Source organism: Girardinichthys multiradiatus, chromosome 9 (genome assembly GCF_021462225.1).
Source record: "Girardinichthys multiradiatus isolate DD_20200921_A chromosome 9, DD_fGirMul_XY1, whole genome shotgun sequence".
Classification (NCBI taxonomy): domain Eukaryota; kingdom Metazoa; phylum Chordata; class Actinopteri; order Cyprinodontiformes; family Goodeidae; genus Girardinichthys; species Girardinichthys multiradiatus.
The window spans coordinates 10801543-10945721 of NC_061802.1; the positions used below are offsets into that span (position 1 = coordinate 10801543).

General features: G+C 39.2%; 6 protein-coding genes and 1 long non-coding RNA gene across 20 annotated transcripts in view; all 7 read left to right on the forward strand.

Annotated features, from left to right (window-relative positions):
* Positions 1-230: 230 nt before the first annotated feature.
* LOC124873230 (tyrosine-protein kinase ZAP-70) lies at positions 231-19513 on the forward strand. Of its 2 annotated transcripts, XM_047373723.1 has the most exons (14): positions 231-400; positions 4672-4761; positions 4967-5438; positions 9807-9967; positions 10063-10201; positions 10287-10368; positions 11364-11386; positions 11461-11500; positions 12952-13156; positions 13247-13453; positions 16697-16889; positions 17056-17196; positions 17321-17433; positions 19017-19513. In XM_047373723.1, the coding sequence occupies exons 3-14, from the start codon at positions 5034-5036 to the stop codon at positions 19132-19134; spliced, it is 1827 nt and encodes a 608-aa protein (XP_047229679.1). In that variant the 5' UTR covers positions 231-400; positions 4672-4761; positions 4967-5033; the 3' UTR covers positions 19135-19513. The 2 variants fall into 2 exon arrangements, with proteins under 2 accessions (XP_047229679.1, XP_047229678.1); XM_047373722.1 differs by lacking the exon at positions 4672-4761.
* Positions 19514-23239: 3726 nt separating this feature from the next.
* Positions 23240-32758, forward strand: mob3a (MOB kinase activator 3A). 2 transcript variants are annotated; one of them, XM_047375901.1, is made up of 3 exons: positions 23240-23327; positions 25838-28826; positions 32326-32758. In XM_047375901.1, exon 2 carries the CDS (start codon positions 25962-25964, stop codon positions 26385-26387), a length of 426 nt encoding a protein of 141 aa, XP_047231857.1. In that variant the 5' UTR covers positions 23240-23327; positions 25838-25961; the 3' UTR covers positions 26388-28826; positions 32326-32758. The 2 variants fall into 2 exon arrangements, with proteins under 2 accessions (XP_047231857.1, XP_047231856.1); XM_047375900.1 differs by having other exon boundaries at positions 23245-23478.
* Positions 32759-46273: 13515 nt separating this feature from the next.
* mknk2b (MAPK interacting serine/threonine kinase 2b) lies at positions 46274-57484 on the forward strand. Its single transcript, XM_047375071.1, has 14 exons — positions 46274-46430; positions 46840-47062; positions 47411-47498; positions 47685-47786; positions 48126-48223; positions 50070-50149; positions 50309-50382; positions 50458-50562; positions 50754-50809; positions 50971-51066; positions 53851-54045; positions 54134-54298; positions 54395-54435; positions 54529-57484. Exons 2-14 carry the CDS (start codon positions 47012-47014, stop codon positions 54800-54802), a joined length of 1425 nt encoding a protein of 474 aa, XP_047231027.1. The 5' UTR covers positions 46274-46430; positions 46840-47011; the 3' UTR covers positions 54803-57484.
* Positions 57485-59825: 2341 nt separating this feature from the next.
* LOC124874172 lies at positions 59826-60995 on the forward strand. 3 transcript variants are annotated; one of them, XR_007039716.1, is made up of 4 exons: positions 59826-59912; positions 60151-60235; positions 60319-60429; positions 60515-60995. It is a non-coding gene; the product is annotated as an uncharacterized LOC124874172 (long non-coding RNA). The 3 variants fall into 3 exon arrangements; XR_007039717.1 differs by having other exon boundaries at positions 59826-59904; XR_007039715.1 differs by lacking the exon at positions 59826-59912 and having other exon boundaries at positions 60030-60235.
* Positions 60996-61003: 8 nt separating this feature from the next.
* Positions 61004-83515, forward strand: rexo1 (REX1, RNA exonuclease 1 homolog). Of its 3 annotated transcripts, none has more exons than XM_047375415.1 (17): positions 61004-61124; positions 61598-62730; positions 65979-67801; positions 67902-68003; positions 71273-71483; positions 71582-71715; positions 72066-72203; positions 72403-72526; positions 74185-74310; positions 76109-76249; positions 76334-76447; positions 76531-76604; positions 77234-77344; positions 77480-77595; positions 77678-77816; positions 78679-78799; positions 82489-83515. In XM_047375415.1, exons 2-17 carry the CDS (start codon positions 62559-62561, stop codon positions 82575-82577), a joined length of 3735 nt encoding a protein of 1244 aa, XP_047231371.1. In that variant the 5' UTR covers positions 61004-61124; positions 61598-62558; the 3' UTR covers positions 82578-83515. The 3 variants fall into 3 exon arrangements, with proteins under 3 accessions (XP_047231371.1, XP_047231372.1, XP_047231373.1); XM_047375416.1 differs by having other exon boundaries at positions 71585-71715; XM_047375417.1 differs by lacking the exons at positions 61004-61124; positions 61598-62730 and adding an exon at positions 64333-64457.
* Positions 83516-93112: 9597 nt separating this feature from the next.
* zgc:101100 (uncharacterized protein LOC445169 homolog) lies at positions 93113-97728 on the forward strand. Its single transcript, XM_047375592.1, has 4 exons — positions 93113-93368; positions 94225-94397; positions 94818-94993; positions 96470-97728. The coding sequence occupies exons 2-4, from the start codon at positions 94232-94234 to the stop codon at positions 96902-96904; spliced, it is 777 nt and encodes a 258-aa protein (XP_047231548.1). The 5' UTR covers positions 93113-93368; positions 94225-94231; the 3' UTR covers positions 96905-97728.
* A 3301-nt stretch (positions 97729-101029) lies between these two features.
* csnk1g2b (casein kinase 1, gamma 2b) overlaps positions 101030-144179 on the forward strand; it is a 51050-nt gene continuing 7900 nt past the window's right edge. For 2 of the 8 annotated variants that reach the window (XM_047374761.1, XM_047374767.1), the window contains exons 1-9: positions 101030-101167; positions 112479-113252; positions 127808-127877; positions 135237-135385; positions 137742-137976; positions 138062-138147; positions 141475-141559; positions 141651-141799; positions 141891-141974. In XM_047374761.1, coding sequence (XP_047230717.1) covers positions 113025-113252; positions 127808-127877; positions 135237-135385; positions 137742-137976; positions 138062-138147; positions 141475-141559; positions 141651-141799; positions 141891-141974 — 1086 coding nt within the window. In that variant the 5' untranslated portion in view covers positions 101030-101167; positions 112479-113024. Of the gene's footprint in view, positions 101168-101193; positions 101359-103255; positions 103359-112259; positions 112282-112478; positions 113253-127807; positions 127878-135236; positions 135386-137741; positions 137977-138061; positions 138148-141474; positions 141560-141650; positions 141800-141890; positions 141975-144179 lie in introns of those variants that run through there. The other 6 variants (XM_047374766.1, XM_047374768.1, XM_047374764.1 and 3 more) reach the window with 5 other exon arrangements.

Here is a 144179-nt window from a genome sequence, read left to right on the forward strand (position 1 = left end):
TTGCAACTCTTTTTTTCGATTTGATCCTCGGCATAATAGCAAAAAACTGGCAAATGAACCAAATATTGAACCCCTCCTCCACTGCAAACCAGCCCAGTGGTGGGAAGTATATTCAGAAAAATAAAGACGCAATCTCCCCAAATGCTAAGTTATTAGAGGTGTGTTAAAGAAGCGGGGACTTACACAGCTCAGAAGGAGCGTCACAGGTGGCAGTCAATCTAATAGCTGATCTCTGTGCATGACTTTGCCGTTGTGTGCATGTGTGAGTGGTGGTGGCTTTGGGTCTGCGTGCGTCTCATTTCTCTCTAACCTCCCTTCTTCTCTACGCCATACAGTTCTTGCAGCTCAGCAGATGTAGTTTTGTCTCAGAAGCAACATCACAGCTGTGAAGCAGTGAAATGTAAGTAGGTTCTGTTAGATCTGATTGTTTAAAAAGACAAGTACTGGATTTATTTTAAATAATATGTATATAATGAAATTAAGAACATTGTGTTCCGGTTAGGACTGAAAGAAGAGGACTGTAGCACAAAAAAACAGCAACAATACAATTTGAAACTTTTCTTTACAAAGGCAAAATACTTTAGTGATGCTTAAAAATGTAAAAAAATAAATAAAATCTTTTAACAGTTAAATTTTGTAAATTTTACCATTTTAATTATATGTGTTGATCTATTTTTCTGTGATGGTTATGCTATTTTGTCCCATTTGCAAGTAAAGAAATTACTTTAAATTATGCCTGGGTTGTACAAAGAAAAAGAAAAAGGTGTGCACCACATAATTTAAGTATTGTTGCTTTGGCTCAGTCAAGCGGTAATTAAACACACAAATTATAAATAGCTGCTTTCCTTGCGCCTTGGAACAGAAAAACAAAAGCTGATAATTTAAACACACTCCAGATTCCTATGTGTGTCTTTTATAGCTTGTAATGTTTTTTTTTTTTGTTTTTTTTTTCCATTTTTGTTCGGAGGATGGAAAATGGCACCCACTGGAACTTTGTTATTGTTGTTTGCTTTATTGTCAAAATTATTTCACACTAATTCATGTCATTAAGGTATTTGACTCACTAATCCTGCAAATAATTCACACAAATGTTTTCCATATTAAATCTTAACTACAGTTTGTGGTCAGCAGGATTTACTGAGGGAATAAATCCTGCTAAAACTTGCTTTGTTTTCAAGTTTTTGTGTGGTACTAAATCTTCAGCATTACTTTTAGGCTGAATCAACTGTCTATTTGAACGGCAACTGCTAACCCAGATTTAGGAAACTTTGGTTCAGCTTGGGCCATTTAGGGCTCTGATCTGATAAGCAGATCGGTTTCTGATCCAAACCCACCCACATCAAGACCTTTATTACCCTTCACTAAAACAATGGAAAAAATCTCCCAAAAAGGAGTCAGACGGGGGAATTGTTTGTCGTTGGAGGCCTATACAGCCTCTCAACCGGATGTATGCATTGAGAGGAATGCTTGAGTTACATAACCGCAAGTGGACTTCCTGATAAAACAACACAAAAAACTATGACCTAAAAACTTTACAGTGTTCATGCCTTAAGCTGATTTTTGTAATTAAATAAAGCCAACCTTGTATAGGTCAAAGCGTGCAATCAAACCTTATGTTAGCATTCTGTAGGTATTCTCGTCGTGCTTAAAGGAGTGAATTTAAAAGACACAAAGCTGCAGAAACCTGTTTGCTATTAAGGCGAGATTATTTTGTGGTTAATTGCCTCTCTCCAGCCAGTTCAGCAGAAGTACTTAAATTAACAAATGTTGTCTCAGCGGCTGCATGATAACAATACATTTCCTTTAGCATCAAGCTCAAAGCATTTATGTACATATTGATTATAACCATTTTTCACATTTGCATTCGCCAGTAGTTGTGTAAAATTGGCTTTTTATCCCCAGGTTGATTATTTTTACATGTGTTTGGCGTTTAGCTTTGCTTGTGTAAAAAATCTGTACGTTCCTACAGTTGTTTGTAGACTTTTTTATTGCCAGTAAAACCAAACTTAGCTTTTCTTTGCATCTCTCTTTAATTTTGTTTTGTTTGAAAGTTTAGAGTATTAGGAGCCGTTTAATAAAACAACTGCTCCTTTCAGATCGTTGCCTCTTTGGAGCTTTACAAAACCTGTCCAACCCTAAGATTAAAGTTGTTACCCTGAAATGCTGATTCTCTATAACATAAAAATCTTTCGTTGAGGGTTTTTGCTCCATAGAACGAAGCTTGTTTTAATGGCTTAAAAACAAGTCTTTCTGTAGCTCTCCTTCCGGGCCATTTACACACTCCTCTGCTTTTTGACAACTTAGTCACTGTGTTTCTTCCATCGTTCTTTGTCACAATCAGTTTACACATCCTTTATGAAAGTATTTGATGCATATTAGATGGCTTTACCCAGTGAATGGCAACATTTTCCACCTTTAGACATCTCTTCCCTTCCAGACATATAATAGCAGCTAACACGCAGGTTTTGGGGTTCAAAGTTGTCACAGGAACTGTGTCATTTGTCACCTCGCTTGCTTCACTTTTTGTTTTTGTGGTTTATCATGCCGTCTCAAACTTTTAAAAATGATTGCTGAGCTGATAGATTGCCGCTGCTTTTGTTCTCCCTGTTGTTTTATTTAGGAACATTTTAGAAATGGATCAAACAAATAAACGTAGGCTACCATTATAATAAAAACACAAAGGCATAGCAAATGTGCCAGTTGTGAACGTTGGTTTGTTAAGTTCATTTTCTCTTTCTGTTTGCTCTGTTAATGTCACAGAAGTTTGTATGAATGTCAAACCTTTTCACATTTTCCCACTTTACAACCACAAACTTGAATTTTATTGGGATTTTATGTAATAGACCAATACATTTCTCATCTTTGAGTGGCAAGTCCAAATCAAGTCTTGAGTCTTTGATGAGGAGTCCAAGTCAAATCCCAAGTCTTTTTATGGGCAGGTCCAAGTCATTTCTCAAGTCTTTGAGGGGAAAGTCTAACTCAATTTCTAAGTCTTTGAGGGACAGGTCCAAGTCATTTCTCGTTTTTGAGGGGCAAGTCCAAATCAAGTCTTGAGTCTTTGAGGGAGGGATCCAAGTCCTTCCTTAAGTCTTTTAGGCCACAAGCCTCAGTGGGGTCTGAAGTCTTTTATTTTTGTGAGTTGGGTGCCAATCAGAGTTTAAAACTGGAGTCGCCATCTCTGGCTCAGGGTTCATGTGCAACATTAGTTTTCATTCCCATGAAGAGCTTTCTACCACCTTCTTGTGTGGCCCCTACATAGCATTTGGCAAATTATAAATAGGTCTTCTTATAGCATTTTTTAAACAATGTCTTACTTCTTGCCACTTTTCAACAAAGGTCAAATTTGTGAAATGAACAACTAATAGCAGTCCTATCCAGATATTTTTCCACCTTAGCTGTGGATCCCTGCAGCTCCCCTATAGTTAGAGTGGGCCTCTTTACCTGCCTTTATTTTTGGATAATGAATTGGTCATTGCTTTATGATATGTTCAATGTTTGGAATATTGTTTTATTGCATAACCGAACCCTGCAGGTTTTTCCTGCTTCTATGGGATCCTTTAAGGCCTGTGTTTCAGGTTAAAAAAAAAAAATATATATATCTATATCTATATAGATATAGATATAGATATATATAGATATAGATATATATAGGCAGGTCTGTGACAGACCTGCCTGTGTATTTATTTATATATGCAGCAACAATGCCTTTTTTCTTTCTTTCATTTGTTTTCTGATTCAGTGTCTGTTCACTCACCGGTGTGTGTCCACGCTGTAGCGTCTGGCTGTCTTTGTTGTGGCGAGCTGGGAGGTCAAGCCACAGTGGAGTCTTGCTTTATGTGGCAGCTGTGCCTTTAGGTTTGGTTGTCCACTGTGGATGTGGGTACAGACTTAGGTGTAAAGCTAGGAAACTGAGGTTTAACACTGTGTTTTTGTTGTTTTTTTTAACCATTTTTTAATCTTTTTTTAAGTTTTTTTTGCATGTGAAAAAAAAAGACAACTTCCTTGTTCAAGTGCTAAAAGCATTTCCTTGTATACTGAACGTGGAAAATGGTGAAGGCATCGAGTCAAACATAGCAGAACTTTCCAAATCAAAAAGATAAAAAAACAACCTCAAAGGCCTAATTGGTTCTATTTTGTTTCAGTGGTTTTGATGGCATAACCAATAAATGTTAATTTTGATTTTTATCTTTGTGTGACTTTCTCAAGACTTCCCTTGTGTGTTTTACAGGCTGCTGAGTCGGACGTATATATTTTCTGTTTAAAACCGGCAGGTTCTTTATTCTATCATAGACATTTTCCAGACTACCTGATTTTATTCTTTCCCATGTGTCGTCATCCCAAGTTTACATCAAATTCCCATTTCAATACAAACACAAAATGTTTAGGAGGATTCTGCTTCAAATTATTTCCGGACAGAGCATATTCTTTCTGCTGTAAAGGGCATATTTAAAAAAAAAAAAAAAAAAACTCCGAAGCAGAGGGATTCATCTAGAACCAAAGAGCACCTGTTCAACGGAAGAGCAACATACTGGAGAAATGAGGCTGTGAGGGCGGACTACAGTTTCCTGTTGTGGCTTTTGTCACCAGTTTGTTAGTCTGCAAACTATATGCAATCTTAGTGTGGGTGTTTAAAGCTGAATGTCTCATCCAGACGTATAATTCCCCTCCCAGCTCCTCGCTGCAGAGCTGAAAGTCCTGAAAGACACGGTTCTGCTCAGAGCACTCTGTTCTGTAGCCTAACAACAAAACTGGGATAAAGAGGTGAGGGTGTTGTGTTGTTTTAGAAAATGCATTTTCCATTCTAAATGTCTGTTCCTATAGCTTTTTGTAGTTTTGTAAATGAATGAGTAGAACAGATAGGTAACGATCTAAAAGGTTGAAAGGTCAGAGGTGACAGAAAGTGAATTTAAGTTTGGCCTACCGATGCAAAACATTCCAAAATGATCTTTTTCGTCTTTCTATCTAGTTTTGTTCACCAGTCTACGTCCTAAACTTCAAGACCAAGTCCAGCTTGAGTCATCCCAGGCCTCACCATGTCTGTCGACCCAGCGGTCGAGCTGCCTTTTTTCTACGGCAGCATCAGTCGCTCGGACGCCGAGCAGCACCTGAAGCTGGCCGGCATGGCCGATGGCCTCTTCTTGCTGAGACAGTGTCTCCGCAGTCTTGGAGGCTACGTCCTGTCTATTGTCTGGAACCTGGAGTTCCACCACTACACCATAGAGAAACAACTGAACGGGACTTACTGCATTGTGGGAGGGAAGCCTCACTGTGGCCCCGGGGAGCTCTGTGAGTACTACAGCAAGGACCCCGACGGGCTGGTGTGTCTACTGAAGAAGCCCTGTCTGCGCCCTGCGGAAATGCCAATAAAGACCGGTGTTTTTGACAAAATGAGGGAGAACATGCTGAGGGAGTACGTCAGGCAGACCTGGAACCTGGAGGTGAGGCTGTGGGCACTGTTAAAGATTTAATATTCATTAATTATCATTAAGACATGCAGTTCCTTGTTTAAATGAGTCTGTATAGCTTTTACTGTACTGGAGTACTTAGGACTCTGTTTAAGGACACCTAACATAATGTAAAGCAAAAACAATTTCACTCCACTTTCTACTCCATTGCAATTAGTTTTACCTGTGTAATACAGCACCATTCACAATAATTGCCACCCCTGTAAAAGATGTTTACAAGGTCTGAAATAAATTAATCTACAGCAAAATAAGCTCACATCAAGAAATTCTGAAAACCCTAATTTTAATTTGAGCATATTTAGGCAGGTAAGGCAAGTTTATTATATAGCACATTTCAGCAACAAGACAGCTCAAAGGCTTTCACATGATGACAAAAAACATTAAAAAAAATAACATTGCAGAGGAATGATGAAGTAAAAATAAAGAAACGTTGGACTACAGATTGAAATTAATGGCCTCAACTTTTTTATAAAATTGTAAGACTAAATAAACCCTCTGTAGGAAAATTTACATCTTTAACCCATTAAGTGATGCACTTGGTGCCATTTGGTCTATATTTTCTCCACCATAAAATGAATGTTTCTCCCTGGGGAGGAGGTAATTGCTTTTGGCCTATTACATGTCTGGGTAATGGGGGAATATTCCTTTAAAACTCATCTACTTCTGGACCAAGAGTCAGAGCCCTCTTGGCGCTCTAACCTTCCCCCTAGCTGTTGTTAGGAGAGCCCAGCTCAGCCACAGTCAGTCGGGGAGAGATCTTCTGCAGTGAACTGCTTCTCACCACACACAGCTAGGTCTGCTTCATTCAGTTCTTAGGTGGAAATTCCCAAATAACCTTTGTCCCCAGTAAAAAAACTTTGTTATAATTTTAATTTTATTTTAATTAGCAGGACCTTTTGAACTTTTGTCATTTTAAACATTTTGCAATTTTTGCTTTTTGCTTTTTTGGCCTCTGGCTATATTTTGTGTTAATTTTAAGCTTAACACATAATCAAACGTTTCTTCCTGGGGAGGAGGCAACTCTTTGGAACTGTTTTGACCCATTATGCGTATCGATAATGGGGGAATATTTTTTTTAAACTGGTCGACGTCTGGACCAAGAGTCAGAGACTTCCTGGTTCTCTGAACCTTCCTCCTAACTTCTTCTAGGAGGGCCCTGTTCAACCACAGTCTGTCGGGGAGGGGTCTTTATAGTCACCTGCTTCTCACTGTGGACAGAGAGGTCTTTTACGCTGTCTGTTCCAAGGTGGAAAATCCTGATTAACCTTTATTCCCAGTAGAAATTTCAACAACATGTTTTTTTGACAGTTTACCAAAGCAACCCTAAACAAATAGGTTTCTAACCTTGATTTAAAAGAACTTTTTGCAGATTTTTGGAAGTTTCTTTCAGGTTAGTGGAGCATAAGAACGGATTGTGCTGATCTGGGGATACAGAGTAGATTTTACTTAATGGAACAAAAATTGCATGTCAATAAATAATTGTTTTTTACAAAACAGCCAGTGGCATAATTAGTGGAAGCCCTAAGAAATCATATTAAATAAATGTATTATATTTATACATTCTTTTATAAAGTTAACCAAATTGTCTGGAACTTTCAATGAGTAATCCAGGATTTTCTTTTTTTGCTTTCTAAGGTGTAAATATTTCCTTTAGCCACTTGTCAAAATGAGAAAGACAAGAGAACAGGCCATTCAGTAGGACAGAAAGGCTCAGGAAATGGCTGCAAGAAAATTGGCCTAATTTTGCACATAACTACATGCATAAGCAATGATTTTGAAGCCTAAAATAACTGGAACCATGAGAAACAAGGCTGGACAGAGTTCATTCTGCTACAACACACCGAGGGTTAAAGAAAAGCTCCCAGGCTTAATATACCACAGCAAAGAGTGGCACCCTTTAGGTTCATCAAGTCTCCGTAGCAACAAGTAATCTTAACGCTTTTGTACATCTTCACCAGGATTATCAATTATTGTGTACTAATACAACAAAAATAACAAACTGTAGAGCCTTTTTACAGCAACATAAATTTACTGAAGTTCAAAAATAGTCAAGGAGCTCAGGTGTGTCATAATTTAAATAGTTTTTAGTCCCAGTGATCAGCAACAAAGTAAAATTACTGATGTGGTAGCCTTCTTCATTAAAGAGACTCTAGAAATAACTAGTAATTACTAGTAATCCAAGAAATATTTGTTAGAAATAATGTAAACAGCTTTTAATAGGTTTTGAGTGGAGAGCTTTAACTTCTATTGATTATGTTTGCTACTTTACAAAATTAAACGTTACTACATTGATTTATTATCGTGGTTGACTCTGATTTGACTGACTAATCTCATAGATTTAAAAAAATCACCAAATGAAACTATGTTTGTTCAGGTCACAAATGATGGTTTGATTTCACATGTAAACATGGTGATTTAAATCTCCTTGAGAAACACATTCCAGAACCGTAACCCTCGATCAGACTGAGAAAATTCACAAACATAAAAATGGAATACCTTCTGTATATCTACAGTTCTACCGAGTCATATTTAAATAAAAATTTTAAAACAAACAGATGTTGCAGCAAATTGCTGTACAGCAAGGATTTGACAAAACCAGCTGCAAAAATAATATTTTATCACAAAGAAATGATCTTATGGCACTAAAACCTCTTGAAGACCAGTAAAAACACCAAATTTCAAAGTAGTAAAATCATTCAATAAAATACTAGGAATCCCAACAAGTAAAGGTGGAGTCTATCAAAGGTTTCCAAGCTTTTTGAGTAGCTCATTTATGGATTTGTAAACTGTTCCACTATTTAGAAGCAGTAGATGTAAAGGTGAAATCACCTCTTCTGAGTTTACTTTTCATCCAGGAACATCTTGTTGACATTTATGTTGAATATCCTGCAGATATTATAAGACAAAACCTTTAACAACATTAAAAAAACTCAATAAAACCCTAAAATCAATCAAGTAACCAACAGAAACCCAGCAGGCGGAGACCAGTTCTGCAGTGAGAAGCTCAGATTTCCGTAGCAGCATTCTGGCTGCTCAATAAAGTGATGACATTTCTTTGTCTTTTAAGCTGTATGACTTGAGTCAAACGTTTTGGGTTTCCTTCCTCAAGCTTCTCACAGTAGTTTGCTTGAATTTTGCCCCATTACTCCTGACAGAACTGGCATGAGGTTTGTGAGCCGCCTTGCTCCGCTAAAACATTTGCAATGGGACTAAGATCAGGACTTTATGATAGCCACTCCAATCAGTGTGTTGCTGTAAAACACATTCACAGTTGTGCCTTCATTTAGTTCAAATGTTGTGAAGTAACCTATCAGAAGCCTATAGACTCATGACATCATCATCTGGACTTTCCCAAAATGAAAGTAATAAAAAAAAAATCTTTCTCTTTTCCATCCTTTATCTGAAATCTGACATTTGAAAGAAAAATAATCTCCTCAAGGTACTTTTTGAGAATACCTTAAAGGAATTTCTCAGTTTATTTTTTCCACTTGAAAAAGTTACAAGTTAACAAACATATTGACTGATGAAGACCGAAGTAAACACCTTTGAAGTCCTTTTAAACTAATACACTCACCATGACGTCGTCATCCTGTTGATCTCGGGCTATGTTTCGTCAAAGCTAATATTGCAGCCATCTTTTCTTCCCTTCCACCTGTGTAGTTATGACTTTAAAACTCATCTGGAAAACAATATTTGAGCTTGCTTCAGAATAATGTGCACAAGTAGGTCGTCACAGTCCACGCCAGACGTGGCTCTCCACCCAGGGTGGCATGGCCAGGAGATGATGCCTATTTTAAAATCCAAAATACTTACAGGTATTAATGAAAATTATTTTTGTAAAGCATGGGTCTAGTATTAAACAGATCTAGTTCTTTATTCTTAATGTTACTGGTAAATTACATACAACATTTCTGGGATTTTTCTAGAATAGTATTATCAGTGTGTGTTTTGTCATGTGTGGTACAGGAATAAGGAAGGAGCAGCATGCCCAGGGCAGCTTTCATGCATGAACCGATTGATGCTTCTGCGGGAAAAAAATAAAAATCATTCTTTGGACAACTTTGGAAGAAGTTCTATAGGACTTCACCAGTGTTAAAATTGCCTCCTGCTACTACCAGTCACATGTAGAGATCAGTATCTTTCATGGACTCTAAGTTTGAAAACCAAAATGACTCCTCATGTATGTTAACTCAAACTTGAGCCTATTCTCTTTTCTCACCACATTTCAGACCCTGTATGGGTGAGCAAAGTCAGAAGCATGAGCTAAACTGGGCCAATTCAAACAGCCCAGCATATACTAAGATGCCATAATAATTTGTACATATGTTTGCCTTTGTTCAGGGAGAAGCCATGGAGCAGGCCATTATCAGTCAGGCTCCTCAGCTTGAGAAGCTGATCGCCACTACTGCCCATGAGAAGATGCCCTGGTATCATGGTAAAATCAATCGGCAAGAAGGGGAGAGGCGGCTTTACTCTGGAGTACAGCCTGACGGCAAGTTTCTGTAAGCTTCTCAAAGTCACACCTCTGCCTCTGTGTCTGTGGTGTCTGATCTAAAGTCCTCATGCAGTTTTAATGCTTTTTTGCTTCGTTTATCAGAGTCAGAGACAAGGAGGAACTTGGTTCGTTTGCTCTCTCTGTGATGTACGGGAAAACTGTTTACCACTATCAGATCCTCCAGGACAAATCAGGGAAGCTGTCTATGCCAGAGGGAACAAAGTTTGACACAATCTGGCAGGTAGGACCTCCCATGTTTGTTACTTTTACCTTTCGTTTCTGCAGCAGCTCATGCCCTTTAAATGTAATTTTCTCTCCATGTTTAGCTGGTTGAGTATCTGAAGATGAAGCATGATGGTATAGTAACTGTCCTTGGGGAGGCCTGCGTCAATGGCAAAACTGCAGAGAGTAAGAAAAATTGTTCCCTTTGTTCAGTTAAACAGAGCCTTGCAAAAGTGTTCATACCTCTTGAATTTTTCCACATTTTGTAATGGTACAGCCACCAACTTTAATGATTTTTAATGGAATTTTATCTAAAAGACCCACAAAAAGTACTTTATCAGATAAAAAGGAAAATTATATATATATATATATATATATATATATATATATATATATATATTTTGCTTCGCTCATGTAGAAGCTACGTTTATTCATATTCTTCTTTGCAAAATAGCTCAGGCTCAGTCTGACTGGAGAGGATTCTCAGTTGGATTTAGGTCTGGACTTGGATTGGGCCATTTTTAATTATAAATATTCTTTCATCTAAACCAGTTAATTCCATTGCTGAAACGTGAACCTCAGGACCAGTCTCAAGTATTCTGCAGGCTCTAACAGGATGTCTTGCAAGATTTTCCTTTATTTAATTCATCCATCATTCCATCAAATCTGACCAGCTTTCCTGTCCCTGCTGAAGAAAAGCCTCCCCACAGCATGATGCTCCCACCACCGTGTTTTACCATGGGGATGGTGATGTTTAGGCTGACATGGAGTGTTATATTTCTGTCACACAGCATTTTTTTATGTAGGCAAACATTACAGGTTTGGCCTAATTTGACCAGAGCGCTTTCTTCAACGTGTTTCCTGTTTCCCCTATGGCTTGTGGCAATGTGCAAATAGGACTTTTCATGGCGCTCTTTAAACAATGGCCTTCCTCTTTAGTTTTATTCAGGGCTGGTAGTAAAGAGGGCTCAATAAAGACTGACCCCAAACTTTTTAGTTATTTGTAAAAAGTTTGAAAACTTTGTATCATTTTTCTTTTTGTTTCACATGAATAGTATATTTTGTGCTGGTCACTTAAAATCCTAACAAAATACACTGAGGTTTGTGGCTAACGTGAAAAAATGTGAAAAGGTTTAGGAGGTACGAATCCTTTTTTACTTATCTCTTTATCAACATTTCAGAGACACCCAGCCTTCCTGCAACAGTAAGTATTCACATCCTCTGTTAAATTCAACACTCTTTCAACTTCTGAGATTTATTTCGATGTTTTCGTTTCAGAGGCGCTCTGCACAAAATGGATACACACCGCCACCCCGAGGTCAGTTGCTGACATTACACCCGTGAACCTCTGCCATCAGAAACATGAGCTGCAGATTCATTGCTAAACTTCATGCTATCCTTTTAACGACGCTTAATTCTGAAAATAGCCAGATTGATTTTATCATTAGTTGAAACCGATATTCAGGCTTTTTAAATATAACATTGAAACTTATTTTTGGAACCTAAATAAAACAAATGGGAAATGCAAAACTGCAACAAGATTTAAATTTAGGAACGAGACTATATTTTGAAAAGCAATCAAGTTAAGTAAAAATCATAGACCCCTATGTTCCACTTATATAAAAATATTGAAAATAAATTGTTTTTAAATCAAATGTATTAATACTATGTGTAGTAGAGTAATATAAAACCAACAGACCCACGACTTGAATGCCTTTGACTCTGTATAACAGAATCATTCATTTGAAAAGGGAGCGTTTCAAGAAATTGCAGATTAGAGTTCAGTTAGTGAGGTAAAATGGGGTATTTCAGACATTTTTAAAATAACTTTGATAAAATATAGATCGGAGAAAGAGGAGCCAAAAACGATAGGATGCTCTGCTAAAAGTATTTAAAATTGAATCAAACCAGAAAGTTGTGGTAGAGAATGGATCAATAAATACCCCACATAGCAAATACTATGCCAGCGATCAGCTCCAGGAAGATCAGAGGTCTGCTGTTATCTGTGAGTAACAATTAGAAGCAAAGTGTCCCATCCTTATGTTGAAAATGAGAACACACTGAATGGCCTAAAGAAAAACATTTTAAGGACTGATTAACATAACGATGCTCTGTTTGGGTCTTGGAGCCGTTGACATTTTTCAAACAGTCCCCAAACAAATTCAAGCCACGGTACACTGTGAAGCACGGTGACTCCGTTGTCATGATAGGGGATGGTATTATTATGCTAAAGAGGAAATATGCTTGAAATGAGTGTTTTGACCAGACAACCATCCCAGACATTCCAGTAAGGAGCAGCATCTTGGTTCCAGACCAAGAAAATTAATGTTATGGAGTGGGTGGCCCACAACCTGGACCTTAATCTAAAAGAAAACTTGAGGGGTGACATTAAACATGCTGTTTTTAAGACAAAATCAAAAATTTTAGAGGAACAATAAAATCTAGTCTATTTGTTCTGGGCTGTAGTACCGGTTCACAGGTACCAAAGCTTGGTAGTCCATGCAACACAGATGTGAAGCAGTTCTCAGAAACAACGGAAATACAACTAAATATTTGTTGAGTAATTCAATGGAAAGTTGAATCCAATACTGTGTTTTTATCCCTTTTCACAACTTTCTACAAATTTGATACAAGTATTAGTATAAATAGAGTGTGCAGTGTCCCATTGCATCTGTATGCATGAAAAGAGAAATATTATTGAGAATTTTGAGCTCATTTATATAAACATGCTGCTATTCTGAACAAATCCACATTTCATTCTTTTATCAGCCGCTGCACTGGCCTCATGCACATCTACTGCTATGCCGGTAGAGCGTGACCTTCTCCCTATGGACTGTGACGGATTTAACCCATACCACAACCCGAATGACATCAAGAGATTCAACATCCAGAGGGAGCAGCTGTTGATGGATGAGGTGGAGCTCGGCTCTGGAAACTTTGGCTGTGTCAAGAAGGGAGTCCTCAAGACGGAATTGTGAGATTTATGTTATTTCTTATAAAAACAGCATAAACATTTCAAAGCTTTATTAAAAGTTAACTACAATATTTAACCCTGTAACTGCAGAGGCCAGATAGACGTGGCCATCAAGGTGCTTAAGAGTGAAAACGAAAAGCTGGTGAAGGAGGAGATGATGAGGGAGGCAGAGATCATGCACCAGCTGAGCAATCCGTTCATCGTCCGAATGCTCGGCCTGTGCAACGCTGAGAACCTGATGCTCGTCATGGAGATGGCTGCAGCCGGACCCCTCAACAAGTTCCTCACCACCAAAAAGTGAGTAAATAAAACTGTTGCTGTAGATATAGTGGATATGTTTAAAAAGATAGAAGTGGCAACAAATCAATGCATAAACTCCCTGCATTGTATCTAAAACAAAATGTGAAAATGCAATAAAAACTAAAGACATTCAATTTAAACCAGACAATTACATGCACTGTAAAAAAAGGGGTTCCCCAACAAACTTTTAATTAATCTGTTAGGGTCAACAATTATTTTTCTATAAATACCAGAATAAAGAGAGATTGATTTAGTCAGGATTTTACATACTCTGTGATTGCTTTTATGCAATTTTGGAAATCTCAGATTATGATGTCATTTGTAATGTGGATTTGTAAGCTTCTGAACGCAACATTTTGAGGCACATCTGTGGATGTATATCAATTCAACACCTCAAAGACTCTCTTTCCTTGTCTGACATCATGGGAAAATCAAAATAAATCAGGCAAGATATTAGGATGAGAATTGTGGACCACCACATCTCTGGTTCATCCTACAATTTCTAAACCCCTGAAGAATTAATTTTCATTTGTTCAAACAATTATGCGCAAGAACAAACAGCACAAAATGTCCAGTCATGGTACTGTTCAGGAAGGAGATGGGTTCTGTGTTCCAGAGAGAAAGGCCACTCAGAGAGGAAGAAGCCATTACTGCAAAAGCAACATAAGGGACAAAAGTGAAGCGTTTGGCCAAAATTACCATTGTTGCTTTTGTGCAAGCCTGATAATACCATCCCAGCCATCATGTTTTACTGGTGGACTAGAGCACTTCACTAAATAGATGGCATCATGAGGACAGAACATGGGAAAATATTAAGTCATCAGAAGGCATCAGCCAGGATGTTGAAGTTTAGGCATGAATGGGTCTTTCAAATGGACAATAAGCCAAAGCCAAGTTAGCTAAAATATGTCTTCAGGACACTTAAATCAGTGTTTCAGAGTGGCCACCCCCAAAGCCCTCATCTCAGTCCCGTAAAAGATTTGTGGGCAGAACTAAAAAAGTGTGCGTGAGAAAGGCGAGCTTCAAGTCTGATTTAGTTACACACTGGTTCTATCAGGAGGAATGGGCCAAATTTCCAGGAATTTAATGTCAGACCGTGAGGAAAAACAATTATGCATCTTTTTATCCAGTGTATGTATCTGGTTTCAGCTGTTAATGTGATACTTACTATTAAAGTCACCTGGTTGCATGAGTTTAGTGTTCTTTAGAAAGAATCAAAACAAGGAATAAGTAGTAAAAAAGGCCAATATTTTCTATGGAAGAGATTTTTAATATGTCCCTGTAAATTATCTGTGCATTCATCTGAAAAAAACAAACGCAGAGATTGAAAAGTGGCTGTTTTAAAAACCGAAACATTTGGATTTGTGTGAATTCTTTTACTTAAAGTTGGCTTCAAAGATTAATTGAACTAACTGCTTCCTGCAAAGATGTTTCTGTTTTTACAAGGCCTGGCTCTCCTATAATAGAGAAAGATATGTATATTAATTACATTCAGTGACTATGATATCATACAGTTTATTCTCCAAGCAATTTTAAACAACCTAATTAGCTCATTTTGCTCCATTAAACCTGCTTTTATTATTATTTTATCAACGCTTTGCTCTTGCCTTCACCTTGCCGAGTAATGAAGGTACAACAATAATTGTTCTTGTCTACTGCTTTGCTAAAGTATTCATACCTTTTGAACTTTTTCACATTTTATCACAGTGCAACCTTAACCTTTAATGGGATTTTATGTGACTGGCCTTTGCTGCAATTACAGCTGTAACTCTGTTGGCAAATGTTTTTGCCACTTTTACTCATCTAGAGGCTGAACTTTCAGCACCATTCTCCTTTTTAAAATAGCCCAAGCTCAATCAGAACTGAATGCAGAGTTTCATGGTGGTGCAGTGACACCATTGTGTTTCATGGCTGGGATATCTGTTCAGAGTGATGTATGTTGTCAGGTTTCTGGGACTTATAGGGTTTGGCATGTAATCCAGAAGGTTGAATTTTGGTCTCATGTGAGCAGAGCACCTTCTTCCACATGTTTGTTGTCTCCGCTGCATGCATTGTGGCAACCTTTAAATTGAATTTCTTTTGGTTTTCTTTCAACAACAGCTTTATTCCGTCATCTTTCCCATAAAAGCCAAATTAGCGCAGTGCACAAATAATAGTTATCCTATTTAAAGATTGTGCCACCTGAGCTGTGGCTCTCTGCAACTCCTCCAGAATTCCCATGAGCTTCTTGATAGGTCAGTAGTGGTACCATGTTCTTTCCATTTCAGATGATTGATTACTCAATGCTCTGTGAGATGTTCAAAGCTTGGGATTTGGTCTGGTACCAGAGTAAAAGGAACATAAAACATATCTATGCAACACTTTTCGTATTTTGTTATGAAAACGTTTAACAAACATTTTTCTGTCCCAGTTATAATTACATTCTATTTTGTGTTGGTCTATCTTATAAAATCCTAATAAAGTATAGATTAACATCTATAACACCAAAATGCCTCTTAGTATTATACAAAACAAGAAAGCCTCAGTACAGGTGAGTATGGAAAGCCCCGCATATATATTAGATTACTTAGTTGTGGAAAGCCAGTTTGTGTTTACAGTCAATACAACAGAAGAAGGTGTTTGGTAAGCCTTAAACTTTTGAACAATTCTTACCCTTTGTTTTAACATTAATCTGGACTTGTATTGTGTTTCATCAAGAGGATATTTATGCTCAAAATAGTAAATAACATTTGTCCTTTTAAATGATTATAGCACAATTTATTGGCCTATGACTCCTGCAGCACCCACAAGACTGAGTCCAAAACGTTTATGCCCTGTGTGTGAAATTACTAACTATATTTGTGCAACAGAACGTCACTTATGTCATGGAAAGTACCCAAATAAAGGTACCTTGGAGACAGATTTCATGGCAGAGATCATGGAAGCAACAACAAACATGACGAGTAAGCAGAGGATCTGAAAAGTTACTCTAGTGAACAAGGAGCAAATATACTGGGAGGAATGGCAGCATGATGAAACAGGAGGTGAACAAGGACCTTAATGAAGGAAACTGAAGACATCTGGTGACTACTGCAGGAAATACAAGCCATCAAATAAGAAAGATATTAACATAAAATACAAAAATATAACAAAACACAGCCAACCTAAACAGAAAATTATGACACAAATCCTCAGTTTAACACATGGCAGACCTGAGTCCATAATTACTGCTCAGACTCACCTTGTTTTTGTCCTTCTCAGGGATTCTATCTCTGTGGAGAACATTGTCAACTTGATGCACCAGGTATCAATGGGGATGAAGTATTTGGAGGAGAAGAACTTCGTGCACAGGGATCTGGCAGCTCGTAACGTTCTGCTGGTCAACCAGCAGTTCGCCAAAATCAGTGACTTTGGGCTCTCAAAGGCGCTGGGAGCAGATGACAACTACTACAAAGTATGGAGCCACTTTTTGTTTCTAAAAAAGCTTTTGCATACGGCAAGATAATTTGGTTGTTTGCCAGTTTACAGATAAATATAAAACCTTTCTTGGTTATGGGGTTAAATATACCTGAAGCTGAGTCACTGACTGGCAGCTTACTGTCAATCAATTGTGTTTCCAGGCTCGTACTGCAGGCAAATGGCCACTGAAGTGGTATGCTCCAGAATGTATAAACTACCACAAGTTCTCCAGCAAAAGTGACGTGTGGAGCTTTGGGGTCACCATGTGGGAGGCCTTCTCCTACGGAGGAAAACCCTACAAGGTAAGCTGTGTCTCTGCAGAGCAATGATTAAAAGATTGATTTGGTGAAAGAACTTCACCAGGATTTGAAGAACCTTGATTCTGAACGTCATGCTACAATTTCTGCCTGTCTGATTTTTGTCCAGAAAATGAAAGGCCAGGAGGTGTCAAACTTCATTAACAACGGGGGCCGTATGGAGTGTCCACCAGCATGTCCGGAGAGGATGTATGCAGTGATGAAAGAGTGCTGGACATACTCGTAAGAAACTAAATCTTAAACACTCGGTATGATTAGCATCACAGTAGGAGCAGTCACGTCAAACCCAGGTCAAAGGCTGATATCCACAGCTTAGTTGGGAGAATCCGCCAACAGAGATCCAAAAGTTTCTAGCATGACTTTACCTACCTCCAAGGTGCAAAGAGAGGGAGAAATATCTGCTGAGGTGAAGACTCTAGCATTTCTTGAGACAATGAGAAAACAAGTTTATTAACAGACCAACACATTTTGGTTTGTGGCCTTGACCCTGGCAAAGGTCAAAAGCCGAAATCCGCTGGTCTGCCATTGAAGTTAGTTCCGCAGTATTTCAAATGTTGCTGAAGTTGTCACCTCACCAGAATCTGCTCACAGGACAACTCTTATGAACTTTACAAAATGGGCCTGTTAGAGGCTGCAAAAGACTTGAGAATGGGACGGAGGTTCACCTTGCAGCAGGAATGCACTCCTATGTGTCACTCTTTCATATAAAACCCCAAGAAACTAAAATATGAATTTATAATGTGAAAAATTGTGTAAATGGGTGGATAAATGGTTCAATGGATATGAATATTATTACAAGGGACAGTGTCATAATCAAAAATTATGTGAAATAAAGAAACAAAAGAGGACTTTATCCATCCTTGCATCTTCACAACCAGCCAAAAAAAAACAAGTAGGGCAAGTAGAAACAAGACATAAATGTAGTCCAAATAAAAACAAAATATGGACAACATTTCTAGTTTGCATAGTTTTTATTTGATGGCAGTGAAGTTCTACTTCATGATTAATGTCTCTGATCCACTGTCTGTAAGTGGTGCTGTAGACAACTCTGACCATGTAGATAAATGAGTGAACCAATTAGTGAGCAACAATGGTATATGCAGCAGTGTCTGCATGTCAGTGAGTGGATCTTTCTCCCCTTGAGTTTTTGTTGTTTCTTGCTGTTAGGTTCCTACAGCCAGGAGTGTGCAGCTGATTGCACTTTGCCCTTAACGACCTGGGTTAAAGCTGAGTGAGGAGGGGGTTGTGTTGCCAGTGGACCATTTGGCAGCATGAGTTTGCCTTTCTGCTGGCTCTTGAGCTTTGAGCATGATGTGTTTAATGGAGCCTTGGATATTTTCAGTCCAGCTGGCCAGCCACGTCACTGTGTGGTCATGTCGTACTCCCATCCAGTGGTGGCACAGGTGTTGGGATTCTTTGCCACAGTTGATGACTTCTTCAGATTGGATCCTTTTCTTCAGCATCCCCTGTTTGGGATTCTCTCCTCTTCCTTGGAACAGTCCTGGAAGCTCAGTCCTAAAATTTCCAATGCGTTCCTTGTGGTGATTCAGCAAGCAGTAGCCATATTAATTGACATCAACTTGAAAATGAACATCTTTGCATACTGAGTCAGGTTTGTTTTTGAACATGCTGCAAGAATATAGTCTGAGTTGACAGTTAAAGCTGTTAAGCGGTCAGATTCATTTATGACACTTAAAATTTGAGCCAACTATTTGATAAAGGGTTGCTGAGTTCCACACAGGCTTTTGTTGATCACTTTGAGCGTGTTAAACCGAGATCTCCCACATTGTTCTCTGTCTTTCTAGGCATGAGGATCGCCCCGACTTTAAGAAGGTTGAGGAGTCCATGAGGACTTATCATTACTCCATTTCTGGCAAGGCCAAGCTTGAGGGAGCCGATGCTGCAGCCCAGCCTAGCAAGTAGACCGCAAAAAAGGCGCATTCTGTCATATGGCTGCACAAAGCGTTCTTTCAATGGACTGTAAAACTACCAAAACAAAGAGTATTTCATGAGCGGCGCATAATGATGAGCTTTGACTGCCAAGCAGCTACAGCTAAACAGGCCTCATTGACAATAAATGTGCATTTGTAAATTGGACCACAGTGTTTGTTGTGTAAGGAGGACTTCTGTCGTTTGTCCGTCATGGTCTGAATGTGAAGTGTCTCTGCATTGATGAAATAACTAATTTTGTATTTCTGGACTATAATGGGACTGTATGCCAAATGAACGTGGGTGTTTTTTTTTTTTTTAAACCTCAAAGCAATTTGTCTCTTTTTAAACTAAATAAAGTTTAAAAAAAGTTTTGTTTTTTTTGTTTTTTTTTATGGCCGATCTATTTGTTTGGAATGGGCACCACAGTAGGCTGGTGTCCTGCAACTTTTAGATGTGTCCCTGGTCCAACACAACTTAGTTGCAAGGCTGAATTACCTTCAGTATGATGTCCAGTTCTGCAGAGTCCCATTAATGACTTAATTATCTAACTCTGGTGAGTTGAAGCAGAGAGATCTAAAAGTTGCAGGACACTGGCTGTTGAGGACTGACGTTAGTCACCAGTGCCATAGAGTTTAAGGAGACTTTATCTTTTAATGCTGCTCTTTGGAGATGATGTAATTTTCTACTGTGTTTATGAAGCAGGAACCTCCAGCAGGCACCATAGCAGTTTGAGTCAGTTTGGCTAGGATAAAAGATCAGCAACTCCTAGTCTGAGGCTATAGATCTATGATGGAAAGGGCAGACTACAACCATCATACTGGGGTTTGAGTTCCAGAATCGGCTAGGAGTTTCACTGTGTGAAACATTTGGTGCCATTCCTTTTGATTCTAGACTGTGTGGAATGAATGTAAACCAGATTTACCAGAAGATATTTACTTTTTCGTAAAACAACTTTGTCATCCTAGTTTCTTAAATCAGCCTAAAATGTCTCAAGGCACACAAAACAAATATTTGTTCCTGAGGACAAAGAATGTCCCAGTGAAACCACTGACAATAAAATTTCTAATCCCAAGTTTATCTTAGCATAAACTAATACATTTATCTTGGGATTTTATTTTGGAATGCTAGCAATCAAGTTTTTATTTGTTTGTCCAACAGGTGAAGCTACTTTTCCGCCACAAAGGATACAGCAAACATTTCACACTTTTTCTGTTTTCAGTAGAATGCCTTGCTACTGAAATATTTCAGTTGTTGATGCTGGATAATGGTGTGTGTGCAACAACCAAGGAGTGTGTGTATAATGTCTTTATGAAAATTCATTTTCTTTTGGTTTTTTTTTTTGGTTTTGGGAATTATTGTAAGATAAAATCAGTGGGACTAAGTAAACATACTGGCCTTGAAAGGGTTAAAATTTCAAACATTTTGTTTGCTATAAATCTTTTAGGATACATTAGTGTTAGAAAACTCATTCCAAGCGGATAAAATATCAAGATGTAATATTTTTACAACAGATTTTATTAGGTTTGCAGGTTGAATCACAGTGCCTAACAATAATTAAAATCTAATCCAAAAGAAATTTAAAGAAAGTAGTGTTTTAATTTACTTTTTTTAATAACTGTTATTATTAAAACTAAATATTTCATGTCTTTCCCCACCACTGAATTATCACTATTACAAATTTAAAGAAACAAAAACATTTTTGCTTATTTCTTAGAATCAGTCATTGTATTTATACTTCAACCAAGGATTATAGAAGTAATTAGGGTAGTAACAAATCTAAAGAGCAAAGATACTACAGTGAGCTGTACCACAAACTATCGTCACAGTCTGAAAGGGGAAGTTTCTGGCTGGGGAACTGAACATTCAGAATGCTAATTTCACTTGGGAAAAATCTATTTTAAATGCTTACCTGTCTTTTGGGAATTTAGAGAACATGCCATGTGGCCTAATTTGGAGTTCCACCTAACGTTTATCAATTGGGGTGAAATAATATTGTCTGAATTCAGGCTTGTGCACCCCTTACAGAACCAGTTTGGAACTCTGTTCACGTGGCTTGCACGGTCCCGTCTCTCAGCACAACTGTTGTTCTTGAGTTGATCCAAAAGACCATTCAGACTGGTAGGCTGTTGGTTCTGACTCAGTTTGTTCCATGCTTTTGTGGTTCCTCCCTTTTGATTTAGAGCCATGTTGAATAGTGGGACTTGTTTTTTTTTTTTTAGATAAAAAAAAACTGACAACCGAATCTCAACAGGGTGATCAGTCCATGTTCTGATTTAATGCTTAAAGTTGGGTATTCTGGTTCTGTGTTCTGGGTCTCCTTGGATTCAACTCTCCTTTTGTCACCAATGCTTCCAGGAGAGCTCTTCAGCCAATCAGAAGAGGACTTGGGGTAACTAGAGTGTTACTTCACATTAGAAAGCCACTAATAAAAGTTTATTCTGTTTTCTATTCAATACATTCTTTAGGACAAAGTGACAAAAAAGTCAAAAATCTATTAGTGTAGATATAAAACTATTAATTTACTTCCCATTGGAATAGGCTGATTCAATGAGGAGAAACAGCATTTCTTAGATGCTCAATGAGGAAGAGCTCAGCTATTATTGAGCAGCTAACAGCTGGTTTCTCCTCATGGAAAAAAAGGTTAGTTACCGTGGTCTGCACATCTGGTCATGATGTCTTCTGGAGGGCTTCCAGGGGAGGTGCTACATGTATATCCCACAAGATGGAGACTTTGGAGACTTCTCAGACTTCGAATGTTACTCTAGAATCTGACGTTTCATACATTGGGCTAACAGATTGGAGCTTCGCAGAAATGAGGGTGCAGCTCTTGTCTGTCATAGTAAAGAATGAACTGAGCTTCTAAGGTAAAGCTTTTAGTTGATCTGTCCATTGTCATTAAGACCCTTTCCTATGATCATAAGATAAATATCATGAGCTTAAGCATGATATCCTGGATACAAGTGGCTTAATCGGACTAGTAAAGAAATGGAGCTTCAAACTTTTAAAGGAGACTCAGCTGAGGTGGTTCGAGCAACTGATCCCGATGCCCTCCAGATATTGCAGATGTACCAGTGGGAAGAAACCCTGACACAGATATGGGCTTTCTGAACTGGGGGATGCTCAGGATACCCACAAATGAGTTGTAGAGGGTTTCAAATCTGTATTTCACCTCCTGGACCAGTTATCTCTGCAACCCAACCTCATCCATAGATGGATAAGTAAAAATATCAACAAGTCTCTCAAGTCTCACAGCCATTTAGGGTGTCTTGTGTTGCATTTCATCATCTGAAGCCTACTTATAGAAAAGTAGGTTGTGCTAGGAGCCTTTAAATAGATTTGTGAGCAATAAAAAGTTCAATAGTGGTGTTTTCTTATTTTTCAGTAGTTTAAACATTATAAACTGTGGTTTACTTAGACTGCGTTATGAAATAAATGAGGTTAGTCTTATAGGCCCTCTTCATGCTCTGTGACACATTTTAGCAGAGGAAGTGCCTCTGTCTTGCTAGGCAACATTGAACGAGTGCGGAAGTTGTTAAATGTTTTTTTCAAAATAAGGGTTTAATCGTTATATGTACTACGGATTTGTACCCGAAACAAGACTGAAACAAGAATATGTGGAGTTAGTCTACATACATGAAAGCGATTCAAATAATAAATATTTTGGTAGTTAAAAAAGAGAAATATGAGAGAGGCACATGTTTGCAGTATATGTCAACCCCAAATAGCATTTAAACGAAGATGAAGACGACCAGTTTATTCCTTCCTGCACATTTTCTCTTACGTGTTTAAAAAAATGCCAGCTGTAGGAATAGACTGGCTGGTTTTAACATCTCAAAGATATGTGTAGATCCCTAATCTGTTATCTAATCTGTTCTCTGTAAACAACTGCCAGAAATTAAATTGTGCGAAAGTAAAATACGTTCTATTCATCTCTAATTTTATAACAAAAATGTCCCTAAAGCTTTATTCGTGTGTGTAGAACCTGGTTAAGACTGGGTTAGAGTCATTATTTAATATCCACGTAACATTTTTACATGTTAATAAAAACCTGGAGAATTTGTGTCCATTTTGGTCGATTATTCTGAAAATTCAAACCGGAAATCGCTGGTGTTTCCGCTAACTTTGCGGTGGTATACTTTTCGTATCACAGGGAGGAGTCAGCCGTTAGTTTCTTCATTAAAGTGGTGTGTTTATTGATTTATCACCAACCTTAAAGCATGTTTTGTCGCCTGTACTCATAATGTAGGTCGCGCATATCACTGACGTACAGTTATCGACGAGTTATCGTGTATTTCTTTTTGGCAAAAGACCGAAGGAAACGTCAAGGCGGAACAAGTAAGTTCGGGAAAGTGGCTTTCAACCGCACCGTTTGATCAGACCGTCTCAGATAACTGATGCTGTTTCTGGTTGCTTTTAATAATAATTGCAGTGTGGATTAGCTGCAGATATATTGGGTTTCTTGTGTTTTATTATTATTTAGCTGGTGGGTTTTTGAGGTGTTCTTCAGCAACAAGTCCGAGGGCGGATTGAAGCGTCACGAACAAACTTCACGAACAGTCGTCATGTGCCCCGCTGTTTTAATCTCCGGGCTTTCATCCTGGAAAATGAGCTAAAAACGACACAAATCCGCATTGTTATGAGGAGGGTGATGCTTATATTTCAGACGGGGATCTAAATAATCGCACTAACGTGAAGTTGCAAAGCTCACAGGCTGCTTCCTTCGTTTTAGTGGTTATTGAGCATATTAGGGCTTGCAGGGCTCTGAAGTAGGAAATGACTCACGGAGGCACCATGTTTCATCTTTAATGTGGAAGTAATGCTGTTTTACCTTCATCAGTAGATTTATTTAACCTGTTCTTAATGTATTTAAACCCACTGGCATTACATTGTTACAGATTAAGTTCAGCTAAAGTTGTCTTTCATTTCAAGCTATTAACCTTTGAAGGGTTCCTTCATTTTGTGCTCCCTCCGTATCTCCAGGACACAAAAACTGCCATTTAAAACTATAATGTATTAATATATATTTTCAGTTTCCCAGTTAATGCAATTTTGTCACAACTACACTACATTAAAAATATTAATAAAATTTCAGAGGTTTTAACCCCTTCAGTGCTATTTTACTGGTTAAATTCTCATTTTATTTAAGAAAAAACACACAAAGTTCATTTTAGTTTTCCCTCATCACATAAATGTAAATTTAAAATTTTCAGTGGCTTATTGTCCAATCCTTGGACTCTCAAAGTTGTTAATAATTTGCCCCATCTGGGTCCACTGGGCACAAAAAACACTCCCTTTAAAGATTGTTTCAACCCTAATGTAATGTATCAAAATATATGTTTTTATGAATGTCATGATTACCTTTACTCCTCTGTGGGAAAAATGGAAGCAACATTGATTGAGAGCAATTTTAAGTTATTTATGTTCTTTGTTGATGTTCAGTATATTTGGTGGAGGGGCAGCATGGTTGAAAACCCCGTCTTCTGATTATAACTGACCTCAGACTGTATTAACATGGGGCTCATTCAATGAAACCTGGAAAAAGCTGTGACCCAGAGTCATAAAAAACGCTTAGTTTAACTAAATGTTAAATGAATCATGAAACATTCAACAAACATAATTTGATAAATCTTAAAACAAACATTATAGTTAAACCTTTTGAATGAATTCCCGTTTTTAATGGAAACTGCACTCTGTGCAGTCTAATAAGGCATGTACGCCAAACACTTTGTTGAAAACATTAACAAGACTGACTAAAGACAAGATTAGAAACAAATTTAATATATTTTTGATAAAATCTGAAAAATGAATCACATGGATAACATACTTGCTAAAATGTTTAATAATTAAAATTAACCTTGAGCAAGATTTGTTTTAATGCAGACAATTGAAAATATATATTTTCTTACTGTAAATGACCTTTTAGGAAAACAAAAGTCAGAAAATGATGAAGTTCTTGTATTTCAACCAGTATCTAGTCTGATGTTAATACAATCCCACATCCCTGAGAACAGGGGTCAGACATCTGACCCTGACCCCTATCCCTCCCCCCTACCTGGTAAATTGTTAAATGATACATTGTTAGTTATCCTCTGCACAGTTTTGAACCAGAACAGCAGGTTTTTTTTGTACATGTGCCAACCAGAAAAGGTTTCTGACTGTGAACCTCAGGGTGTTAAAGAGTCTGCAGCTCAATGCTGTTGACCCAAAACAAAAAGGATAGCAGTCGCCTGTAAAATAAAGCCAGTTTTTTAAAACTGAAAGCATATTAAGATTTGTGTGGAGAAGATCCAGCCAGAGTTTTCCAGCCCAGGACATTTAGATACCCAGGTTTGTTCAATAATGTGATAATTCACTGATCTGCTATGATTGAAGTGTATCACAAAATCAACTTTATTTTCTTTCTTTCTTTATTGCACTTTTTCTTTTTTTTTCTAGAAATCAGGGAACAGTTAGGTCTATATGTTTGCTTTGATGCATAGATGATGTAATTTACCTTTTTTAAAATAACCTGTTGTGTCCTTGGGGGGGGTAAATAAACCTCAAAGAACAGCTTTGCTTGGCAGAAACAGCTTTTCCACCGCATTTGTAATCCTATATTTCTGCTACCTCAGTATCAGATTGAACAGGAAGTACAACCTTCAGTCTAAATATTGGTATATTAATCTGAATATTATTTTGATTCTCCTATATGCAGGATAAGAAGCAGATACCAAAAGTGTTCCACAACAAAAACGTCCGCACAGGTTGTTTACGCAACCTCTTGACCGCTTCCATCTCAACCATAAATAATTCACCAGAGGCATTCATCATAGGCCACCATGTCTATGGCCCTGAAGCAAGTTTTCAACAAAGACAGGACATTCCGGCCCAAGCGCAAGTTCGAGCCGGGCACGCAGCGCTTTGAGCTGCACAAGAAAGCCCAGGCGTCTCTGAACGCAGGCCTGGACCTGAAGCAGGCAGTGCAGCTGCCCCACGGTGAGGACCTCAACGACTGGGTGGCTGTCCACGTGGTGGACTTCTTCAACCGCATCAACCTCATCTACGGCACCATCAGTGACTCGTGCACCGATCAAACCTGCCCCGTCATGTCCGGTGGGTCCAAGTATGAATACCGCTGGCAAGATGAGCACAAGTACAAGAGGCCCACCACCCTGTCAGCCCCTAAATACATGAGCCTGCTCATGGATTGGATTGAGGTACAAATCAACAATGAGAATATCTTCCCTACCAACGTTGGTAAGTGATTGGCTGTTTGCTTCATTGCATTGCAGGGCTTGGCGAAAGGTTTTTCGAATGCAGAAAACTCAGTTTATATTTAGGTGATCCAAGCCACCACCTGTTTATAGTGAAATATCAACGGACATATGCTTTAGGTTTGATCAGAAACTAGTTGAAAGGGCTTCCAAGCTGCATCTATTTATGCTCTTGCATCACAGCCAATATAATACAGGCAAACCCTAATGGTTGCATGAACCACGGTAATAACTGGGATTACCATAATCTCAGTTTCTAAAAGTCTCTGTGTAAAAAAAGAAAAAAGTAGTAATAATAAATACAAAAATAAAGCTAAACCACTAAACTTGCCTATACATTTCTGGACCCAGAACAGAAAATATTCAGGAAGATTTATTTTGTTTTAAAGTTCTGCTTAAAAATGCAGGTTTGCTGACATTTATGGAGCAGCAATTCTTAGGAAATACTTGAACATTTCGTTATACAATAAACTTTAGCATTTGATGCCTGCTTCAAAATAAAATGTATGCAGATTTTTACACTTTGAAGTATAAGTTATACTTTTAAGGTTCTACAGCATGACAGAACTAAATAAAATAATTTATGTATTACCAAATAAAAACGGCTGAGTATTCAAAAATGTCCGATTTGATGAGACAGACCTAGAAACAAATAGAAATAGGCCTCGGTTATGTGCAGTTCATGGGTGCAAATCTGAAGTGAAAATAACCCATTTCTATCCACAGTTAAATTTAACAAACCTGGATGAAATAAAACAGTTCTTGCCGGCTGCAGAGTTGATCAGTCAAGCATGCACCTGAACCTTTTCATAAACACGTCAGAGGAAAACGTAGCAGACGGAAAATGTTTAATTTCATAGAGCGCGTTCAGCAGCTTAAAAAGCCCGACTGTGGGTTTGTCCTTATCATCACCTCATCAGCGGCCACAGCTCTTCATGCGCGGCGCTTGTGTTGATGTGATTCACCTTGAAACCTTACAGAGAGTCTGAACCTTCACTTGAAGTTCTCCTATATTTAAGACCGCTTCCTCCTTTGCAAATTTACAAAAGGTTCGTTTAAAATGAAAGTAGACGTTTTATCCACTATGCTTGTTTTAAACCTTGCTGAGATGAAGCCTAAACTGCTGACAGATGAACAGATGAAATCAGCTTTTTTCGTTTTGAGAAAATGCAAAAGAACAAACTATGATGTTGACTATAAATTAGTTTGATTGTTATAGTTGACGTACCTGATTACGTTAAATAATCTTGTCAGGCCTTGATAGATGATTTATTCAATTATTAGCTTTTTATAGCAAAGATATAATTTCCAAAGCTTAAAACGGCACGTGCATCAGAAACAATATGGCAGGAACAATAAAATAAACATGAGTTAGAATAATGTGATTTAAACACAGTGTCTGAGACAGAGCAGGTATCGATATGGACCATCGGTTCAGATAATGGTGCAGAACGTACATGATATAGTTTAGTAGGTAGCTGAGTTTACACAATTTATGAATTGTTTGCAGACACACAAGTTATTTACCAAGGAGATGAGCCTGAGCTGTAATGGGTAAATATGATTTATGGTTTAATGACTGACCTGGAAAAATCAGCTTTAATCTAATCCACTGGGTGCAAGTTGATTAAAGAGCAAATAAGAGAGACTATTAAAGGTAACCTGTGTAAAAAATAAAATAAAAATTATTGTGTTATCCAAAATGAGAAGCCTTTGTATTTCCTACACTCTGCAAGGCCACATATATTGGATTACCTTCTGTGTTTCACATTGCAAACATTGAGGCTCGAGTAAATCCGTGGCAGTGGCATTCTTGGTTGAATATTATCTCTGCATGTATGCATGCCCTCTGCTCCAGCTCAACCGCTGACTTACCAACAGAAACATCCAGGCGATGGATTAAAAAATGGGTCACACCATGCCCAGTGCACTATGAATAGAAACAAGCTCTGATGGGCTCCTGCACTTGAACTACTTCCTCCCATACGGTTAATTTTGTCGAAGCAGGATGACTCTTTTGTTTTAATAAACGAGGCTTGTTACTAAAAGACGACACTCATCACATCTTTTAGCCAGCTGGTGTCCAATCAGAGGAGCCTGAGAGGACTAACACTGAGAAACTCTGTTTTAATTAAATGCTTTCTTGTAAATGTGTTTATTCTGTGGTGCAAACAGTAAATGAGTCTCATGGATTGACTGCAGCGCGCTCCATCTGCTCCCCTCCCAGGTACTCCCTTCCCTAAGTGCTTCATGCAGGTGGCTAAGAAGATTTTGTCACGCCTGTTCCGGGTGTTTGTCCACGTCTACATCCACCACTTTGACCGTGTCACCCAGATGGGCGCCGAGGCTCATGTCAACACCTGCTACAAGCATTTCTATTACTTCGTCACTGAGTTCAACCTGACGGACCACAAAGAACTGGAACCCCTGGTGAGTCAATTTCTGAACGCTGAGAAATTAAACACTTAACGGGGTTTAAAGGAGGTCAGATCATAAAGCAAACATCCCTATGATAGGTGCAATAAGTATTATTAATTAAAGATCCGGTGTTTGCTCAGGTGATTCAATTATATTAAAATATATAACTTCATACAGGAATATTTGCTAAAGATGTTTTCTTTGCGATTAGGTGGCCTAAATATTTTGACATTAAAAATCTGTTTATTTTTGATAAAACGGGTGGAATGAATTTATCAATATAATAAAATAATAAACAAAGCTGTTGGTGCTGCTAGAGGTCAAACTGTGTAAGAACAGCCTTTCACAACGCTCCCAAACATCTGCTTAAGATTGTTTTACTACATTTAGATGCTTAAATTTCAAAATCTGATATATGCTTGGGTATTTTAAAAAGTTGATTTATTTCAGTAGTTCAATTAAAACAAAATCAAACTGATTAAACAGCATTTATATTTTGTAACAGGCATTTATTCTATTCATTTTCATGGTTTTGGCTTACAGCTAATGAAAACCTCTTAAGTTCAGTTTCTAAGTCAATTTTAATATGACATAGGAGATTTTTTTTTTGGGGAGGGAAACTGAATTCCTACAGAAATGTTGTGTTATGGTCACACAATCATAGGAAGACAGCCATAAGGAGGACAAACCACAACGTGCCATCGCTAAAGAAGCTTGCTGTTCAGAGGGCTCTATTTTTGGAAAGTTGAGTGCAAAGAAAAACTGTGGTAGAAATAGGTGTGCAAGCAACAGGGATAACCACAGCTTCAAAGGATTGGGAGGCAAAGCCCATTCAAGAGTTCGAGGGAGACTCACATGACGTGGACCACAGCTGAAGTCAGTGTTTCAAGAGCCTGCCCAGGTAAGGCATCAGAAGTGTCCTGAACTATGGATTCAAAGGACTGGACTGGTGCTCAGCGGTCCAAAGTCCTCTTTTCAGGTTCCAATTCATCTGAAAATGAAGGTCCCAGAGTCTGGAGGAAGAGTGGAGAGGTACAGAGTCCATGTTGAGGTCTGGTGAAGTTTCCACAGTCTGTGTTGATTTGAGAAGCCGTTTTTGTCTGCTGGTTTTGGTCCGCTATGTTTAACAAATCCAAAGTCAGTGTAGCCGACTGCCAGGAAATATTAGAGCACTTGATGCTTCCTTCTGCTGATAAACTTAATGGAGATGCTATTTCATTTTCCAGCAGGAATTTGCACTGGTGGGCACTGCCACTGCACTGCCTAGATTAATGACCATTGTATTACTGGGCTTGAAGGAGGTCCAACCAGGTATATAATCTATAGTACATGCACACACTTTTCACTAGGCTGACCTTTTCTTTTTTTATTTAAGTTTTGTGTAATCTTTAAATTTTCTGAGAAACACAATCTGGGGTCTTAATTAGCTTTAAGCCATAATTATTAAATTTAATTGTGATAAATGCAGCGTATGTAATTAATCTATACGATACAAGGTTCACTTTTTGAATTGACTTACAGAAATCCTTTAAATTCTTGCTGATGTGCCGATTTATTGAGATGCGTCTGATTATCCTCAAACAGAAAATGAAAGTAAAGCAGGGCGTGACCTGTTCTGTGTTAGTGACTGATAAAAATATTGGCTTCCTGGTTCGCATGAATGGGAAAATCTGCATTATGCAAACTTCTCGTTGCTGCCTTTTAAGCTTTTCAGCCAAAAACAAAAACACAGACAACCCTGTAGGTTGGTTCATTTCCTTTTCTGTTTTAACCAAAAATTTCATGACATTTTTGTCGGGTCTGAACTAAAGTTTGCTCTACATTTTCCCATTAATTTTAAACCACCAATGCAGGTTGTATATACCGGTAGTCCTCCTTTGCAGCCTTTTGGGCATGCTGAAACTGAAGCCCCCCCTCCTCCCTCTGAGAAATTGTTTATGGATTTGAAGCCACATGTTTTTGTGCTGTTGCATCTGGGTTTGACATTTCTCAGATCTAAAAACTAGGTCTCTCTGATCAGATGCTTGAACTGTAAACTCAGGGCTTTAACCTTTTTTGTGACCTATTTTCTGTTTTTGATCCATCGACATCGTGTCATGTGATTAGTGGAGGGAAGCTCTATAAAGCATCTGTGCTGCCTCAAAAACAGAGGACTTTCTTTTGTGGCTTGATCGCCAGTTTAGATTACAGCAGTAAAATTATGAGGAACACATCTTTGAAAATGTTCTTTATTTTAAGTATTATAAAATGTATATAAATTGAATCACATTCTGCAGTGAATAGCTGAGCTTGGGTGGAAACCCACTGGTTTTAAAAGAAATAATTATGTAAATTATTTACAATATTGCCTCAACTCCTTGTTAATATTTGCTTGTAATCTTGTCTGGGTTTAGCTCCAGCTGTGGGTTAATGAGGTTGATTTAAACTTGCAGAATGAAAACATCTTGTTCTTTGACACGAAATCTGTAGAACATTTTCCTTTCTTGTGTCAGGAATATTGTGTAAATTTCTATTTTTTTACTTGTATAACTTTAGTGTAAATTCCAGATCAACAAGGAATTTATTAATTACCGTGGTTCAGCAACTAAACTTTCTGAACTGCATTTATGTTTCTGTTCATTCATTGTTTTTATTTTTAGGAAATGAGATGAGAAGTTAATCAGTTCAGATTTACTTTAGCAGATCAAGTAGACATTAAAGCATGAAGAAAAATATTAAAAATACAAAAGCGTAATAAACATGAAACCCACTGTACCGGACTGTAGAGGAGCTGAGCAGCTCCTCCGGTGGCCGACTGAGACGCTCTCGGTGCAGGAAGAAGCGCCACCTCACCTCCTTCATCCCTACCACTGTATCTACTGTATAATAACAAGTGCAATAACCTCTGTATTTGTAAATACCTGCAATAATTGTCACTTTAGCACAATCACCTCCACTTTTTACTATACACAAGTTTTTTTTATGTTATTATTACTACTTGTTTTCTGCACAACTACCTTGTTCTTTGATGCACAACTATCTGCACCCTACTTGTATTACTAAGAGCTGCTGTAACAAATTAATTTCTCCATTGTTAGATCTATAAAGTCTATCTTACCTTAATGCACATATTTGCAGTCATAGTAATACAGATGAAGCTCAATAAGTCAGAATATCATCCAATCGTTGATTTATTTCAGAATCCGCCCCATTGCCCAAGTTTGTGCGTAAAAACAAGGAATTTGTCTTCGATGTCGAGTAATTAAATGAAACTCGTGTATCTTATAGACTCATTATGATGTATTTAATGCCGAAGTTGTTTTCTGAAAAACTAAATGTTGGGTTTTCATTAACTCTAAGCCATTTTCATCATCAATAACAGAAATAATCAGTCTCCTTGTATTGAATCTATATAATATGGCGTTCAAATTTTGTGTACTCATGTTTGGACCCTTAACAGTGATGGTATTTAGCATTGGCCCTGGGTTTTCTAAGGATCAACTCACTGTGTTGAGTCCGTGTGTTTCCACAGAAAGAGATGACTGCTCGAATGTGCCACTGAGAGACCTGTGGACACGCCGGACACCTCCATCCGTCCATCTCCATCCGTCCCTCCAAGACTGAATCAGAGAGTGAAATGGGAGCAAAGATATCCAGAGTCTATTTTTATATTTAAGTACTGTAATCTATTTTATCCAGATTCTTCAGGTTTTAAACAAGAAAATTCCCCTGTGAGGCAAACTGTTCCTTAAAACAAAAACAACTTTTGCAGACATGTTATCAGATCACAGTATTAAGAGGTGTATGTTTGTGTTAATGTTTATCTATTTTGTTTCAACTGCAATCATTCCACGATGCTATCTTCCTCTCGGTTTAAAATGATCTAAAATTAGATTTTTATTTCTTGCTGTAAGTCTTAAAAATCACTATATTGTTACATTAAAGTGATCTCTAATCTGTTTTAAGTGGAAGTGGTTCGTTTGTGTTTACATTAACACCGACTGGGTTCCAACTGCAAGCGATATTTACTTTTTAATTAAGGTGCACCTACCACTATACCCGCATATTGACTCCTTAGACTTTTTATTAATCTTTAAACCTATACCATTCATATGGATGAGTTAAAATCAGTAATGGTCTGCTGGTGGCCCGGACGTTATCAAAGCCGTGTTCTCTTACACTCTGGGCCTCCAGCCCAATCCGTCTGCTTCTCAGATGTCAAACTGGCCTGTGTTTGTTGCAGATGCATTTAGCAGACGAAGGTCACACGTCCACAAACTCCCACCAGGTGGCGCCAGCCACTAAATCCTGCATGCATCCAGGAAACCCCTGTCACCCCACAGCTACTGCTGCAGCTCTTACCAAATCAGTCCAGTGCACCAGTTATAGGCATGAAGTGCAGACCTGATTTGGATTAAGCTGCTTATGTAAGAAACAGGCCAGACTGTACTGTGATGAAAACAGAGGGCAGTTTGTTGTGAATGAACCCCGCCTTGCACGACCGGGTCAACAACAGTCCTGAAGCCGAGAAATAAATTATTAGTCAGGTCTAGAGGCGTTTTTCTGTTTTAATTAGGCAAACAAATAATGTGCAGCAAGCTTGAAAATAAGGGGTAAACATGGAGCATTAAATGGTGTTACATTTTCCAGGAAAAAAATAAACTTGTTTCAGCTGCAGAAGGACAGGGAAGTATTATAAAGCTTTGGTGGTTAAACTAAATTTAAGGTAGACCTAGGAAATATTTACTGAGCGCACATCTGGTCTGATGTAATCCTCAATCCTAACATCTTGGTAAATCTTTGGTGTCTGTTCACGTTTCATGAGAAAACTACAAACATGTTTTAGGTTTTACAGGATGGTAACTTCCTCTAAAGGGATTTCTGATAAGTTTATTTATATAGTGCTTTTCAGCAACAAGGCAGTCAAGGCGCTGTACACAAGGAAAAACATTACAATGATACAGAAAATCAAACAAAGATAATAAAAGAAAAAAAAACCTGGACAAATGTCTGTTACATTAACTCAGTGCTACATATGATTTAATGATCAAATTTCCAAAAATGAAAACTGTTCCAGAGCTTTTTAGAGGTGCTGTGGTGATGTCAGATCTCCGTTAGTTTAACTTGTCTAATAAATACCAACCTTGTAAGCTTTTCAGAGTTCTCATATGCACATCTGCTTACATATTTCTCATTCTAGTAGAAATTAACTCCAGGTATCTCTCATACCAAAAATATAACAGCACTTGCAGCTGCCACAATTATTTAGTAAAACTATAATATCCACCTCTGCACTGAATGTAGTGCAATTTTAAAGGGGCATAAAATACAGGTTCTTCTCAAAATATTAGCATAATGTGATAAAGTTCATTATTTTCTATAATGTAATGATGAAAATTTAACATTCATATATTTTAGATTCATTGCACACTAACTGAAATATTTCAGGTCTTTTATTGTCTTAATACGGATGATTTTGGCATACAGCTCATGAAAACCCAAAATTCCTATCTCACAAAATTAGCATATTTCATCCGACCAATACAAGAAAAGTGTTTTTAATACAAAAAACGTCAACCTTCAAATAATCATGTACAGTTATGCACTCAATACTTGGTCGGGAATCCTTTGGCAGAAATGACTGCTTCAATGCGGCGTGGCATGGAGGCAATCAGCCTGTGGCACTGCTGAGGTCTTATGGAGGCCCAGGATGCTTCGATAGCGGCCTTTAGCTCATCCAGAGTGTTGGGTCTTGAGTCTCTCAACGTTCTCTTCACAATATCCCACAGATTCTCTATGGGGTTCAGGTCAGGAGAGTTGGCAGGCCAATTGAGCACAGTGATACCATGGTCAGTAAACCATTTACCAGTGGTTTTGACACTGTGAGCAGGTGCCAGGTCGTGCTGAAAAATGAAATCTTCATCTCCATAAAGCTTTTCAGCAGATGGAAGCATGAAGTGCTCCAAAATCTCCTGATAGCTAGCTGCATTGACCCTGCCCTTGATAAAACACAGTGGACCAACACCAGCAGCTGACACGGCACCCCAGACCATCACTGACTGTGGGTACTTGACACTGGACTTCTGGCATTTTGGCATTTCCTTCTCCCCAGTCTTCCTCCAGACTCTGGCACCTTGATTTCCGAATGACATGCAGAATTTGCTTTCATCCGAAAAAAGTACTTTGGACCACTGAGCAACAGTCCAGTGCTGCTTCTCTGTAGCCCAGGTCAGGCGCTTCTGCTGCTGTTTCTGGTTCAAAAGTGGCTTGACCTGGGGAATGCGGCACCTGTAGCCCATTTCCTGCACACGCCTGTGCACGGTGGCTCTGGATGTTTCTATTCCAGACTCAGTCCACTGCTTCCGCAGGACCCCCAAGGTCTGGAATCGGTCCTTCTCCACAATCTTCCTCAGGGTCCGGTCACCTCTTCTCGTTGTGCACCATTTTCTGCCACACTTTTTCCTTCCCACAGATTTCCCACTGAGGTGCCTTGATACAGCACTCTGGGAACAGCCTATTCGTTCAGAAATTTCTTTCTGTGTCTTACCCTCTTGCTTGAGGGTGTCAATAGTGGCCTTCTGGACAGCAGTCAGGTCGGCAGTCTTACCCATGATTGGGGTTTTGAGTGATGAACCAGGCTGGGAGTTTTAAAGGCCTCAGGAATCTTTTGCAGGTGTTTAGAGTTAACTCGTTGATTCAGATGATTAGGTTCATAGCTCGTTTAGAGACCCTTTTAATGATATGCTAATTTTGTGAGATAGGAATTTTGGGTTTTCATGAGCTGTATGCCACAATCATCCGTATTAAGACAATAAAAGACCAGAAATATTTCAGTTAGTGTGCAATGAATCTAAAATATATGAATGTTAAATTTTCATCATTACATTATGGAAAATAATGAACTTTATCACAATATGCTAATATTTTGAGAAGGACCTGTACAGTTACAAATCAAGGCATTGTGGATTAGTTGGGTAAAACGTATTCAGTGGTGGAAGCAATGGCCGAGGTGTTCATGTTCTGCAAGTCTTTAGTGTAAAATACTATGACTCAAAAGTGCTTTAAACAAAAAAAGTATAAAAAAAAACAAAACGTTTTATACACTCGAAAGGGCAGAAGTCCAAGTACCTGTTCTGTTCTCCAGACATAGATTAGCAACTCTCACCTTAACAATAAATCTCCAAAGCGGTGTAGGATACACACAGCCCTGCAAAAGTATGCATGCCCACTGATTTTTGTTTTTCATGTTACTACCACAAACTTCAGTGTATTTTATTGGGATTTGATGTGATGGACTAAGATGGGGGAAAGCATGCATGGATTTCAACATTTCTACTAATAAAGGGCTGAAAACTGAGCATTGGTATTTAGCACATCTGAGTCAATACTTTGTAGTACCACCTTGTCTCCATTAGCAGGTTCTAGAGGCTGAACCTTTTTCCCGTTCTACGTTATAAAACAGGTTAATCAGTCAGATTGAATGAACGTCAATTTCCAAGTCCAATCCTACAAGGTTCTTAATCAAATCTAGGTCTAAAGTTTAGGTCATATAACAAGAACATGCTTTTGTGTAAACCAGTTCAGGGTGGATGTCCTGTGTTCAGGGTATTGTGCAGTGTTAGTTTTATACCACATGCATGTGCCAAAAACGTTTTGATTTTATCTGAACAGAGCAGCTATTTCCATTTTCAGCTGTGTTTGCTACATGGTTTGTGGCAAACTGTTAAAGGGGACTTCCTATGGTTTCCTTTCATTAATGGCTTTCTTCTTGCCACTCTCCCACAAAGGGCAGATTGATAGAGTTGTCCTGGCAACAGCTTCTTCCACCTGGGCTGTGCAGCTCCCCCTGAGGTACCATGGGCCTCTTGGCTGCCTCTCCTACCCGGCGTCTAACAGGGTTTCTTCCCTAATAGCTGTGTATTAAGCTCCATCCATCTTCTCATCATAACACTGAGCAGCTTCTCTGTCCCTGCTGAAGAAAATCATCCCCACATCATAATGCCGCCACCACCAAGTGTAATAATTATTTTAATTTGTAAAAAATAAGTATTTTAGCTTATTTTATATTACATTAAACCTTCCTTTGTTGGCTGTGAAATGTAATTTAGATTTATGTATAAATAGGGGTGAGTAGAGTAGCACTTCTCCAGAATATTTTTACTAAAGTAGAAGCAAAAAAATAGTCATCCAAAATGTTGCTCAGGTAAGTACTGAGTACTTGAGTAGAACTGTTTAATGTGATTTAATTTATAAATATAATGTAATCACACAGACAAAATATAAGAGTATGTACAGGTTCTGGTACTCAGTAATAAAATAAAGAATGAGTAAACATAAATCACATCACTGCAAAATAACACAAATAAAAAGCACATTTTCAAATCTCAGTTTTCCACAACATAAAACTTTTGAAACCCATACTTACAATAGGTAATGTATATATATCCGAACACTGCAACGTGCTTCCAGTAACAATAACTATTGTCTACTTTATAGTCACTTGACCTCCAAATGGTTCAGCAGGCTCAGCAAATAGAAAATATTAAAAAAATTAAGCTTGTTTAACTTTGTTCATCACCCAGTAAAGTAACAAGAGGTGGGTAGAGAAACGTTGCTTCAAAATAATACTTACCTCAAGTAGAAGTAAAAAGTACACTGCGGTAAAACTACTCCTAGAAAAAACCTTAATTTTTTCCAAAAGGTTACTCAAGCAAATGTAACTCAGTAAATGTGACTAATTACTACCAACCTCTGCGTATGATACTAAAAGGTTCAATCACAGAAAAATATACATTTAATGGACCTGTCACCACTTCTAAAGACTTCGAATGTGATAAGGGAGGCTCTACACAATGGTTTTATTGAAACACGATTCTATTTTCTAAGGAAATGAAATGTAGTCTCTTTATTGTCAAAAACCTTAAATGTGCCGTTTATATGGTCAGTTGAAGTGTGTTAATAAATATGAAGTATAATACAAAAAAAAACCTGTAAGCTATTGAAGCCAACAAATTGAATCGAAGTTGCATCAGAACCAGATCCAGGAAAGACGTCATCCTGGGAGGTTCCCCAGAAACCAAACCCTACAGAAGCAAACCTAAAGGGGTGTTCACAGTCACCTGTTCCATCCTTATTATATGGTTTTGTTTTCAAAATTAAATATTTTTGTTCTCTTTGTCTCCTATAATCTCTAGGATCTGCGACCGTACAGATGAGAAGTCAGGCAGCTGAAGGCCTTTTGACTTTTAGATACCACGGTGTAACCTTGACATGATTGCACTGTATCTGCATCAATCTCACCTTCCACAGACTCAAAGATTCAAAGAATGTCACCACTGCAGACAGACTTGTGTGCTACCTTCAACAAAGTCCAACAATGCAAAGCCTGCAAGGTGATGTTATTTGGTCAACAGGCTGATCGCTTAAAAGTTAGTAAGAGCCAACGACAGTAAATTTAATCAAAATACAATAAAACCCACAATCTACAGGACGTTTCTCTCTGTGCCATATGTCAGAATAAAGTCATGGATATAATGAAGCAGGTCCGTGCACGTTTTTAGAACAACCAGCGTAGCCAAATTTAACACTGACTTCCATATTTAGGCTATCATCTTCCAAAACGAGCACATGTAAAGTAACCCCAGCGAATCATTTCATCATTACTCAGCCTGAGAAATCAGACAAAAAGCTAAGGGATGCAGATCTTATGACAGGGGCATTTTTGTAATTTCAACTTTGAAGAGAGAAAAACTCTCAACAACAGAACAGAGCCAGAACTGTTGATGGTTCTGTAAGGGTCAACTGATGAGAATATAGCTACCATTTCTTCCTCCCACGCATGCCCCAATGCCAGTGCTTTGAGGAATCCAAACACTTAAATAGCTTGGGGGGAGGTTGGCTGGGATGAACTCATTGACTTGAACGTGACCTGCTGCAGTCACGTTTCTGCAAGGAAAAAATAACCACATTAGGATTGGTTATTAAGGCTGATTTAGTGTGATACTTCATTAAAACATGTTGTCAATATATGAGTTTTATGCTTGATTTGAGCAACCAGGGAGCAAATACAGTCACCCTGGGGTTATATTTAAAAGCCTACCATTCATTTTCCTTGTTTGATGTCAACCCAGTGAAGGTTAACCATCTGGAAGCAGATATAGTGTTCCCACAGGGAAATCCTCAGTTCAAAAATAACAAGCCACTCACCATATACTGGAATACATGTGCATTCTAAAAGCTGCAATCAACATGTAATGTCTGGATTGGGCCAACATAAACTGCAAGAGCTGAATGAGTTTTTATTTTACGGTAAAAACATCTGAATTATTTTAACTGGGTTGGCCAAAAGCTGCTCTTTTAATAAGCATAGTCAAAGTTCTTTGAAATCGCTATACATAAATAACAGGAAGCATGTTTGAAGGAGCCAAGATGAGGCTTCCAAAGCCTAAAAACACTGTACCAACTGTCCAGCACAGTGGTGGCTCCATCATACTGAGGCTCTGACTTGTTGATGAGTGGAGTCAATAATGAAGACAGAGGACTACATCCACCACAAATCAACAAGATGCTTGGACACATAAATTGTAAATGATCCCAAACACAAATCAAGACTAGCTTTCGATTAGATGTGGCAAACATTAAGGCTTTGGAATGGATCTGACCCCAACACTGTTGAAAATATATGGCTTATGCTTAAAAACCAAATCCGTAGCAGGAAACCAACTAATTTTGATAAAATCGACACCCTCAGTAAAAAAGAGAGGTCAAATATCCAGCCAGGAGTTATGCTGAAAGCTTGTTGATGGCTGCAAAAAGAGTGTGGTTGAAGTGGAGCTTATTAAGGAAAGGTTAATCAAATATTGGTGGAGGTATATGTGTATATCTGACCCTCACCTATAAATTAAATCTTGCTCATTCCATTCATTCTTTCTAGATTCACTGACGTTACCATCATACCACCATGCATCAATAAAAGCCCTAAATTAATCTTAGGTCCATCCCCATAATGAGTGCATATAAACATCTGACTGTATCTCTATAATCTCTACAGTTTGATCTAGCCCGTATAATTTTCACCCTGTGTGGATCAGAGTAAATTTGAACATTTGCACCCAGTTCTTGGTTTTAAAATTCAGTAAAGTTGCATATTATCACTCTACTCCCCCATATATATGCATTAATTGATGTATAAAATGACTATAATACTCAGGACAAATATGAGTGTATGTAAACTTCTGACCAGAACTGTAATTATCTTCTCTACTGTTAGCTCTACACCCAACAGAAATAAAACATTTAATAAACCTAAACTCAATAAATCTATGTGACAAACATATTTCTATTTAAGTCTGTCAAAAATGCAACCTGAATGTTATGTGTCAACTTGCCTTTATTCACAATTTAAATGATATATTTTCATAAAATAAATGTTTTCTCACTTTCTTCTCTATTTAAGCTGGGTGGGTAGAAACAAAGAGTGGTTTTGACATACAAATATATATTTTAAAGAAGCCACATGATGTAACATTCTGCTCCAGTAACATCACCCACTCACCCATGACATTGCCTGCTGCCGCCTGATCCTTTTACAGGATTGTCCCTCCTCTCCATCTCCTCTACTTCCTCCCCCCGAGAGTGTTCCCTGGCAGCGTGTGCTTTACTTGTTACGTGTGAGATGAGCCATACCCAACCCTGCTTTTTTGCTCTTCCCTCCCCGCAGCTTTCTGTGTTTTTCCTCTGCTGGAATGCACCAGATATCCTCGGAGAGAGCTCTGTAGCTCCAAGACGTGAAGGGGAGACACAGGGCACAGAGGTAGAGAACAAGGGAGGAATTCATGGCTGCAGCCATTGCCCCTGTTGCTCGTCCAGCTTTGATTTTACGCAGTAGTGCATGGGTGTTGTTTTCCTGGTACTCTGTTATACGGTCGGTAGAGGGTTTGGGACATTTTGTGACTCAGCAAATGTACTCAGCACACACCCTAACGGTTTTGTGGCAAGTGAGTTAGAAATCTCGTGGTGGTGCTGCTTCATAACTTCGGAATCAGGAAAACGTTTAGCAGGAGGTTATTTCCTCTTTAAACAGATGATTAAAAAAACAAAAACAAACTCTTAGCTGCTGTCATAGTACGCTGAAAAGATACAGTGCCAGTCAGAGGTTTACATAAATCATCGTTGGCATGAATAGCATATACATTTTGGCCATTTCATGATACATTTGAACCGGTCTTGCTTCAGGTTGGAATGATCATATAACTTCAATAAATTTCAGAAACAATAATGGGGTTCCCAAGATTGAGTTTAATGCATTTTTTCTCTAATCCACATAGGTTCAACATTATGCATACAGGCTCAGACTTAAACTTATAGCTCCTTTAATATTTGGTAAAATGTCCTTGAGAAAGTTACATCTCCTGAATCAAACGTGGTTGGAACTTTGACAAGCCATCCAATTTAAACGACTTCTATTTCTTATTTCTGATAAGAGGGGTGGTCAAATATTCAGCAGAAATTATGCCAGGACCTTGTTGATGTCTTCAAAAAGTGTGTGGTTTCTTCTAACTTGCTATGGGACATTCAACTAAACATTAGTGGGGGTTCGTGTATATATTTGTGTCTGTAGGTATAATTCTGAGCCTGCGTAAATAAGAGAAAATCCAGAATAAATTCAAACTTGCAAACCCAATTCCTGATTGTAAAATCCAACAACGTTCCAGTATATGTTTTACCATGATCCCATTGTGGCAAAGGCATGGTTTGAATGCATCATTAAAATACCAAATTCAATATCATTTGTCCATGATGAGATTATATATTTGAATATCTGATCGGCCCTGTGGCCACCATAGTGTTGCATTGAAAATTGACATTGCTTAAATGCAAATGATTTTAGAAATGTGCTGCATTGCTTAAACAGACAAATATCTGACTGCTCAGCTTTATTGGTTTAGAAAAACAGGAAGCGATTTATCTCCAGGCTGATTTCTCATATTGAAATGAAAAAAGAAAAACAATCCTTCCAGAATGATTTGCTATGAGTGGTTATGCAACAAGATCACAATGTGAATCCAACACACAGAGTTTCCTGAATCTAAATGGGAACTCAGCTGGAACAAATTAAATGCTGCTGCAAAATCTGCTCCAACTCTGGGCCAAAGGGGATTTCAGGAACGTTTCACTAATCCAGAAAGTCCAGAAATTGTCTTTTAAAGCCAAAAGCACATCGTTTTCAACCAGAGGTTATGTTTATGTGTCTTCTCTTCTGGAAGCCACTTCCTTTTTAGTATCATGTTGCTAAACAGGAGGACGTCTCTCAAGCAGGCACACGATCCTCTGGTGCGCTGTGACTGTCCAACTTGAGAAAAGTATGCAAATTATTGTAACCGTGTAAGACTGTTGCTGGCATGTAGATCACTGATGTCCTTGGCCTTTGAGGGTGTTATTTGTACATGTCTGATGTGAATCATATGATTGTATTTGCGTGTACGAGTGCTGTGAACAGTTTTGCTCATGCTTGTATGCGCAGGACTGTTTGTACTGGAGGAATATTTTTGCAACAAACAGGTTCATGGATCCTATTCCTGTGTCAGTCATCATCTAACTATCTGTGACATGCATTTAAATAATTTGTATTTTTCATTCATATTCCTGGGTGCTGCAAGCTTTGAATGCCAGAGTTTAGAAAAGGAGTCATGTTTCTATCCGACAGCAATAGCTAAACTCAACACAGCCAGAATGTAAAGGAGATGCAATAATAGGAATGTGCAATCAGTATGAATGTGTGTACATGTGTTTTTATTTTATCTTTTTAAAAACTGTTTCTATTTTTCTATTTTACATACATTATTTATTGCTCATGTACTGACTAGATAGTCTTTTTTATCACTTGTGACAATGACAATAAAGGATCTTCTGATTCTGATGTAGATTTATTTTGATCTTATATATTATAGTATTGCTTAGATGATGGATATCTATCTATCTATGGTTTCAAAACTGCTAAAATTTGTTGTGATACCATTACTATCATTGGTGCTATGGTACTAAATGAGGTATGAGAGAAAGAGTAAATAGATTATTTTCCCTAACTGATTGTCGCCCAAAGGAACATATCACTGCCTCTCAAATATCCACAGCTGTACACTGCCAGTCAGCTGGCTGAATGCACGATACTTCACTTTTCCCAAATTTACAAGTCAAATTTGGCTACTTTAAAAAGACTTCAAAGTTTGCAAGCTATGAGCAGCATGTCATTTAAGCAGACAACTGCAGGCTAGCTGCCCAGGCTGAAAGCCTAACTACTTGCCTAGCTAAAAATGAGCATGAGAGCAAACAGATATAATATTCTGTGCAACAAGCACTTAAAAACTGCCACATAATGTCATGTGTTTTTTATTCTATATTTTTGTGTCAGTCTGTATCAGAATCACAATAAATAAATGTTACACATAACATTATTGCAGCTATAACATTAGATTTAAAATATATATTTTTTTAAGTGGCAATGCATATTCATTAAGAAAAACACGGTTTGTAATTTTATTTATTTTTTTGTTATTTGTAAACACTAGATTGTAGTCCAAACCTTCAAAATGCTTGTCCCTCGGCTTATTGATATTAACACATAACATATATGCACAGAGCGACAGATGGTTAAGGATAGTTTAATGTGTATACACTATTCTTTCCTTTTCCACACTTTCTGGTGGGTAATTTCAAACCCAAGTCTTTACATTGCAGCATAAACATTGCATAAACATGCAACATTTGATACTTCCAGAAAGCTTCGACTTACTACAACTAAAGGTCCAGACTGCAACGAATAATCAGGAATGCAGAGAGAATAATCAGGGCTGACCTTCCCTCCACCCAGGACTTATACAGGTCTAGGGTCAGGAAAAGAGCTCCTAAAATCTCTGCAGACCCCACACACCCTGCACATAAACTGTTTAGAGTTTTACCTTCAGGCCGCCGCTACAGAGCACTGTTCACTAAAACCAGCCGCCATAGAGACAGTTTCTTCCCCCAGGCTGTTTCTCTGCTGAACATTCAATAGAGTACAAAACAACAGCATACAGATGTTGCAAATGCACCTTTTTATTATATATGTGTATATTGTACATTGTAAATATGTTTATTCTGTAATGCAAAAACAAACCAAGGAGCAAAGTGTACCGGAGGCAAATTCCTTGTTTGTATGCACAAACTTGGCAATAAAGCTGATTCGTATTCTAAAAAGAAATATTTTCTTGCTTGTATAGAACTGTCAACTGAAATCTAAACTAATACATTACTTTTAGCAATGATATGACGGCAGTCTGCAATTTATTGGCAACAAAGACAGCTATACACATGCACCACAACACTCTGTGCAGCATGAGCCTCTGAGCAGCAGAAGAACTCTGCCTTTCACGTCAGACACAGAGTTGTAACCATCTGGAGGTGTTCATGTGTCAGCCCATTCCTCCCCGGCCCACCCACTTCCAAGTTTGATCTTGTTTGTCTAAAAGCCTTGACTACATGATGTGCTCTTGGCTAAGAAGAGTGAGCTGAAAGTTTTCGTAATGTTTGCAACCTTCAGGTTTATGTTTGAGGGGCGGAAGGTGAAAGGAGGAGGAGTAGAGAGACTCCGGTCACAAGACTGTTGATAGCTAACAGCAAGCTTTATATGGTTTAACTAAGAAGCCTTTAAAGTCATGCATCAATGTTACACAGAACAGTACTGTGCACTAAGAATCACTTGCAACAATAGGTACCACATGGGACCAGACACAGTCTATGGACGAAGAATGGGGTCTTAGGCAGTCAGACGTGTTGGCAAAATGCAACATGCGTTCAAAAAGGTTTCCAATCAATTAAAATGTCAAATGTAAACACTCACTATGAGGAGACAATGTACTTACAGCAAATCGCTGTAGCTATTTGATATTTTAGAAATACTGCATGAGCATGCTAACTGCGCGTTATGTTGCAGTGGCATCTTACAGTTAGCAGATGGGTCAGTTAGCGGGATCATTTTTGCAAATCCTGACTTCTTGGATAACTTTCATTATCACAGCTATGACACATTGTCACCAACCTCATCAGAACAAGCGCTTCATCTGGCTTCAAAACATGACCATTTGCGTCACTGTACATCACAGCAGGGGTTATCTGCTGCTTGTTTACAAACCTTCCTCTTGCACAATGCAATTTACATACTCACATGTCACATACTGAGGCAGATCCTGCACGCACATACGTCTGGTAACTTTATTGTAGCATATAATGAAACTATCTGATTGCATTGTGTTTTATTTAAGCAAAGGTTTAAGCTTAAGATTTTTATACTTGCAAAACCACACTTGCAGGTGCATTCCAACGAGTTGGAGTTACTTCAGTAATTCAGTTCACAAACTCTAATGTTATATAGAGCCATTATACTCAGAGTAATACATTGAAATCGTATATGTTTTTGTGGTATTTTATGCTACTGTGTAATATAGAAAGTATTTTTGTAATTCATACCTGATACAAAACAGGGGAAAAAAAACGTGTTTTAATTGTCATCAGGCAATGGCGAAAACAGTGTGTTGTGTCCACTCACTGTATGGAAGTATCTGCTTATGTTTATGTTTATGCATATGTAAGAAACATAGCACAGAAAACACCATAATAGATTGAAAAATGACAGCAAGATCTATCATTATGTTATGATGTTATTAAAGCAAAGATTAAAGTGAAAAACTTTAAGGAAGATACCATGTACTGAAATGCTGGTTAAATCTCTTTGAAACATTGCATAAAGGAGCGCATGTCTGTAACGATGTGGTTGTATTGAGTCAGCCGGGGATTTTTAGAAACAACCGTGTGGTCATGCTGCAAATAAGAAACTGATAGCTGTTTTACACATATATATTCCCAAAAAATAAACAGGATCGAAAGGGGCAGAAAACGTCCCCTTTTATAAAGCATGTTTGACTTGTGCGCAGGGCCGTGTTTTATGTTTTTAGTAGTGTGATCAGCAGAAGCCAAGCTTGTTATTTGATCCGTCACAGTACAAAAGCGTGTCGTGTATGTCAACAAGCTCGGTTCATTCCTATAGAGTTGATCTCGCATGAAAAGTGCACACAGAACAATTGTACGTGCTGACTGTGCCGACACGCACGTACTCTCCATTTCCTTCCTCCACACACATCCCGTCGTAGCTCTGAAGCAAAACAGAGCTCATTGGCTGAGTACCACTTCGCGAGTAATGCTGTGTCGGTATCTCAACTTTTTATGAAATAATCCTAGAACCTTACATGAGCGCCTGCTAATATACAAGAATCCAATTTCTTATCAAGCAACAAAAAATTGCATATTTTATGCTTCGATCTTGACAGAACGATTCTGAATATTAAAACTTGAGCGAAATGGAACCTTGCCAAGATGGCCTTTTCTGGAAAGCACTAGACCAACCCCTCGTCCTCCTCGTCCGTTGAACGTGGGTAAGAGGGAGGAGCCACCAGGAGGTTATAAAACCACCCACGCTGTAGTTTTTCCAACCACCTTCCATGCACAAATTATCCGGCAAATATCCCCTTTGACTGCCCTCAGCGGCCGTTGGAGCAGTGGGTCAAACAACGACGCTAACACTGGAGCTATAACGTTAACAACGGGGTAAGTAAACCACACTCGATTTAGTCGTTTTTTGTTGTAAATGGCGACCTGAATGTTCTGCTAGTCGACCGTTAAAGTCTGGTGTAACGGCTAACTCGCGTGCGCTGCACCACCAACCCACAGCAGAAGTATGGGTTACTTTCACGGTTGCTAGCATCTCCCTTTCTTTTGCTGAAAACATTTTACTGCAGAAATAGTGCCGCACATTTATTTACTTTTGCTGGCTAGCCTGTGTTACCATTTGTTTGTGTTTGGACTGTCGTTCCCATTACCTTTGTTGTTGGCTAACTCAGACAGAATTAGCATTTTATTTGGTTTATCCATAGAATAAACCAGTTAAATCACGTTGAAGCTTGTGGTATTTTGTATCATGTTGTTTAATGTGGGCGTGTTTGCCTTGTCCGCACAGAGCTCCCGTTAACATCGCTACAGCGAGCGTACCAGCCAGCGCCGTGTCATCACTTCTGACGCTCTCTGAAACCACTCGGTTTCGGAGAAGGGCAAATTGATACATCGCAAAATAAAAACCACTGCCGCCGCACATCCTCCCAAGGAACTCAATCACCAGAATCAAAGCAAAAATGGTGCAAAACAAGATCACCGAAGTCACTGGATTCCACCGCTCTTTCAAGGTGAGCTTTTTTCTAAGGCTTTGTTGAAGGACGCTGCAGGACTGCAGTTTGTAATCTTGAGATATATACACAAACAGGCACATGTTGCAAGCCTGAATCTTATCGTCAACGACACATGCTGGCTCGAAAAGCGATTCTTTAACACTTCTTCAGCGACAATTCTGTAAAAATGGTGTCAAATGGTAACATCTAGGTTGATATATTCTTGGTATGGACTTCTGATTGTACTTTGGCTGTATAGTTTTGGGAAGTGTGGATAATAACTGCCATATCAGTAGTAACTTGACAGTCTTGATTTGGGCGTTAACCGAGGCTGTGTACAATAACAAGGATATTTTGACTCCTCAGGGCCAAAATCCATTCGAATTGGAGGACTTCACCAAGAAAGGGTCCCATCACATTGATTCATTTAATTTCGGTTCTGCCCAAAGACATGGTGAGTGTCCTGTACTTTACTTTAGTTCTAAAAACTACTTCTAAGTCAGTTTATACCACAATTAGGCTTTGACCAGCAAGTCAGGAAACATTCTTTGTATAGGTGTCGCATGCTTTAGATGTTATTTTCCCTCGTCCTGATTTTTGTCCTCATTTGATAATGAGCTTTAAAATTCTGCTTTGATAGACATGCCTTCAAGCCAGCCTATTGACATTCCTGATGCCAAGAAGAGAAACAAGAAGAAAAAACGTTGCAGAGCAACGGACAGTTTCTCTGGACGATTTGAGGGTAAAAAAAACGTACTTATTGGTGTACTTTATGGTGTCTTAGAAAAACCCGTGTTGATAATAGGGATGCATGATATTTCAGAATTAACATTGCGATTGGAAGATGTTGGGCTTTTTTAACACTAGCCTGATATTTTTACCCAATGTTGATTTCCGTCTTGTTGCCCTGTGTGTATGCGTTTCGGGAGGCAGTTGGCCATGTGGTATTTGTTTGGGCATGTCATGGTGATGCAGTGTAGGATTGTGTGGGGTTGCTTAACTGAAGCACAGAAGCAATATTAATATTTGAAATCAACATTGGCCTAAATTTTTATATCTGTGCATCTAATTTCTTCCACAGATGTCTACAGGCTCCAGGAAGAAGTACTAGGGGAGGGCGCTTACGCTAGAGTGCAGGCTTGCATCAGCCTGATCACCAACAAAGAATATGCTGTGAAGGTAAGGCACTGCTGCACGTGACTAATGATTGGGATGCTGAAAACAATGATATATCATGTTTTGTCTACTGTGTGGACAGGAGGGATATGGTAATTTTCTGACAATGGAATTTTTCTTTGCTAGTTGCAAAAAGATTAATAGGGAAGCTCTGTGCCATGAAATACTAAAGAGGGAATTCGAGGCTATCAAATTGGTGATCCATAACTCCAGTTTTGTTTAAGTTTGCTTTTTAAGAAACTGCCCAAGTAGTACTTCTTCCCCTCTTGCTGGATATCAGGTCTCTGTTGTGGATGTTTCCAGGGCCTCCTCTGCGCTACCTCTGCACAGTTTTCAAGATTGGCTGTAGTTATCAGACGCTTCCCCTCACAGATTCAGTTGCTGAGCCTATCAGAGAGCTTGGCAGACAATACACACCCCTTTTTTTTATGTTGCTCTTTTTGCCTACAGAGGACGCTTATAGGGGGAACATTATGTACTGTGAACTGTTCCAAAACAAAACCCAAAGAGGAAGAAGGGGGTGGTTGGTGAGGGTTTGTGACCTAGTGTGTACATTGTTTTGTTCTCACTCTGTAACTTTTACTTTCTTTCTTATGTTTATTTTGCATATATATATACATATAAAGAAAAAACTTTCCCAGTTAAAGACTTCTTCAATGTCATCGTCATAAATATTAAGGTAGCCATGCACAAAATTTGTAGTTGGACTGTTATAAGGTCTGGGGGGTGGTTTGGTAAATGCCCAGGTTTGGGGGGTGGGTGGTTATGCAGGGAGGAGGAGTCATGAAAGTTGGTTGTTATTGGAGGTCTTCTGAGAAATGGGGGGGGTTCCGACTGCTCCAGCCAGATGTCCCGTCTCTCCCCTCCCCCTCCAGACATTGAGATGTTTTGGGTTCGTTTTATGTGTGTATGTTGCAGGCGCCTGTACAGCATGTCAGGCTGCAGGCTCGTGGACAAAAGCCCTGATATTGGAGTTATTATTTCCCGGTCCTAGGTTGATGATGGTCTGCTTTAACTCAGTGAAGACTTTTTTTTTTTTTTTTTTTCTAAGTAGGTGATTTTAATAAACCACCTGGTATCTACCTTTGTCTTAAGGCAGATACCAGATTTACTTTTATTTTGAATACATAATTTCCTTTCAGGAGAGAGTGGTTGTGGTGTTTATGCTGCTGACTCAGGCAGGACCTGTGAACAGGCACTGCTCTACTTGTGAGCCTCTCGTCTGTGCACTAATCCTTAACACACACTGCAACTCTGGGCCCCTCTGTGCTTCAATGCCGTCAGTAATCCAGCTACACTGAAGAGAGGCATGCACAGCCTCCAAATCGGATAATAACTAACCAGGGCTGGAAATTTCAGGCCTTTTGCTCTGTTGTCAGCAGTCTGTCTCTCTTGGCAGGGCGTTGTGCAGCTGTTGGCCTCGCCGTGCTGTATTTCCAGACAGATTTATTTTTAGTTTTTTTCTGTTATCGTAAACTATTGTGGATTGGGACCTGAGATCCTTAGAAAACTATTGTGACTCTTGAAGAACAGAGTTAATTTACAGGCGAGCATGTGGCTATGAATGTTTTTCATTCCCAACCAGGTTTCTTTATGTGGCACTAATGAAGATATACGGTGATTAAAACGGTGTCGCACAGTAGTATAAAAGTTTGCAGGCACCTGTCACGTGTTCTCTTTCAATCTTAACATGGCTCAAGGCTCCTAAATACTAAATAATTAAATATTTCTAGTTTGCATTAACTCAGTAAACTTCTTTGGGTACACATGGCTTTTTGGCTCTATTGATTAGATCTTTTTTCTTTTTTTTTTTTTACATTTAAGCAATATTATTCTTTTTCTGTTTCAGATGATTGAAAAAGGACCAGGTCATAGCCGCAGCCGTGTCTTCCGTGAGGTTGAGATGCTTTACCAGTGCCAGGGCCACAGGTACATTTATTTTTATTACAAGCATGTAGTGTGGCTGACTGAATGCCCCATGTTTTCTAATGCATTTGGCAGTCATACCCCACCACAGAACATTTCTATGTGCAGGTCACTGGATATCTTGCTTCTGGCATTTAAAGATTTATTTTTATCATTCTGCAGGAATATCCTGGAGCTGGTGGAGTTTTTTGAAGAGGAAGACAAATTCTACCTGGTGTTTGAAAAGCTTAGAGGAGGTACGTTCTCTTTTTGGATTAATAGTTTTGTACTGCAACAAAGCTAAACTATTCTTGCCTTTACCCTCATATTAGGGTCAGTCTTGGAACAAATTCACAAGAGGCAGCGCTTCAGTGAGCAGGAAGCCAGTGTTGTTGTGCAGGACATTGCCAGTGCTCTAGATTTCCTGCATAACAAGGGTAAGATGACATGCATACACTGATGTTGTTATTGTAACTAGACTTTCAAAAGGAGTTTAAACACAGTAGTTTTTAATGGATTTGCAGAAGCAGATAATGAACCTTTTAACATGAGTTTCTTCTGACAGTTACTGTTAATGTAACTGATAAAACCATTTGCATGATAGCAGATTTATTTAAATGTCTTTCAGGGATGGCCCACAGAGATCTGAAACCTGAAAACATTCTCTGTGAGAGTGCAGACAAGGTGAGTTATCTGTTCACTTGGTTCAAAGGGCAACACGTGTGACTGATAAATATGTATGGTGATATCAGTTTTCATTATCTCTAACTTTTCATATCAGTCTAAGAATTTCCACCATTTTAGTTTTTAACTATGGCACAGACTGAACATTTGTTTCTCCCCAGATTTCTCCAGTCAAGATCTGTGACTTTGACTTGGGCAGCGGGATCAAACTGAACAGTGACAGCTCGCCCATCTCTACCCCCGAACTCCTCACTCCTGTAAGTCCAGTTGCTCATTTTCTACATCTTTATCTGTAGAGATGTTTTATAAATTTGTGCTTTTTAACAAATCATGTCGAACTTTTCTTTTTTTTTTTTATTTATTTAGAGGTCACACAAAACAATGTGATTTTTAAAATTTTTTTAATATCCTATCTATGAAGAGGAAGGTTATTTCGGGGCTCTAAAAAGACATCTTTATCAAATTTGCCTGACTGATTACCTGTTGAGCAATTCTCAGTGTTGGCTGCAGGACAGTTCATGAATTGGAGAGCTGTGGCGTGAGGTTATGACAGTTCAGAGCAATGTCCTTTCTTTGAAAGAGTTTGGATTGTTTCCTAAACTCCCTCTTTATAAAATGCACTCTGCTGAACTATGGGGACTGTTTGGGGGAAGAGGGGAGTCCTCTGTTTGATGTCGGCGTCCTTTTGCTTATCAATGGTAAATATTTAGCCCCGTGAGTTTGGAGGTTGGGATTATTTTACCCCCCGTTTTGTTCTAACACAAAGCGTCTCTGAACTGTATCCAGAAAACGGGGTATCTGCTGTCCTTAGAAACGGAAAAGTTCATCTAGAAATCATTCCTCTTGTGTCAACATGTAGGCTGAGTTGATGGAACAGAGCAGCTGAAGGATATCATTCTAGCCTGCAGGAATGTGGTGGGAAGGGAGGAGGGTTTCCACTGTAGCTTCTTTGCACTTGTATATGAATTGTACCGTTCTGTTAAACTTCTGGATGTACTATGTGAAAGGTTTTTTTTGTTTGTTTTTACTCAAACTGTTGGAGGCGCTTCTGCTCTCAACTGCTTCTTTCTTGAGATGGTAACTTTTGTTTATCACTTTGGATTTTAGGATTTCTTAGACTATCTGATACTGAGGTTAGGACACGGTGTAATATCCTTGGGGATTTAACGCCACCAAGAACGCAATATAACTTTTACAAGGCTATGTCCTGAGACATGGACATGGAAAATAAAGTCTCATTTCCTTTTTTCTCTTGAGGTACGAGGAGGCGAAAATCCTGCCTCTATTGCACAAAGTTCCGCCCAGTAGTCCCCAACATGCCCTTTCTTTGTTTTTAATACAAAGTGTTCATAAGGCTTATTCTGGAAATGTTGGTCCTTCCCCTACCCGCCTCATAGCAACTGACCTGTGATTGGCTAAAACAGTAGGCAAGGGGGAGGGTAACTGGGAGGGAAAATCCTCAGTCTGGTCATGCGCTGAAGCTTGTTTTTGTTGCCTTGATCACTGGAACAATGTTATCTGATTTTCATTTCGCTATTAGTACTTGCACCCTGTTCCCCTGCAGTCACATTCGTACAGCTGATGTTGCACGATACAAAAATGTACGTTTATTGCTGTTCCTGGTTGTGCTAAATGTATTTGACCAGCTGTACCCAAAGCCTTTTTAAAATCAGTTCATATATACATTACATTATTAGGCTGGACCAGGAAGAGAAGATGGAGCTTTGCTTAAGATGTTTTATACAAACCGATTGCCTCAGTTAAACCGAAGAACTGGAGCATGACTGTACAAAATACAGCTTAGTTAATTCAGCTGCTCTTTCTTGTTGAGGTGCGCCTGCAAGATCGGACAAGTTCTCATTCTCATTCAGTTTACAAACAGCAGAGGTATGTCGTCAGTGTTGCCAGTATGGTCTGACTAGTCACATGGTTGGTGGAAAGCCCCAGGTTGCTGCACTAACAAATGTAGCCGCAGAGTACAAGATAACTGCAGCATACAGGAAGGTTTGAGGATATGACTGTAAATGAACAAGTTGATTGCAACAGATTTACAGGAAGAGTAAATGGGTTTAAGGATGTCCCATAAAGCCTTGGTTACTTTTTACCGCATTCTTCTAGCACTTTTAGTTCATTGATGTCTATAAATTATGTCTAAATGTTCAGTTGCCAGTTTAAGCAGGTCTATGTGCTAAGATAAAACTAGATATGTTTAACTGCATTTGGCACAAATCCTGTGTGCTTGTCTAAGTAATGAGTTGCCCCAGACTCGTTGCTGGTGATGACAGGGTGGGGGAGGGGATTTTGTGACAGAAGCAGCTTTGTTTGAGTTGAGATTCCTGCGCTGTTCATTTTATTGCACAAGGAAGCGTGGGGGGTTGAAGGCAGTTGGTCTATGGTACTGGGATACAATGAACACCCGCTCAGTGTAAACGCTGTTTGACTAGAATAGAGGGATGTAGGTTAAGAGGTGGTGTTTTATTTAGTTTTTTTTATAGAGTGGAATGTTATGTTTTTGTTAAATGGCAATTTTAAAATACTTTGGAGTATACTCATTATTCCCCAAACCAGACTATTGTTATAACTTCAGGAGGTCAACAATAAGTCTTCAAAATGACTTGTGCTGCTTAACTAGCAACCTGCTTTTCTTCACTGTTCCCAAACCGCTCAAACATTTGGCATTTGTGTTTTCAAAGTTATGTAACTAACCAGTGCTCAGCCTTTACCCAGTTTATACTGGACAGCCAATCCTCTTTCAGTGCTTTGGTGTATAGCCTAGTGTCTTCCCCAGCTATACAGCAAGGCATCGATTGGAGCCCTAGAACAAAATCACTTGGACTGAACCAGATTTTTTATTTTTTAATTCACTTTGAAATTAAAATGTGTCTGTTGGACCCTTTTTAAAAATGAGCCAATGTGCAAAATAGCCTCTTCTCTCCCTTCAGCCTTAATGTTTGTAACCATTAGGTGTCAGCTGGGGGGAGTTTCTTTCATTGGTGTTGAGATTTGCGGGTGCTTAAAAACCTTGTTTTTCTGCCCTACAGTGTGGCTCAGCAGAGTACATGGCACCTGAAGTAGTTGAGGCCTTCAGTGAAGAGGCTACAATATATGACAAGCGATGTGACCTGTGGAGCCTTGGTGTCATCCTCTACATCATGCTGAGTGGTTATGCGCCCTTTGTGGGTCGATGTGGTGGTGACTGTGGATGGGAATTTGGAGAGCCCTGTCACACCTGTCAGGTAACATTGTGACTGTCTAATTCTTACACAATATGAGGGGAGTAAAAAAAAAACGTTAGGCTGATGGCAAATCTTTCTCCTTCTGCAGAACACTTTGTTTGAAAGTATCCAGGAAGGAAAATACGAGTTTCCAGAGAAGGACTGGGCTCACATCTCCTCAAGTGCCAAAGACCTGATATCCAAACTTCTGGTTAGGGATGCCAAAAAACGTCTGATTGCCAGCCAGGTGCTGCAGCACCCTTGGGTGCAAGGGGTAAGTCGGGATGTTTTTGTATGTCAGAAATGGCTTGTGACGTTTGAGCCTTGAACTTTATTTTGCTAATGTACAATTATGTCTTTTACTTTATAGGGAGCATCTGACACTTTATCAACATCCATCATCCATCAGAGGTAAGAAGATGTTAAACCTTCAGCAAAACATCTGCTTTGAAAGATGGCTTTTCTTTTTAGCTTAATTTCTTTTCCTGACCTTTTCTTCACCAGAACCAGCAGTGCCATGGATTTAACATTCTTTGCTGACAAGGCCATGGCTGTAAACCGGCAGCTGGCTGAACAGGATGGTATGGAGGAGCAGCAGCAGCAGGAAGTCCAGTTGGTCGTCGCTGCTAGTGGCTCCGTGGTGCGCCTCTCACGTCCATCCAACTCCAAAATGGCCCAGCGCAGGCAGAGAGGCAGCCAGTTAAAGGGAGGCCCTGTCTCTGCTGCAGAGCTCTGCCAGCTCTTGGCCCCTCTCGTCATTGTGGGAGACTGCGCTTAAACCTTTTCAACCTGGAGTTCTGAACCTCAATTACAAGAACTCTCTGGACTGGACTACTCTGAATCCCCTCCTCCCCAGTTATGGCTCCTCTCTCTTTGACTCTAGGTTCCACTGCAGTCTGGCTTTGATGCCGACCTGTGAAGATGGATGGCGTTTGCAGCCGTCCCTCTAAAATGCCTTCTATCCTTATGCAGCACATCTACACAGGACCTGCATATAGCACATTCAGGTTGGGGAGGAGGTCCAGTTCATATTTTGGGATAGCATTTGTTGTTTTTCTCCTACATACGCCTCAGTTTAGAAGCCAGAACTTTAAAACTAAGCTCAGACACCAAAGGACAATCTGTTGTGCTGCTCCCATGTTACAACTGGATCCACTGTGAATTAAGTTATCTGGAATGTTCATTTTGCCTGTATGTACACGCATGAACGGCCCATCTGCTGATACATACAAGCTTATGCAATATGCCAATATGAAGGCTGTTCTGTCTCAAAAGGATTTTGTATCCAAGGGGTTGAAAGGGCTTTAAGCCAGTTCTGTCTGTGCCTGGTGCGGTCCGTTCTGTGGCTAGAGACTGCTCAGATTTAATATTTTTTTGCTCCCCGTTCTATATTGATTTCCTCACATCTGCACTTCTGTATGTGTCTGAAATAGAACATGCACGCAGCCTGGTGGCCACGCACTTATTGCTTTAAGAGGTCCCTTCTCTGTTGTACTGATCCACAATGTTATCTGGCCATACATGCCAAATTATCATTGGCCACAGCACTTGTTTTTTTGAGACATTCAAAGCAGGTCTGATGGTATAAAATTGAACCGCTTGATGTGGCGCAATCATCCAGCTGCCCTGGACAGATAAAAAAATTGTTTTTTGTGCTTGTATCACTGGTCTGTTGGTGTAGGCTAATTTCAGGTTCTCAAATAGCATAGCAAGTGAAATTGGGTCAGTGTTACTTTCTTTGTAAGGAATCCATGATGTGTCCCCCTTTTCTTTTTTTTTTCTACAAGCAGAATTTGTATATAAATATTTTTTTTCTACTGATAAATTTGTGCATTTGATATTTAACCTTAAATATATTGCAAGTAAAGGTTAGAGCTTCTTTAAGGGGTTTGGGAAAAGCACATGGCCACTGTGACCAGAGTATCTTTTTTTTTTTTTATCTGATTCATTTACAGTTTCAACCATTCTGTTTTTTGACACACACAAGCCCGTCGCAGAACACAACACTGCTTTACAAATAAAAGGCTGGTTTCAGAAAAATTATTTTAAAAAAAGGAAAAAACATTCCACAAAAAAAAAAAAACCTTAAAAATTAGCTGTATTATAAGCTTCTATTTCATGTTCTGACAACTTCACATCAATGTGCCACATTTTTATTTTTTAGATGACTGTATTGTCATGGTTATTTTTTTTTATCCTGGTGCTGTTCAGCTAGATAAGGCACCAGAAATTGTGCTTTAATTTCTATTCTTTTTATCTTTTATTGTTTAAATCTCTTGAGTAATGCTGTATATGAGGTGAGATGTGAAGCTTGTTTAATTAACCTGGAGCGTTCATGCCCAGCAAAGGCAAGTTTTTGCTTTATTTTATTTTTTAACGTGTGAAAGTTGGTAATTGTTCCGATTACGTTAAAGCTCGTTCCGTGAGTGACAAGTAATGGGCTGGTGATGACGTCTCAGCGCTGTAGCCGTTTCACCAAAGAAGGTTAAAGTTGTGACAACATGTAATCCATCATGTAGCATTGAGACGTGGGGAAACTGCCTCCATGTCCTGTTAGCAGCGCTGTGGTGATGGTACTCTGGAAACAGTCTCTAAAGGACCCTTTATGCTGATAATAGGGCACTGTAATAGTTCTAAATACCTTTCTACAGACACATCATTACAGGGGATTTATGTCTTATAATAAGACTTACTTGAAGTTATATATATGCAGCTGTTTCTTCTCCAGGTTTGGAAACTACTTTGCTATCAATCTTAAAGCATTAAGCTGATGATCCAGACAGTCTTTGGGGTTTTGAAGATACCTATACTTTTCAGTATTTTTGCCTTTTTCTCCCTTTTTAAGCTTCATCCAAGTTGTTCCCTATTTTGACGGGGCTGGAAACTTGTTGACGCGCACACTTTGGCCATACTCTGTAATATCCTAGCAGAGTTTTGTTGGTCATGATCATTTCTAATGTGTCCAGTGGCAGTTTTTGTTTTGGTCTCCCTTTGTTTTTGGGGGGTAAATTAAACCTTGCAGCCTCCAGTTTTGTATTGTTTGTCAAAAAGTGTTAAAATACAGTCATTCAAATGGACAGTATCACAAGCGTCCCCACAGTTTGAATGTAGCCTGCAGACGAGGCATCTACAATCCTGCAACATGGATCAAATGTCCAACAGCTCTCTCCTCGACACGATGAGGTGTTAGTCTGTCATACCGATACAGTCCACAAACATTTTATTAAACTGATACCTAATTTTAACACTGAAAAGCCCCAGGGCCTACTGTGGTCAGGGGAGAAATTTAAACTATAAATGTCCTTTTTAAATATAAAACATTTTTGATTTAAAATAAGCACTTTACTGTACCATGTGAATGATTGCGGTTCACTCAAGGCAACACTTGACAGTTGCAACAGAATTTTGTATTGTTTTTCTTAAGGAAAAAAAATAATGCAATAAAATGCTTTGAACATTGTCTGCTTGCTACAGAATTTTTTTTTAATTCCCTACAGAGTTGAACCCTGATAAGAACCCATGAACTATCACTTTTATATTTCCAGCAGCCTTATCTTCTGGCCAAGGTTGAGGCCATTTCACCTGGATCTGTAAACACTCCCTGATACCAGTAGACTGTCTCGCACATGTCCTTGGCTGTGGGCTGAAATGAGCTCACTGGTTTCTACCTGCTAAAATGTGACTAGTTTCCCCTTGTGTGGGACACACATGGGTGCTGTAGGGGGCGCTCTTCGCAGAAAAACGGGTCCCTTCTGTCCAGACTGATGCAACCTCCTGCAAGAGCTGTCAGCCAGCTCCTGTGTGCCAAACAGGGGCCTCCTTGGAGATTCAAAATACCTTCTGCTGAGTAAAACAAATCCCAGTTGTTTCACCATTTCTGGAAGGCGGAGATGTTTCACCCCGGGGTCACAGTTTGCATCACAGAGAAAATATTCTCATGTTTCAATAGGTTTGCTCAATCCGTTGGAAGTGAAAGACATTAGGGAATTTAAGCATCACTGATGATTGCTAATTTGATAGCAATTAATTATATTTAGGATGCCTTTACAACTGCATCTCCTGTTTTAGCCCAATGTGCTTTAATTTCTGTTTAATGTAGCATATTGGATTCCTCCTTAATGCAGTGTGTTTGGCTTTATTCAGGAGGTACATGGATCTGAAATAACATACAAACCTGTCAGTTACATAACTTCCGTTTCTGTACTGCACACGTCATAGGTGGAAACATTTAATGATGCAACCGCAGTGTGTTTTTTGCACATTCTGGAGAATATTTGTGCATTTTCACTTGGGTCCGAATGGGTATTAGGCTCCATCTGCTGGACAACTCTGATTCTCACATGTCATCACGTTTCAGCCACAAACCTTCCTGTTATTGATTTACTCTACGCAATACACCAACACGAATATATACATAATTGTGAGGAGGAAGAAAAATGAATGTGACATTTGACCTACAGAGCCCATCTTAATCTCAGTACGAATCAAGATGTTCAATGAAGAGGTTTGGAGAATGTTAGTGAACAAACAGCATCATGGAAATGAAGGAACACAGCAGACAGGTCAGGGCTGAAGTTGTGGTCAAGTTTAAAGCAGGGTTAGGTTATAAGACAATATCCTCAGAGAGCTCTGTTCAATCCATCATCAGAGCATGGAAGGAGTATGACAACTGCAAATCTACCAGAACATAGCAATCAACCTAAACTGACAGGGTGGTTAAGAGCGTTAATCAGAGGTGCAGCCAAGAGGCCCTTGATGGCTCTGGAGGAGCTACAGAGATCCACAGCCCAGGTGGGAGAATCTGTTAACATTGCCAACTATTAATCAGGAAGAGTGAAAAGAAACGATTGTCAAAAGAAAGTTGGAAGACCATGCTCTGGTCAAAAGAGACTAATGTTGAACTGTTTGCGTTACATGCAAAACTCTGCACATCATCCTGAACACACAAGCCCATAGATGATACACTGTAGCATCATGGTGTCAGGAGGGACATGGATCTGTATCAAGACCTAAGAATAGTTGCTTACAGACACTCTCCCTCCAATCTCACTGGGCTTGAGCTATTTTGTAAAGAAGAATACGCAATATCTTCAGTTTCTACAGATGCACACCAAGTAGACATACTGCAAAGGATTTGCAGCAGTAATCGTTATAAAAAGTAAATCTGCAAAGTAATAACTCAGATGGGCTGAATACAAATACACACAACACTTCTCAGGTACTTTGCAAACCTATGAGGTATTTGCAGTCTATTTCACAATTAAACTTAATTTTATGTTGGTCTATAAAGATAAAATTTAAACAAGATACATTAAACTTGTGGTTGAAATACGAAAACATTATGAATAGTATGAATACGTTTGCACGGCACTATAAATTGTTTGGCTAAATGAGGGATATTTTTTCATCCATTGCCAAAATCATCAGGTTGAAAGTGTTCACGGACCACAAAAACAAGATTTGTAAATAAAAACCAAAAACTTAAAAATTTTATTCTTGTTTACCTGCTTATCAATAACACGTGCAATATTTTTGTGTAACTGATAAAGTTGTAATTTGTGGGAAAAGAATCTGTAAAACTTTTGGTATTTTTATCCAAGTTAAATAAATCTATTAAATGCAGATTTAAGTAAAAGTTGTGTTTGTGGTCCTATTTTGCTATGATGTTAAAAATAAAGCAAATAACTATGATTATTCAAAGATAAATACTTTGTGTTGGACTGACAATTTTCCATTTTATGATGATTTCGGTGTATTGGTAAAAAATCAGCAACAGCCTACTGCCTGGGCAGTAGACCAAACTTGAACTGAGGTCGGGGTCCACACTAAATCAGTCCAGGGGCTGCAAATGGCCCGCAGGTTGCACTTTGGACACCTCTGGTAAAAAGGTTTGGCTTTTAACATCAGCTTAATTGTCTTTTTCTTTTTTTGTGGTCTACTAATTTTTTTTAAACTAATTTTATTGTTGTTGATGTTTAAAATATATCTTAAACAATAACTGAACCTTGAGAGTCCAGTTAGAAATTGCTCTTAATGGAAAAACATTAAGTTTTCCATTGAGGGCAATGTAATAATAAACATCTCAACAGCTATTGCTTCTGGCTGATAATCATTTTCTTGTGGCAGATTTTTATGTCTTGATTTCCGGTCCGATTAACGCTGAAGCAATGAAGTCATCTGATGTTGAGTTTCAACTCATTTGTAACTGCCGGTAAGTTGCTTCTAAGAATAAACAGACCACAATGATTAAGTTTAAACAAACATGTAGAATATGTACTTTCTTTTTTGGTCAAGATCTCAAGAATCTGTCCTTCTGAGAGCGATTGTGAATAAGTACACCACTTCAGTAGAGAGCCACTAATGTTACTCAGTGGGTAAATGATTGAAGACAAATCAGTGAATCTGGTGAGGAGGATCCTCTCCAGCTTGTGATTATTAACAGACCTTCCATTTTTGCTCCAAAAGATAACAGCTCACTCTTGCTTTCCAGGTGCCGATACTTATCTCTTTCATTTAAAGGTCATCGAACCTGCTCCATGCCTATTGCTGCAACAGAAACAAGAGCCGCCCATTATAAAGAGAGCACAGCTGTTGGGAAACTAGTCATTAAAGTCTGCCATCAGTAATTTATTGTGATGGTTTACACCTGGGATTTTGCTGCTGTTTTAGGATTCTTGCCTCAGATTTTCAGGAGCTGACATCTTTACTGCTGCAGGCCCAATCTGTTAGATTTTAGATAGAGTTGGCTAGTTCCCCAATAATATTAAGTGCTCCTCCTTGAAGTGAATAAAACACAAAAACATGTGCAAAAATGTTGCATAGTCTTTCATTTTAAGTTAATTGTTTTTGATCCTAAATCTTTTACATTTTTGTGTTGTTATATCCACTGCTAGAAGTTTTCATTCTGCACTCTATTACAGTTAGAGAAAATATCCACAGACCCAACTAAACCTACCTCCTAGACGTTTACCTGCCACAGACAGCCAATTATTACCTCACCTGTCACCTGGTGCTGCACACCTGAGAATAACAGCAGGTGTGAAGGAGCTGATAAAAGGCCTGAGCACGAGACTGGCTGAACTTTGCCAGTGGATGTGCAGGTATGTATACAGATAAAATATGTATCTTTCTGCTAGTTTGACTGCTAAAACTGTGAGAACAAACGTGTTTACTGGAACTGACTATAAAATGCAGTTTTGCTTTACATACTTGCAGCAATCAAGAATGAAACTTCTATCTTGATATTTTGTGCCTTAAGGCTGGCAATCGCAACCTGCCTCATAAGTTTACATTCATCTGGTTTACATTTGAATATGTAGATATATTTTAAGGTGTTACTGATATGGTCTGAACAGGTGAACAAACTTTAGACATTTTGTTGCTTTACCCTTTAAGACTAAGTGTCCTGATTGGTTGTATATCTTTAAAGTAATTAATTTCAGGGGCCTTTGTTTTTGTTTTATGATCCTTGTACAGCTCATTTAAGCCTAACACCAAATTTATTTAAAAATAATCATCTCCCTTTTAATGATAAAGATACCTTCTATTGTTTTGCTTGATGTTTTGTCTTTAGTCTGTGTTCAGTGCTCTCTGAAGGCATATTGGAGCAGACCTTTTACGACTGGAACGGCTTCCTACTGTGGTCTTCAGCTTGGAAAGTCGGAGGAATCTGCAAAATCCAAACTTCATCCAGCTTTGTGTGTGTGTGTGTGTTGGATTGTGAGAGTATCTGGCCCAAGAGGGGAAACACATTTGTGTCAAACTGATGTTAAAATAAAAATGGCCGCTGCACACTAAACCGAGGGAAAGCTGCAAAATAACCAGTTTACAGCCTTTTCTAGTGTTTTGCATCTTGAATGAATTTAACATGATATTGTTTATTTGTGAAAATGAAGCCTAACAATCAGCTTGAGGTGCTAATATAAGTTAGCCTAGTCATGTTAGCATCTCTCACTGACTTCTAACTGGAACGAAGTTTGTCTTAGTTGACCTACAACTGTCCAATAAAGTAGCAGAGGATGTAAGGGGAATCCCATAAAAGCACATTTGCCCCTTTTTTTTTTTTTCTCCCCCAACGTTAGTAACAAAGCTTTGACCTCCAACCACAACATGAACAAGTGAACTAATTATATTAAAAGCCTTTCAGGTTAAACTATGGTCCAACTTACATTGGATCCCGGTCTAATTAAAAATGTGAAAACTCTCGCCTCTTGTATAATTATTAAAAACCAATGGCTAGATGATGTGTTGAGACGAACTATGAACCGATAAAATGAATCTACAATAAAACAAAGCTTTCAGCACAAATAAAGCCAGCGCTTGCAGTTTAGCTTCTTCTTGAACCTGGTGTCAGCGTGCCACCCCTCTGACGTGATCGAACGGCAACTCACGCGAGACTTCCGCTCTTCTCATCCAGTCTGTCATGGCGCCTTAGGGACGCTGTTATTGTTCCAGTTTGCTGGTTGTTTGGAACACTGACGCGGAATACAAAGCCCGTAGAGGACGTGCGGGCATGAACGGACCATCCGGAGATAATGTTAAGGTCCACCGGCTTCTTCCGAGGGATTGACTGTCCGTTTTACGCGGATTACGACGACGGCAAAGACGGTAGAAATGGGTGTAACAGACCGTACTGTCACTTCAGGCACAGCCGGCAGAGTCGGCCGTCCTACGGGGACGTTAAAAAGCTGCAGTCCGGACAAAAAGGTGCTTATTTAGTTAATTTTATTGGTGTCTTCTGTTAAGGTAAAAGTGACATTAATTAAAAAACGTGCTGAGACCTTCCATGTTCATCGTTATGAAGTGAATTTTTGGTATCGTTATTAGCTACGGTTCTGGTGATACTCTGTCATTTTAACCTAATGTGAAGTTGTGAAACACCGAGGAACATGTTTAAAGCTACTGGGTTGAAATTGACCCCACAGAAACATTAGAGCATCTTATGGTACAAAAATACTTTGATTACAAAGTGAACTGTATGGATTTATGATGCAACGGTGCTGGAGAAGTATTTCTAAAAACATTTGACTTAAATTTAAGTCCAGAAAGTTGTGATTCACTGAGTTTTTCCTTTAAATTGCCATAAAATCTAATTTAAATTGCAAATGTTTGAATTCATCTCCTTTATATTTAAAATCCCAGTGAAATATGAAGTATGAGGCTGTAACATAAGAAAATTAATGATTTTACGAGGCAGTGTAATTAATTAAAAGTGTCTCTGCAAACATGGTACATTATTCAGTTTGTGGCATATATGCTACCTCCTTTAGGCTTTAGTGTCACCGTTTTCACACTCTTGGTTTTAAGACTAATAGAAACACTGCTGCACACAGATGTGATGCCTTGGCCGGCAGCTGTGTGCTCAAGAAGGATGATGGCAGATATTTGAAACCTTTTATCAGCTGTCCAGTATATGAGGATACCTGTATGGCATGCATCATAAACCATTTTACTTTCTTCTACATCCTTAAATATGTAGCACATGGAAGTAATGAAGCCACGGACAATAATTCTGACTGCTGAAAAAAAATAAGTAAGCACACCCTCGGTTAAGCATTATCTTACTGCTATCATTTAAGTGTTAAAGTGCTCAGCCCATTGAGACTTCTGCACTTCTTTCTGCTGATTGTTTACCTCAGTTTGTGAAGAGAACTCTACTTTCTGTTCACACAAACAGGGGTAATGTTTTTGTTCCTCGTCCTCATGTACATGAAATGACTCGAATTATCTGTTTTAGGCTGTCTTAAAGAGTTAATCCTATTTAAAGTCAAAATTTTTTTTTAGACTAAATAACAACAATTTGTCAGTCTTCCTGTCCCTCGTTTCTTTCTCTGTGATGAAGTAACTGTCATTTTTTACTACATAAATGTCTGTCTCCTTCATTTTATTTAGAAGTCTTTTTTTTTTATTTCCAAGAATTTTCTTGTTAATAAAATAAAATATGTAGGTCTAGTTTTACTTGAGGGGCTCATTTCTGCAGATTCCCACATGTTTGAACTTTTATTCTCATGCCCTCTGATAATTAAATTGGGCTGCACAGTGATGGTGCAGTTGGCAACACTGTTGCCTTGCAGCAAGAAGGTCCTAGGTTCAAATCCCTGCATGGAGTTTACATGTTTTCCCCCTGCATGCTTGAGTTTTCTCCGAGCCCTCTAGCTTCCTCCCACAGTCCAACATCATGAATATAATTATTTAGTCTAAATTGCATTGCCCTCTGTTGCCCTCTGATAGACTGGCGACCTGTCCAGGGTGTACCCTGCCTCCTGCTGGAGATAGGCACCAGCCCCTGGGAGCTTGCAAGGATAAGCGGATATAGACAATAGCTGGATGGATGACAACGAAATTAATATGTACACCTGTAATCTAAGACATGTCTGTCTGCATATTAATGTCTTAAAATGAAAGTCAACAGAGTATTGTGCTGAACAGATGTGGTGGGTAGGCCTTTCCTTACTGTATAATGCACCCTATTTGCAGAAACTTTCATTTTGTCATTGTACAACCTCAAGCTGTAATGTATTTTATTATGATATTATGTGATGAATCAACATAACATTGTGCATAATTAGGAAGTGGAAAGAAAATCATTCAGTTTTCAGATCTTTTACAAGTAAAAATCTGAAAGGTGTGCCAGACTTTTACATTCATCCGCCATAAGTCAATACTATGGAGAACCATCTTTTACTGCAATTACAACTACGTGTTTTTTTTGATATGTCTTTATTAGCTGTGCACATCTAGAGACTGAAATTTCTGCCCATTCTTCTTTGCAAAATTACAACTCAGTCTGATCGGAGGGAGACTGTCTATAAGCATTAGTCTTCAAATCCTGCCTTAAACTCTCAAATGGGTTTAGGTCTGGACTTTGACTGGTCCACACTCTGATGGTATGTTTAGGGTCACTGTCCTGTGGCAAGTTGCACCTTCTCCTCAGCATCAACAGGTTCTTCCAGTATGGTTCATTAAAGCTGCTCGATAATAATAATAATAAAAACAAGTTCTAATCACCATTGTTTGGGTCGATATTTAAATTCTGAATAATCATTACATTTGGAAAAAACAATGCATTGTTTTCCTAAAAGAAGAGGGATCTGAAACATTTTCCTGACGGTTTTCCCCGACAGCTTTTTGTTCCAGTTTCCCTTAAAATAACTGGTGATTCAAATGGATAATATATAACAAACAAACAAAAATAAAATGTAAAAATACATGAATTAATAGCCACTAGTGTGATGCTGCTCCTCCTCCTCTCCTCATTCTGCCATCTTCTGCTGACTTTTCAAAAGAAGACCGTGTAAAGCAAGTTGTTTCAGCTGAACGAGGCCGAAACGGCACCATTCTTGAGACATTCCAAAATAAGAGCATACTTGCAAAGTTGGAATATACTAAAATATTGTAACTGTTTTTGTTTTTTTGACGATTACATTGTGATCATTTGATACCAAAAATAGAACTCAACGATACATTTGATTACCTGCACACATCATTCCCACCAACATGCCTTACTGTGGGGTTGATGTGTTCAGAGTGATGTGCACCAAGCAAATACTCATATGTTAAAGAATTACTATCGGCCGATACCGATGTTAATGCAGAATTATCATGCATCTATGGATTTCTGCAGCTCCTCCAGAGTTACCATGGCCTGTTTGGTATGCTCTCCTTGCCCAGCATCTTCGTGATGTTCTTGAGCAAAACTCTGAAGCCGTGACAGAACAGATGGAGTTATACGGAGATTAAATTAAACAGAAGTGGAACCGGTTTACAAACTAGTGGAAATCAGTTGGTTGCACTAGATTTTTTTTAGAGTATCAGCGTAAAGAGGACTGATTACACATGAAGGAACACTTTTCTTGCACGTAAAATTCTAATAAAATACACTGTAGTTGATGAGGTATTGATAATTTTTCTTTTCTTGTTTCTTTAATTAAAAGCTAAAAATATGTTTCTTGCAGATCAAGGTTACGATCCCTTCAACCCAGAAGTAGTTAGACCACAGGAGCAGCAGAATGGAAAGCTTGCTCCATCAGGAGACCTCAGCGGCGCTTTGGAGATGGTCAACAGAGCCATCGAGGAAGTCCGCAGCGAGGTGGAGTGGGAACAGCGTAAGCTCTCTCGCATTGGGGACGAACCTTACAGTCCCACTGAGAAGACCAGTTTGTCTTCATCTGACGCTGTTAAAAGCCAGGCGGTGGGCTCGCACTTGGCTTACGATCCTGGGAGCTATCAGATCACATCAGGAGGATACGATCCCACCCCCGGCTGCAGCAAGTACACCTTGGATTCAGACAGTCAGGGGTACAACAGCAGCTCAATGGAATATGTTCCCACTTCACTGAAAAAACCTCGGCCTCGGACACAACTCCCCTCTTCTCCCCAGAACCAGAAGTATTTGAACAGAACATCCTCTGCAAAGTGCAAATACACTCTGGACAATTCAAGACCTTCTACAGATATGGAGTATGACCCTCTGTCCAACTACTCTGCTGGTAGTGCTGTGAAAAACAAGAGAGATGAGGATTCTCATCCAGCTAAGACTGACTATAAGAAGGCGCACAGGCTAACAGGGACAGGTTTTTCAGATGAGGAGCGTGTTGCAGCTGGAAAAAAGCTGCAGCAGGCGAGTATAGACTTAAAAAAGTACACCATCTCCGACTCTGATGGGGAGAGTTCTGGAACAGAGTATCGACCCACCTCGCTTAGCAACCTCCAGCAAAGAAAGGCCAACATTGTGTCAGCTGGGGATGCTTTGGGGAAAGATACAAAAGACACGAGTAAAAATATAAAAGGTGCACTTACTCAGAGGAACAAGGAGGAGCTTGCACAGGACTTAGACACCCAGGAAAATACAAAACAAAAGGAGAACGTGAAAAAAAAGAAGGTGGGTGATCAAAGTGGTCATGGTAAAATTGGCACACCAGAAAAAATGCAAAATGCTGATAAAGAAGTAAAAAAATCATCCGGTGTTAAAAGTAGCAGCGGCAGCACCAGTAGTACAAAAGACAAAGGATCAATCAGGAACTCTAAACAAGACTCTGCAAAGAAGGAGAACAAGAACCAGGGCAAGAAAGATGATGGTAAAAACACAGTAAAGGTGAAGACAGATAAAGTTCAGAGGGAAGGCAGGGATGAAAAGAGATGTGACAGTAAGAATAAGACGGAGGAAAAAGTTAAGAGAGACTTAAGTCAACAAGACAAAGATGCACGAGAAAGCAAAAAATTCAGACCATCGGAGCGAGAGAAGGAAAAAGAGAGAAGCAAGCATAAAGACAGCCAACACAGAAACGGTAAACTTGACAGCGATAAAAACCAGAAGGACATCAAGAAAAGTAAAAGCTCCAGCAGCTGCAAGGGGAGCTCAGCTAAATTGAAGCAAAACGCCAGCTCATCAAAAAAGAAACTCGAAGACAAAAGTCTGAGTCTAAGCCACGCGGATCTGTTTGGAGATGAGAGCCCCGAGGAGGCCGAACTGATGGAGGTGGACTACGATGACGGGTCGGAGGAAGTCCTGGTGAGGAAATCAGCCGACGCATTAAAGAGGGGACGTCTGAGCAAAAGGAAAGCTTCGGAGCGCACTCCATCTTCCTCTGAGGATGACGCCGATCGCTACCTGGAACGCAGCGGGACAAGCTTGGAGGAGCCTGACAGCGGCAGAGTCGACTTTTCCATGTTTCAGGATGATCTGGATTTTGACTCAGATCCAATGGAAGAGTGTTTGCGGATCTTTAACGAATCCAACGATGTAAAAAAGGAGGACAAGGGAAGGCAAGCAAAGCAGGTACTGGTATATTTCATCTTCTTCTCTTGCACTTTTTATCATACTATAACTGACCAGTTAAATTTCAGCTCGGTAGTGATCTCTTCTTCTGCTCTTTCAGGTTTCTAGGGATTCAGAGGAGGAGAAAAGCACAGATGGCACTTTAACCACCCTCTTTCCCGGCCAGAAAAAGAGAGTGTCCCATTTTGTTGCCAAAGGAGATGTAAGTCAAGCACTTTGGATCATTTTAGTGGCAATGATATATTTTATTTATTGTTCAAAGTTTGTCACTCCTGCAGCACAGCTCCTGTTAATAATGAATCTTTTGAAGGCTTCCTACCATCCTGAGAAAAGGGGAGAAATGTAGAGTTGGCTTTGGATGTTCTCCAGGTCTGTTTTGTATGGAGAAACATTTGAGTTTCCATATTTTTCCTGATTATGGTAATTGTTTTTTATTTCCCAACCAAACCAGTTCCAGTGTTATTTCAGAACCATTGTTTTTGTTTCCACTTCATTATGGTCTGCTTTCTTTAGAAGTCGGAACCAGAGTTCTAAGACTTTATGGATAATTTCCAATCACTGATTTTTGTCCAGTTCTTCCCCTGTCAATAACAAAGTGAACCACTTCAGAACTATAAATACCGACCGTTTTGTTAACTAGTTGTCAAGAAATATTGAATTTTTAAATGTAACTCAACTACCATCAAGTGTTTGTGATAAATGGAAATTACAGCAAGTCGTCTTTGTCCTAAAGCAGAAAAGCAGCCCCCAGACCATCACACGACAAGTACAAATTCTCTGCAGTTGTTGTTAGTAGAATACATGTATAAAAGCTTCACTTGCATCAAAATATCTGTTGTAAATTTAGAGAAAGGTTTAGTATTTTTGCACAAAACTTTCAGCTAGCACTCTGTAAACCTTGCATTATTATTACATTACTGCTCCTTTTTTATTTAAACAGTGCTTAATATAGTTTCTTATCAGTTGATCTAACAGTCACTTAACATCAGAAAATATAACAAAAGATTTATTTGTTATACATCCAACAAAATGTCAGCTAAAGGAAGTGCAGTAAAAGTAAATAGAGCAGAGAGTAAGTCATTTTTGTAGGTGCGTCTTGCATATCCTTAAGAACGTCTTCCTACACTGTGAAAATGGAAAACCATCAATGCTTCTAAACTTTATTCCTTATAAATTTGCAGAAAAGACAAAAATCAGAATTTCTTAAAGAATTTTATCAAACAAGCTTTTCATGTTACCTACATGCCAAACATGGCTGTAGTTATAGTTTTAATTAAAGTATTTAAGAAACCTAACATGATTTTAAAACGGCTGCACAGTGGAGCACTTGGTAGCAATGTTGCCTTGCAGCAAGAAGGTCCTGGGTTCGAATCCTGGCCTGGGGTCTTTCTGCATGGAGTTTGCATTTGTGGGTTCCCTCCTGGTGCTCTGGTTTTCAGTCCTAAAGCATGATATGTTTGGTTTATTGGTGTCTCTAAATTGCCCTTAGGTCTGAGTGTGTTCTTGATTGTTTGTCCTGTGTGTGTCTGTGTTGCCCTGTGATGGACTGGCAACCTGTCCAGGAAGTACCCCCCTCTCACCCAAACTTCTCCCCCACAACCCTGCACAGAAAAGTGGGCAAGGACAGCAGATGGAAGACTTTAAAACATTTTATTTAAATGCAAACCCTTCACAATATTTTGGACAAACGTGTCAGCTACAATGTAGTCCTGCATTAAACTATGACAAGCCTTTTCAATTTTACCCTTAATGGGAACATAGTTTTACAGAATAAATTTCTGTTGTGCCAAAGGAGAAATTTAAACCAAAAAAACTAAAAAAAAAAAAAAAAAAAAGCAGTAGGTCTCAGTAATTTTCTCCTTTTATTGTTCATTTGTATGAAACATTTGCTGTTGCGTGTAAAAAATAGTAGAAATAAAAAATAGTCTCAAAACCTTTGGAGGAATCGAACGTGAAATCCGTCAAAAATAGAAGGATGCAATGTATGTAGACAAATAAGGTTTCCAAAAGCAACATTTGTTGTTTGAGGTGTACAGCCCAGGCTGGACAAGTAGTCCTAAAGTGGGGCCGACGTTGCAAACAATGATGACATTATGAAAACAATGGTGGGCTTTGTGTTGGTAGAAGAACAGGAACATCTGAACCTTCCACTGGATTAGAGGGACTTTAGTAAAGTAAGTAAGTAAGTAAGTAAAATGTTATTTATATAGCACCTCTCAAGACACAGATCACAAAGTGCTTCACAACACTAATACAAGGCACAAGAGGAAAGAGAGGAAAATCCCCTGAAGGATGACATTTACTCCACAACATGCGGTGACATTTTGATTTCCAAATTCAGGTGGAGTTTTAGGAGGTGGAAACACAAATAAACAAGGAAGTGAGTGAAAAAAAGATATGAAAATATGTAAATCAGAACTCCAGGGATTTTCCCTTCATTTGATTTACTGGAAAACTCAGAAGCAGAGTCACAGTTATGTTAAGAAGAAATTAGGCCATATTTTAGTTCGAGGTTTTACACAGCAGTACATAATAAGAAAAGTCCCTCGTCTTTACCAGATTTTAAAATGATTTCAATCTGACCACAAGTTTCCACCATGCCATTATTTATTACCAGAGAAAAGAACCACAAGTAGAAGAGCTGTGTGCAAATACATTCAGTACACCTTTACACGGGGCAACTGTTGCTCAGTAAAATCCGAATGTTGCAATCCAACTGTTGTGGGTTCAAATTCTGCTTCCTCCAGCCACATGTCGATGTGCCCCTGGGCAAGGCAACCTAACCCCACTGCCAACCTGTGCAGCAGTGTTTGAATGTGAGTGCAATTGGGTGAATGTGAATTTAGTGTGAAGTGCTTTGAGGGTCGGTATGATGCAAGTATGCTGCTGAAGTCAGAAGTCCGGCTGAAGTTTGCTGTGCGAGCTCTGAGCTTAGTGTGCAATATGGCGGCGCGTGTATAAAATGTTGTGAAGGCGACCAATATAACCGGTCTGCACGATCATGTGATTACATGAGTGAAAGTTGCGATAAATAAATAAGGAAACTGTGTTAATGTCTTTCTGCTATGTGTTCACTGCAACTATAGACCTCAGATAAGGAGCCGTATATCCATCTACTGGGAAAATAATCCTTATTTCCATAGTTGCTGCCTTTTTGGCACGGAAACAACTTAGTTGTTGTTTCTTATTGGCATTGCCAACTAATTACCTCTTTACCATCTAAAGCTTTTAATGCTGCGTTAAACAATAAGTTCAATATTCTGATTTTAAACACATTTTTCTATCCATATTTAGCCTTTTCTGAGCTGTACTAAGAATGAATGACTCATAATTTAAGAGATCAAATAAAAATGCAAGTGCACGTTTGTTAGTGTAATTTATTATAGCATACGCAGACCCTGCACAGGTATCTATAAATACCGACTCATTTCAGGATCACGCTATCATGACTTGTATGTTTTTACTTTCCAGACTGATGCACCTTCAAAGACAGTGATCCGCCCTTACAAGAGGCCCACACCTCAGGAAGTCTGCTTCCAGCGTATGCAGCTGATGCAGCAGCAAGCTGCTCAGCTGTCTGCTTCAGTCCAAGCTGCTTCACAGAGCTCACCCTCCACCTTTTCTGGAGAAAAGAAGAGAATAGCTCACCGGCCCAACCCACAGATCACCTCCTCTAAGACGAGTACGACAGTGTCTTACCTCAGATTGAGCTGTGAAGTGAAGGTTTGTGCTTAGCTCTATAATTAGTGCACTGAAGTCACATGTGGATGTTTGTCCCAGCAGGTCCAGCACATAGAAAACCAGCTGCCAGTGAGACCCCTCAGGGAGTGAAGAGCCAAACCACAGCTGGCATTCTGTCCAAGACCTCATCGACGGTCGTGCAGAAGAGGACGGCACACACACCCACCATGAAGGTGCCAAAGCTATTTTAACTACTTCCATCAGGCAATTTTTGATGCCTCTTGCAGCCATCTTGTGCCTTCAAAATGTCCTAAATATTCACTCTATTTTCTTCCAGATGTTTGCACATGTTTTTTTATTTCTATACAGGGTTCATATGAGTGCTAGAAATTTGTGAAAGGGGTTTTTAAAAGGGTTAGGAACATCCTCGCATTTAGGCCTTGAAAAACGTGACCGGCTACATGGAAAAATGCCAAAATTCTGTCTGTGAGGAATGTTTAAACCTTTTACTCTTGTTTAAAGAGGTAAACTGCATACTCAGTGACTCGATGTGTTTTTTCTGCATGTTTCTCTTTTTTTTTAGAGCAAGTCTATGAAGCGTCCTGTCATCCCCACTGAGTTTGGGGCAAAAGTTCCCACCAACATCCGCCAGCGCTACCTCAACACCTTCATAGATGAATGTGTCAAGTTTTGCCCGACGGAGGAGGCTGCATTTCAGATGGTTTGGACATTATTTGGACTTTTCATGTTGCTGCTTCGCTATACGTTTAAATTAGAGCCAGTTTGAGTAATTTGTATCGCGTTTATTAACAGAATTTAAATGAACCATTGAGAGAAGGTTGTTGTTTTAATTATATGTTGATTTTGGTGGATTCTAAGATGACGTTTTCACATTAAGAGGCGTGTGACTCTTGTTTTAGGCCCTTGATGAGGAGAAGCTGGTGTATGACCGCAGTAGCAGTAAAAACATCTACCTCAACGTTGCTGTCAACACGCTGAAGAAGCTTCGAGGCAAAAGCAGTTCGTGTTCGTCGCCTGTCAACAGTATGTACTCTCAGTTCCCGTCTGAAAAGCGCACCCACCCTGATTAAAATCTTTTTGTGGCATAACAAAATCACACCATAATTAATCGTTTCACTTTTTCCTCTTTTATTGTGCTTATATGCTTTGCAATCCATCTAAAAACCAACTATGTCAAAGAAAATCAAATATAAAGTGTGTACATCCTCACAGTAATACTTTTCTACTTAAAAGTGTTTTAAATCCACAATTGGAGCTACAGTCAAAACTCTGCGTCACTACAGATCACTTTAAACACACCATCTCAGCAGTGGAAATGGTGGTGGCAGCATCATGCTGTGGGGATTGTTGTTTTTTTCAGCAGGAGGAAGGAATCTGGTCAGAGCAGATGGGAAGGTGATGATGGAGCTAAAAACAAGGAAGCCTGGAAAAACAACCTGCTGTAAAAGACTTGATACTTGGGCGAAGGTTCATGTTCCACAAGGACAACCATCCTAAACATCTAGCCAGAGCTGCAATAGAAGAGTTTAGATTTGAGCATATTAATGTGTTAGAATGGTCTAGTCCACATATGTCAAAGTCAAGCCCCCTGGATGATATTTAATTACTATTAGAACCGACCCGCAGGCCACAGCCTCCCACTGGCGTTTTGCACGCACCAACACTACATTCCCCACAATGCAATGGTAGTCCGCGAAGTCACTGTAGCGCGCACAAGCGGCTTCATTGTTCATCAGCAATCACAGCAGAGATCAATTTTCAGGTGCCCTCCTCCTCAAACATGGCTAAATGTAAGGTGGACGCTGAGAACAGGGGGTTTCACGCCAGGTGGGAGGCAGAGTACATGTGTGTCTTCTGTGTGGAGAAAGTTTGGCAGTAATGAAAGACTATAATGCAATATAAAGTTTATAATGCACACACTTTTATTTATGTATTCAACTTAATATTAAGAAACATACTTTGTTTTTCAAACCAATTACATTTTTAGCTGTTTGCCTGTTGAAAATGTTTCCCCTTGAGGTTACTGACAGAGCCATAACAAAATATTGCTTTATTCATTTAATTATTAAATAATGTACTCTGTGTTAGGTCTTGGTTCAATAGGCTATGTGCAATCATTTCAATATGTTTTAATAAACATTGAACCAGTCTGGCCCTTGGCTTGTAGCAAATTTGGTTTTTTGGCCCTCGGTGTATTTGACTTTGACATCCCTGGTCTAGTCAAAGTCCAGACTTAAAATCCAAATAACGACCTGTTGCAATACAATGAAAATTGCTGGTCACATGACCTTTCCATCCAACCTGACTGAACGTGGTCTATTTTGTAAAGAGGAATGGGCAAAATGTCAGTCTCCTGAAAACCCCAAAGAGCTTGCAGCTTCAACAGCAGCAAAATGTATTGTTCTATCACACAAAACCAAAATAAAATACGTTAGTGGTTTTATGAGGTACAACTACTTTTTGCAAGCACTGTATTTAATAATATGGATTTTACTTGTTTCTTTTGCACTTCTGCATGAGGAGATCATTGCTTCCAGCATTATTTGAACTTATTTACAATAAAGACAAGAATGCAGATAAATAATTATTACTACTGAAATAGGTATTTGCTTATTTCCATTTGTGTTTAGATCTGTGATTGCTGTATGAATGTCAATGGGGCTGCTTTGTATTTTCTGCAGAGGTCTCTGGGTTTGGAGCAAAAAGGAGGGCACAGTCCCATGAGGAGGTTCTGGGAGGTCGTCTTGCAGCCACGACCAGCTTCACTGTCAACAGGTCGGGTAAACAGCTGGAGGAGAAGCTGTCTGGTAAGAAATAGATGATTCTACAGTGGCCTCTATTTACGATCACATGACCGATGTGCTCATTTCTTACTTCGTGTTTATTTTTCTGGGCTCAGCTCTTAATATGTCACTTGATCATATGCTTAGCAGCAGAAAGTAGAGATTATATCTTTAATAAGTCATAAAATAACACACTGTAGAAGCAGTTTCACTGTGACAACCTCCAGGTCCTGTTGACCATCTCACTAACCAGCACCCCATGATCCCACGTCAGACTGTAAGTGTTAACTGTGCTTCAGTTTAGCTGAATAACAAAAACATTACGTGGTTCAACCTTTTCTGATCCCAGAAACCCAAAGAGCTTCTTCCATTTTGTTTGTCTCTGATAAAATCAAATTAATGTACCTTAAGGATGTTATCATAATATATTCATAAAAATCAACAATTTAATGAAGAAGATGTGTACACATACAAGCATGGTAAAAAGAAAGTACACCTTTCAGTTTTAGCTCTTTTTCGGGACATAATAAGAAATTGGATGGTCTCTAACAAGTAATTAAATCTAACCTCAAAATGTTTTGTTTTGCCTTGCCATTATTTATCAAATGAAGATGAGGCCAAAATAGTACAATTGTGTGTGCAAAAACTAATGCACCCCTGCTGCTACCATGGGATTTAAAAGGAAAAGCAGCATCCAGGTGCTTCTATTTAAATTTGTTTGATGAATGGATCATCAGCAAGTGTGACCACTTCTATAAAAGCAGGAGTTTAGACAGTTGGCTTCTCTGTTGTGTGTTAACATGAAAGGAAAGACATCAGCAGTAACCTCAGAGAATGGATGTTCATCCATCCTGGAAGGGTTACAAGCTCATTTCTAAACTATTTAAAGTCCATCTCTCCACTGTGGTAAAGGTTACCCAGAGGAAACCTTTACCGCAGTCTGACCGTTGCCGATCTTTCTTCAAGTGGACTTCCCTGCAAATGGACCTGAAGGTCTGACAGTACAAAACACCCTAGAGCCCGATCTTAGATTCTTCAGGCCTCAATTAGCAAGTTACATTTTAAAGTTCATTAGAGTATAATTAGAATAAGACTGAATTAGTATGATTTAAAGGAGAAAACCAGTTCTCTCTAAAATAAATATGGCTGCATAATCCCCTTTCAACAGATAAGACCATAGTAGAGATGTTTGACTATAAGGAGAAGCGCCATGGTTGGAGAAAACCAAAAACAACACATCAGCACAAATGGCTCATAGCAACTTTCAAGCACGGTGGTTGAAGGTTATGATTTGGGCCTTTATGACCTCCTCTGTACACCAAATATTCAAGAGCCAATTATGAGATCATCTTTCAGCTAAAGGCCAAAATCAAGTCATTGCGAGTAGAGTGAGTCCCCACCCATGTGAGAGTGAAGTCAAACGGAAAGTGACTTTATTGCTGCTACAGGTTGTTCTACAGTTAATGAATCATAGCGGGTACTTAACTTTTTCACAAACCTTTCCATTTTGCTTTCTTAATTTTTTAATATAGACAATCTCTCATGTTTTTTTTAGAGCTACACAATATGTATCTAATCACAGCCAATCACAATATCAGTGTGTGCGCAGTATTGCAAATAAATGAAGGCAAAAGAGAGATAACCGTAATTGATATTGGAAAAAAAGCATTTTTATTTTCGGTCCTTGTTAACCTTTTAATAAAACACAGGCACCCAGAATAAAACAGCTTTATTTAAACTTGATCATCTTAAAAATGTCCTGCATATTTCACAAGGACATCTTGTGGTAGTTTAAGACAAATGTCTGTCTGTGTTTTTATAGGAGCCATCCTGTACAGGAAGCTGAAGGCGTACCTGATGACAGAGGAACTGCTGCAGGAGCACGGATACCCGAGGCCAAACCCTGAGGCTTCTGGCAAGGCCATCATTTATAACCTACCAGAGAAAAAGATCACCCCAGACCGTGAGTAACAGAGCCCATTTTACCCATGCATTTTATATCAACATGATGTTGTTTTACTAAAGGATTCTGCAAATGTTCCTCCAGCATTCAACAAGATATGCTGTCGCTGCGGTGCAGAGTATAAGATCAATGTCAACGGCAACTGCGTACGGAAAGAGGAGTGTAGCTATCACTGGGGGCGTTTACGCAGGCACAGAGGTAACTGTTTTCAATGTTTTCACATATTCTTTTTCATCTGATTCAGTCATCTTTTCAACATGTTTTATTCATACTTCTCTCAGTCGCTGGAGGCTGGGAGACGACATACAGCTGCTGCTCGGCCAATGTAGGAGCTCCTGGATGCCAAATAGCGAAGGTAGCACAACAGTATGAGAAAAGTATTTAATGTGCCCCAATTTGGAAAACTTTTGTCCAGGAAATGGACTGAAAGACATGTCAATAAATAGTCCGATCCTGTTGGAAATGCTTGTTTTATTCAGAAATAAAAATAATCATCCAGACATCAGATTTATTGTTGTTCACAAAGGAGCAATTAACCGTAACCAAGACATTGTATTTTTTCTTAAGACTGTAACTGTAGTTATTTATGTATTAATTAGTATATTTATTTAGCTATTGTTATTTATTTATTAGTTTGTATATTTATGTAACTATATTTTATTTGATTTTTTTATGTATTTATTTAAGTACTGTTTATTTATTATTTTGTTTGTTGAACATTAGTAATTTATTTATGTATTTAACTGTATTTATGAATTAGTATATTTATTTAACTATTGTTATTTACCATAAGAAGTTTAACTTGCTCTTATTTTATTCATTTTTTCTTGTAATGTTAAATTAATCAAGATATTGTTATAGATACTGAGGAAATCGTCTTTTAAGCCCTCGTCGATCTCTCTACTTCCTATTATTCCCTGTGTAATATTTAAGGATTTGATTAAACGTTTTTTTGGTGCTCGTCATCTTTCTGTATTTCCACAGCAACACGTTCAGGACGGCCGTAAAGAGTCACTGGACGGCTTTGTTTCGACATTCAGCAAGCCGCTGCCCCCGGACGGAAACGGAGGAGTGTTTGCTTTGGATTGTGAGATGGTGAGTTCGACTGAAACAGCATGAAGCTTTTCATCAACTACAGGTTTTGTCTGCAGCGCCGTTAACATTAATTCAGTTTTTTCTTTTTGTTCAGTGTCACATTTAATTAGATTTTTTTTCTGCCTGTGTGATCAGTGTTATACGAAGCAGGGTCTGGAGCTGACCAGGGTGACGGTCATCAACTCAGAGATGAAAGTTATCTACGACACCTTTGTCAAGCCTGAGAGCAAAGTAGTGGACTACAACACACGGTGAGGACTCCCAGCACCATCCTTAAATGATTGTAGGTGTGCACTCCTAGAGTCAGGTGTGTATAAGCTGCGTCTCTGACAGATTCTCTGGCGTCACTGAGGAGGACTTGGAGAACACCACCATCACTCTGAGAGATGTTCAGGCTGTGCTGCTCAACATGTTCAGGGCTGAGTCCGTCCTCATTGGACACAGTCTGGAGAGCGACTTGCTCGCACTCAAGGTGAGCTTCGTCTTCTTCATCATCTTCTCCAGCTGCTTGTTGTTTAAGTTGCATGTGCATTACATAAACACCTCATTCAGATATTATATATAAAAATCCAGTATGGAATAATCTGATATCTCATAGATATTCTTATTTACTTTTAATAAATTAGAATATCTTCAAAATCATCTCATTCAATCATCTCATTGTATAGTCATTACATTCAGCTATTAATGTATTTCATGTTTATCTCTGTAGTTGTGATAATTTTGTGTGGTGGAAAAAGGGTACAGATGCTCCCCCAGTAGCCCCCAACGTATTTTACATGAAGATCTGCACCATAAAAACAGTCACCTTTGTTTTTAATTCCTTTGTATAGAGATTCTGTTTCAATGTCTGTAGCACCAACTTGTAGTTATTTGCTTATTCCTCACAATGTGCTGGATTATGCAACATTTAGGTAGAGAGAATTACTCAGTGTTTGTAGAATTACTTATTTTTATGTTGATGTATTTACACAGATTTTAAATGATTAAATTCTATTTAATTTGTATTTAATTTTAAAAATCACTTAAAAAATAGTTTCTGCTCCCTGGTCCATCCTGAAAAAGAGATTTTATACTCAATGAGGTTTTTACCTGGTTAAATCAGTTATTTTAAACTGAAATCTGTAAACGTACCTGTAGGAGGACAAAAAACGCTGCCTTAACAAATATTTGCATAGTTAAGTTTCATTGATGCACAGATTGATCATTTCTGTTTCCGTAATGTGTTCAGGAAAAATGATCCACTAAATAAATCCACTAAAAACAAAGAGATGTTTAAAGAATAAAATTTATCTTGAAGAACAACAAGCTGACATGGTTTGTCTTTATTCCAGCTCATCCACGGTTCAGTTGTAGACACGGCCATCGTGTTCCCTCACCGCCTTGGTCTGCCCTACAAACGTGCCTTGAAGAACCTGATGGCCGATTACCTTAAACGCATCATCCAGGACAACGGTGAGATAAACCGGCATCAAACTGTGGAAAGTTTTTTTTTTTTTTTTTTCAAGATGTGCAATTATAACAACTCTCCAATAGCTGGTCAATTATTTATTTCTTATACTTCATCTCACCAAATCTTACACTGTTGGAAAGCCTGTTTATTTCTCCTTAAATTGTGCCACATTTGTAAGGAAACTTCATTTCTGGGTTGAGCCTCAGAGTTTAGCTGCCTTTTTAAAAACCTGCTGAATCCTTTCTGCCAGCGCCAAACAGCCTGTTCTGCTTTTGACTCTTGTTTGTTGTTGTTTGTTGTATCAAAAGATTAAAGTTTGAAGAAACTAGAGATTCTGGCAATTTAACCAGTATTGGTCACAGGTCTGCCAGTCCGGTTGTGTTGGTCACTCTGGCACAGAGATGATCCTACAAGTGTCAAACGGGGTAGAGGTCAGGACTGCAGGCAGACCATTCCACCCGATTCACAACCAAACAATGGAGGTCGTTTCTGATCCGGGCTTTGTGAGGGCGAGCAGTGACTTCTTGGAGGACGAAGTTCTGACCCTATGATTGGAGCTATGGGATTGCAACTGGTTGCAGAACCTCATAACCGCATACCTCCAATGATGAGGCTTGTTTTCCAGTGAGGGAAGTGCTGGCCCACACCTTCACATTGCCTCCAAACAAAGCTGTTTGGCGTTAGCAGGGAGGATTTGGAAAGTATTTTATACTGGACTCCACTTCTCAACCCGTAAACATGTCTTCCTCAACAAAAAAGTTCCACCAAACACATATGTTATTACATTTTGTTTTAAATATACAATAATTTGACAAACCACGTTGTTATATTTCAACAAAACTTCGACCCAACCAATTAATCAAATGAAAGAGATCTAATTAAAATGGAAGCAATGATTTCAAACCTGTAAATGTTGGAGAAGGTGCTCCACAGGAACCTTTCGTTTCTCAGATGATCTGAATAATCTTCAGTGGTAAAACTGATAAAGTACAACCTGCTTTTTTTTACCTCCACTTTGCCCAAGTCACCAGCAGATGTCGCTGCTGCTTTAGAGGCTTTTCCTTGTTTAGTTCCAACTCTCCAAATCATCTTAGCTTTCCATATCTTTGCATTAGCTTTATTCATCCTACTTGCTTTGCTTTTCCCTCCAGATTCGTTGTAGACTTTTTCGTTTGTTTTCTAACTCTGCTTAAAGAGAGGTCTTTTATTATGATAACATACTCTGTTTAGGAGAACTTTAAGCTATATTTAAATGGTGATTTCTGATTTTAGCAGTCCATGGTTTTATACCAGTGTAAATGTGAGCATTTATACATCTGCAGCCCGAAGGGAACAACTGATCAGAACATGGCTCTGTCTGACACAGCAACAAATTAAACCAGACTGTCCAGCGCAATATTGTGCAGAAGTACAGGGATCAAAATTATTTCGCACCCTTTCTCTGACGTGTACAGCAGAGTTCCTCCAGCTGATCCAAGGCAGACCCATCTATCCTTCATTACCCCTGAAGTAGCTGAAAGGTCCCTGTGTCCAAGAACCCCAGCGTTGATAGGACCTATCCTCATTTAAATGCAGCATCACCACATAATGATATGCTTTGGAAATCACCTTAAATGATTGGAAATGTATCCCTCCCTCTGTCACAACTGTGTATAATAAAATACATTTTTTTAGAAGCTCTAAGGTTTTTGTCTAGTATCATCCATTTTGTGAGTAATTAGGCAAGTGTGCAATCTTATTATTTTCTGGTAATGTCTCCAAAAATATTGAAGCAATGACACTACTTTGCGTACCCCATGAAATGTTTGCACAATCAAAAGAAAAATCATTAAATTGAAATCTATTTATTTATATGGCACCAATTCACGACAAACGTCATCTCAAGGTAATCTCAATCCAAAAATATAGACTGATTCAAATTCAGATAAAGCCATTTTAATTCCACCCTAAATGCAGAACAGTGAAGCTAATTTCGGTTTAGTAGGCGAGTCGGTAAAAAAAGTTTACTATAAAAGAAAGTCTAGTCGATTTCATCCATTTGTTGACTTTACAGCAATCCCTCATACTGAGCAAGCATTTAGTGACAACAAACAGGAAGAACCCCTTTTAATAGGAAGAAACCTGCAGCAGAACCCAGCTCAGTGTGAGCAGGTTCTGCTGAGACTGACAGGGAAGGCGCACAAAAACCACAGAAGCACTGATCCACTAGAACTTTCTATGTTAAAGAAAATTTACCAAAGCCTTTCAGTGGTTACATCTAGGAGAGAAACACAACTAAACAGGCAAGCTCTGGACCTAAAACCTATGGGAGGAAAAACGGTAGATGTAGTTAGTGGCAGCAGAAGCTCCTTCAATGGCTTTGTTTAGAAGAGAGAGGTTAAACACAGAAAGGCCATCCGGTACAAAGGTATAGAGGTACATCCGGTACAGAGACTGGCCATCCGGTCCCTGTACGAGCGGAGCAGGAGTTTGGTTCGCATTGCCGGCACTAAGTCGGACCTGTTCCCGGTGCATGTTGGACTCCGGCAGGGCTGCCCTTTGTCACCGGTCCTGTTCATAACTTTTATGGACAGGATTTCTAGACGCACCTAGGGCCGGAGGGGGTCTGGTTTGGGGACCAGAGGATTTCGTCTCTTCTTTTTGCGGATGGCGTGGTCCTGCCAGCCCCCTCTAGCCAAGACCTACTGCATGCGCTGTGGCGGTTTGCAGCCGAGTGTGAAGCTGCTGGGATGAAGATCAGCTCTTCCAAGTCCGAGGCCATGGTTCTCAACCAGAAAAGGGTGGCTTGTCCCCTTCAGGTTGGAGGGGAGTTCCTGCCTCAAATGGAGGAGTTCAAGTATCTTGGAGTCTTGTTCATAAGTGAGGGGAGAATGGAGCGGGAGATCAACAGACGGATCGGTGCGGCTGCCACAGTAATGGGAACGTTGTGCCGGTCCGTTGTGGTGAAGAGAGAACTGAGCCGAAAAGGGAAGCTCTTGATTTACCGGTCGGTCTACGTTCCTACCCTCACCTATGGCCATGAACACTCCCTTAGAGATAGGGTGAGGAGCTCGGCCATCCGGGAGGAGCTCGGAGTAGAGCCGCTGCTCCTCCATATTGAGAGGAGCCAGTTGAGGTGGTTCAGGCATCTGTTTTGGATGCCTCCTGGACGCCTCTCCTGGGAGGTGTTCCAGGCCCGTTCATCCTGGAGGAGGCCCAGGGGACAGCCCAGGACACTCTGGAGGGACAATATATCTCGGCTGGCCTGGGATCGTCTTGGGCTCCTCCGGAAGGAGCTGGAGGAGGTGTCTGGGGAGAGGGAAGTCCGGGTGTCTCTACAGAGTCTGCTGATCCCACAACCTGGTCCCAGATTGAGCGGAAGACGATGAGTACGAGTACGAGGTTAAATCCAGAAAGACAGACCCAAGTGTCTCAGCTTTAGCTATAATCAAAATATCACCTGAAATCTCACACAGTTAAACATCATCTTCTTGCATCAAATTGATGCATCCTGATGTATCCTAACATTAGTATGAAAATGACATAAACATACCTTTCTGCCACGTGCATGTTGGAGAAATGCATGTAATGGTGCGAGGGGTTCACGTAAACTAGGATGAACAGTTTAAAACATTACTTACAGTTTTTTAAATAATTTCTTCCGTAATGTTCAAATGAAGTCTCTGCTGACTCGTTGTTCTTGTATTCCCAGTGGAGGGCCATGACTCCAGTGAAGATGCATCCGCCTGCATGGAGCTGATGATCTGGAAGATTAAAGAGGATGCAAAGGTCAAAAGATGACCCCCGACCCTCCCACTCGGCATTCATCAGTATGACCTCCGACCTCGGTGTCGGTTCCAGAAATACTCCTGGAGGTGGACTTTTGCTCTCAGAGAGTTTCAGCCAAATATGGAGAGGTGAGGGAGCACAAAACAGCACAGTTGGTTGTTGGGGAGGAGATCGGTGATTTAAACTGGATCTCACAACCATTAAAGCAATAGGAACCTGAATTAATGTTGTTTTCTAGTATTACTACTTTAGATTTAAATTATGTTAGCTGAGAAGTATTTTTGTTTATTTGAGCAGAGTTTGTTTAAGGCCTCAAAGCTGATGAATATAACCTCTCTATGGGTGAACTTGAAAAGCAGAGGCATTGTCTGAACTGTACTGATTGACATATATATAATATTCATGCTGGGCTGTGTCTCCAGCATACATTGCACTATAATATAAATGCTCTTGTTGTACAGGGCCAATGTCCGAGGACCTCATATATGCTGTGATGTATTCACTTCTAATATTAAAGAAAGTTATTTCTTCTTAGTTACACTGAAGTGCATTAATGCCTTAGTCTATCAGCGGTTTGTATAAATAAATGCTCTGTTTTTTCACTCGCACCTAGTTTTCTATCACTGATGTGCTTATTAATGTAATCCGTTTTTTAAGCAGAAAGGAACAGCCTCTACATCTAGGTATTGGGTTTAGTTGATAGTTGATTGACTAAATGTATTTAAAAGTTCAGGCCGAAAACACATTAAAACCACCAACGTCTCAGTCTCTGCATGAAGAAAACTACAGGAATCTCTCTGACTAAATCATTTCCAGTTATGAGTTAATCTGCACTGTTTGACAGTGACTGAAAATACACAGTAGAGCTGTAAATATGCTGTAAAGAGTTTACTTTGTACTTGTTAAACCTTTGTTTATCTTTTTTTAGTAAAATGTCTGATAAAAGAAAAGTTTTCTGTGTTGTTTCATTCTTCATATCTCCTTTAAATCACTGTTTTAACTCCATATTTGTCATGGACCCCAAACACATGTCATGTCTCGAGTAGGGCTGAAACAATTTAGAGGATTAATCGTGATTAATCAATTGTTGAAATAATTGTCAACTAATTTAGTAATCGACTAATTGTTAACTGGGGTATACAGTCATTAAAACGTGTCGTTTGCTGAAAGAACAACTCACTCAAAGCAGTAATTAGCCATTTTGCATTTAAGATGAAAAACCTTTGTCTGTAAATATGCTCTATCCAGAGCTCCTCAAGTGGCATAGCCTTAGCGTCACCTTGTTCAAATACTGTAAAAAATCTACTGAGCAGCTTTTGCTATCGATTAGCTAAATAATTGTTAGTTGCAGCCCTGGTCTAGAGGTATTTTCCTGCCCAACATGCAGAATCATACACAGGAGGCAGAATATACACAACAGAGAGGGGTTTTCTGAGTCCGTGGTTCTGCAGCGTCTGGAAACGAAGAAGAGCGTTTAGATGGGGCGAGGAATAATAATGGGAATGAATATAAATTAAGAAGGTTGGCTCACTGTTTGATAGAGCAATGATGATCCCGGTGGTGGGTTAGGAGAGAAGACACGATGAGGGTCCAGGAGGATTTCCGTTGAAAGAGGAGCTGGTTTGTTTTGAGATCCAAATGGTGAGTGAACAGAGGGCTGACAGATGAAGGCGGGAGATGACAAAGCTACAGTGGACAACCGTGGCATGGATGAGGTTCCGATGAAGATCAACTCTGCGTCCTACCTTTGTAGGATGCAGAGTTGGTCAGGAAACCAACGGTGACTTCAAGCTGGAGGCACAGAAAACACGAGGGTTAAGCAACAATCTGAATCATTTTCATCAAAGAACTTTCAGGAAACTCAACGAGTTTACAATACATCTTTTAGAGCACTCGATTGCAAGTATGTTTGTGTCTTTAATGGGCTAATATATTTTAAAACCTGATTTGTTGTGCTTGCAAAGCCCTGGAGTCTTAAAAATATGAAAGTGAAATTATAATCTGCATTGTTCTTGTTTTTCAGCCTGAGTAAGTCATCTTCTGATTCAAAAAGAGCCTTTTCAGTCACAGCCTGGAAGCCTGGAAATAGAACTGAAAGCTCAAGCAGGGAGTCAACAGCCGGACCACTAAGTTGATTGGAGCTGTTATTTGTGAGCACTGCATTTATCAGGCAAGACAATGGTTTCTTTTTAGGCTTTTTAATTTCAGCTACGACTGATTTTAGTTTTTTTCTGTATCTGTGTCAAATGAGTTAGAGTCAGACAGCAGCTGCTGTCTGATTGTGCATCGGTATTTTTATTTCCCATCCCTCCACCCTATGTGTAGCATTAGCTTTAAGTTATTTTTGGGACCAAATAACATGTTGTTGTACAGACATAAACTGGAGATGGACTTTCAGAGTTGGAGTGGTCTGACAAGTGTCACTGAAATGACATTTTGACAACTGCAATGCTGTACTTAAACCAATTACTGGTTTGCTGATGTAACGTTGGTTCTTTGTTCACACATTTATTGGAAGGAACATGCTGGTGCATGTCTGCGCACACCAGGTTAATGTGTATCTGCACAGACAACATCTCGCCTGACTTTCTACTCCTGATACAATAAATACCCACCTAAATATTTCCTTTAAGGACTCTCATTCAACCTGGAGACCTCTGCTGCCAATGCCTTTGTCTTCGGGGAACACTGTCTTATGCAGTGATCCAAACTTCCCGACCTAACATCATCAGTCTTCTGCAACTTTTGGTTGCGTTCTCACCTGCCGTTTGGTCATCATTTACCTTCATGCTTTTTTTCATGCTCTTTGCTCAAGTAAAGTTTCTGTCTGAGCCGAAACTTGTAATTATTCTTTGTGCAACTAACTGTGATGCTGCTTTTGACTCATAGCTGTGAATTCCTCTTCCTGCACTGCAGCGCAAATAGTTTCTGACAGTGTGACAGCTGCCTCCTGCAGCCTACATGTCCCTTTTAAGAGCAGGTGCAGCGACTATAAACTTTCTTTTCCTCAGCAGATGTGGAAAATGACAAAAACGAGAGAAAGAAATAAGAGAGAAATGCTAAACTGAGAGGCCCATCTTTTCTTTAGCTTGTTTGCCTATTAAGCTCCTCTAGTCACATGTCAGGATGCATTTCCCCCGGTCGGGCCGCGGACCCCAAGTATTAACAGAGCTGGTTAGCAGGGATCAATACCTACACAATGTTGCAGTGACGGGGTGGGGGGCTTCCTAGTGTTCGCCGAGTGCTCCAGATTTTGAACATGTGGAGCAAAGCAGCTTAGAGGGGTCGTCTTCATTATCAAATTCGATCAGTGCCTCTCTGTGTCTCTCCCTGTGATCACCTTTAACAAGTGGAGGGTCACAACGGGGGAGTGCAGGGTCCTGAGGTGACCCCATGCTAGGAGATGAAGAGCTGGATTATCTCCTGAAGAGCCAGAGAAAGAAAACACTTCACTCTCTCCTGTAGATGAGCCGCCTAATTGAGAACAAGTACAGGCTTGATTTATTGTTACGATGAGCTAATTAAGCGTAAATCTGTATTGATGCTTAAATCTAAACACCTGCTGGTTTGGGTAAAGTTTGGAGTTCTGATCAGATAGGATGCAGTGATGCCTAATGAATTTATATAACATACAGGTAAAAATAGTGATTAGATTATTTAATAGCAGATTTACAAAAGAAAATACGGGACAGGGAGGCATTTTTGCAATGCAAATCCTTTACTAATGCAACAAAATACGTTTTAAAAATAAAATATAGCTTAAATGATTGTTTAAAATGGAAAAATCTCTGCATAGAAGGGAAGGGTTTGATATTTTTTTTTAGATGTTCACTGAATTTGTTAAATGCTTCAAGTCTACAGTAAAAACATAAGGGAAGATTTTGGTTTCAGATGTTAAAGTTTTCAGGATTCAAGTTCAACACATCCCAGTCGGCCAGAACCAGATCTCCATTTTCTGATGAGTTGGATTTTAGTGTCTTTTGTTGTTTGTTTTTCAGTTGCTAAAACTACAAATAGAATAGATACATTTATGGTACATTATCAAGAGTCTGCAGAAGATTATTAGAAAATGCTTTAAAGTTCAAATACATTTTTTGCAAGTTGCACCTTGACCTCATGCCTTTATGAAGCCATTAACAATCTCCTGGCATGTCTGACCGCTTATTTGACTGGTTGGCTTTTATGTTCACACATTTTTAAAATGAACCTGTGGTTGGGGCTTGGTGGAGGTCATTCCAGAGGCTCAAAGTTAGCCTTCTTAATCCATTCAAACAACTGTATTGATGTGTTTGGGGTTATTGTCTTGTTGGAACAACCAACCAGCCTTCAAACATCAAGATATTGATTCAAAGTTCAACATTTAGCAATACAGTCCCGCTGCATAATGCTGCCACCACTATGCTTGACAACTGGTAAAGTGTTCCTAGGTCTGAAGGCCTCTTTAGTATTTTCATTATGACCAGTAAGCTCAACCTTTGATTATAAAACGTTTAGCCAGAAGGTATTTGGCTTTTTCATGTGGACAGCTGCAAACTTCAGGCAACCGAAAGGTTGCTTGAATCTTAGGCGGGGGCTTCTTTTCTGCCGAGCACCCGTGGCCAGCCCACGTTGATGTTAAACTTGCTTCTCTGTGAGCAATGATAGCGGTGTTCCAGGAGTTTTTCATTTATGCTAGCCTTGAGCCTTACTAGTTTCTCGATTTTCCCTAAATATCTGACAGTTTGGTTCAGATACTCCCTGAACATCTGAACCAAACTGTCAGAACCAGAAGATTGAAACTTGGACACTGTCGGAGGTTCCGATGGAATAATGATCCCAAACAGACGTCAGAACTGGTTTTGGAAGAGATAAAGCAGGATAACTTTAGGCTATTACAATGGCACAGACTTCAACCCTGTTCAAAATGTTTGGACTATACCTAAAAGCCATATCTATTACATGAAACCATCTAATTTAAGAGTCAAATATCCAGTCAAAATTAAGGTAGAGCCTTGGTGATTGGTACTGGTGCAACTGCCTCAGGGCCAAAGAACCAAATATTAGTGGGGTGTATGTAGATATTTCAGTCTGTATGGTAATTTAGACCCTATGTGGGTTAGAGAAAATCTGTATTACATGTAACCTTGTGCAACTAATTTCTGTTTAAAGGTCTGTAAAGTTATATTTTGTGTTATCAGTCAATCCAAAAATGGTAAGGTCATCACAGAAGCTCAATCTTAGCCAGCTTTATCCATTCTCAGACCAGTTTTGATACGTGTTTGGGTTCATTGTCCTGTTTGCACACTCGGTTGGGTCCAGGTTTCAAACACCTGGTGTACAGTCTCTAAATTTCTATTTATTGTTGCTATATTTTGTGTATCTGCATGCTTCCATTTTGCCTGTTACTTTGCTGAAGGTTTATGTAAATTTCCCCAGTGAAAGACAATAAAGGATTTTTCTATTCTATTTCTATTCATAAAGTTGGAAAAGGCTTTTTATTTCTCTGCATTCACAGCTGCACCCCCAGCGTGGCCCACTGTGGGCACTCTTGACCCCAAGGTCGCCCACTGCTGTCTGACCTTCTCCATCCATCTTTAATCCCTCGTTCTCTCTTCCAATTAAAAGACTAATCTTAACTCAGTCCCTGGCATTGATCTGCTGGTGTACCAGCTCCCAGGGGCGGGGAAAGAGATCATAGGAGGATAATTAGAAGGTAATAAGTCTCCAGGAGTTAAAACGGCCTCCTCCCTATTTAAATCAATAAAATCCAACTAATGGATTGGAAGGTTCATTTAAAAGTTTGTCCCTGGCTATCATAAAGTTGCTCCATCCAAACCAGAGTCATATCTTTGTGCATATTTCAGCTTTGTTTTGTGTACTTGGTGTGTTTGCAGCCGGGTCAATGTCACTCTAAGCTCCGAGTGTGTCGGGCTTCACAGCATGATCCAGGCACTCACGGGGCTTACCAAGTCCAACTGCTGCCGTTGTTCCCGTCTCCCCCAGGTCAAAGGCCAGCGGGCCCTATCGATTCTCCCTAAGAAGAAGTCCTCAGATCCGCTGTCTGATCACTGCTTTCTGGCCCACGTCCTCCTGGACTAACATCCCGGCTCCGTAAGAAAAGAAATCCTCCCAATTGTCCTCTGCGTGCCGATCGATCCGGTTGGTGTCCAAGGGGGCCTTCCCTTTGGGATAACTGACAACTACAAAGGTCCCGTTCTGACAGTCCCTTGTCAATACAAATTTCCACTATTGATAAGTAATTTAGGAAAGACTGGTGAGCTTTATAAAACATCTGTTAAACAGGAGAGTTGAACAATGACTTCTTAGTTACAAAAAAGAGAAAGAGAGAGAAGAAAAGAAGACGATTTACTGCTTCTCTGCCCTCTTTTTGTCCATCTGGCTCCCATTTTCACTTTTTAAACAGGAACAAACAATAAAAAAGAGCAGAATGGGGTGTTAAAAATAATCATTTTTAATAGCTAATTTGTTGATTAACACTTTTAAATGTGTAGTTGGATAAACAAATATAACAAAATGCCCTGGTTTAAACTGAAATGTAAAGTTTTTCTGCTCTCTTTGCTTTAAAGAAACAAAAAGACCTCAATATTCACAGGTAATAGTTCACTATCTCCACATGTTTATTTGCTTCTGCAGAAATAATTGTGTACTACGATAAATGGGTCCACAAAAGACTTAGCAGAAATGGGTGGAACTGAATAGCGTAAAACGACCAAGAAGGAAGGCCTGCTCCAAAAACATCACATTCAATCTCAACCTGAAATTTGCTGCTGCCCACATAGACAAGCCAAATGTCTTCTGGATTCAAGATTTATGAACAGAGGAGATAAAGGTTGAAAAGTCTGGCCATCACAACACAGAGAATGAGGAGTAAAGGGGTGGGTTGCAAGAACACTGCACCAACTATCAAGCATGGCGGAGGCAGTGTCATGCTGCGGGGCTATTTCACTACCAGTGGCAATGGCGCACAAAAGGGGAGAAAACAAGGACCTCTAAATTCTTCATCATCACATAACATCGACGGCTAGACGGTCTTCCAGCAGGGTTATTGTCCAATACAAAACCGGACTGGGCTCTAATAATTCTACAAAGAAGAGTGGTTGAATTATATCAGAAGCTTGTTGATGCTTGGTGGCCAAGTAGCTACCTTCTTAACGCAGAACTGTTGCAAGAAGACACCTTTGAAAGATTTCTTTAGTCACAAATGTAATTTGACTAACATTTTACCTAAAATGGTCCCATATCTCAGAGTTTGGAAGCAAAGAGCTCTGCCAGACAAGTCAGCCTAAACTGAGAAGCCAAACACAAGAAACATTATAATAGACTAATTAAAACAGACTTTCAGAAACTCTCAAAATACATTTTTTGTCAAACTCCATTAAAAATTTGAGCTTCAGCAGCACTTTAATGGGACTTTTAAGCAACTTAAACTTGATGTTTTTCAGCCCTGTGAAAGAGCAGAACTGTCGTTTCCTAACATTCGGCTGAGCAGTAATTCCCTCAGCTATGTGACAACAGTTACTGAACCACCATAACACCTGCTCAGCGGTGAGGCTGTTGTCAGTGCCGTGACTCTGCCTTTTGTCTTTTGTTCACTGTAATCCCTGCATGTGTAAGTGGATCCTCTAAGAACAGGATAACCCCCTTTAAGCAGTTTTAGACACTACAGGAGGGACCCAAATCCACTAACTTCTCCTTTTCTTCTGCATATGATTCCTTAAAGCCAGACACTTTTATTCCAGGGATTATGTTTACAGTAGGGGCTTCTTACTTTGAGTTCAGGTAAAGATGAGAGAACTGTTGTGTAGAGGTAGTTTGTTGGGTGGAGATTGAAGATGAAGCAGACAAGAGATGGAGTGGTCCCAAATGCCTTCGTGGAGTCGGAGGGGAACTTGGAGGAGCCTTGCTGGCTTTGAGAAGGGGAAACGATCCGAGGAAAAGGGGGGAGCATTGAGTGAGTCAGTGGTGGCAGCTCAGGGACGGGGAGGGTCACACACAAGCATACTCTTTGTGCACCTCTAATCCCCCCAGCCAACACAGCTTTGGCCAGGTTTCATCATGAAAGTGCCATGAAATAACTACTTTTTTTCTCTCTTCGGAGTAAATCTCCCCTAATCCTGGGGGCTGCGGAGACAAAGGCCTCAGGGACCTAATCCTGAAGCTTTTAGCGGGGCTGAGGGGCTGGCCGACCGAGCCTCTTCTAAATGACTTATTTCTATCGGACACTAATACAGCTTGACAGCCGGGAACGGTGAAAGGAGGAGGAAAAAGGCCTGGGGAAGAAAGAGCACAAACATTTTCACATATCTTGGAAGTCTGAGCAGTTGATTGTGTTGTTGTGAGCCATGATTGCTGGGAATCTTCATAAAAACATGAGCTTTTTCTCTGTGGGTTTTGCTGCAGGAATGTCCCTGTGGCATTTAATGCCAATGCTGCCCTCTTACCTCAGTGAAATAACTCAATATTATATTGTACAATTTTGCATAGGATGGTGATCCTGTTGTTCAGGAAAAGTCTTAAAAACTTATTGGTGGATTCATCATCCTTGAGTTTTTTCACATTCAAATTAACAATCTCTGAAAATGGAGATGTTATCTTTGTAAAAAAGCTGTTATTAGTTGTTCGACTGAAACAAAATGAAATTGTGACTGTAAAGGCAGCAAGATTGACAAAATCTCCCACAATATTGTTTAAAAATTAGTTATCCTCCGTCACGTTAATACTGTGAACCTCAGTGTATTGTGCTGGTAGTTAGCAAGCAGTGCATAATTGTGATGTGGAAGGAAAATGATACATGGGTTGCAATTTTGTTTCTGAAAAGTGTGGCATGTATTAGTAATCAGCTTCCCTGAGTCAATACTTTGCATTCTGTACAATTACAGCAGCAATTGTTTTTAGGCATATCTGAATCTTTGCCCATTTTCATTTGCAAAATAGCTCAAATTCAGTCAGAAATGAGGAATAGAGTTTGTGAACATCAATTTAGAAGTCTTCCTCAAGATTCTCTGTAGTATTTAGGTCTGGACTTTGACTGGGCCATTCTAACACATAAAATATGCTTTGTAGCTCTATGTTAATCTTGTTAAACTTTGTCCCAGTCTAAAGTCTTTTGCAGCCTCTAACAGGTTTCCTACTATGATTGTGCTCCGTTTGACTCCAATCGTCTTCTCATCAACTGTGATCTACTTCCCTCTGTCTACTGAAGGAAATCGTTGCCCCAGCATGATGCTGCCTCCACTGTGGTTACACTCTGTGGATTCAATGGAGTGGTTCAGAAACCTGCTGGAAACTTAAGTGGACTGGCATTCTGGTAGCACTGTTTCTTATTTGATTTTACTTGACTATATTTTAGCTTTTTATTGTGTTTTGCAGTGTTTTATTTTGGTGTGTTTTATGTAAGTTTGCTGTGAAGCACCTAGTGAGTTTTATTTTGAATAGCGTTATGTAAAAAGCTATTTACTTTCAATGTGAGGGCGGGGTTTTCAGGGTGTGTGTGAAACATTTTGTTAGTTTAGGTGGACAGCCATGTCTTGGTAAATTGGCAATTAACAGAGCTTTGTAAAATGTTTGAAGCTTGAGATGTTGTTTTATAACCTAACTTTAAAGCTTTAAATATCTAAAACATTCTCTCAGACCTGTCTGCAGTGTTCCTTGGTCTTCATGATTCTGTTTGTTCACTAATGTTCTCTAAAAAACCTCTGAGGCCTTCAGAGAACAGCTGAATTTATACAAAGATTAAAATACAAGCAGGTGGATTTTGTTTAGTTAGGGGACTTTTGCATTGAACTGATTTTAAATGAAGGGCATCAGCATAAAGAAGGCAAACTAATACAGACTTTACTTTTCAGATTTTGATTTAACAAAATGAGTTGAATAGTGAAGAATTGGGATGCAAAAAATGTTTTAATCGATCAGTTATTATTAAGACTCGTAGTTTCCATCACTAACCTTTATCGACCGTTTTCTATTGTGGCCATCTTTGAGCTTTAATAGATATTCTGATAAATATTTTCTAAATATTCTGATGAGATGTTGCAGAAAGATGTATGTTTGGGGTTAAAATGTTGATTAGCATGCACAAGTGTGCCAAGTTATTCTATAAACAAAGTGTTCAGAAGCATAAAATTGAAATTAAAAGTCTCTTTTTTACCTTAAACTGAACCACAGAAAGCCAGTCTGGTGTTTTCCTTGGTTTTGGATTTGCTTGATGAGAACACCTAATTTATTTTAGCAGGATTTTCGAGGAATTGTTCTCGCCGGGCAGGGCTCAGATTAACTTCTCATTGTGACAGTTCATAGGCAAAATATGGTGGCGGTTAGCAAAACAAACCCCCCATCAGGGAGGAGCAGTGGTTTGGGGGGCTGTCAGCAGACTGAGAAGAAGAGGAGAATCAAAGGCTGTTATTTTACTCTGTCCTGCCTCGGAGATAAGCCCACCACATAGTTTTAATTGTTTTAACTGAGGAGGGATTGAAACGCTCTCTTAATGGGCGATCCTTGGCATAAAGCTCTCAAGTTCAATAGTTTTAAAAAACTTGAGCTCCCAGCTGCCCCCCTCTCTCCCCTCATCCACCCTAATCCCATCTAATACCTTCCTTTCCATTGGCCAATGGCTGAGGGGAGCCTGGGTAAAGGCGTCTTAAATAGTCCAGGATGAGAATGGTTTCAGGGAAGGAGATCCATGAAACTACAGGAAAAGAGCTGTTGGGTGAGGATTTATAAAGGCCTAAATTGGACTAAAGGTTCTGGATTGACTGACTTCTGCTTGGAGAAACTCCCCTGATCTGCACACAGTCTGGATCTCAGGTAATCAGATAAATAAAATAAAATGCAATGCTGAATGTTGATACAGTTATCAGGCCTAATGTGATATAGCCATCAGCGAAAACAAAGTTTTTAAAACACAGACCTTATTGGGAAGAGGATTTTATGCTTTTTACAAGAAAATAAGTTTAACAAACTATTCAAGTGGTCGAACAAGCTAAACCAGTTTAATTAATAATTATTATAATAATGCAGCTACATTCTGTGATCTTATGAAAGGTCTATGGGCCAAAAGGCTTCTTTTTAACACATTTTTAAAAATATTTTTGCAATTTTAATTTTTTAATCAATTTGTCAGTTTCATTTCTTATTTATTTATTTACTTTTGTTTTCTTTTTTGTCATGGTGATTTGCACCTCTTAAAGATTTTTTGGTCCCACATTGTTTCCTTTATTAGTTTTTTTTCAGCCACTAAAAATATAGGTGTGGACATTTTTGGGAAGTTAGAGTCCATCCAACTAGCTGAATATCTTATTAATATCAAGCTCATGAATGCATAACACTTAATATATTGTATCTTACAATTTTTGTGTCCATTGCAATATTGCACACACAAACATTTTGTTGTTTTTTTTTTCTGACAGTATAATTACTTATTTACTCACTTGAATTTGTCCTAATAAGGACAGCTTTACAAGAAAACCAACAAAGGAAAATGTTTCTCTTGTCTAATTCTCTCTCTGATGCGTATTTGTTGTCACACATCTGCAACAAACCATTAAATTATTTCCTTTAATGGTGTGTTTTTAAAGTTTTTATGTGTTGCAGGGTGTTTTAACGTGCTCATGTCTGCAGTAAAGTTGTCACATGAACAAATTCACTTCCTGCGTTCATTTAGATTCGTGATGAACTCCCTGAGTTTCTACGGGACCCCGGGTGGCGTGTATCCTGTCCATGGTCTGAACTCCGTGCTATTCGACCTCCGCCACCAGATGGCGCAGCAGTACCAGGGTTTCTCTGCAGCTACAGCCCCGGCAGCGCACACCTTCTCTGTGGCTGAGAGGCTCGCAGGTGGGTCACCATGTCCAAAAAAACCTAACATTTCAGCTTCTGAAAAAGGCTCACTGGTTTTCTGCCTTCTTTTTGTTAGATTAATTCTTCATTTCAAATCTGCTGGTTGTTTATACTGAAGTTGTCTTTGTGTGACATTATGTGTTTGATTATCTGAAACATTTAAATGTGACATTAAAGCAAAAACAGAAAAAAGTAAAGGTGCAGATACTTTTCCATGGCAAGTGTATCCTCACCCATACAAAAAAAAAAAAGGCTTTTAAATGTAAATCCAATGTAGTGAGCAATATAGCTACAAAAAGAGAGTTAATAACAACACAGAAACTAAACAAAAAATAGCCAAAAAGAAAAAGATACCCATTGTGGTGATGAGAGCTTGACTGACAGTTTGTTCCTTTGCTCCCCGGCTTGTCCTGTCAGAGCTGATCCTGGAGGCTCGCTTTGGGAACCAGCAGAAGCAGCGACGCAGCCGCACTGCGTTCACAGTGTCACAGCTGCAAGCTCTGGAAAAGGCCTTCCAGCAGACACAGTACCCAGATGTCTGCATGAGGGAGAGGCTGGCCATGTGCATCAACCTGCCTGAGCCTCGTATTCAGGTGGCACCACCCTCCACCCATTACATGACTCATATTGCACCATACAAAATTCCTGATTCATTCTTCATTTCTTCATGTTCTGGCTTCTAAGTCCTTTTTAGATCCAGCACCAACAGATTTTCATAAGAATTTTTGGTTTTGATGTGGTTGTTTGTTTGACCTTTTAATTCTGGCCTTTGAATCAATCAGGCCTAAAAGTCTTCTATACTCAAAGACTACTTTACTTAAAAGCACAGTTACAAGCACTCTATTATAAAGACACGTTTTAATCTCTTTGGTTGAATCTGTGAAAATACCACTGATATGAGAGCTTAACATCGTCAAAATAATATTTTAGCACCAACAGGGCGGTTCCTAAAGACGCGTTAGCTCAGACCTTGTCATGCAGATGATCAAATTAAGGAATGAAGCGTCATCCAGGTGCTGCGCCATTTCTTCATCCATAAATACATAACCTGTTTGTCTGCTGTAGAAAGTTTTCTTTAGGCCTGACAACTTTGTTTTGTTCTCTGCTTGTCTGCATGCCTGTTTTTTCAAGGCACATGGTGCCCAAAATGCAGTCATGGTCAGACATAAGGACTGCACTGAAAATGGAGTGAAAAAGCAGCCAAAGTTCAAAGAAAACATTTCAGACACTATCAAAAAGCCTGGAGAACAATCAAAGAAGACCACTTTAAATGATTAAAAGAAAGTCTTGCTTGGAATCAAGTATAAAGAAATAAGTTTCAAACTTTTGCACAGAACCGTGTGGCCTTTTAAGTCATATCACTTGATGATTTTAACAATAGGATTATTCCTGGGCCAGTATAGGATTCTTACAGCATAAGTAAAAACACAAGGTTTTACTTGTTTTATGTTACTAACAAAACATTTAAAATGAATATATTAAACATGATCTAACTACTTTTATGTAAAACAGAAGAGCAACAATTTTTTCTACTGCTGCTAACATAAATGAATTTACTTATTCCTATATTGTTTAATTCAATATTTTTTGAATTGTTGAGAAGTATGATTTTAAAAACCTCAGCTTGTCACTGTTCGGTTTTAGAGAGTTATTGGAGAACCGGGGTCTTAATGAGTCTATCAAGGCTATCTGCAGTTGTCCCTCTAACAGACATGCTGCTCTTAGCTTGCCAACTGTGGTTGTACTACAGCGTTACCTCAACAAGGTAGATGGGGTGGGCTCATTTAGTTTCCACACCAGAGCTATCAAGCTATCAGAGTTTTTCATGACCAGATAGATTTTCAGACTCACAAGTTTGTCTTTTTCATAAGCGAGGCGAAAGTATAGCAGCACTGTTTCAAATTTTAGCGGCTTTTAAAATGATCACATTTTGAAACCTTGGCACACCTTGATGCTAGCATCAGGCCCATACCTGAATAGGATTGTTGCTAATTTGAATCACTTTCACATTTTTTTTTGCTAGTTCTGAAAAGATTTGAAATGTTCTCTCTGTGCCATTTCTTGTACAGGTGTGGTTCAAAAACAGAAGGGCAAAGTTTCGTAAAGGTCAGAGAAGCTCCTCTCTTCCTAGAGATCTCTGTCTGGATGAAGCTCTGCAGAACAGTAGGATGGGACTGGAGGAAGTGAAGACAGCAGACAAACAGGATCTCATCGTATCACACACCGAAAGCCAAGTCTCTTCACATTTCTGTCCTCTTTTCACTCCCTGTGTGGATAAAAACAACAATTTTAACTCTGATGTGTTACGGTTTATCCCCTCCCCTTCACGTTTCTCCTTCGTGGCTGCAGAGTGTTTCTGCCACCCACCTCAGCAGCCGCTACTGTCCACAGAGCTTCCACTTCCTCCATTGTTCTGGCCACTCATACAACAGCACATCTCCCCCTCAGGGGATCCTTTATCTGCTACCAAAGATGGTAGTCTCTCTCTTCAGACTACGGACTAGGCTCCAGTGAAGTGGTGGGTCACCCTGACCCGGGCCTGTAACTGACTTCAATGCGTTACATTCAGTCCTGGAGTCTGAAACAGAAGTATTCATGCCCCTTGAACTTTTTTGAACTTGTTCACATTACAACTGAAAACCTGTGAATAGAGGGACAATTATACATGGTTTTCACTTTTTTTTTTAGAAATAAAAATATGCAAAGTGTGATATTCAATTGTGTTCAGCTCCCCATGGTACAGATTTGTAGAACCACCTTTTGCTGCAATGACAACTGCAGGTCTTTTGGGGTATGTGTCTACCAGTTTTACATCTAGAGTCTGAAATCTTTGCCTATTCTTTTCTCAAAACAGCTCAAGCTCAGTCAGATTGGATGGAGAGCATCTGCTAACATCAATTTTCAAATCTTGCAACAGATTTTCTATTGGATTTAAGTCTGGACTTTGGCTGGGACACTGTAGCACATGAATATACTTAAACTTAAATTATTCCACTGTAGCTCTGGCTTTGTGTTTCCTGTCGCTGTAATGCTGGAAGGTGAACCTTCACCCCAGTTTCAAATTCTTTGCAGCCTCTAACAGTTTTTCCTGCAGGATTGCCCTGTATTTAGCTCCATCCATTTTCGTATCGATTTTGACCAGCTTCCCTGTCCCAGATGAAGAAAAGCATCCCCTCAGCATGATGCTGCCACCACCAACTAGCTAAAATCAGCATGGTGTTTTCAGGGGGAAACTGCCACACAAAGCGTGACAACAAGTGAAATAGATAAAGGCTTGCAAATTGCTGTACAAACAGCCTGTGCAAATAATAAACATTTTTACACAGTTTTACTGGCTGCATTTTTGTCTAAGGGTATGTCAAAATAAACCTGATGTAGTTTCAGAGCACCGTTTTTCAAGATTAGTTGGATTAACATACACATCTTAACAGGAGACTGTATTATTTCTATTAGCTACTGGATAGAAACTGTCTTATTTTATTTTTAATCCAGTGAACAACTAGAAATATTTCAGCAGTATTTAGCTAGTAAAATGGCTTCAAATGTAGTTGTAGACTGCAAATGTTAAAATGTTTTAGAAAGACACCCTTTTATGGGACTCAGCACTGCAGCATTAAGGTGAAAAATTAAACAATTGCACCTTTTGTTTGTTTCTTCAAGCTTTCTGAGTCTTAGCAGCACTGACAGTAAACTGGTCCCACAATGCTAATGGTGGTGCAGTTGGTAGCACTGTTGCCTTGCAGCAAGAAGGTCCTGGCTTCCTCCCTCGACTGTCATTTTTGAAAATGTAGCACACAGTTTACAAAATGGAAAATAAATGTTTGTTACATATTCATTTTTATGTAAAATTAAACTGATCATTGTCACTATTATAATACAAGATAATCTCATATATTTTCCAGATGTTACAGTAAATATTTTGCTTTAGGTAGTAAAATGATGTAGATGAATAATGCTGATCCATCCATCCATCCATCCATCCATCCATCCATCTATCCATCCATCCATCCATCCATCCACTAGTAAACATGTCAATGAAACCCCAGAAGCTTGGCACCCAGCAGGCATCCTGATTAAATGCCCACTCCACCTTGCTGAGTCATTTTGAAGTGGAGAACAACAGTGTCTCTACTCTCAGCTCCTCTTGAATGACTGAGCTCATTTCCCTGTATTTGGGAATGAGCCTAACCATGCCAAAAGAAGGAAACCCATTTTAGATGCTTGTACCCAGGATCTCATTCTTTCAGGCATGATCCATACCTCAGCGTAGAAAGGCTAGTGGATTAAGAACGACACTTTTCAGTTCGTCTTTTTCTTCAGCATGACAGACCAGAATAGTGCTCGAATTACTGAGGACGAAGACCAAGATACTACTCCAGCACATGAAACAGAGAATCACCAAAGGAATAGATGAATCAAGAATCTCACACAAATATTAAAAGATCTGTGGATGCAAACAGCTCTATAAAACTAGGTCAATTGATGTAATTTTCATTAAAAATTCTCTCTCTGCCCGCCTTGTCAGTTTCGATGGACGACCAAGTATTGGCAAGTTTGCATGATGGATTGAAGAGCGCTGTGTGAGATATTCCAAGCTTTGGGTAATGTTTTTTTTTAATTTTTATTAATCCTACCTTAAGCTTCTCAGCAACTTCTTCCTTGACCTGTCTGTTGTGTTCGTAGGTCATCCTGATGCTGAGTGTTCACTTATCTTCTCTAACAAACCTCCAACTCCTTCACAGAACAGCTGCATGCATACTGAGATTAAATTACACTCAGGTGGACTATGTTCAATAAATAGGAGACTTCTGGAGTTTGCTCTGGGTTGGGTTTTTTTTTTGGGGGGGTGGGGGGGGTGGGTCAGAGTAAAGGGGGTTGAATACATATTTAGGCCACTTTTTTCTAATTTTAAGATTTTTGTTAGTTTAATTAATTAAATTAACCAATTGTGTAATTGCATTTTTTATTCAAAGTTCATGTGCCTTGTATTTGGTGTTAAATCAAGAGCAGTGCAACATATTTTATTTAAATATAGCAACCAGGTATTATATTAAAATGCCATATTAGTGAATGACTCAAAGTGAATGGCTGAAGTTGTGTTCAATTACTGACTCACAAAACTGAAACTTTTACATTTGTTTTGAACAAAACAATAGATGTTGGCATTTTAGCCTCGGGTCAAACTAAAAATGCACTTTGTGCCTACTGCGCCAACACGTTTTGTTTTCATAAACGTGTGAAATGATTTTAAATCATTCCTGCGTCAATAACAGTGATTGACTGCATGATATTAAATGCAACACCATTTAAATTAAACTCTACTGATATGAAAACTTGTTTTCCCCCGTGTTTTCATTCATTCACAGGTCTTTGATACGTGGCATTAAACGTACACATTTGCCAACTAAACTCAAACAGTTTAGAGCAGCTCCTGCGCATTCCTGATGTTTTGTAGTATTCACCAAACCAGTTGAGTAAGGTTTCTTGCGTAACGCTGTTCCGAATGAATCAGCGTGACGCTGCCTGGCCGAGGGAGGCTTAAAGAGACCACAGTGAAATCACACCGACGCCGAAGTTGGCTTCCGATTTAAGGCTTCCGAGTGGGCATCTGTGTAAAGGGCTATTTCACCATTTTTAAGGACTATGGATTAGCTTTAATTAGCCTCGGGTATTTAAGATGACCAGACATGGACTGGATTATTCTACACTGTATATAAAATATTTAAAACATTGTTTTTGGTTCTTAAACCTTTTATTCTAATTGAAAAAAATATATACATAATAATAAATAAACAGATAGACAGCTGTTTCATACTTTTGGGCATGTAGGTCACCTTAAATTGGGTCCTGCTTGAATATTTCTGCTCATAGACAAGAAGAAAACTCAAATCTGGAATGTATAATTCTTCACTGCACACAGATGATCTGAAACACTATATACAAAGAGTTAAAACATGTACTCTCTTTATTCCATAATGACTCAAAGTTATGAGCTTCTTAAGATATCTGATAAGTTAAAACTATGACAGCAGACAAAATATTAATTTAGCCTATTTTGATCTTTTGCAAAAAAGAACAAAGGTTGAACAATTCACAGACTACTTTAAGCAGCATGTAATCAGTGCCGAATTATCCAGATCAGACATGACTTCTCTGGATATTGTGTTTTGGAACTACAATTGAATTAAAGTAGTCCAAATGCAAAAATCATTCTGAAATCCCAACTTTTTTTTCTCCTATTTTTACAAATAGTGTAAAGGTTTTACAAATCATAAACTTTATTTTAAAGAGTCTGAACAGCGAGGACTAATTCTGTAAAGATTTAACTGTTTCCAGTATTTCAGATTTTGATCTTAAGATTATCACAGATCGTCATTTCATCTAGAAAGATACTATCAAGATGTGTATTTTCTTCTCAAACAAATATATGCTGTCATCAGAGGCATGTGTGTGGAAGCTTGTTTTTGGAAGGGTATATTTTATCTTGCTTCAATGAAGATTTACAACAATTAGCAAAACGAATAACAGATCAAAGTATGTTCTTTGACAGATAACACAAACTAAATCTAAAGTGAGTTGGGTGTTTTCTGTAGGAAGTCTGATTGCCTTCAAAATGAACGGAATAGCCCTTTAACGAAGTGTTGAATCGGACACCAACTTCAGTGCTGTGAAATCATAGCAACTTGGGGACAACAGGAGCTAAACGGGAAAGAAGCCAACGGTCGAAGAACCATGACATCGACTGGGTTTCGGTAGAACATTACAAGGTAACACGCTGTATTTTGACGACTAAAGTTGTTTTACTGGTGGCAGCGTTTTGTGACAAAGTGTCTCCGTTCGTGAGCGTTTCGGCTCGGCGTTCCGTGAGCTAGTTATAAATGCCTGTGAGATCCAGGCTTCGCCGCTTGGTGAGCAGTTTCGGCTGCTAGGATTAAGGAGTTGCCCGGTAGTGCTTTAGGTAAGAATCGTAGCTAGAGTTTGAACTGTAAAACTACATTTTGAGGTGAACAAATAGTCTTTATTTTCATAACGTTTCTACAGTTGATCATATTTCACGCGGTGTCGTTTGGGATATTGTTATTTTTCATGTATAAAGCATTAACTAACTAGGGTTGTAGCAATGGGTATGTCAGTCAATGAATATTTTATGCCCCCTCTTGCTTCTACTTGCTCATTTTGGTCACTAACCCTTAGGTAAGCTTTGTGGGTTTGCCCGAGTTGTTAACAGCGTAGCTAACGTAAGAAGGTTAGCTGTTTCTTTTATTTTTTATTCTTATCAGACGTTGGGCCAAAATTGACGGTGTTTTGGTAGATGCTAGCTATTTTAACCCTTTTTATATGTTAGAATTTGTTTAAAACTTCAAAATAAACGACATTACCACAATAAACAGGAATTACTGCTGAAATTATTTGTCGAAGACGATAGTTTCGTATTGAGAAATGAGCAGCGACTGAGCGATTTCAAGCTAGCTATTTAGCATCGAACTATCTGGCCTTGTCCGTGGTTAACGCTAGCTTTTCGTTTCTCTAGAGCCTCTACCAATAGTTTTTGTTTAAAATTTCAAAACGATTTGTTATTACTGAGTTTTTAAACGTGGTGTCGAGAATCGGTAAAGTCGAGCATTTTGGATCACCCGAAGCTAACGCTTAATGACAGCTGTTGTATGCGCTTCGGAAGCTTGTTAGCCATTAGCTTCCCTCAACATACGCTAAAAGGAAAAGCCAGTAGGTATGCAAGTACAATTCTCAAAAGCTTTGTATGTCAAAATAAATCATTTAATTTGAGAAGTTATTAGAATACCCTCACTTAATACCAAGAAATTGTATGTATGTATTGTATTGTAAGTAATAAATTGGGAGAGATGCAGCCTATTAAGTTAAAACATTATAGGGTATTTTATGTCACATAGTTTACATTAAAACACTTGTGAACCAAAAATAAATATTTATCTCAATATTTGCCCTATTTGATCATTTTATTTTTAGATTGTCGGCTTATATTGACAGAGTGTTCTACATTTTCAGTGGTTACAATAAATATTAACTGGGTTTGTAAGCAGTCTAGAATAGTATGTATTTTGACTTTTAGAACTTTCTAGGTACTTTGCCTCCATCCATCCATCCATCCATCCATCCATTCATTATTCATTCCTTCCTTCCTGGTTTTTGCAGGTTCCTTATTTAAAGCTTGTTCAGTGTAGAAATAATATGCGTCACAAACGATAATAAATTAACTCTAAACTTTTGTATCTGTCATTTACAAATGGGACAAAAAGTTATTCCTGAATAACTGTGAATATGAGCCTGGTACTTGGAGATAAATAATATGTAGGGATCCTGTATTGATAACCTAATTGTCTTTAAATAGTCTTTTATTCAGCCAATAGTTTATGTTTGTTTAATATAGGAAGTTGAATTTTCCCCATTGAAAACGGAAGTTAAGAACATTGTAGCATGAAAAAGGCATTCTGCCAAATTATTATTTTTATATAGGCCTCATTTTACTTAATTACAATAGCAGTGTCAAATGGAGTTGAAAATGATAGTTTTTAGTGTGAAAATTGTCTCGTACTCATTTTCTTTTTAGCTCTTTCAACATGCTCGCTATTGCATGCTCAGGTCTTAAAGGCATGTGCTTGCGTGTCAAATAATTTATGCTCTGGTATATATGTGCTATCAAACATTTGATTGACGATTAGGTTGATAAAATAATCCTACTTATCTTAATGTGCTGTAAATGTGTAAAAGGTTCGGACCAATTAGTTTGACATCATGGCCTAATTAAAACAGAGACTGCAGAGTCAAAGTAGAATACCTAATACTAGTGCTGTTCTGTTCTGATTTCTCCTGTTTAGTGCCAACTGGGTCCTCTCAGCTTGTGTTTAGACTAATACGACATGTTGGCAAAAGAGTCGAAACAAATGATTCAGTGTGAAGGTTCATTTAAAAGAATAACAGGTAAGAAATAAGGGCTGACCATATGGACTTGAGAAACTTTATTTATTGTGATGATAATATAAGTTCTGAAAAAAAAAACTAACTGCGTTTCCATTTTTCGTTACTATATAGCTGTTGCTGCATGCCACTGCAGTCACAGCCCATTAACCCAAATACTGCTTTTAAAATGCATACCCATTTTGCAATAGGCTTCAGGTTACCAGTTACATAAAGAAGTGTAATTCTTATCACTAAACTGCACACAGTTACTGCATTTATTCATATTATCGGATGTATTTATTTTTGCTAATGCTTTCACAAAGCCAGCAGTGGATAAAATTGTAAAAAGAGCAATTCTGACACCACAGTCAGTTTTATGGGTTTTCAAACATCATTTATTGGAATTTATCTTTGTCATGAAAAATTCAAATTCTTATCATGCTAAGAAATTTGTCACGATAAAGATAAACGACGCCATAAATGGCCACCCACAGTTAAAAATAAAGACAGCTGCAGCATTTTAAATTACAAAAAATGAAGAAATGCCCAAACATGTTTTCTGTAAACATATTAACAATCAGCATAGCTTGATGTACTTTGTTAAGCTTATCAAAATCAGATAAAGATTAAAGACATGTACTTTGATGCAGAAATGAGAATAATCTGGGAGTGTTTCATCATTTTAATCATTAATTTTTCTGTCTGGATCAAAACTGCTGCCTCTATCACGAAACCTGTTGCACGTTTTCCTCACTGTTATGGTCTTTAGAAGAGAAAATCAACTTCAGCAGGTCAGACCTCCAAGAAACCAGAAATCTGTATGAGCCAAGAGAAACCTTATTAGGACCTTTCTGCTATGTTTGTAAACAAACAAAAAAAAAAAAGTAAAGTTTGCCAGCTAAAACATAAAATAACTGCAGTTTGGGACACCAGAATACAATGAAACCTTGCCAATTTTAGGTTAATATTTTATTTGTAAAACTCAAATATCTGGGATTGAACTCTCCAAGTTGTCTAAGGTCAATGAAAGCAGCTAATTATTAAATTAGCTTTGAATACATACAGTAAAATGATCAATGGAATAAAACTGAAATAAGTAAGTTTGAAGTCCTGCTTCCATACAATTCCTTGCAGAAACTAGCAAAAGTGTGCCTTTTGTGGATAGCTCCCTGCACTCTAGATGCACAGATTGGCTTGGGGGGTAAATAAATGGCTACTGTGAGCTTTGTGTAGACATATTGAATCAGTAGGACATAGACACCTCAAAGCATGAACTAATAGATGATTAGGTTATATAAAACATCCTTGCCTTTTAAAAGAAATACAAGCATACTTTGGACAGAACAACAGCTGGAAATTTTGCTGAGGCTTTCTGTCATATAGGAAAAATAAAAAATAAACCAAAACTGTAGTTTTTCTGTTAGTTTATTGGCAAAATTGTGGCACCTTTGTGATCACTGATATTATTTGAATATTTATCACTTAGAAATTGTATTTTTGTTACAGCTAGATTTGTTGAAAATAATTATTGCAACCTAACATTAGTCACCAATTCTCAAGTGTAGTTTGGAGATTTGTCAATTGTCTTTGTTTTCTAAGTTGGTGTTTAGTCGTTGATATTTAGTCGTTAATTTCATATATTTTAAACAACTTTGTATCAAAGCCTGACGGTTAGCATAAAAAGCAACACAACATCCTGTAATTATCAGAAACAGACGACGTAAGAAATATGACAGGTTATTGCAATCTTTATAGCTTTGCCATTAATCAGAATCAGAATCAGAAAAGCTTTATTGCCAAGTACGTTTTTGGACATACAAGGAATTTGTTTTGGCGTAGTCGGTGCAATACAGTACAAATTAAACAGTATAAACATATCTACAATATAATATAAATATATGTGCACAGTTTTAAGTGAGTGAGAGTAAATGTAGAGCAGTATAAGATGCAAGAGCAATACAACAGTGCAGATGATCAGTGTGCAAGTAAAGCAGGAGTCCAAGCTGAGCGTTAATGTAACGCATAGAGTTACAGTTTACAAGTGTCCTGTCAGCAAAAAAAGGGAAGGGGGGGTGTCAGTGTGGTTTCTGGGCTTTGTTAACAAGGCTGGTGGCAGATGGGAAAAAATTGTTCTTGTGGCGTGAGGTTTTGGTCCGGATGGACCGCAGCCTCCTGCCAGAGGGGAGAGTCTCAAAGAGTCTGTGACCGGGGTGGGAGGGATCAGCCAGAATCTTCCCTGCCCGCTTCAGGGTCCTGGAGGTGTACAGTTCCTGGAGCGACAGTAGACTGCAGCCAATCACCTTCTCAGCAGACCGAATGACACGCTGCAGCCTGCCCTTATCCTTGGCTGTAGCAGCGGCGTACCAGATGGTGATGGAGGAGGTGAGGATGGACTCAATGATGGCTGTGTAGAAGTGCACCATCATAGTCTTTGGCAGGTTGAATTTCTTCAGCTGCCGCAGGAAGAACATCCTCTGCTGGGCTTTCTTGATGAGGGAGCTGATGTTTGGCTCCCACTTGAGATCCTGGGAGATGATGGTTCCCAGGAAGCGGAAAGATTCCACAGTGTCAATTGTGGAGTCACAGAGGGTGATGGGGGCAGGTGGGGCTGGGTTCTGCCTGAAGTCCACAACCATCTCCATTGTCTTTAGAGCATTGAGCTCAAGGTTGTTCTGGCTGCACCAGTCCAACAGATGGTCCACCTCCCATCTGTACGCGGACTCGTTACCATCAGAGATGAGTCCGATCAGGGTGGTGTCGTCCGCAAACTTCAGAAGCTTGACAGACTGGTGACTGGAGGTGCAGCTGTTGGTGTACAGGGAGAAGAGCAGAGGAGAGAGAACACAGCCTTGGGGGGAACCGGTGCTGATGGTCAGGGAGTCAGAGACGTGCTTCCCCAGCCTCACGCGCTGCTTCCTGTCAGACAGGAAGTCAGTTATCCACCTACAGGTGGAGTCGGGCACACTCAGCTGGGAGAGTTTCTCCTGTAGCAGAACTGGGACGATGGTGTTGAAGGCAGAGCTGAAATCCACAAACAGGATCCTGGCATAGGTTCCTGTGGAGTCCAGGTGCCGGAGGATGAAGTGAAGGGCTAGGTTGACTGCATCATCTACAGACCTGTTGGCGCTGTAGGCAAACTGCAGGGGGTCCAGGAGGGGGTCGGTGATGTCTTTTAGGTGTGAGAGCACAAGGCGCTCAAAGGACTTCATCACCACAGAGGTCAGGGCGACGGGTCTGAAGTCATTAAGCCCTGTGGTCCTTGGCTTCTTGGGAACAGGGACGATGGTGGAGGACTTGAAGCAGGCTGGCACATGACATGTCTCCAGTGAGGTGTTAAAAATGTCTGTGAAGACTGGAGACAGCTGATCAGCGCAGTGCTTCAGGCTGGCTGGTGAGACAGAATCCGGACCAGCAGCTTTCCGGGGGTTCTGTCTCCTGAAGAGTTTGTTGATGTCCCTCTCCTGGATGGAAAGAGCCGTCCTCGGCGTGGGTAGGGGGCTGGTGGGGGGGAACTTCAGGGTGGGGGTTGGAGGTGCCAAGGCCCCTCTTGAGGTTGGAGAGATGGGGGTGGTGGATTGTGGTTGCAGCTGTTGGGGGGCGTCGTGGAGGATGGTTGCAGGACTGTCCCTTTGTCTTTCAAAGCGGCAGTAGAACTCGTTCAGGTCGTTGGCGAGGCGTCGGTCGTTGATGGAGTGGGGGGCTTTCGGCTTGTAGTTGGTGATTTGCTTGAGCCCTTTCTAGACAGACGCAGAGTCGTTGGCTGAGAACTGGTTTTGGAGCTTCTCAGAGTACAGTCGTTTCGCCTCTTTCACTGCCTTGCCAAACTTGTACTTTGCCTCTCTGTATATGTCTTTGTCCCCACTCCTGAAGGCCTCTTCCTTATCCAGTCTTAACCTTCTGAGTTTAGCTGTGAACCAGGGTTTGTCGTTGTTGTAACTCACCCTGGTGTATGATGGTACACAGCTGTCCTCACAGAAGCTGATGTAGGAAGTCACAGCCTCTGTGTACTCGTCCAGACTGTTGGTAGTAGTCCTGAACACATCCCAGTCTGTACAGCCTAAACACGCCTGGAGATTCTCCACAGCCTCACTGCTCCACTTCCTTGTCGTCCTCACAACAGGTTTGCAGAGCTTTAGTTTCTGCCTGTATGCAGGAATCAGGTGGACCATGATGTGATCGGATTGGCCCAGTGCAGCACGTGGGACGGCGTGATAAGCGTCTCTGATGGTGGTGTAACAGTGATCCAGAATGTTGTCCTCTCTGGTCGGACATTTTATAAACTGTCTATATTTGGGGAGTTCGTGGGTCAGATTACCTTTGTTAAAGTCGCCAACGACGATTACTAAGGAGTCCGGGTTGGTCCGCTCCACACTCAGTATCTGGTCGGCGAGCATGCGCTGTGCGACCTGCACGTTAGCTTGCGGCGGGATGTAAACACCGACCAGGATGAACGAAGCGAACTCACGGGGGGAATAGAAAGGCTTACAGTTTATGATGAAGGCTTCCAGGTCTGGAGAACAGTGCTGCTGAATCACTGTCACGTCGTTGCACCAACCACTGTTGAGGTAAAAACAGATTCCTCCACCTTTCGCTTTGCCGGAGAGTTCCGTGTCTCTGTCCGCTCTGTAGAGCTGGAATCCTGCCAGCTGCAGCGCAGAGGCTGTGGCTGTGTATTAATCCACACAGCCACGTCTCCGTGAAGCACAAAACTGCCGATGAATAAAAGTCCCTGTTTTTCCCCAACAGCAGTTGTAGTTCCTCAATTTTGTTGGGAAGTGAGCGCACGTTAGAGAGAAATATTCCAGGTAACGGTGTTCGTAGTCCACGCTGGCGAAGACGTACCAGCACCCCGGCCCGTTTCCCTCTCTTCCGGCGTTTCACCGCGTGAACAAAGGTGAGCGCACCTTTGACCAGAATGTCCACAAATTCCAGAGCAGTGGGCAGAAAAGTGGGAAATAACTCCTCTGGTGTAGTAGCCCTGATGTTCATGAGTTCTTCTCTGGTGAGAGAGCTCCGGGTACCATCACAGAAGACCGTTTTAAAGCAAAAAACAAAACAAAACAATGCGCACCAACACGCCGAGGCGACCATTTGCGGCGCCATCTTGGATTGTCTTAATCTCTGTATATTTCTTGAGGTTTGAATTGCTTTATTTTCATACCTCAAGACATGGAGGTATGTTTCTTATCTTACTCTCACTCATCCATATGAAAATATACTTTTTGTGAGTTTGAGCTGCTATTTTTGAAGTCCTTCACAGAAATAAACAACTTTACATATAGCTTCTTTGTTGACTCAAACAGTAGCTGTGCTGGTTCGAAGCCATTTGTATCGTGAACTGTTTTTTAATAGCTGAGAACAGGTTCCAGGACCAATAATAATTTGGTCCAATGTGTAGTATATAATGACACATGCTGTAACTGCTCAAATTGCCAACTGCACCCAGTAGAAAAATGCACCTTCAGCTGTGTGGTGTACAAACTGAGTGATCTATAGCCGCTTATTCTGAGAAATAGTTCGGTCAGATAGATTTGATATAAAACAGTTTACATTTTCTGCCTTCCTAAATCAATACAAACAGGTATTCATGTAGTTGAATTGCTGCTAATACACTGGGCTGTAGTTTTTTCCATTACAACTGTAAATGAGAAGCTGTGGTGGAGGTTATCTTCTCTGGGTAGAAGAAATAACGAGGCATTAGATTGAAATTAGTGACCTTATGTGTCTGAATTTTGCATTCAGTAATCCATATTAAAATGTTTATTAAAACCCTTCTGATACTGTAGATTTGAGGTTGATTCTGTACCTTTGGGGTAAGCTTGGAAGGAAAAATGTTTAAATGATGTTTTGAACATAAAAGTTTCAAAATGCTGTTCTGCATCTGACCTAGAAGGCTCCCCTGTGAATGTGTACCATGGTTTAGTCATTTATTTTCAATTTGATAAATCAAATTAGTTCAACATTTGATGCCCTATTTTTCATTTCACATAAATTGAATTGCTTTCATTAGAAGGCCATAAGCACTTCATTAATTCATTTTTAACATTCCCCGATACATAAATGGCAGATCTTCAGTTGCAGTTGTTAGATTGATTCAAAACTGGTGAAATTATTATTAGCATTTTTTAATCAAATTGGTTTCAAAATAATCTCGTTCCTTTATCATCACCTTTTTTACTATCAGTATTTTTGTTTGTTCTTCCTCTTATCTATTAATCTTGTGACCAGGTAGGTTATTTTCATCTTACTTCCTTCTGCAAGTATCAGTCCTGTGTTGCACAACATGGAAGGCATTTCTGAATAATAACTGATGGCCTGCATGGGTGTGAGTTAGTCTCAGGCGTGTTAATTGCAGCCATGACGAACTGTAGACCTTCACATGTGCAGGTTTGCTGTGGATGGCTTTCAGTGGCTGGTATTTTGTTAATGCTCTTTTATCTTCAGTAGCCCTAAGTTTGACAAACTGTTTTGTTTACTGAAGGGCTCACATCTTCCTGCTAGATGTAACCAAGTTACCCCTAGACTAGATGGTCTCCAAATACATCCAATTGGATGCTTTCCTGTGATGCAGATTATGTAAAGAAATGAAGCATTACTGCAGTCATTGATCTGTGTAAGTGCCTTTCCACAGAGAAGACGTAGCTGGCCACAGCTGTTGTGTGCATTACCTGCTCTCTTTATCAGCAGGAGCATCCTGGATCATAGACATGGAGGAACTAGTAGACTGGTGTTAATCAGAAGCACCTGAATTTGCCTGAAAATCAGAAGAGAGATGGTTGAGATTAATGCTAATGTTTTTGCCTCATGTTGCTATTTCCTACTCAAATACTTTATAGCTTATCTAGTAAATGTTTGTAGTTTTTGTAATGTTCATTGTGGAAATTATTAATCCCCCCCCCCCACTAACCTGGAATCAAAAGCAGTCATTTGCACAGCTTAGAAGGGGGGTTGTCTTAAATCTGACTTTCTGTTTATCACAGGATCTACCTACCTCCATGTCTAGTCATGGGCTGCCTGAGGCTGGAAATGTTTCTTATCTTACTCTCACTCATCCATATGAAAATATACTTTTTATGAGTTACACATTATGTGGAATTTTACTGAATAGGTTTTAATTGTAAGAAAACAATCTGTCTGATCCTCTGTAGCATATTCTTTTGTTCCTATTGATTGCTTTATTGAGTTTGCTTTGCACCAGTAAGCACTAAGCTCTTATTTCAGCAGTAGTACAAAGCAGCCATACTCGGCATAATTTGATATTGAAGTAAAAGGGTTTTTTTCCGCAGAAAAACAATAATCTCAGTAACATGAGAGCACCTCACAATGAACTAGATTTTCAGTTATTGTGTTGTAAATGACTGGGTTATTTTAGTGGTGTTGCATCACACTTATTCTTCAGTGTGTCTGTCTCAGGTTAAACAATTTATTTTATTTTTACTTAACCCACATTTGTTTTTAATTGGACATGTTGAATGAATGACTACATTAAAATGTATTTCCAAGGCACCTTTCATTAAAATGTTCATCACAAAGTGCTTTACAAGCAAATGGCAACAAACCAGACCTTGGCTCTTGAGATTCTCACAATATAATAACCTTTAGTAACAATTTTACTGTTTCACGATAGTATGTTAGTAACAGAATGATTTAAAACAAAAATGTAAAGCATGACCTCAATGATTTTATTAAAATCTGTTTTTCAACCATATATTGCCTTAAAAACTAGTTTTTATACGTTCATCCATCCATCTGTTGTCTCCCACTTATCCGAGATCGGGTCACAGGGGCAACAGGTTCAGGAGGAAACCCCAGGCATCCCTCTTCCCAGCGACATCATCCAGCTCATTCTTGGGGATCCCAAAGCATTCTCAGGCCCGACAGGCTATATGGTCCCTCCAGTGAGTTCTGGGTCTTTCCCAGGGTCTCTTCCCAGTGGGACAGGCCTGGAAAACCTTCAAAGGGAGGCACCCAGGGGGCATCCTGATTATTCTGACTAGTTTCTGTACAGCTCTATGTCAAGGTGTAGACTGTGTTTTGCAACAAGAAATATTTCTTAACAATTAATTTAAGTATTAAAACTAGAGCAGCACATTATATCAATTCAGTTGCCACAATATCATTGTCTGCTATAGTGCTTGGATCCAGTATTCCATAGGTTTTAAAACTTTGAATGGCACGCACATTAAAGCTCTTTTTGCCAATTACATATTTGGACCCTTGAAACTACAAAACAAATTTAATCTGATTTAACAGGATTTATGTGATTCAAGCACCATCAATTTTCTGCCCTATTTTTACATATAAACACTGGAAAAAATAATTCTAAATATGTTTAAGATAGTAAAATACATTTGTAAAAGCAAATATAAAAATAACAAATAAAAAAAAAATGGGACAATTTCATTAGCAAAAATATTAAAAAGCTAAAAATGATTGTCTATGGAAAACAGATGAAGCCCAACTAGAAAAGTACATAATAAAATGAACAATTTAAATTATTTAAAAAAATTTTTTTTCCTAATCTCAAAAATAAGAGCTAGAGGTTACTTTAAAAGTTAACAAAAAGACCATCTCTAAAAATTTAAAAGATGCGTAAAGAAGTTAATATTTAAAAAGGGACACTTTTCGCTTTCCTCAGGTCTTCAGGGAGTCCTTTGCAGAAGCAAGGACTGTTTATAAATCAGACTTTTGGAATATTTAAAACCCTGCTGTTGTCGGTAAGGAATAACAGCTGACACACCGTGAAATTGCTTCATGTAGCTCTCATTCACCAGAACCTTTTTGCTCCAGGAATGCAGGCAGCTTGTCATGGCTCACACTAATAATTTGCCTCACAAACTAAACAGTGTTTTTTTTTTTTTTTTTTTTTTTTTCTCCACCTGACTAAAGGCTGTGTATCAACCTGTTTGGGGGAAATGCCAATGCAAAGACTCGTACTTTCCAGGTTCGTGGAATATATGTAGGGTATTTGTAGGTGCAATGAATCTTTCAGGAGGATTAATAACTTTGGGTCAAAATAATCTAGAGGTTTAAGCCACTTAGTTCATGTGTGACTAATGACGTGGGCTATTACAGGCTTTTAAAAACATCTTAATCTATAAACTGATTAGTATGTCTTGGTTTTTTTGTGTGTTTTTGCAGATAAGGTGACGTCAATCCAAAATATTGCTGGTTTTGCTGTTCCTTCAACATTTGGGTTGCCTGCAGCCGTAGCCCTGCAACATGGAGAGTCTCCACTGTGTGAATGAAGGGTGACCAGAAGGAAAGAGGCGCTCCAAATGACGTTCCCAAGTGGCCTTGTGGAAGCAGTAGCCGTGCTGTGGAGTGCTTTTTCATGATTAGTATTGTTTGTCTGTCAGCGGGATCAGCTTAGTGAAACCTGCTGCTTTCATCAGGCAGGGAAATGCTGCTCTGAGACTGGAGTCAAGAAAAGGAGGCCCTGATTATAACCAACATACTCAGGAAAACAAAAGGGGAAAATCTGTATGATTGACACACAGGCCACTTTAGCTGATGTGTTGGCTTGTTTGAGTGTGCCTGGGATTTTTTAACAGCAACGCCTCTCCTCTGTGCTGTGGTACTTGTCTCCCTCTCCCTCTTTAAAGCATCGTCCATTGTTGTTATTGGAGTTTCTATGGTTTGCATGGCTGGAGAATAACCGTGGAGAGGCCAGGGTATCACAAGCTTATGGATTTTGATAAGAGAGGGGGCAAAGGAGAGACAGAGGAAGGAAAAAAGATGTCTAAGACAACGACCAGTAGGACTGGACATGGCGGCAGGGGTACAGGGACCAATTCTGGAGTTCTTATGGTTGGCCCAAACTTTCGTGTGGGCAAGAAAATCGGCTGTGGTAACTTTGGAGAGCTGCGGCTTGGCAAAAACCTCTATACTAATGAATATGTGGCCATCAAATTGGTAAGTGCATATCTTTTGAAACTAAGTTGCTGTTACTCTTTGTATATAATTTGCATCCCATATTATCTAGTTTTTATTAGCATGAAGATGTGTTTGATTTTAAAATGCAGCAGCTTTTAACTGGCAACACCCCACCTTGTTTTTTCCCACATCGTGCCCTTATGGCCATGCTTAACCAGGCTCTGCTGGTATTCTATCAGAGAAGATGGTAGAGAAACTCACAGGAGAGTTTGACTGTGAAATAAATGAAAATTAATTTGCAGATTGAACTTTTTTTGATATCAGGGTTTTGATAAAGCTTACCTTTTGTGCAGCAGTGTTATTTTTTACACTTTTTCACTGGGGAAAATATTAAATTACATTTTCCATACCCATATTCCAAAACCCAGACTTTTCATAAATAACCATTCAGTATCAGTTATGTTTATTTTTTGAAACAGCAGCTCTAGTGAAACCACATGAAATGTCAAGGCTACATTGTTTTCAGATTGCTCAACTGTTTCCACAGAACTTCTACTTCTCTCAACATGCTTTCTGTTGTCACTTGCAGAGTTTGAATTGCTTTTTGATCAGTCATATGAATTTCCCAGAAACACTTTGATGTGAGAAACACACAACTGAAATTCTGGTTTACTCTAGTACCCATCTTATTAGCCTATTATTATCAATACAGCTACTATCATATATGTTTGATCATCCGTCATGATTCTTTCTCCTACGGATGCCGTGATGCGTGCGTGGGCATGCTTACCATAAAGGTTGGCACACAGCCATAATTGCACTTCTGCTCTCCTGAAATCTTAAATTGCACTCTCGTTTAGGAGAGTGGAACTGCCTCACTCTCCTTTTGCTTGAGAACCCCCCATCTGTTGGGTATTTTTACCTCTGTAGTGTCCACCTATATCTGGAACAAGCAGCAGTGCCATCATCATCTGCTGTTAGGACCTTGTGGTCCCACTAGCATCTATCTGGATGAATCATAGAGATAAGATAAAGTGTTAGGCTGTAGAAAGACTCATAAAAGCAGATTCAGGTGTGTAATTTTACAAGTTATTTTAAAAGGTATTATGAAGAAAATGTGCATTTATTTGCTGTTAATTGCATCTTTAAAGCTACATTCACACTTCTGCAACAGTGAGTTTAGCTCACGTTATCCAGCTATATTTAACAGTTTGTGTGATGTTGTTCGGGTAATGAGAGGACACATTTTTCGTAAAATTTTCAGGGTAACCCAGTTGCAGTTGACAGTCCACATGTTTCTGGCCTTTCCTCATTTCATGTATACTTGGTGTAACCCAGTAAATATCACTGCCTGTTTAGGAAATTCCAGTATTAATCTTGCAAAAAATAACAAGGATGTCAACTGCTGCTGCAAATTAAATCAGAGGCTGCGTGGACTCAAAGCACACGTACGTTAACTGCTCCGGGGGGCGGAGTCTCCACATCGAACTGTTACTTAAATGTGACACACTGCTCCGAGCAGCTGGTCACAAGTACGCAAGTGATAACGTAGCAGACTCAGCCAGATGGTGAACACGTAAATGCTCATGCAAGTTCGTTGTGTTTTTAGGCCTTTGCTGGCACTGTACGTCTGCACAAGCGGCACACCACTGTAGTTACATCCTGTGGTTTACGTCTTTCATCCGGTTTACAGCCAAAGTAATCCTAAATAAGCGACTTTGTATTTATTTATTTTTGGCAACTAGTTCCTCCATTTTTGGACATTTTTGTTCCAAATTGGCAAATCAGTCAGTGGCTGTTTACATTTCTCCACCCACAAAAAAGTCAAAACGTCACCTGTGTGAATATATCGTCCATCGTCAGTTGTTGGACTGATGAATATTGATGGAAAAATATTACATATCGCCCAAGTATACACACTTTTCTTGAGCCTTTTTTCTCTCTGTACCTTTGCATCTTGGGCACTGTCGTCCATGTCAAATGTGGACGTCCACTGCGATGAGACTCCATCCAACGGAATATTGATATGAGACTACAACATTACATTGCAATGCAAGGGACTTTATCACTCTTGAATTACAAGTATTGCTGTCCAAACAGTCCTTGGCGATATTAACATTTTGCACATTCATATTGTGATGACAATTCCTAGATAAGTATGCCAATAGTAGATGTGTGCATCACAAACACACAATCCACTCATCGTTGAGATCCTTGTTTTTTTATTGGCAGAGAGGATCCTGTAAGCTTCTTTAATGATCTTCAAACTATGACCTTTGAAGTTGAGTGAATGTTTGGGGATCTTATTGGTATTTTTTAAGGAAGTTGCATCTCCGTTCTCCTGCTGTTTTGACATCCATCTGGCCTGTCATTGCCGATACCCACCTTTTTCCTGTGAGAGCGGCTGTGGCTGGTGCCTATTTTATTAGAAGCTGAACTGCCTACTTTTCTTTATTTATGCAACTTGTACAGATATAACAATATTCCAGTTTGCACAAAAAAGACTTGCGAAATGTTTGATGCACCAGCGCAGCAGAGAGGAAAAATGGGTCTGACTCGACAGATTTTATGGTTGCATTCTGGAGCCCCAGGCTGTCAGACAATTATTTATCCATTCATTAACAAGTTGTTGGAGTTCACAAGACTAACATCTCTTTCCCTAGACTCAGTTGGCCCAGTGCTGCATTATTTTATGACTGTAAAGGGAAAAAATAATTGTTGATATTAAACAGGAAACAGAATTCTTAGCACATGATTACATAGAACCTAAATGGTTGTCAACTCGGTGAAAATTTAAGAAGCGGTGTAAATTATTACTTCGTCTGCTTGAATAAAGGTTGATGATTTACCACATAACCAATAAAAGGACTTTACTCTGATATGCCTGTCTGATTTTAATCTCACCCTTTGTTCTTTTTTGTGAGTGATTGTAAATGCCAGTTTATGAAGGAGTAACGGGGTTTTCTCAGTATTTAGCCGAGACCTTTTTATCAGCTGTTTGTTGCTTGTATAGGTGGTTGGCCCATTGGGGGCACACCTTCCAGCAGATGGGATAAAGGGGAATACCGCTGTGAGCACATGGTCAGATAGGTGTTTTGTATGCCTGGGCTCCTGTTCCTGTTGGTCTGTAGCTGCTGTAAGCGTATTCGCAAAGGCAAGAGAGAAGGGAGAAACAGAGGGCTGAATGGTTGCCTTTGTTGGAAGGCCCGTCGACACAAAGTGGTTCAGTCGTTGGTCCAGCTGCATGTTTTCTCTAACTGACAGACCTCTGTGTAACCGAGGACACGCTGTATGTTTTAGGGGAGATCCAAGGATCTCAAAATGAAACCTTCAAAAATCAGTTTGAAACTGACGAATGTTGTTTATAGTAGCCATCCAATATTCCTCCATCTTTGTCTTCACTTTATGTTATAAATGCCATCTTTACCTTATTTTTTACTTTACTTACTTTACTTAAATGTTGTTTCTCACCACTATAGGAACAGTTAAAGTTACAAATTGGCTTTTAGCTCTTTTTCACCTCTTCGTGTATAGCTGGCTGTTCACGGTGAGGTAGGAGGGAACTGATAGACCTCCCACCTTCACTCCTGATCTCATCAGTTTATGAGTGATAATTAGCCACAGAATCCTCTCTGTAGTGATTTCTCCCTTTGGCCATGATGAACGCCTGTAATTTCTCCGGGAGCCTTGTGGGATAGTAATAACTGAATGCTCTAGTGTTGACACTTATTGTACAGTGCAGGGTGTTTCTGTAGCTCTGTCGGAGGCTGACATTGGAGTGACTGTCTGGGAGGATGAACAGAGGCCTACTGTGCGTTGTGTGCCAGCCATGTTCATACAGAGCAGTGTTTTAGAGGGACTGTGAGTAATAAATTTATAGTCAGTCTGGTTGCCAGAAACAGATCGCAAAACAGATATTTATCCAGATACGACCAGATGTATAGATGGAAAACTTTAAATGTTTGATTTTCTATTTTTTTTGTGGCAAGTAGTATATGAATAATAAACTATTTGCTGTGTTGCTCATTCCTAAAACAACTCTAAATTACGTTCAGTCTTACTTTTTCTATTGAAAAAGAGCAACTTGGACAAGCTGCTACTACAGAACTAGATGCCTATATCAAACCTCCCCTTCATCAGTAAGATTATTGAAAAAGCTGTGTTTCAGCAGTTAAACAACTTCCTAACAACAACCAACCGCTTCGATGTCTTCCAGTCAGGCTTCCTGCTCACCACAGTACAGAGACTGCTCTTGTCAAGGTGTTCAATGACATCTGTATAAATGCAGACTGTGGAAGAACCACAGTGCTGGTATTATTGGACCTTAGTGCAGCATTCAACACTGTTGATCACTCCATTTTATTAGAGCGCCTGGAAAACTGGGTTGGCCTTTCTGGTACAGCACTCAACTGGTTTAAATCCTACTTGAAGAACAGGGACATTTTTGTGTCAGTAGGTAACTTCACATCAGAGACCACAAAAATCACATGTGGCGTTCCCCAAGGGTCCATCTTAGGACCCCTCCTATTCAATATCTACATGCTCCCCCTAACTCAGATTTTAAAAACAACAACATAAGTTATAACTATGCAGACAACACACAGCTATACGTTACGATGTCACAAGGTGACTATAAACCCATTCAAGCGCTGGGTAAATGCTTAGAAGAAATCAATGCATGAATGGGCGTAAATTTTCTTCAACTGAATCAAAACAAAACTGAAGTAATAATCTTTGGACCAAAGGAAGAGCGGTTAAAAGTTAGCAAACAGCTTCCGTTAATACAGCTAGAAACCACCAGTCAGGCTCGAAACCTGGGTGTAGTGATGGACTCAGACCTGAACCTTCAGAGGCACATAAAGACAGTAACAAGGTCTGCCTTCTATCACCTAAAGAACATCTCCAGGATTAAAGGACTAATGTCTCAGCAGGACCTTGAAAAACTAATTCATGCGTTCATCTTTAGTAGAATTGATTACAGCAACGGTGTCTTCACAGGTCTGCCTAAAAAGTCGATCAGACAGCTGCAGTTGATCCAGAACGCTGCTGCCCACATCCTCACTAGAACTAAGAAAGTGGAGCACATCACCCCGGTTCTAAAGTTCCTACACTGGCTCCCTGTAGCTCAGAGAATAGACTTTAAAATACTTCTGTTAGTCTATAAATCACTGAATGGCTTAGCACCAAAATACATTACACACTTGTTGTCAGTGTATCAACCACCCAGACCTTTCAGATCTTCTGGCTCAAATCTACTCTGCACACCCACACCCAGAACCAGAACCAAACATGGAGAAGCAGCTTTTAGTTCTTATGCTCCACTAATCTGGAATAAACTGCCAGAAAACTGTAAAAGCACCGAAACCCTAAGTTGCTTTAAATCAAGATAAAAAACGTATTTGTTTAGAGGGGCCTTTGACTGTGCCATCTAGGCATGATTAGTTGTGTTTTCAGTCCAATTTTCCTTTCATTTTCTTGTCCATCATTCTATTCTCTTTATTTTATTTTACTTTTTTAAATTACCTCTGTTGTTTGATTTCATCATTTGATCTGTTTTTCTGTGTCTGTATCTGTGTTTATTTGCTTTGTGATTGTATTGTAATTGTATCTACAGCGCTTTGAGTGTCTCGTTGCTGAAAAGCGCTATATAAATAAACTTACCTTACCTTACTATTGGTTGCTAAAACTCATGCTCTCACACAGCCAGAATGACACCGAATGTCTATTGACATACGATACAAAATAAAATTTCCTTTTTAAAATAGATTTTTCTTACATCTCTGGTCTCCTTTTATCAGTGATTCGATTATCAACCATACTTAATCTTTCATTGTGAAAGATTGGTTCAGAGCTTGAATCGGCAGTCTGACACTGTTCAGTGTGACAGATGCACCTATCACTGATGTGTAATTATTATCATTTTTCTTTCGTTTATTTTTTCCCCAGCCATGGGCGCTGCTACCGCCGTCTGCTTTCCCTCATCCTTAACAAACTGTCCTTTTATTGATGGACTGATATGTCTGTCGGATCTGTCAGACAGGATTCTGCTGCAGAAACTAGTCTTGCAGTCTGGCATTAAACAGTGTGACAGGAGTTACAATCAAAGTTCAGACAGTGTGACATGTTCAAGCCTTGCTTGTTTTTATTTATTTTTTTAAATTGCACAGTGTGTCGCCAGCTTTTAGCAACGTGCTGATCCGGAAAATGGCATTTCATGTCTTCCCTTAGTAACAACTTCCACGCCAAAGACTTGTTATCAATGCAGCTTGGTAGTGGTTGGGTAGGTGGCATTTACTCATCCAAAAAAGATTGGATTTGTACTTCCAGACTGGCCAATTACCTATCCAGTCAAATACAAATTTGGTCAGTCGATACCACCAGCCAATTTTCCATTCATCTCTAGTAATAACAGGAATTCCCTCATCAAAACCTTTTTCTAAGAAGAGTCCAAAGGTTGTGTTTTTGTGGTAAATGTTTGCTGGTGTATAAAGAATAGTAGTGATGAATGTCTCTGGTAGCATTTTTTATGTAATGGCTGAGTCACTAATGCAGAAGCATTTTAGAGAGCTGATTTCTCTGAGTGGAGTCGCTCTCGGTGCCGGTCAGTCGTGATATTGGGATGGAAATCTGAGGTGTTGTATCCAACTCTCATGTCTGCCTCCCACTGAAGCATGATAAGCAGCTCTTATTGCAATCTAGCTCAGCAACTTACACAAGCTTGCAATGAGGCAGTTGTCGGAGTACTGTGAAGCCACAAAAGCTTTATCAGCATGTTTATCTAAAATTAAAGTGACATTTTGACGATTTAAGGTCCTCCCTTACCCCTCTCGGGCCTTTGAGAGTGCATGCTGGGCAGACAGAACGAATAAATCCTGGGATGTCAACAGCATGTAAAAAGCCTACCTTCAGTCAACTAGCTAATCCCCTAATTAATCAGTAGCCAAAAGCATCTCCGTTTATTTGCACGGACGCACATTGTTTCTTTGAGAAGATTCAGGCATAAAACCTTCACAGGGGTCTGCTTGCAAAATGGTTGGTGCTGTGTAGCAGATGAATTGTGCAGCATCTATCATGATGATGCAGTTTTAGTTAGAAATGCTTTAGTATAAATTGTAACCTTACAAAGTAATGGGTTGGAAAATGGAGTAGGGTGTGTGCCTGTGAAGCAATGTGCGCTGTGTTAATTGCACCTTCAAGGGTTACATCCTGGATCGTGGTGAAGCACTATTCACATTTTCCATTTAAACCTTTTCAGTAGAAGTCACACTGGCTTTATGTTCTTCTCAGTATTTATTCATTCATTATGGTAAACTAAATCTCATTCTATCTTCTTTTGATTTGGACACTCTAGGTTTACACTTTATGGCTCTATCTTGAACCTGTCTTTGTAGCATTTTAATTGAACCAAAAGAACCCAGCCAGAATCAGATGGTTGTACTTTGGTGTGGAAAAAGAAGACTGGGGCCACACCTCAGGCTATTTTTAACAGGTTTGAAGAAGACGTACACGTTTAGAAGGAGATGTAAAGGTGGCTTGCACCATAGTAAGATTTTAAATGCCTCGCTCTCACAATCAGAATATAAAGGCTATACTGCAGAAACAATTCATACTTTTTCCCATATCAAGGCCTTTTGAATGGAGTTTAGTAGAGGGAGGGTGCTGAGCATTTAGAATTTTTTGTTTTGACATTTTAGTCGTGAGTTTAATCTTGTCTGGAGATTTCTATTTACTTAAACAGAGATTGATTTTAATTCAACAACCTCTCTTTACAGCCAATTGCGAGGAAAGGCCGAGTAAATCCATCATTGAAATTTATGTTTTGGGGGTTTAAACCAATTATATTATGAGGCACAAATAAAAACAACTAGCCCTGTGGACTCTTCATTGATTTTTATAAGGAAAGTTATGCTGCATGTTTGTATGGGTGATGCTTGTTTGGGACACTTCTATTTATTCATTGTTGGTGAATGGTAGAAACATGCTCTGACTTTGAGGAGATTATAATTCAGTTTCACTGAGTAAACGCTGTGAAATGACCACACAAATAGGGTTAGAATGCCAGGTTTTCATCCTGACTGCAACTATCTTGATAGACCACAGTCAATGACTGTAAAATCCCTTTAAAATTTGTTGTAGCTTCACCTTTTCATTGACTCAGTCATCAAAGTTATATTTTTATTGCTGAAAATCATGAGTTATTCTGCAGGCCCATCATGATATGATGGCGTTTATACCCACCCTTTGAAGCTGACATGATTTTAGAAATCTTTACAAATAGCGGACGCATAGGGTGAAAGGAAGCGGGAGCAGACTGAGCGCATGCGCTACAGCCGACATAACCACACGGAGAGGGAGGCCAGATGTCAGTCAAAGGGCCGCTACTCATAAAAAATGAGTGTGGTGGCCTGCTAGGATGCCTGGGGGCATTTTGTGTATGCTTTACTATCTATCCTCTTACAGTAGCCCTCAAGTCCTGTGTGTTTTAAATGAAGTATTGATGCCCGTGGGAAGTTGTTATACCTATAACCTTTCACTTGCACCTTGAGTCTTTTTTTTTTTTTTTAAGTTGTCTATGACAACAGATATGTTGAACTAAAGGTTTTTACTTCAAAGTCCATGACATACATTCAAACCAGGTGAGCATGGGGGTGGAAGGCATTGCTGCGGAAGCCATCTTCAGTGTTTACAGTAAGATAAGGTCACATATTTTCTTAGAGCTATATCTCCATTTAGCTGTGCCGCACCTTTAGTCATTCACAGGTATGAGTTTTGCAACACACCTAAAAGGAAAACAGGGTTAGACACATCATATTTATGCGGATGTTTCTGAAGCTTATTATATTAACAAATACGTAATGCCCTCCTTGTTACATGATATTTGTTTTAAACAGTGATAGTAATTCTAATAAAATAAATTAGACTAAAGAAATTTGTGCAAATATATAATATTTTCACTTTTGGAAATACTTAGGAGGAGAAACTGCTGTATATTAAAGACACAAATGGCAAAAACTTTAGCTACAGTGCAACCCTCATGGTTCACCCAGCCTTAAGACTGGTTGTAATGTTTTTACCCGCAGCAGTAAACATAGTGAACTACTATCCATTATTAGATTATGTCACAGACAAATTATAGTCCGTAGCCTGAACGCATAATGCACCCAGCATTCACACTGGTGTGTTTTTACGAGTAGAGAGGATACTTGAGCTGTTTTGAAAGAATTGGTGTTTCAGTACATCTGCCGTATTAACGCGCACACAGTTTTAGGCAAAACAAGTATTATTTTCATTTCATTTGGAGTATAAGGAGACTCTACAATAAAAAACCGGACAGGCTGGCTACACCAAAGACAAACTAGACCATTCTGAAGTTTGCGTAAATCCTGGTAAAACTGACCTTACTTGACCTTACTGGCTTTTGCACTTATAAAGATAAACAGCTACATTTAACACTTGGTGCTTCATGGTGGTGAAAAAAATTGTCAACAGATTAATCGATGAGCAAAACAATCGTTAGTTTCAGCCATAGCCTAGTGCTGTCCTTTTTATAGTAGCCATTAAAATTGGTAAACTATGTGTCCCTAAAGTGGAATTTTAATTTATAATTTGCTTTATAGATGTGTTGTTGTTTTTTATATTACGGTAATGATCTGTTAGTCACTGAGCTTGGCAGTGACGTTCAAACCATCCATTAAAATTAGAGGGTTTGCAGCAACTGCAAAACTTCTGAATGTACTATCGGTTTTCAGTACTGTACAATCTGAAGCTCAAGATAATCACATTTGGGTTTGTTAGGCAGCTAATGGCTCCATCTCAGTATGTTAAATCTGAGCTGAAACTGGAGATGTGCTGCAGACCAGCTAGCTGTTGCTCTCTGATACCACTTTATCATTTATACCACAGACACCTCTGATCATACAGACGGCATCAATAAGGAACCCTCACGCCTTTCCATTTTCAATAGTCTGAGTCTTGTTGTGATCAAACTAAATGTGTTGAAATAAGAGCCAACTAGCTCAAGAATACATTAATCGCATCACACATTTCAAAATAGTTTTCTGTGAACAAGCAAAGGTCAGCAGCTATTCTGGGCTATATGCATAATGCTGGGTCTGTTCTTCTGGACGTGATATACATATACACACCCTGTCACAAGTCACACCAGGTTCATAGATGATAAACAACACAGATGTTTATTTATATGTTGCATTATATCATCCCAGCTGACCATATTGCTCATAGTGTCAAATGACAGTCAGTGTTTTTCTTCATCTTGTACTCATCCTAAGAGTTTTCATTTAAACACATTGAATCACAAATTTTAAATCATTGATATATCAATTCATAAGATAAAACTGATGCAAAAGCTTTTTATGAATATTTAATGTATATTTTGTACCAGAAAAGCTTGTAAATTCCTTTAGCTTGGTTGTCCATTTTTATGATCATATTTTTTATCTTTTTTTTGCTAGTATAGTAAAAACAGCTGCAACAATCAATCAGCCAGTAGCTGGAAGCAGCCAGTTTTTCTTCTGTTTTGCACCGATGAGCGATCATTGGGTGAAATGTTGAAAAATGCAAATAAAATTTTTTTTTTTTCCTTTTTACTGAGTGCATCTAAGCTTATAAATCCCACCATTTATCTGCGAAGCACACCAACCAACATATAAAGGTCAGGGACATATTCTTTAATTCAGGAATGGGAATAATTGTGTAATTTCTTTGTTTTCTGTTGAATTTGAAACTACCAAATATTAAAGAATCTACGGCACTTTTTTGTCATAGTCCTAAGGAAATCCCTGGAACAGCACTGTGAATGTGCTGATGGTGTGCTCCATCAACAGGTCTTCACAGGCAACTTCACGTTAAAATACGGAAATGGGCACATAGTCTTTCATGAAGACAGACCTTTATAAGCTTCAGAGTGAGTCTAGAAACAGCACATAACATCTTATTTCATTTCATTTTATTTCCCAGGCTGCTACTGTAACAGGATTTCATTGTGTTTATATTTTCTGCTCATGACACTGTCCTCAAATCTCAAGCCCATAGTAGCATTGAGAAACTGTATTTCATTCACAACTAAAAAGTACAACCCCCACCCCCAGTATTAAGTGAGCATGGGAATCCTGGCAAATATTGATTCTGACACTATCTTTAAATAACCTTAACCTTGGAGGCATTGTTCTTATCTTCATTCAAGACTGTTAAGGTATGCATAAAGGAAGAATGAGCACTGAATGATATGTACAGGAGGCGCAGAAAACTCTTAGTAATGAAAAAGATGCTTCATCAGGCACTTGCAGCTTGGTCCTGGTCATTTACACAGCTACAGCTTAGCCCATCTGCTGGGAATAAAAATGACTCCTAAGTACATGGAGCTGCCATAAGCCAGTGTTTCCCATTGTAAGCTGTTTTATAGGGTCCTGCAGCTTGGCGCCATCTGTTTTTTCCCCCTCATTATTTATATATTTTGTATTTTCTGTTCCTCTGCTCTCTGCTGTAGCCTGACTTGTGTGAGACACACTTGTCTGTTTTCATGTGGGAGCTGGATGACGATGCAGCAGTTCCCCACTCCTCCTCCCAAACCAGTCACGTGTCTCACTCCCACAGGCTTCCACTCCTCTCTATCACCTCTTGTCTTCCACTCAGCTTCTTCTTTGTTGCTTGCATTGTTGAATTTCTGCTTGCCGTGAAGTCTTCTATGTTGACTAAATGACCAGATTGGAGAACAATGCTCAAAAGTTTTTTGGGTTTTTTGCATTTCTTTGTCACATAGATACAAAAATGGGTTGTGATACTAAGAAAAATACTCACTACTCTATACCGTTTTCAATACCGCGGCAACATTTCCTGAGAATTTTTTGTTCTCTTTCCAGTTAAGAGAACAAAAAATTCCAATATAACAATATTTTAACTTCATTTATTAGTGTAAAACCAATGCGTATGGAACAATATAGCCCTCATTTAGAAAAATATATAAGACAAGACAGTATAAGGGTTAATATCCTTTATGGAAGTGTGTACCTATGATTCAGTCGTGTAATTATTTTTATTTTATTATAATTGCTTATCTTTAGTGCACATGCTTTTAATTGCCTTTCAAAGGGCACAAATAAAGGATCAGTCTCATTATTTTTGTATATAAAGCATTCTAATTTTTCTGTAATGGACAACAAGAATAAAAAAGGCCTTGTAAACTTGTCTTCTTTTAGCACAGCTAGCATGTGGCATGGTTCAGCATTGTCCCACTTCATCTGCCTCAGTAAAAGTACCTTAACGCTTTTGTGTTTGCCTTGTCAGATAAAGAGGTTAGCATATATTTTTTTCCTGGATGTACTTGCCATGTTAGCAGGGTTTAAAACGTCTAGCAGCAGCTCATTGTTTTGGTCAGGTGAGGCTGCAGGGAGAGGAGGGGCAGAGTGTCTCTGTTATTGCATTGCTGCTGCCGCTTCATATTAATTTGACACAAATAAGTGTCTTTCAATGATTCATTTTTCCCCATCAATTATATTGATATTTTGATTATTCTGAGAACCCTAAAAGACACATAAAAGTACAAAAGATGAGCTGCAGATTCTTTGATGAAGGTAATAATTTTGAGTCTAGCGGAAATGAATGAATTACAATGTTATTCATATTTATGCATAAAAGCATTTTTAATTCAAGTGAATTAACAGTACATGCTGTTAGTTAACGCATAAATAAACCAAATATTTTTTTCATTTCCAGTATTTTGCTTACCAAGAGAATATTGGCTAATTTAAATCTCTAGCTAACTGATTATAATAGTTTTGTCTTCCAGAATATTTAAGAAATATACATATTTTTCCTAAACAATAATAACCAACAAACCCACTGAAGCAGTCCTGTTGTTGGCAGAGCAAATGCTTCAAATTTAAATTATTCATCTCCTTACCCCTCTCATTGGAAATGATTTCTAAGTCTTGTTTATGCTTTTAAATCCTGCTGCTGGCTGGTTGCACGAACTATATGTCGTCACTACATCACTCATCAACCCATGGGGCCAGCTTGCCCATATACAAGACAACTGATGCGGGGCTGTGACTATCCCACTTGGCGAGTCAGGCACATAACAGAGTGGGGCGGATTTCTACCCCCCTCTCCGCATCGTTCCTTTCACAAACACATGGAGACGACAAAAAGGCAGCCTAATCAACACACTCCTGCTTACAAACTCAGAGTGGCATTCTTAAAAAGATTGAAAGCCCCTCACTGTGTCTTAAGATGCGTCTTGTTCATGATCTGGGTTTGGTAAAGGCCTAATAGTGTGTGGCAGGAGTAGGCTGGAATTGAACCCACAACTTTCAGATTGGAAGATGACTACTACTCCACCCATTCAGTCAGTTGCCTCGATAAATAGAGGTTTAATCATCAGTTCCCCTCGGCTTATATGAAATGGTTTGACGAACCTAAGAAAAAATGGAACAGTATAACTGTATTTGCACAAAAATGTAGAATCTGATTTAACTCTTTATTTGAAATAATTATTCCTACTGCTAATATTCCATTAAAATATATGTATGGTTTAATACATAGATGTAAGCACTTATTGCGTTTAGTAGTAGTTTTTAAGTATTTGTTGCAAAGAATGTTATCCCCTTTTTCACTTCTGCTTTTGTAGAATAACACAAGTATTAACAGGCTGATATTAGCAGGGGATGAAGTCAGGTTATATGTTTGGGTAGAAGAACCTGTAATTGGCTGCTTGTACTTTCCTAGCTGTAGGAAAGCTCAAACTCTAGTTTCTACACCATGATTATCCGTTTTTCACCACCAGAGGTATTTTAAAGCAGCTACATTTGTGTCTCTTAGAATCAAAGGAAAAGTTTAAAAGCATTCTTTCAGACAGTCGACTGGCAGTGCGCAACAAAAACTGGTAAAACTAGGTGTTTTAAATAAAAGTTAAACCTTCTTTTCCCAACTTGAACAACAAATCATGTTTTTAAGAGTTGAGTCAAACATTATGCTGCATGTTGACATAAGCGGTTTAATGTTTGTTTAATGAATTCAGCATCACTGTATGCGAACCCAGGTACTGTTCAGACTGACCCACCGGGTGTGCAGAACTGGCGTTTGCCTGTTGAATCAATCAAGTTGAATATTAAAGATTAAGGCAGATTAAGGGCAAGGAATTAAGTTGATTGTGTTAGTTCTAACCTCCCCAGGTTTGTCTGAAATGCCCTTGTCATCACCAAAGTGGGGTTAATCAGATTACATTTTAGGTTGTGAGGCTTGAGCTGGCAATATAATGAACAGTACGACCTGGTCGGCGGAATATCAGCCATGTCATCACAAAAGATTGCTGTGTAGCAGCTTAATATACTTTTTATCCCACCGCATCTCACGCAGTCTGGCCCAGAACTTAAGTACAACAATGTATTGACCTTTAGGACACTAAGGTGTGTAATGGCTATATGTTGCATCATCTCTTTACAAGTGAGACTATAGATCCAGCTAATAAATATATAATGAAAGGCATAAAATTAAATTAAAGTTTTTAAGTTGACCAGCTGCATATATTTTAATTAAATGCAGCATATTTCTCATTTCTTTGTCTTTTTGTCTTTCAGGAACCCATAAAGTCCAGGGCGCCACAGCTCCATTTGGAGTACAGATTTTACAAACAGTTGGGAAATTCAGGTAAGAGAAATTTCACCTCAAAGTAACATCAGAGCGCTGTCAAAAACCTACACTACTAATTCTGTGTGGACTACAGAGTAGAGAAAACACACATAACTGCAATTATCTGAGGCAGCAACTGCAACGTTTCCAACACTAATTATAATATATTAATTATAATATTGAACACAGACGATCTTTAAAGAAAATGTACTGAAAAATAACTGTTTCATTAGTAACACGGTGTACATTTGTGCTAACATCAGTGAATAATTAAATGGCATATCTTATTTTTAAGATCAATTCTCCAGTGTCCAGTTTGCTCAGTTTTCCTTTATAAACAGTTTCTCTCATGTCATATATTCATACCTTTGAGCTTTTATCTGTGATTCCAAATCATGTCTCAATAAATGGACTTGCAGATACTAAAATTATATCAAGCAGTTGTTTTAGAATAGGCTTATCTGATCTGTATTATGTCTTTGTATCAAAGTTTGTTTTTTGATTATAATTATATTGGGCTTTAGCTTAAATACAATGACTTAAATGTATTAATTAAAGCTGTTTGGGTTCTAATAAAGAGCATGGTTTTGTTAGTGTGCATGAATTTGTCTTCCAAGTGATTCTCCATCATTACCACATCAAGTGTGTGTCCTCCGGTCAAATTTAGTGACACTCGCCAGCTTCTTGGCTCCTTGTTACCACCACAGAAGGCCTCCAGTGTTGATAAGGAGTTGGGGCATTAGGGTAGTCCTTGACTATTTATAGCTGGGCCTCTACAAGCATTCAAGCCATTATGGTGTCTACTTGGATAGCTTCGCTCGTCTCAGTATCCTCTGCCTCAATGATTAACTGTGTCCTGCTTACAGTGTGGAGAAGAAAGTCAAGCACTCATTGGTGTCAAGCTGCATACGGTTCTTTTTTATGGCACGTCTTGTTAGAATCTGTCAAACTGACATGTCAGCTAATCTTAATCAGTGTTTACCAACCCATACACTAACCCAGCAGTTACTGTACTTGTCACGTTCTGTGTTGTTACCATGGTTATGCGTTTCTGTTCTCTGGTGGGCTAATCACAAACCTATCACTCTCTTAAACTGCTTAGGCCAGTTTTCCTACTCACCTTAACTACCAAAAAAACCCCATATTTATGCAGATTTGTGGATGTATTTCATCCAAACGACCCCCTGAATCTTTAATACAGCATTGGGCCTAATTAGAAAGATTATTTTAGCTGCGGCTCATTTCATTTCCCTGTAAGGCACAAGGTTAGTAGTTGTGTCAATTAGGCTGCTCCTCTCTGGCTGTCCTCACCTGTATGTTCGAGTTACTATGATAGGCAGCTTAAACCAGGAATGGCCCTTTAACTGAAATTATCCAAATTCTCAGGATTTTTACAAATTTGTAGAAGCTGGGAGAACCATAAAGAGTGTTAGGAGGCAGTGTGTGGCACTAGCTGGTTGAAGCAGACGTGGATCTGAGTTTGGAAAAAAAAAAAAAAACCTGAATTAAGCTGGCAATAAAACAGACGAAGGAAGAAATTTATATTCAAATATATTCACAGCATTTGAAGTTTTAACATTTTGTTGCTTTACAACCACAAACGTCAACCTGTTTGTTTGGGATTTGCATGCAGAGCAACACAAAGTAATGTAGCATTAAACTGGAAAGCAAATGATTCATGATTTACAAATACGTTTTCCAAACAAAACCCTGCTGTGTGTGTTATAATTTACTCTTTTTACTCATACCCCAAAAAAGAATCAACTGCAAATAATTGCTGATAAGAGTGCCGTCCATACTTTAAGGCATGCGTCAAATCCACAAGTTGAAAGAACTCATGGGCCAAAGGCATTAAAAACACCAACATATTTTTAGTTTACTTTTGAAAACTCAGCAAGTAATTTAAACAAGCGATGTTTTAATAAAACTATATATTTTTTTTAAATACAAAATTGTCTTCATATTTTAGATCCAAAACAGAAAAAAGGGTCTCACATGTTTGCCTTATTAAAAAATACAAATTTCCCTAAAATGTTGTGTCAACTGTGCGTATTTTTTAGTGTTCAGAAGAAATTGGCTCCTTCTTTGTTCAACCAAGTTTAATGAATGGGTATTCCCAAGTCTGCCTTTGAGGAAAAGTCTAAGCTCGTTTTCGCTCATATTTAATGTGAAATTGAAGTGAAAAGACCAAATACTTTTTGTATTTCGTAACATTTTCCATTTTTAATTTTTGTCAGTGAACCCAAACATTTTTAAAAAGTGTCTGTTTGGCTGGCTGAATTTGTACAATTGTTAAATTGGTGTTGGGGGCCACATAGGACTACAAGCCTAAAATGGCTGGCCATTTAGGGGTTATGTGGCACATGATAGTTCTGGAGGAGCTGTAGAGATCCAGCTCAGGTGGGAGAATCTGTCAATACTAAACTTATTAGCTGTGAACTTCAGAAATCTGGCCTTTATTGAGGAGTGGCCAGAAGACTGTGATCATTACAAAGAAAGCCATAAAATGTTCTGTTTGCCACCAGGGGACACAGTAAACATGAGGAAATGTATGTATTCTGGTCAGATGAGACTAAAATGTATCTTTTTTCGCTTTGTATGGAAATAAACTAACACTGCACATCACCCTGAACACAACATCCTCACAGTACTATATGGCAGTGGCAGCATCATACTGTTGGGATGCTTTTCTTCAGCAGGGACAGGAAAGCAACAGACATGTCCTGGTGCAAGCCACAATCAGATCCCCAGCCTTCCAACTAAAAGACCACTGCTGTTTATCCTGAACCACATTAGTCCTTCATTAAGGAAACTGCATCTGATTGTCTGTACTTTAGTTTTTTCCTCTGCCTAAACGACACTCTAGGGCCACTGCATTACAAAGCAATTTAGCAACAGTGAAACTCTCATCTACCGACTATGCACTTACACAGTGAGTTAGGAGGAAGGCTAACTTGACTATGTAGCATGGGACGAATCAAGACTGTAAATCTCCTTATGTTGTCAACTTGGCTAAATAGGGACATGTGACCCTGTTGGTCCTGCCCAGCCCAAGAGCCTCAAATATGTCATAGTGTGAACTACTCAGCACTTAATGCCTGCAGGAGCTTATCTGCACACTCTTAATTCTGTCTTGTTCTAAACACATCCCAGCTGTTGTAAATTGGATGTGGTAACCTCTTGTATGGACTCTTCACCCTCAGTTAATTTATGTACAAACCTATGCAGGCCAGTCAAGCTTCTCAACACCAATGAAGGAATTTAAGTGTTGTCTTGTAAAACAATAAGTGAAATTACATGTACAGACAAAATGGCAAAGTGTGAAACAAAGCTGTAAGTAAATAGGTTTAAATAAATTTACTTGTTTCTCTTTCAGTCAAATCACAGCTGTGGTTCTGTGGTTTAGATTGATGTGAATGTGTTGATAAAAGAATGAGATTGAATTATTTAAAACGGTGGCTTCTTTCACTAGTCTTCAGCCTCAGCATTGTTTTTATGATGGGGTTTTGAATTGTGTAGCGCTTCCTGCTCCAGGTTCAGTATGTGCAAGCTCAACCTTCCTTCAGAGCATTAAACCTAATGGAAGTCCCTCTTCCTCTTTAGCCTTCATTTTGTTCCCTCCATAGTTTAATTTTCTGTACGCAGTCACCCCCTCTTCCATTCTGCTGCCCATGTCTCATTTTTTTCCTCCTCTTTCCTCGTTGGTTCACGTCGCTGACATTTCATTGCAGGGCAACATTGTCTTCTGCCACCGTAATGCAGTCTTCCCTCTGACTGTGTCGCCTGAGAAGGCCTGCCCGCAGAAACAATAGGGTGGATTGTCTCAAATTGTCAAGGCAGCAGGGGTCAGAGTACCACTGGTGTTGAGAACATTTCCCACAATGCGTAACACATATAGATACGTGATAGTCTAGAACTAAATTATAGAGATTTATACAAACGCAGATCCATGTAATTTCACTGTCAATGGTATTTTTGTTTTATATGCATTTAGTAGCTTGTTTAGGATAGCCGTTTTTGACAAAATAAAGATCTTAACATAAAACTTGTGCCACACAGCTTTTGGCACCAGTAAATTCCAGACTGTGAGCACCAACGTTTGCTCAGTACGTCAGAAGAAGATTATAGTGCACGCCATGCTCTACTCCGGTGATGACTGTGTTTTGAATGCCCTCTAGATTTGGGCCAGGCTTTGATGAGTCAGCCTCCCTGTGAACTCTTGTCACAGTCTCATCTGTTGTGGACATCATAATCAGGAAAATCCGAGAGGCTACAGTGCAGACAGGTGTGGGTGCGTGCGGTGTTAGGATGGATGAGGGTATGTTTGTGTCATTTTTCATCCATGGAGATCCATGGAGTTGTTAGTGAGGAATTCAGAAGCCAAACTGATGCCAAAAGCTGGAGACACACACAGCTCAAACCTCATATGCCTGTCAATGTTCTTTTATAGTTCTCTTAAAAATTGTTTGTCTTGACGTTTCTATTTTTTTCTTCTTGTGTTGTAGCAGTGCTGACTAGAGATGCACCAGTTGGGCTTTTCCTGTCTGATACAGATGTCTTTATTTCTTATTTTCTTTAGGTCAGATCTGCTGATTCTGATTTGGACAAAATCATCTGTACTATAATGCATAAGAGTAAAAATAAGTCATGATTAATGCAGGTAGTTGTTGAAACCAACAGAAATGGAAGGATTCAGAAGATTATCAATATTGATACATCAAAGAATATGTCTAACTTTTGCTGTTTGTTGATGCGTTTATAGACTGAATATAGTGGGAATTCTTAGTTTTGATGCATTTAATGAATAGAAAAAATAAAGCATCTGATTTTTCAGTACTTGGTGATTGAAGGAAAGTTGTCCGATTCAAATCTTTGACTGATCAATTGGTTCAGCTCTAGCATTGGTTCGTTGAGCCCCTGCAAATGTTGCTCTTTATGTTAATGAGCTTTCTGAGTGATCATTTCGACATGCATACTATGAAGCTCAAAATTATTCATACCCCTGACAGATTAAGATTTAAAATTATGTTCCTTCAACCAATAATTTTGATTCTGATGGAAATGAGACAGCCAGATCTCAATAGACAATAAAATGATGTTAAAGAGGCCTATTTTTGTTTTAAATGGCATGTCAAATTATACTTACCCTTCTTGATGATCAGTGGAAAAACACCGTAGGTACCAAATCTTGGACTGCACAGAAATGTTTATCGGTGTTAAAATCTCTGGCCTAGCAGCACCAACTAGCAAGTGGGATCTGACAGTTTGAGGTTTGAAAAAGCTTGTCCATTTTCTGACACTGGAGATGAAAAACATTTCTATATGCGCATCTGTGATTATGTAAAAAGTCTGTATTTCTTGTTTTCCCTGCCCACTGTGTTTTTCTTGAGTGCATGTGAAGTAACTGTTGATTTTCACAGCTCTCCGCTCGTTTTGTTGTTGAAACCAGTAGACGGTGGGAAGTAGTTGTAAATCATGTATCATAGCGATATAGTTTTTTTAGCACCACATATGTTTTCATATATTATATATATTACATTCTGTTTCCGTTTGTTCTATCATCAGAACATAGTGTTTTGTCACACCTAAGTTTTCAGTGTATGTTTGCCTCACTGCCGGTTGATCCTTCCACATTCCTCAGAAGTTTTGTACACAATTTCTGAGGCAGGTGTGGTCTCTGGTGCAGTTGACATTGTGCTGTTGCTTTTTGTAGTCACACTTTCCTTTATCCTGCTTCTTTGGAAAAGCTACGTCTGTTTTGGACAAACCAGTTAAGGGATAAGCCCTCATATGCAGATTGTTCATGCTTCTGTAGCTTCAGCAAGTCTTGCTTTAGCCTTTCTCATCAACACACCGGAACGATAAAATCAGCTCATGTGGCTCCTTCCTCATACTTGGCAGTGTGTTTGCATTGTTGTGTACGACATGGCAATGTTTTGAGAATGGGAAGTTTTTGATCTAAATGGAAGTGGCAGTGAGCTGACATTTGCTGCAGTTTCGGTTTGTTTGGTTAAGCATAGATACAGGAGTTGGACAATGAAACTGAAACACCTGTCATTTTAATGTGGGAGGTTTCATGGCTAAATTGGACCAGCCTTGTAACCAGTCTTCATTGATTGCACATTGCACCAGTAAGAGCAGAGTGTGAAGGTTCAATTAGCAGGGTAAGAGCCCAGTTTTGCTCAAAATATTGAAATGCACACAACATTATGGGTGACATACCAGAGTTCAAAAGAGGACAAATTGTTGGTGCACGTCTTGCTGGCGCATCTGTGACCAAGACAGCAAGTCTTTGTGATGTATCAAGAGCCACGGTATCCAGGGTAATGTCAGCATACCACCAAGAAGGATGAACCACATCCAACAGGATTAACTGTGGACGCAAGAGGAAGCTGTCTGAAAGGGATGTTTGGGTGCTAACCCAGATTGTATCCAAAAAACATAAAACCACGGCTGCCCAAATCACGGCAGAATTAAATGTGCACCTCAACTCTCCTGTTTCCACCATAACTGTCCCTCGGGAGCTCCACAATGTCAATATATATGGCCGGGCTGCCATAGCCAAACCTTTGGTCACTCATGCCAATGCCAAACGTCAGTTTCAATGGTGCAAGGAGCGCAAATCTTGGGCTGTGGACAATGTGAAACATGTATTGTTCTCTGATGAGTCCACCTTTACTGTTTTCCCCACATCCGGGAGAGTTACGGTGTGGAGAAGCCCCAAAGAAGCGTACCACCCAGACTGTTGCATGCCCAGAGTGAAGATCAGTGATGGTTTGGGCTGCCATATCATGGCATTCCCTTGGCCCAATACATGTGCTAGACGGGCGCATCACTGCCAAGGACTACCGAACCATTCTTGAGGACCATGTACATCCAATGGTTCAAACATTGTATCCTGAAGGCGGTGCCGTGTATCAGGATGACAATGCACCAATACACACAGCAAGACTGGTGAAAGATTGGTTTGATGAACATGAAAGTGAAGTTGAACATCTCCCATGGCCTGCACAGTCACCAGATCTAAATATTATTGAGCCACTTTGGGGTGTTTTGGAGGAGCGAGTCAGGAAACGTTTTCCTCCACCAGTATCACGTAGTGACCTGGCCACTATCCTGCAAGAAGAATGGCTTAAAATCCCCCTGACCACTGTGCAGGACTTGTATATATCATTCCCAAGATGAATTGACGCTGTATTGGCTGCAAAAGGAGGCCCTACACCATACTAATAAATTATTGTGGTCTAAAACCAGGTGTTTCAGTTTCATTGTCCAACCCCTGTATGTGTGCTGTTCATTTATTATAGAATGTCTGCTTAATATCTGGAAATTGATCTGACAAAGACCTATTTCATTTGTTTGTGTATGCCTCTACAGAGGGAATTCCTCAGGTGTACTACTTTGGTCCATGTGGGAAATACAACGCCATGGTGCTGGAGCTCCTTGGGCCTAGCTTAGAGGACCTCTTCGACTTGTGCGACCGCACCTTCTCCCTCAAGACCGTCCTCATGATAGCCATACAGCTGGTAAGGCCTGATTAAGAACAGCAAATAAACTTGGTCCTTGTTGTGATTTTAGGTTATTCAACTTTAAACACAGTTTGCACATGCCTGAATACAGGTGCATCACATGTGATTTGAACATAATATAATTAAAAGCTTGAGTGATTATAGCTGTTCAAAAAGTGAAACCCATAAATGCATTTAACATAGTGATATATGTCAAGTGTTTATTTTTTATGAATATGGCATGAAGTCTAATTTCAAATTAAACCCCAAATTCAGTGTCTCAGAGCATCCGGATTGCACAAGATCGATTAAACATGTTTTTAATACAGAAATGTTATGCTCTACATCCGTTGGAAAGATTGCTGACTTGACAGTTATCCAGCAGCCACTGGGAACTTCCATAAGGGGGGTAAAGCCAAAAAAGGTTATTGCCAAAGAAGCTGGGAGTTCAGAGTGCTGCATCCCTGCAGATTAATGGAAAGTTCAGTGGAAGGAAAAGGTGTTGTACAAAAAGGTTGCATGTAGCAGAGATTATGGAACCAAAGGAGTGTAGTTTAAAACTCCATATTCTCCTGTGCAAAATGCATAAGACATGTATGGGGGATTTCCTGAGGACGAACCTCCCTAAAGCGGAGGTGCGTTGTGTCCTAACGCAGACCGTTCAAGTAAATCCAGTTCTTTAAGCAAAGTTCATGGATCCACCCTCAAAATTGTATCTGCATCCAATTCTGCTAATCGGTGTATTTCTCAGATCGAATGGACACCTGAAGATCATGGGGTGGTTCTGCTCTGTGAGCGCCTGCAGACTCCTGCTGCTGCAGCTGTCTTTGTATCATATCACTGTCATATGCTTTACCTCAGTCCTCATTACCTTATTTTATTACCCCTTCATTTACATAATGGATACAGGTTTGTGGCTGCTTCCTGAGGTGGATCAGTGGCAGGGCTGCACAATATGTTGCAAATTTATCATTATTACAATATCACTGTAAGCAATATATGTATTGTGAAGAACTGCAAGTCATATCGCTGCATTCACTAATATTATTGTGTGTCGCATGTTTTGCTAATATCGATCAGCCTTGATGAGGGGCACTATATTGGTCAAAATTATGTGTCGGTCTCAGCTGAAAGGAGCTAGTAGTTTTAGAGCCGCAACACCGTTAAAGACACCAGACCCAGTAATGTAGATGAGCTGAAGCAACCTGGTTTTACGTGACCCCTTTAGCAAAGCCACAGGCTGATCGCCTTCATGCCACATTGTATTAATGCAGTATTTCATGCAAAAAGAGCCATGACCATGTATGGAGTGCATATACTCCACATAGACATACATACAGCATAGACATACTTTTCAGTATTTGGAATATTTGTGTATTGAAAAGCCTCATTTTATTGGTTTTATGCAACATGTGAGAAGTGAATTTTGGGTTTTCATTTGCTGCAATCCATATTTAACAAAATTAACAGGAAAAGAACCTTGATTTTATCTGAAAAACAAATGGATCTGAATTTGACTTTTTAAATTGAATTTCTGTGAGGACTTACATTTTCAGTTATGTTCTTATTTGTTTCGAGAAGCACCTGTAAAAAGTTTAGCAATGCCTGTAACTAAAAAGGAACTTAACACATTCCAAAGAATATAAAACAGAGTTCTTATGAGGGTAGTTCTAAAGGTCACCTGGTTGATGGTTAAATAATAAACGTCTTGTTCAGGAAATCCTGAAATATTCACGTGCAACAGCACACATTTATCTTTCTGAATATACATTAATAGCAATTGAGCTGAATCGGTTGTTCCAATGCATACACACCACTCATTCATCATTTACCAGACGTGAGTTACCTTAATGGATGTTAAAGTGCAGAAGACAATATGATCAAATATTTAGTATATTTATTCAGCTGTAACCTGCCAGGACTGGCATCAACTGCTGAGGACAATATAGATTAAAGGGATAAGTGGATTTCACTTATAAAATTGGACTTTCAGTCCAATCCAATGAAGAGGATTTTGATGATTATCAGTGTGTTTGAGGTGAAACCTAAAACTCTTATTTTAAATTTTGTCCTTAAAAGGCTCCTCAAGTATCCCCTGACTTCAACGTTTTTTATTTGATTCCTGGGTTGCTTTAGTTTTCAATAGGTTTGCAAAATGTATAGTGCTGATAAAAATGCTGTTGAGGAAAACATTCATAACGCTTAAAATTCTGGTTTTATATGTAACATAACTGTGTTTGCCTTGTTGTACACCTCCCTTTGTTGTCGTGGGTTGGTCGTGACATCATGAGCATGATCAGACATTTGCTACACCTTGTTTCAAAACAGCCTGAAATCCTGACACTAACTTTGCCCCATTGATTGCCTTTACTAGATAACACGGATGGAGTATGTGCACACCAAGAGTCTGATCTACAGAGATGTAAAACCCGAGAACTTCCTCGTCGGGAGGCCCGGAAGCAAGAGGCAGCACACCATCCACATCATCGACTTTGGTCTGGCCAAAGAATATATAGACCCTGAGACCAAAAAACACATCCCCTACCGGGAGCACAAGAGTCTGACTGGGACAGCACGCTACATGAGCATTAACACACACCTGGGAAAAGGTGAGTCTCTTAAATAAATTCCAGTTTAATCATAAAAGCATCTATCTATAAACTATTTAATGTGATTTGTCTTTTTTTATTCTAGAGCAAAGCAGAAGAGATGATTTAGAGGCACTGGGCCACATGTTTATGTACTTCCTCCGAGGTAGCCTTCCTTGGCAGGGCCTGAAGGTAATGCACCATATCATGAAGTTTCACCTAAATTGCGTGCCTGAATCACTTACCAGCAAGCTACATTATCCAGGGTCCTTACACATTCTTGGAAAATATGGAATATGCCTCAACTCTTTCCAAGTCTGGATGTTAATGGAAAGTTTTTCATTATTGAAAAGTGTCTTTAAAAAGGTTAATCTATAAACACTAGACATAAAGCTACAGAACGTTTCAGTTAGAGATGCAGTGAGAAATCTGGCTGTGATCAGAAGCTGTCAATTTTTTCAGCTTAATCAACTAAACGGTGACAGGTCAGAAACTGAATAATCCAGTCTTTCTGTTCAGTGAATGCCCCATACTAACGTGCTACCACATCAGTGCTACCCGACATTAACCATCTTCCCTGTGACATTTGGCTCTGAATGAACACTCAAAGTCAGCCATCTTCAGTATTAGTAAGGCAAGGAAAGTTTATTTGTATAGTACATTTCAGCAACAAGACAATTCAAAGTGCTTTACATGATGAGGTGTTTAAAATGAAGTCAAAGACCAAGAGAGCATTCAAGCTAGGAGAGCACAAGAGAGATAAAGACTTAAAGCAGATAACAGGAAGGCTGAGTGAAGTACAGCAAATTTGAGCTGTTTTCTCTTTTTGAGCATTCAATCTCTGCCGGATTTGGAATGGAAATGTTGGATGTTTTTTGGTAAATTGAGTTAAGTTAAGGATCTGCATTCACTAGGTAACACACACACAGAGTGCTGCTTCTGTAATGCCTGCTGTGCTAATCAAACTTATTGCTGACACAGGATAACAGTATAGTAGTAAAACCCTAACCCTCAAAGTGGAGAAAATAGGAATTTCCCCACTTTTGTGGGTACATATACATGAAAAATAAAATTTAACAAGGCACTTTGAAGAGGTTCTGATGCTAGGGGACGGTGTAATGTATTGCGTGGGTTAATACACCCAACAACTGAACCAAACTTATCCTCTTTCAGCGTACGGATACTTGAGGTTAGACAACAAAATCACAGCGATAAATAAAAATTACGGATACGCAAAACTGCTGAAGTCCATGGCCTTGTTTTGCTTTTCTGAAGCAAATACTGTGACCTAACAGTTGGAAAAACGTAACAGATGATAGAGAAAACTAAACGAACTGAAAAATATGACTCAAACAGAATATAAAGATATCTACACGGCACCTGGAGAGGCTAAATTAAACTTGTCTGCACTTCTTCAGACTCCAAGTACACAACAAAATTAATTTAAGGGCTTAAAATGTTTATTTTGCTTGATATGTCCCCTTCAATGCACAACCAGAAAGTTAGATTTTGTTTTTCCTTCTACAAAGATCTTAATTCATAAAAATATAAAAAAAACAGACAAGTGTTTATAAATTAAGCCTTATTGAAAATTACTGTTGGATGTCTAAGTTATTCTTTAAGAAAAATATTTTAATTTCCAATTATTTATTTCATTGTATAAAATAAATTTGTCTTGAAATAAAAAATAAAACAAATCATGCTACATTGTTATGTTAAAGGCCTTTGGGGATATTCTGTCTAAAACCATGATTCAGTACATATATTCTGAAAAGCTTTGGTTTCCTTACTGATTTCATTTAAGCCACATTAAAGGTATGTAGACAGAGACGAGGATTTCCTGTGCAAAACTGGTAAAAACGTTTGGAGGTCTTCGGATGATTTCAAAAATGACCCAGATGTTGAATTTGTAAAGTCTGATTGATACCAAAACAGGTTTCTGTTCAATTTTCCTTTTTTTTATATGCACAGAAATTCACCACCTGATTATTTGTAAACGTACATGAAAAGCTCATGAATTTTAACACGCACAGCTCAAATAAAAAGCTGTTCAAACACTAACCATAAGGAACAGCTGGAAAATAAATGCTGATGCTCGCTAAAGATTCTGTGGACCCAAGCAAAGAAAAGGCACAACAGTTTGCTAGCTTGAAATGTCTATGATAAAACATTTACTCTAAATGTTTGAATATTGTTGCCAAAGCTGGCCTGAACCACCGCAATCATTACAGGTTGAATTGTTTTCGCAAAGAGCTGTGACTCATCTAATTTTCTCTTGTTACATAATCACTAACAAACTTCCTCACATGACGTATACTTTAATCGCTGAAAGAACCTGAGGCACTATGAAAGGCCATCAACAAAAGTGCCCCAGCTGTAAATTATAGCAGGCAGGAGACATGCATAGCTTTCTGAAGGCATCAATATCGAAGAACAGTCGAAGAAAAGACAACCGAACAGTTGCTGTGTGGGTGGGAGCTCTTGGTAGATGAATGTGGGGGATGTCGCATGGCTCAGGCCAGAACAACCCTCTATGCTGTTGTGTGTTGAAAGCCCAAGATTCAAGGCTAAAATATTATGAGGAAGAAAATGCAACAAGTTTTCTCACACTTTTACTCAGGGTAAAGTCTGGAACAGTATGGAGTGTAGGTGTTTCCTAGGTCGGGATAAGTAGGAAACAATGGAATACAGCATGGAGAAATATTTGTGTTTCCATCCATCCACATAGCAGCTGTCTGCATGTACGCTTGTTTGTCCATTCATTCTTCTATCCATCCATCCATCCTTCGGTTCATCCACGCATCCAGCTGATAATCAATCTGTCATTATCCATCCATTTTTGTTGTCAGTTAGCCAGTTTTTACCACCCAGCCTCCTCCATCCCTCCCTCTGCTTCACACTGTGCAGTTTTTGCAGGCTCCACATTAAAAGCCTGACCACTCTAGAAGTACACAAACGAAAACAAAGTATAAAGGATTGAGATGTTAAAAAAAAATGGAGTTTGGATGAGTATGGAATGTTACCTGAAAATGTGTGGGAACCCTCTTTTACTGAATTGAACAGTTTCTAACCTTTCACTGAAGCAAATCAATTTGAAAGTACCTGGTGAACATGCAGCTTGCACCCAGGTTCTTTAAAGATCCACAACCTGACACCTGTGTCAATCCAGATTTTGATTTCCTCCCACATATAAAGTATTAAATGATAAATGAAGAGTAGGAGAAATATGTATCAAGTATTTATTATAGCTTTCTGTATTTTGCCATCACTGCTGCTGCTTGAAGCAAAACCGTTTCAGTGCATTTAAGGAATCACTTTTAAATCTAAAGTGCTGTGTCGGATTAATACAAACAAGGATGAAGTGCTATAAATATCACTGGGGTCCAGAGGAATTTTCATCAGTCATGTGGTCGGAAGGCTAAGATTAAACAAATTTGATTATCATATCTGTTCATTTCACACAGCTACATATGATTAAATTTATAGTATAAATAATATGAAAACCTCTGTCCACTTAAGGCTGACACTTTGAAAGAGAGATATCAGAAGATCGGAGACACCAAACGAGCCACCCCAATTGAAGTGCTGTGTGAGAGCTTTCCTGGTCAGTAGAAGCAACCATTTACTTTTTCATGTATGTCAATTCTTCTTAGTGATTTGGTGTGCTCTCACTGGCTGGTGTTCTTTTGTAACAGAAGAAATGGCCACCTACCTGCGCTATGTGAGGAGGCTGGACTTCTTTGAGAAGCCAGATTACGATTATCTAAGGAAGCTCTTCACTGACCTGTTTGACAGAAACGGCTACATCTTTGACTACGAGTACGACTGGGTCGGCAAATCTCTCGTAAGTACTGTTACGTCTTTTCCTCATTTTATGTCCCTCTGAAGAAATGGTCTTTATTTGAACACTGATGTGGTTGTTCTGTTCCATACAGCCCACACCGATAGGCCCAATCCCCAGTGACACGCCCCTGCAGCCCAGCAACAGAGACAAAGCACAACAGCAGACCAAAAACCAGGTGAGGCCATCAACTTCAAACACCACACCCAGCCCATCTACTTGAACGATCTTTCCATGCCGGACCACTTTAGTACCGTCATTATACAAGCAGCTTCCTGGAGAACAAGGCCAGTTCTTGTTCACACTTTGATTTGTTTTTAAAGTCCTTATCAGACGACCAGCCTTAAAAAATAAGATAACATAATGCGGAAATGGAGAAATTGTAGCTAAGGGCAGTCATGTGGAATATAGGACATAATTTATGGCTTCCTATACAGTGCCTTGCTCACGTATTTATACCTCTTAAACCTTTCCACCTTTTGTCACCATATAACCGCAATGTTATGTGGTAGTCACTAAGTAGTGCATAATTAGGTGGAAGGAAAAGGATACGTGGCTTTTCAATTTTGTTTATGAATGTAAAAATGTAGAGGAGGGTGTGCCTTTTCTATTCTGCCCCCCCTGAACCACCATTCACTGTGATTTTACTCATTCTTCTTTAGCTCATTCAGATTGATGGATAAAGTTTGTGAACATCAATTTTCAACACAGATTCTCCACAGATTCTCTGCTGGATGTAGGTCTAGTCTTTAACTGAGCCATTCTAATATGCTTTAATCTTAGAGGTTTCAAACTCCAGTTCTCAAGGGCCTGGTTCCTGCTACGTTCAGATGTCTGTGCTTCAACACACCTGAATCAAATAGTTAGGTTTTTAGCAGCAAACTGTAGAACCTGCTTCATGCTGGGGGGTATTTAGCCATTGAATTCAGGTGTGTTGGCCCATTGACACATCGCAAAGTTGCAGGACGCTTGAGGACTGGAGTTTGACACCCCTGATCTAAACCATTCCATTGTAACTCAAGCTGCATCTTTAGGGTTTATGTTCTGCTGTAAGGTGAACCTTCCACCCAAGTATTTTTGAGCCTCCAGCAGTTTTTCTCTAGGACTAAACAGTATTTTGCTCAACCTGTTTTGCTATTGCCTCCATGTTACACCATGGGGACGGTGTGTTCAGGATTATGTGGACACCATCAATCTTGTTAATTTTCCGCCACTCTATGGCACAGTTTTAGCTATCTTCCAGATTCTGTGGCTCATTGTGATAAACGTTAAGTTGAACTTCAAATGCTTTTCTTTTCACCAGTGGTTTTTCTCTTGCCAAACTTCATAGAGGCCAGTTTTGTGGAGTGTAGAATTAATAGTTGTCTGGTTGACAGATTCTCTCAGCTGAGTTGTGGATCTCTATAGCTCCTCCAGAGCTACCTCGGGTTGCTTAACTTGCGTGGCCTGTCAGTGTAGGAGGACCTTTTCCTTCCATCTTAGAGCTATTCCTTCCTATGTGTTGGTCTATCCCATGAAATTCACTGAAGTTTGAGGTTGTAATGGGACAAAATGTTCAGATTATGACTTTGTGTAAGGCACTGTAAGTCTCAACATTTTGTAACCCTTGGCATTGCTCATTGCACAGCTGAGTTGAAAATGCAAACTGCATTGTTCATACCAGTGATGACTAATTACATGCTTAGTGCGTGACACAGCGTTTTTTGTTAGCATGCAACCTGAGCCTTTTTTTTTATGTGTAGGTGTGGAATAATTTGTTAGATTTATTATGCATAAAACATCCATAAATGATGCCTGATTGTCATAAATAATGGGACAGATAAGGCTGTTGTGCTTGTTGAGTCTGACTCATCGTTTACCACGAAGCTGTTGAAGGAGAACATTTCGTTTATGACTGACTTATTACAGCGGACTCTAGCCCCCCCCCCCCCCTCCCCCCTTCTCCGTGTTTTTTTTGCTGCTCTGGATTTAATGTGATTGGCTTGGAAGCAACGTGCCACCTTTTTTAATGCTGGCAAAGCACCTCCTACTGTACCATGCACATTGGTCATGACTCCGAAAATCTGTTACATCCTAGTTGAAGCAGACTCTATAATGATTTGCCATATTCATAGCAGGACTCTTAAGGAGGAAAAGTTTGAGTTTAGATGGCGAAAAATATAAGTTTTTAGCTACAGCACAAGTAATACTATGATATCACCTGAGAAGTTTGATTGCTGTCTGTGTTTTATAGAAAAATCAAGTTCTAGACAACATGATCAAGGCTGTGTTCTTTTACTTCTGCATGAGTTTATTTGGATGCTTCAAATAAATTTTTGCTTCCCTTTATTCCTCTATTAACATAGTTTGTCTTAACAAGCCTGCTTCTGCTTGAGAGATGTCG

Bases quoted from the DNA above. Each gene is read 5' to 3' on its own strand.
- LOC124873230 (XM_047373723.1), top strand. From the start codon at position 5,034: ATGTCTGTCGACCCAGCGGTCGAGCTGCCTTTTTTCTACGGCAGCATC. The intron at 10,369-11,363 runs GTAAGAAAAATT...TCAACATTTCAG, and splicing joins CAATGGCAAAACTGCAGAGA to AGACACCCAGCCTTCCTGCA. The intron at 13,157-13,246 runs GTGAGATTTATG...CTGTAACTGCAG, and splicing joins GGAGTCCTCAAGACGGAATT to AGGCCAGATAGACGTGGCCA.
- mob3a (XM_047375901.1), top strand. From the start codon at position 25,962: ATGTCTATGGCCCTGAAGCAAGTTTTCAACAAAGACAGGACATTCCGG.
- mknk2b (XM_047375071.1), top strand. From the start codon at position 47,012: ATGGTGCAAAACAAGATCACCGAAGTCACTGGATTCCACCGCTCTTTC. The intron at 47,787-48,125 runs GTAAAAAAAACG...TTTCTTCCACAG, and splicing joins TTTCTCTGGACGATTTGAGG to ATGTCTACAGGCTCCAGGAA. The intron at 54,299-54,394 runs GTAAGTCGGGAT...TTTACTTTATAG, and splicing joins AGCACCCTTGGGTGCAAGGG to GGAGCATCTGACACTTTATC.
- rexo1 (XM_047375415.1), top strand. From the start codon at position 62,559: ATGTTAAGGTCCACCGGCTTCTTCCGAGGGATTGACTGTCCGTTTTAC. The intron at 67,802-67,901 runs GTACTGGTATAT...CTGCTCTTTCAG, and splicing joins AGGGAAGGCAAGCAAAGCAG to GTTTCTAGGGATTCAGAGGA. The intron at 71,484-71,581 runs GTACGACAGTGT...TGTTTGTCCCAG, and splicing joins GATCACCTCCTCTAAGACGA to CAGGTCCAGCACATAGAAAA.
- zgc:101100 (XM_047375592.1), top strand. From the start codon at position 94,232: ATGAACTCCCTGAGTTTCTACGGGACCCCGGGTGGCGTGTATCCTGTC. The intron at 94,398-94,817 runs GTGGGTCACCAT...TTGTCCTGTCAG, and splicing joins TGTGGCTGAGAGGCTCGCAG to AGCTGATCCTGGAGGCTCGC. The intron at 94,994-96,469 runs GTGGCACCACCC...TTTCTTGTACAG, and splicing joins TGCCTGAGCCTCGTATTCAG to GTGTGGTTCAAAAACAGAAG.